General features: G+C 42.9%; 1 protein-coding gene across 1 annotated transcript; it reads left to right on the top strand.

The window, feature by feature from the left end:
• The first annotated feature begins 25,965 nt into the window (after positions 1 to 25,965).
• On the top strand, positions 25,966 to 113,079 carry LOC124789424 (acyl-CoA-binding protein-like). Its single transcript, XM_047256769.1, has 4 exons — positions 25,966 to 26,095; positions 80,573 to 80,638; positions 95,107 to 95,221; positions 112,753 to 113,079. Exons 2-4 carry the CDS (start codon positions 80,624 to 80,626, stop codon positions 112,890 to 112,892), a joined length of 270 nt encoding a protein of 89 aa, XP_047112725.1. The 5' UTR covers positions 25,966 to 26,095; positions 80,573 to 80,623; the 3' UTR covers positions 112,893 to 113,079.
• Positions 113,080 to 137,168: the final 24,089 nt, after the last annotated feature.

The following is a 137,168-nucleotide window of genomic DNA, read 5'->3' as shown; positions in this document are numbered from 1 at the left end:
TATTTATCGTCCACGTTTCACTTCCATACATGGGTGGCTACACTCCATACAAATAGTTTCAGAAAAGATTTCCTGACACTTAAATCTATACTCGATGTTAACAAATTTCTCTTTTTCAGAAACGCTTTCCTTGCCATTGCCAGTCTACATTTTATATTCTCTGTACTTAGACCATCATCAGTTATTTTGCTCCCCAAATAGCAAAACACATTTACTACTTTAAGTGTCTCATTCCCTAATCTAATTCCATCAGCATCATTCGACTTAAATCGACTACATTCCATTATCCTCGTTTTGCTTTTATTGATGTTCATCTTATATCCTCCTTTCAAGACACTATCCATTCCGTTCAACTGCTCTTCCAAGTCCTTTGCTGTCTCTGACAGAATTACAATGCCATCGGCGAACCTCAAAGTTTTTATTTCTTCTCCGTGGATTTTAATACCTACTCCGAATTTTTCTTTTGTTTCCTTTACTGCTTGCTCAATATACAGATTGAATAACATTGGAGAGAGGCTACAACCCTGTCACACTCCCTTCCCAACCACTGCTTCCCTTTCATGCGCCTCGACTCTTATAACTGCCATCTGGTTTCTGTACAAATTGTAAATAGCCTTTCGCTCCCTGTATTTTACCCCCGCCACCTTCAGAATTTGAAAGAGAGAATTCCAGTCAACATTATCAAAAGCTTTCTCTAAGTCTAAAAATGCTAGAAACGTAGGTTTGCCTTTCCTTAATCTAGCTTCTAAGATAAGTCGTAGGGTCAGTGTTGCCTCACGTGTTCCAACATTTCTACGGAATCCAAGCCGATCTTCCCCAAGGTCGGCTTATTCTGTGGATATGTTTGATGAAAGACATTTTTGGAAACACTCTTTGCAGCTGTACAGACTTTATTAAAATGCGCTGCTAGTTACAGGTATGCAGAGCATCTGTGATAACACATTCTAGGGGTGGGAAACTATTCGGAGCTTAAATTAATTCTCGCTGTTGACGAAGAGTGTGCAGCAGTTGTACAAGTGCAGCCACACGACGCCTGTTTAACAGTAGAAACATAAGGCTTTTCAGATTTTTGTGTGACTTTCAAGTGGACCGAAAAGAACACAACTAAGTAGTGCCTTCAATATTTCCGGTTGTGCACTTACAATGTAGCATTTGCAGGAAGTGTTTTTGCGGGAAGTGTTATTCTTTTGCTTTTATCCCAAGAAATCTGCTGCGGAAAATCATCGTTAGCTAGTGGATGCGGATGGAGAACATGCTCTGTCTGAAACAACGAGCACAGATTGGTTTCGACAGTTCAAAGACAACAGTTTTGAGGTGAGTGACAAAACGGTTGCTGGTCGGTGTGGTGTAGCACCAGCTGCTGTACCTGGGTCAAGCGGTGGATGCTGAACGCTACACAGCATTATTGGTACTCAGTTTGAATGGCGCACTTAAAGACAAACGCACACAGTATGCTCAGAGACATGACAAAGTCACTCTGCTTCACGTCAGTGCCAAACCACATGTTGCAAACCAAGTGAAGGAAACCTTGAAGAGACATATTCACCACAAACTGCCCCTCCCGTGGTCCCTGCAGCATGGCATTTGTGAACAACACCTCACATTTTTAAAACTTCCAAAACTGTTTCCATGAGAGGCTCACCTCAAATGAACCTGTTTTTTTATCGTGGTATCTATTTGCTACGCGAAAAATGGGAAAAGGTTGCAGCTGCTGAAGGACACTGCTTTCAGTAAATTATCTTACATAATTCTATTACAATACACTTGTTTTTTCTGTCCAGCAAACAGTGAGAATTAATTCAAGTTCCCAATACTATCGCTACATACTAACAACCTTTTGAAACTCACGAATATATTCCTTTACGAAGTAATTCTGAATAAAATTTGATCGTGATTTCGTGTGTTTTGCGTGACGGATGAGAGATAAGAAATAAGCCCTAAATATGTCCCGGTGAATAGGTATTGTCCACAATTTTTGCCGGTTATCATTGTAATTATCATTCAACAGTTGGCAGCATTGGTATGCGGCAGGTACTGGCTTCTTCCGTAGCCTTTTCTGTTGTTACAGTGTAAAATATGAAACCCTGCGCAGACCGTGCAGTCATTGAATTCTTGATAGCAGAAGATGTCACCCCAAACGAGATTCATCAGAGAATTAAAGCAGTTTATGGTGATTGTGTTGATGTGAATACTGTGCGTCGTTAGGCGAGTAAGTTTAAAGATTTTGAGGCGGGAACATCTGACCTGCGTGACAGACAAAGAGTTGGACGTCCTGTGACAGCAACCACCGAGTTTCACAAGCAAAATGTTGACAGATTGATTCAGGACGATCTTCGTATCACTCAGAGAGAAATTGCAAGCACAATCGGCATTTCGCAAGAACGAGTGGATCACATTACTGCTTTGCTTGGCTATCGGAAGATCTGTGCACGATGGGTATCCCGGATGCTGACTCCTGAAATGAAAGTGCACAGACTTGAAATTTGAAGATGACGCATTTCTCCATCCAATTGGGTACACCATTAGGACCCGTAGACGAAACGTCGGTCTATGGAATATCAACACAAAGACTCGCCCCAGAAAAAGAAATTCAAGACGCAGCCCTCAGCTGGAAGAATCATGGCCACAGTTTTCTGGGACGCAGTTGGTGTTATCCATGTTCATTTCCATGATCGTGGAACAACAATAAATTCAGAGCGTCACATCACAACGCTGCGAACTCTGAAACGACGGCTAACAAGGGTCTGAAAGAAAAAGGCAAATGTTTTCCTGCAGGATGACAATGCCAAACCACACTCTTCACGTGCCACCACAGCAGAGCTTCAGAGACTGGATATCAACAAAGTACGGCATTCCCCATACAGTCCAGATTTAGCACCGTCTGACTTCCATCTGTTCCCGATAATGAAAAACGATCTGCAGGGACATCATTAAGCTTCTGATGAAGACGTTGAGAGAACGGTGAGACTGTGGTTGCGTAAACAGAGTGTCGACTTTTTCCGTGACGGCTTCAGAAAACTTGTTCATCTTTGGCAGAAATGTATCCAATTGGTATTGGTAATTAAAGATCACATTCTAAGGATTATTTCTGTGTTTGATTTATTAAAATATCTCCATCCAAACCCAGTTAATGAAGGTGGAGGTATTACTTTTCATTCAACCCTCGTATATATGAGTACATATATTTATGTAATAGTTAAGACTTCTTTGTTTTCATCAGGCTTTTGGTACATCAGAATAACTTACACCGTTATTTGTTTTATTTGTTTCTGCTTAAAAGGTTCAGACGAACAAAATACATCGAAAAATTTAAAACTTTGCGGCTTCTTACAATAATCGAAACACAATACTCTAGACAGTGCAACCTGGGGTTACCTCTTAAGGTAGTCTTGTGTGTATTGAAACGTGCCTGCGTGCTAATACACTGAAGAGCCAAAGAAACTGGCATACCTGCCTAATATCGTGAAGGGACCCCGCGAGCACGCAGAAGTGCCGTAACACGACATGGCATGGACTCGACTAATGTCTGAAATAGTGCTGGAGGGAATTGACACAATGAATTCTGCACGGCTGTCCATAAATCCGTAAGAGTACGACGGGGTGGAGATCTCTTGTGCACAGTACGTTGTAAGGCATCCCATATATGCTCAATAATGTTCATGTCTGTAGAGTTTGGTGGACAGCGGAAGTGTTTAAACTCAGATGAGTGTTCCTAGAGCCACCCTGCAGCAATTCTGGGTCGGTGAGGTGTCGCATTGTCCTGCTGGAACTGCCGAAGTTCGTCGGAATGCACAATGGACATGATTGGATGCATGTGATCAGACAGGATGCTTACGTACGCGTCACCTGTCAGTGTCGTATCTAGACCAATCAGGGGTCCCATATCACTCCAACTGCACACGCCCCACATCATTACAGAGCCTCCACCAGCTTGAACAAACCCCTGCTGACATGCATGGTCCATGGATTCATCAGGTTATCTCCATACCAGTACACGTCCATCCGCTCGATACAATTTGAAACGAGACTCGTCCGACCAGGCAACATCTTTCCAGTTATCAACAGTCCAATGTCGGTGTTGACGGACCCAAGCGAGGCGTGAAGCTTTGTATCGTGCACTGATCAAGGGAACATGATGGGCCTTTGACTCCGAAAGCCCATATCGATGATGTTTCGTTGAATGGTTCGCAGCTGACACTTGTTGGTGCCCCAGAATTGAAATCTGCAGCAATTTGCTGAAGGGTTGCACTTCTGTCACGCTGAACGATTCTCTTCAGTCGTTGGTGGTCCCGTTCTTGCAGGATCTTTTTCCGACCGCAGCGATGTCGGAGATTTGAAGCTCTACCGGATTCCTGATATTCACGGTACACTCGTGAACTGATCATACGCGAAAATCTCCACTTCATCGCTGCCTCGGAGATGCTGTGCACATCGTTCGTGGGTTGACTTTAACACCACGTTCAAACTCACTTATATCTTTAAAACCTGCCATTATGGAAGCAGTAACCGATCAAACAATTGCGCCAGACACTTGTTGTCTTACGTAGGCGTTGTCGATCGCAGCACCGTATTCTCCCTTTTTACATATCTCTGTATTTGAATACGCATGCCTATGCCAGTTTCTTTGGCGCCTCAGTGTATGTAGATATCTGTTTCGCGGTGAAAGCGTTTGCGTATCGTGTAAATGAGGCTAAAATGTTTAAACAGATAAGCATTGGAATCGAGAAAAACGTAGAAATAGCGTAACAAATCACACCTGGGCTGGCAAAAGAGATTCGAAGGACGAGGAATCAAACCGAGACGGCCCATGCCTTCCCAAGTCTGTCACACGGCGAGCAGACATTTTTTAAAGAAATGCCTTATAACTGCTCAGTTGAATTACATTATTACTTATTGCACCCATGGTGAAATGAGCTGTGAGCGTACTGGCTCGATGTTACTATGAGCTCAAATATCTTTCAGTTAATTAGCTCAGGAGAAAGTTAAAATTTTGCTGCATTGAGTTTCCCCGGATTGGTCCCCTAGTATTTGAGGGTGTTAAGAGGCGTACTGGAGGGATTTTTATACAGCTGTGTCTGGGGGAATTCGATCGCTTGGAAATAAAGAGATTGTAATAAACCTTAATTAAAGTTCTTTAAATGAGGACCCGCGCTTAGGTAGTTTCTCTGTTTTAGTCTAATAAAAACCCAGAGGCAAGCACGTTTAGATGCTGTCCTATACACGTACAGGATGTTCCAAGACTATCTTTACAACTATGAACGGGTATATTTCAGAAAAGGTAACTGAATGGTGGAGTTTGCAGCATAATGTTCACGCGCACACATGTAAAGTTTTTTTTTTCTTCTTATTTTCCGATGTTATTGAAAGGTCCCCCCCCCCTCCCCTTTCCAGCTGTTGGCACAGAATGTGGAATGACAGAGCAGATCTGACTATCAGGTCCTGCGTACTTTTCTTCAATCTTTGGAATGGACCTGCAGGGACAGTGAGCTCGCAAGACCCAACCGTCCGCGGGAAAACTGCTGCTTACGTGTTTCTGGGACGCACAAGGTCCAGTACTGGAACATTATGAGGAAAGGGGCACAACAATAAACAGTGTACGTTATAGTGAGATGCTTACTGCCAGGCTAAAGCCTGCAAATCGAAGCAAACGCCGAGGATTGCTGGCAAAAGGTGTTGTGTTGTTACACGACAACGCCCGTCCGCACACTGCAGCCCACACTGCTGAAACGCTCCAGAAACTCAAATTTGAAGTACTAGATCATCCTCCATACAGTCCCGATCTCGCCCCTTCTATCACTTGTTTGGTCCATTCAAACTTAGTTCAAATGGTTCAAATGGCTCCGAGCACTATGGCACTTAAATAATGAGGTCATCATTCCCCTAGAACTTAGAACTACTTAAACCTAACTAACCTAAGAACATCACACACATCCATGCCCGAGGCTGGATTCGAACCTGCGACAGTAGCGGTCGCGCGGTTCCAGACTGTAGTGCCTAGAACCGCTCGGCCACTTCGGCCGGCACTCAAACTAGCATTAAGGGGCTGTCGATTTGCCTCGGAGAAGCAGTGAAAGAAGTGGTGCATTCCTTGCTCGCGGCTCAACCGAGAGCCTTCTTTTATGAGGACATCAGGAAGTTTGTACAACGATGGACCAAATGGTTCAAATGGCTCTGAGCACTATGGGACTTAACGTCTGAGATCATCCATCCCCTAGAACTTAGAACTACTTAAACCTAACTAACCTAAGGACACCACACACATCCATGCCAGAGGCAGGATTCGAACCTGCGACCGTAGCAGCAGCATGTTTCCGGCCTGAAGCGCCTAGAACCGCTCGGTCACAGCGGCCGGTTTTGACCAAGATTTCTGGGGTTTCGAAGTTTTTGTCTGGGGTCAGCAAAGTGATGGCAGGCTTACCGCAGCAGTAGGGCAGATTAATTAGTTACTCGTTAATGGCACTTGGAACAACTTAATCCACAATATATGAATCAGTTTTAAATGACGAAAAGAAAAAATACTCCATTCAGTACATAATTAAGTGAACATGCATAATGCTTTTTTAACTTACTTGTGTTAGTATAACTAATGGAAGTATTGCAGGCTGGCTGCATTCAGAAGAATTAATCGAAACAAAATAAAACAAAAAATAAATAAAAATATATTCGATGGTTTCGTCTTGTGCTCGAATTAACACATTTATTACATTGAGCTACTATACTGTTTTCTGAATGCCAAACTCTTCATAAACATTCCCAATAAAATGTTGTACATATCAGTATAACACGTCACTTTTCATGTAATTTTCATAAACCTTGTTGTCTCATTCTAAAAATTTTTGCTGCTTTATCTTACTCATTGTCTTCAGGATTTATGTTATGAAAATGTTTCGATTTTAGCTTGTGATACAGTTACATGAGCTGTTTGCTGCTGCTATAGACCGCAGTATCAGCGCCATCTAGGCGCAGTTTTCTCAGTTTCTGTGCACTCATGAATGTTTTCCGTCAGTTGCATGTTTATCCGTTATTGGCCACACGCGCCACATCTGAAATGTGTATTATCCTATGTAGGACGAAGCCAGACGGCTGTTTTTACGAAAAGCAATTTTAATTATGACTAAACCTATTGGCGCCACATTATGATCGGCATGTACAACGGAAGCTTTGGCTTATTTTAATAATTACCTGCTTTTGGCCATTTTGCAATGTATCAGTGCCCATGTTAGGCACCCATCCTGTCGCCCACACTGCTGAGTTTTGCACGTGGCCATGCAGTTTGCATTTATGATAACAAGTGGACGTATTTTTATTGCTTGTGGTAATAACCTCCACTGCATGTATATTGTGTTTTTATAAATTCCTACCTTTTTTAACTTTGCGTTTATCTGTATGTACTGATTTCTAGGTAGTAAGACTTCTAAAGGAGGCCTATTTATATGGCTTGAAATCTAGGTCAAGTGCTCTTGACTACCACCTTCTGCAACTGGTGGCTGTTTTTGTTCCGTATATTAAGAAGTCCACTGACATAACTGACTTTGATAGACGATAAATTAAATACGGTACTGCACCGGGAACGGGCATTTCGGGTAAGAGAATCCGACTGGCATTTACGTGCTACAGTTGTCAGCATCTACGAAAAGTGGTTGAAGGACGGTGAAACTACGAATAGGCTACAAACCGGATATCCACGACTCCTCTCACAACTTGGAGGTCGGAGACTTACTTGCCCGCTCTTAAAGCAGGATAGCGGATATCTGTGTCAGATATGGGACAGGATACATTGCTGGCGCAGGCACAAATGTATGGAGCACACCGTTCACAACACATTGTTGAACATGGGAGTCTGCAGCATCTACAACTAAATCTACATTTACATCTACATGGTTACTCTGCAATTCACACTTGAGTGCCTGGCAGAGGGATCATCGAACCATTTTCATACTTCTTCTCAACCATGTCACCTTCGAATCGCGCGTGGGAAAAAGGAACACCTAATCTTTCCGTTAGAGTTCTGATTTCTCTTATTTTATTATCATGATCATTTCTCCCTACGTAGGTGGGTGTCAACAAAATATTTTCGCATTCGGATGAGGAAGTTGGTGACTGAAATTTCGTAAATAGATCTCGCCGCAAAGAAAACCGCCTTTGTTTCAGTGACTGCCACCCCAACTCGCGTATCAAAACAGTGACACCCTCACCCCTATTGCGCGATAACACGAAACGAGTTGCCCTTTTTTGCACTTTTTCGATGTCTTCCGTCAATCCTACCTGGTAACGATCCCATACCGCGCAGCAATATTCCAGCAGAGGACGGACAAGTGTAATGTAGGCTGTCTCTTTAGTGGGTCTGTCGCGTCTTCTATTTGTTCCGACAACAAAACGCAGTCTTTGTTCCGCGTTTCCCACAATATTATCTACTGGTCTTTCCAGTTTAAGTTGCTCGTAACTGTAATTCCTACGTATTTAGTCGAATTGACAGCCCTTAGATTTGTGCGATTTATCGTATCTCCAAAATTTATCGGATTTCCTTTAGTACCTATGTGGATGACCTCACACTTTTCTTTGTTTAGTGCCAGTTGCCACTTCTCTCACCATACAGCAATTCTCTATAGATCATTCTGTAATTGGAATTGATCGTCTGATCATTTTACTAGACGGTAAATTACAGCGTCATCTGCAAACAATTTAAGGGGGCTAGATCTTTTATGTAAATCAGGAACAGCAGAGGGCCTATGACACTACCTTGCGCAACACCAGATATCACTTCCGTTCTACGCTACGATTTTCCGCCTATCAGTACGGACTGTGACCTCTCTGCCGGCCTGGGTGACCGAGCAGCTCTAGGCGCTACAGCCTGGAACCGCGCGACCGCTGCGGTCGCAGGTTCGAATCCTGCCTCGGGCATGGATGTGTGTGATGTCCTTACGTTACTTTGGTTTAAGTAGTTCTAAGTTCTAGGGGACTGATGACCTCAGAGGTTAAGTCCCATAGCGCTCAGAGCCATTTGAACCGTTTTGTGACCTCTCTGAGAGGAAATCACGAATCCAGTCACACAGCTGAGACGATACTCCATATGCACATAATTTGATTAATGGTCTCTTGTGAGGAACGGTATCAAAAACCTTCTGGAAATGTAGGAATATAGAGTCGATCTGAGATCCCTTGTTGACATCACTCATTACTTAATGGGAATAAGGGGCTAGCTGCGTTGCACAAGAACAATGTTTTCTGAATCCGTATCGGTTATGTACCAATAAGTCATTTTCTTCAAGGTGATTCATAATGTTCGAGTACAGTATATGCTCGAAAATCCTACTGCAAATTGAGGTCAGTGATACGGGTCTGTAATTCAACGGGTTACTCCTATTTCCTTTCTTGAATATTGGTGTGACCTGTGCTACTTTCCAGTCTTTATGAACAGACCTTTCTTCAAGTGAGCAGACGATATCCAATGTTGACCCAACTAAATCATCATTTACGACTGCAACGGACACGCGATGATCGAGATTGGACAGTGCGTTAAAAGGCAACGTGTCGACTGCTCGGATGAGTCACGTTTCTCGATTCATCAGATCGACTGTCGTATCTGAACACGCCGTCATCTAGGTGAATGTCTCCTCGAAATAGGCACCACCTCACCTACTCAGGACTGTGGGGACAGTATTATGATACGGGCATATTCACCTGCTGTTTCTTGAGATGTGTGGGAGTAATCGAAGGCACCGCAATACCGGTTGGCTACGGGAACATTATTGTAGACCCCCTGAATTCCATGTCGCAGACGGTATCTTCGAACAGGATAACTATGCGTGCGAAAAGACTTTAATCGTGCCGGGATAATTTAGGAGCATGATAGTAAACTCATATTGACCTCTTGGTCACCAAGTCGTCCGACCTGAACACAATGGAACACATCTGGGGCGCTAGAGAGTGCCAGCTCGTGGCCACAAACAACCGGCCCGTAATTAACGATAATTGTATGACCTGTGCGTAGGTATCTGGTTGGTTGTTTAGTTACACGTTCCGTAGATCATTTGAACGATTTTTTTGTCGAAATGATGTGGAACGAGTCAGTTTACAGAACACATATACATGTTTAGTATCAACATTAATAACACACGAACTCAGTATAATTTTTAGTCCTACTCATGCAAATGCATTTTTTTTTTTTTTACTGGCTACCAGTTTTTAATCAGAAATTCGTCAATGAAATAGAAGGAGCTGTCCAAGAAAAATGATTTTAAATTAGATGTAAAACTTGCTTCGCTATCTGTCAGACATTTTATGTTAGTGAGAAAATCATCAAAAAATTATATTGCTGCTTATTGAACTCTTTTCGGAGCCACCGATAGCTTTAACAATGGATACTGAATGTCATTTTTCCCCCTAGTGTTGTAGCGTTGACATCTCTTTCCTTCTCAAATTGTGATAAATTATTTATGACGAATTCCATTAGCGAATATATGTGTGTGTGTTACGGCGCAGTTAAAATGCTTAGCTCCATGAAGAGGTGCCTGCATGACGTCCGTGGGTGAACACCATGTATTATTCATACTATTCGTTTTTGAGCAATCAGTACTTTCTTTCTAAGTTATCACAGAAAATCATTATGTAAGACATTATTGAGTGGAAATATGCAAAATATACCAGGAGGCTGATACGCTTGTTTAAAAGATTAGTAATTATATAAAGAGAAAAAGTAACCGAATTAAATTGTTTGAGAAACTTAAAAATATTCCTCTATCTGTTCAAGCTTTCATGAATACGCACACCTAAAAATTTGAAGCGTTCTAGCCTACTGTATTTACCAGAACTGAATATAATGTGTGTTTCAAAATTTATGGTGACTACTATCAGAGAATCTAATTAATAATTCTTTGGAAAAAATCAATTACTAAATCTTTTGTTGCTTTCTCTTTGATGATGATGAGGTCCCATACTTAGAGGAGCCTGGGGGACGATGCGGGAGACCCGCATCGATGTACTAGGCAAGGTCCTAGTGGAGGTGGTTTGCCATTGTCTTCCTCCGACCGAAATGGGGATGAATGATGATGATGAAGACGACACAGCAACAACCAGTCATCACGAGGCATGAAGAATCCTTGACGCCACCGGGTTTGCCATTGTCTTCCTCCGACCGAAATGGGGATGAATGATGATGATGAAGACGACACAGCAACAACCAGTCATCACGAGGCATGAAGAATCCTTGACGCCACCGGGAATCGAACCCGGGACCCCGTGCGCAGGAAGCGGGAACGCTACGGCAAGACCACGAGCCGCGGACGCTTCCTCTCTACAGGATTTAGTATAACACTAGTATCGTCTGCACAAAGTGCCCATTTTGCTTGTTGAATGTTAAGTTGAAAGTCATTCATATACACTCACGGGAAAAGAATCGCAACACCAAAAATAATTAACATAGAGTAATGAAATTACCACAATACAGTTGTCTAGGTAACATATTTAAGTGACTAACATTGCAAGTTAATAGGTAAATGCGAGATAAGCCATTTGAAACGTGAAATGCTACTACATTAATAAACGGTGTAGCCGCCAGAATGTTGAATGTAACCATGCAAACGTGCAAGCATTGTGTTTTACATGTGCCGGATGTCAGTTTATGGGATGGAGTTCCACGCCTGTTGCATTTGGTCTGTCAATACAAGCACGTTTTATGCTGTTTGTCGAACATGCTGGAGTTTTCGCCCGATGATGTCCCACATATGCTCGATTGGAGACCGACCTGACGATCAAGTAGGTCGACGAAATATGTCGACACTCTGTAGAGGATGTTGGGCTACAACAGCGGTCTCTGGGTGAGCGTTATTCTGTTGGAAAACATCCCCTAGTACGCTGTTTATGAGTGACAGAACAACAGGTCAAATCACCAGACTAACGAACAGTTTTGCAGTCGGGGTTCGTGGGATAATCACATCAGTGCTACTGTTGTCATACGAAATCGTACCCCAGGCCATAACTCCAGTTGTTAGTTCAGTGTGTGAAGCACACAAGCAGGTTGGTTGCAGGACCTCAACTAGCATTCTTGTAACCAACACACGATCATCACTGGCACTGAGGCAGACCTCCAGCGTGCACTCAACTTAGCTTTTGCTTGGCACCGCTGACGTCGCAAATGGGGGTGGTTGGTGTCAGTGGAACGCACGCTACAGGACGTCGTTGAAGAAACCGATTTGTAACACTTCGTTGGGTCACTGCTGCAACTACTGCTTGGATTGTTGCTGCAGATGCAGTGCGATGCGCCACAGCCATACACCGAACTCCATGGTCTTCCCTCTCGGTAGTGCCACTTGACCATTTGGAAACCGCTTTTCTTGCGACCATACATTCTCGTGACCACCGTTGCCAGCAATTATGTGCAGTGGCTACATTCTTGTCATGTGGTAACCTCCCCATCATATTTGTCTTTGTACGAACTTTAGCCCAACTTCACCTCCCACTCTATAAAAGCCTACTTATTACCAAAGTACCCATAAACTGTTATCCAACTTAAACTCATATGTTAACCTTTGGCCGGCCGCTGTGACCGAGAGGCTCTAGGCGCTTCAGTCCGGAACCGCGCTGCTGCTACGGTCGCAGGTTCGAATCCTGACTGGGACATGGATGTGTGTGACGTCCTTAGGTTAGTTAGGTTTAAGTAGTTCTAAGTCTAGGGGACTGATGACCTCAGATGATAGGTCCCATAGTGCTTTGAGCCATTTGAACCGTTTGAGCTAACCTTTGACTAAACAGAACGTAATTTGAATTGAACTGTAACTGGCCTGAATATACTTTGTATTTATATTAAATGCGCGACTGAAGTAAAACAATTATCTGGCCCTAATCAAAATTTCCACTTGAATCGCGTCTTGACAAAATTGTTGCAGATTTCTCAAAAGGACAACAGCAAACAGCAAGCAGGCAGCGGCTAAGGTAGATTTCGATTTTTAAATGAAATTTCCAAACATATTCAAACTATTGCAAAATCACATGGTGAAATGTGTAATGCGGAATGATAAACAGTGAGAGGAACTATTCCTATGAAATGATATTCCAAGACAACGATTTTAGGGTAAAGTATGTACTGAAAAAGACAGAGTAAAACTTCGTGTGACCTTCACACATAACAATGGTCTGAACAAAACTATGCTTAACAAATTGAACCCTGTTTTAAAAAGGCAGAATGTTAACAGAGAATTTCTGTAAAAACCAAACTGCTTAATCAGTTATTATGTTAGTACATGACGCAAGGAAATGGGGCAATCTTTCTCTCAGCTCTTAGCAAATGAACAAAGTTAAGTATCTGCCAATAATAATTTCTACAAACTAGGTGCGCAGTGCTGCAGTCTTACCTGAAAACCCCTCTTTTTTTAAAAAAAAAATCCTTGCTGTCCTTTACAATAAATCTTTCTTCATCTAACAGATACCATCGCAAGTCAACATAGCACTACTGAATTTGTCCATCACCTACCACACATCAATTAAGGATGTATCAGACTGCGCAGAGGCAAAGACTGTGCCACGACAAGACCAAAGATTCTTTAACAGAAGCGTAAGTTACTGTCTTTCTGACGTGCACATAGATAACATATAAAAATCAAAACGGCATTACTATCTTACAAAGTCTTTCCGCAGTACTGCAGAAGGATCACCCAGTTTCTCATAGCCCCACTACACGACCTGGCTCAAATTCAGTGAGGTGTTGACTGGCGTGTTTGTTTCCTTAAAGGCATTCTTGGGTATCATCAACTCACCATGTCCAGTCTTAAAGGTAACTAATGCTCACGACCGTTAGAGCATATGTTTAAAGCAAACCTGATTTGTATCATTATAGTGGCGTTAACAGCGCCATCCTTAAGCGACTGTCGAGAAATGTGAATAGACATCATCTTTCAGATGCAGAAACATGCCTGCCAACTTTCCTTTATCTCGCGCAACTCCTCCTTGGTGTTGCGACATTTTTCCATCAGTGTACATAAGGAGTGGACCCAAAACTGTACCCTGTGGCAATCCCTTTGTAATTTTACGCCCCCCCCCCCCCCGTCCCTCCCCCATTCAATAAAGATTTCTACCTTTCCGACATTGTCTGAATTATTCAGCACTACTTTGTGAATTCTGTCTGGTGATTATGATTCAGACGAGCTATGGGGTAAACCATCAATTCCCAACTTGGGTCTTTCTAAGAGGGAACCATGATCTACACAGTCAAATGCAGTGGAAAGGTCACAAAAAATACTAATTGGAGATATATTATTTCTTCAAGCTTGTACTGTTTGATGCTTGGATGAATATGTACCATTCTCAGTCGTGCAAGGCTTCTGGAAACCAAACTGTGATGCAATAAGTAGAGTACTTTCACTTAAGTGCACAACTACTCTTGAGTACATCACTTTTTCGAATATTTTGGAAAAATGTTTCAGTAAGGAAACTGGACGACAACTGCCTGGTGCCACATCCCACCGGAAACCTGACAAGGACTTGACGATGCCAAGCCACGCAGTGCTGCTGCTGCTGCAATCCTTTTCAAAGCTGGACCAACACTCTATTAAGGCGGTCGTCATAATGTTTTCAGTCATCGGTATATAGTTTAATATCATCCACTAACTATTATTTTTATTGCCGTTAGTTAGCATTCATCTCAAAAAACTGATATTTCATTTGCCACAGTGTTCTTCTAAGACAGTAAACACTGGACTCATTTTCGGAAAAGTCGCGATTCAGACCCCCTTCCAACCACACAGATTTAGGTTTTTCGTCGTTGCCATAAGCCATTTAAGGCGGATACTGGGCGGTTCCTTGGAAAACGACATTGGCGATTTACTTCTTCGTCCTCCCCCATCTGAGCTTGTGCTCCATCTGTAACGACGACGTCGTCGACGAGACAGTAAAAATTTGTCTTCCTTCCTTTCTTTTTATTTGTACACAGAACATTCTGAAAGTAATTATTCTTCACTGACTGTGGCCAAAACATTAAACCATACAATCACTGGCATAAAAGATACTGATAACGGCAGCAGGATGCAGTCGAAACGCACCGAACCGAACTGAAGAATCTTGACTGAAGAACAAAAGCTGACTGTTTATACGAGTGCTAGAATAAGATTGTTGTCTTCTATGATCCGTTGTTTGCTTTATCCCCCGTAGTCAACACGTATAGAAACATAGCTCTGAACCATATTTGCATTCCGCAAATAGGTCGATCACATTCGCCTACTGTCGGTCAGTGCCAATTTCAGCAAAACACATATGCGCGAAACATGTGCTTTCCTTGCGCTGTTGAAAGGCGTCAGGCACAAGCGCTAAGTTCAGTAGAGAAAGCCATCATGAGGGCCACCCTTGACGATTTGAATGGGGTGGGGGGAAGAGTGTGGTGTCACCGCCAGACACCACACTTGCTAGGTGGTAGCCTTTAAATCGGCCGCGGTCCGTTAGTATACGTCGGACCCGCGTGTCGCCACTATCAGTGATTGCAGACCGAGCGCCGCCACACGGCAGGTCTAGAGAGACTTCCTAGCACTCGCCCCAGTGGTACAACCGACTTTGCTAGCGATGGTTCACTGACAAAAAAATACGCTCTCATTTGCCGAGACGATAGTTAGCATAGCCTTCAGCTACGTCATTTGCTACGACCTAGCAAGGCGCCATTACCAGCTACTATTGATACTGTAAAACATGTACCGTCTAGAGCGATGTTCACCATTTATGGATTAAAGTTAAGTATTCCAGCAGCTACGTACGTTTTTTGCTAAAGTCTAATTTTCTTGTCCTGTTCCAGACCTCACGCCAGCCTGCGTGAGCTGAAACGCGTGCCTTTCGGCTTCCTCTCATACCGGCGTTGGCTCTCCTGCCAACCCACAACAGAGAGTAACTGCTACTCACGTGTGATAACGTCCACTAGAGGCGAACATAATCAACCCCATCCACCGCTCTTTAAGTATCGGCCCCAACCTAAAAAGTCGCCCACGTATCTTGCGCTGCTGCACTTGTAATATGCTCAGGAGTGTAAGCCGTCCCTCTCGTGAAACAGCTTCTGCTCGGAATATTAATGTGTTGTTCATGACGCATTTATTCCTGGAAGGCAAGAAGGCTGATACCATGAGTCATTCAGACATTTACTGTCAATCTTCGTAGAAATGATTTGAAGCGTACATCGGTCGAACCAAAATTCCGTGCCCAATAGTTGGAGGAAAATACAGGTCACACTCATCTACAAGAAGGGTAGGAGAAGTGATCCGCAAAACTTCCATCCATCCGTTGTAGAATCATCTAACACATTCTGAGCTCAAACTTAATGAGGTTTCTCGAACAGAATAACCTACTCTAAGTCAACCAAAATGGATTTCGGAAATGTCGATCGTGTGAAACCCAACTCGCGCTTTTATCGCATAACATTCTGAAAGCCATGGACAAGGCAGCAGTATTTCATGACTTCCGGAAAGCATTTGACTCAGTAACACAGCTATCGGAAGTACGATCGTATGAGGGTATCAGGCCAAATTTGCGATTCAGCTGAGCATTTCTTAGTAAAGAGGACGCAGCACGTTATATTAGGGAGAGAGTCATCGGCAGATGTAGAAGTAACTCTAGATGTGCCTCAGCAAAATGGGTGAAACAATTCGTTGGGATACGAAATGCAACTATCGCATAGGCTCAGTCATAGGTAAAGTGGGTGGCAGACTTCGGTTCATTGGTAGAATACTGCGGAAATGCAATCAGTCTACAGACGAGGTGGCTTACGAAACATTTGGGCGACCCATCCTAGAATATTGCTCAAGTTTGTGGGACCAGCACCACCCAGATTTAATAGGCGATTCTGAATGTATACATGTAAGGGGAGCAGGAATGATGACAGGTTTGTTTGGCCAATGGGGGAGAGTCGCGGAGGTGCTGACGAGATTAAATTGGCTGTCACTTGAGGACAGACGCAAAATGTTTCGAAAAAGTAATGGAAATAGAACATCACAGCCGTATTTTCAACTCGTTTTTACTATTCAGGCGACCAGTTTCAATGCTAAATCTGTGCCATCTTCGGGTCCTACTGTTAAATAAATACTTCCAGTCATTGGCTCATGAATTGTAGGACCTATACAATTACTATGTCCCGTGGACCACTGTTCGTCAGGAGTTTTTATTCCGAACGTCGTCGCTACGGTGACTACACGTTTGGAAAGTAAAATCTTGACGAATAGCTGCACACGGCACCTATCTATTGTATCGTTCCTATGGTATATGAGCAAATGAGTGGAAGTACTTATTTGGTTAATAGTAGGACCTGAAGATGACACAGATGTAGCATTGAAACTGGTCGCCTGAATAATAAATACACTCCTGGAAATTGAAATAAGAACACCGTGAATTCATTGTCCCAGGAAAGGGAAACTTTATTGACACATTCCTGGGGTCAGATACATCACCTGATCACACTGACAGAACCACAGGCACATAGACACAGGCAACAGAGCATGCACAATGTCGGCACTAGTACAGTGTATATCCACCTTTCGCAGCAATGCAGGCTGCTATTCTCCCATGGAGACGATCGTAGAGATGCTGGATGTAGTCCTGTGGAACGGCTTGCCATGTCATTTCCACCTGGCGCCTCAGCTGGACCAGCGTTCGTGCTGGACGTGCAGACCGCGTGAGACGACGCTTCATCCAGTCCCAAACATGCTCAATGGGGGACAGATCCGGAGATCTTGCTGGCCAGGGTAGTTGACTTACACCTTCTAGAGCACGTTGGGTGGCACGGGATACATGCGGACGTGCATTGTCCTGTTGGAACAGCAAGTTCCCTTGCCGGTCTAGGAATGGTAGAACGATGGCTTCGATGACGGTTTGGATGTACCGTGCACTATTCAGTGTCCCCTCGACGATCACCAGTGGTGTACGGCCAGTGTAGGAGATCGCTCCCCACACCATGATGCCGGGTGTTGGCCCTGTGTGCCTCGGTCGTATGCAGTCCTGATTGTGGCGCTCACCTGCACGGTGCCAAACACGCATACGACCATCATTGGCACCAAGGCAGAAGCGACTCTCATCGCTGAAGACGACACGTCTCCATTCGTCCCTCCATTCACGCCTGTCGCGACACCACTGGAGGCGGGCTGCACGATGTTGGGGAGTGAGCGGAAGACGGCCTAACGGTGTGCGGGACCGTAGCCCAGCTTCATGGAGACGGTTGCGAATGGTCCTCGCCGATACCCCAGGAGCAACAGTGTCCCTAATTTGCTGGGAAGTGGCGGTGCGGTCCCCTACGTCACTGCGTAGGATCCTACGGTCTTGGCGTGCATCCGTGCGTCGCTGCGGTCCGGTCCCAGGTCGACGGGCACGTGCACCTTCCGCCGACCACTGGCGACAACATCGATGTACTGTGGAGACCTCACGCCCCACGTGTTGAGCAATTCGGCGGTGCGTCCACCCGGCCTCCCGCATGCCCACTATACGCCCTCGCTCAAAGTCCGTCAACTGCACATACGGTTCACTTCCACGCTGTCGCGGCATGCTACCAGTGTTAAAGACTGCGATGGAGCTCCGTATGCCACGGCAAACTGGCTGACACTGACGGCGGCGGTGCACAAATGCTGCGCAGCTAGCGCCATTCGACGGCCAACACCGCGGTTCCTGGTGTGTCCGCTGTGCCGTGCGTGTGATCATTGCTTGTACAGCCCTCTCGCAGTGTCCGGAGCAAGTATGGTGGGTCTGACACACCGGTGTCAATGTGTTCTTTTTTCCATTTCCAGGAGTGTACTTTGAAAATACGGCTGTAGTTTTCTATTTTCGTTAATTATATTGTCAGTCGCTCTCCCTCATCCTCAAGAAGGATGGACTTCCACAAGTACCGAGAGAAAGGCTACTCAAAAAGTTTCAAGAACCAGCTGTAAGAGGTGAATCTAAAAATATATTACAAAAACCGTACACATCCATCTCGTAGGGATCGGAGGAACAAGATTAGAATAATTGTAGCTCACACAGAGACGTTTCGACAATCTTTCCTGCCGTTCTCCCCCATACGGGAATGGAACGGAAAGAAACCCTAACAACTGCTACAGTGGAACGTACTCTCTGCAATGCACAACACAGAGGTTTGCAGAGTATGAATGTAGATGCAGACACCGAAAATTTTGAAACTGACTAGGATGTGACTCATCGTATAATATCACCCATTTTAACACTTAGACGTTTCATCGCTGTAGAACCTCGGTGGCCTACAAGACATTAAGACGTATGGACCAACCGAGAGGAAACCAGAAGGTTTCCACGCTTTGAACGATTTCTCACTACGAGTCGACACACAACATACGCACATCAAAAAAAGTTTTACATCAGCTCGGTTCCGAGAGTTCCGGAACCTGTACAGAAAATTGGAATAGAGATCAAGATAAACATTATTTCCGCCCCTTTTTATTGCTCATGGAAACCACACATTGCATGTTGTACCACCATACAGCGAGACCATCAGAGGTGCTGGTCCAGGTTGCTGGACACACCGGTACACCGGTACCTCTAATACCCAGTACCGCGTCTTCTTGCATTGATGGATGCCTATATTCGCCGTGGCATACTATCCACAAGTTCATCAAGGCACTGTTGGTCCAGATTGTCCCACTCCTCAACGTCGATTCGGCGTAGATCCCTCAAAATGGTTGGTGGGTCACGTCGTCCATAAACAGCCCTTTTCAATCTATCCGAGGCATTTTCGATAGGATTCATGTTTGGAGAACATGCTGGCCACTGTAGTCGAGCGACGTCGTTATCCTGTAGGAAGTCATTCACAAGACGTGCACGATGGAGGTGCGAATTGTCCATGAAGACGAATGCCTCGCCAAAATGCTGCCGATATGGTTGCACTATCGGTCGAGCGATGGCATTCACGTATCTACAGCCTTCCATGACCACCAGTGGTGTACGTCGGCCCCACATAATGCCACCCAAAAACAGCAGCGAACCTCCACCTTGCTGTACCCGTTGGACAGTGTGTCTAAGGCGTTCGGCCTGACCGGGTTGCCTCCAGGAACGTCTACGACGATTGTCTGGTTGAAGGCATATGCGACATCGGTGAACAGATCGTGATGCCAATCCTGAGCAGTCCATTCGGCATGTTCGGCCCATCTGTACCGCGCTGCCGGCCAGGTTGGCCGAGCGGTTCTAGGCGCTACAGTCTGGAACCGCGCGACCACTAAGGTCGCAGGTTCGAATCCTGCCTCGGGCATGGATGTGTGTGATGTCCTTAGGTTAGTTAGGTTTAAGTAGTTCTAAGTTCTAGGGGACTGATAACCTTAGAAGTTAAGTCCCATAGTGCTCAGAGCCATTTGTACCGCGCTGCATGGTGTTGTGGTTGCAAAGATGGACCCCGCCATGGACGTCGGGAGTGAAGTTTCGCATCATACAGCCTATTGCGCACAGTTTGAGTCGTAACACGACGTCCTGTGGCTGACCGAAAAGCATTATTCAATCCGGTGGCGTTGCTGTCAGGGTTCCTCCGAGCCATTATCTGTAGGTAGCGGTCATACACTGCACTAGTAGCCGTTGGGCAGCCTGAGTGAGGCATGTCACCGACAGTTCCTGTCTCTCTGTATCTCCTCCATATCCGAACAACATCGCTTTGGTTCACTCCGAGACGCCTGGACACTTCCCTTGTTGAGAGCCCTTGCTCGCACGAAGTAACACTGGTGACGCGATCGAAACACGGTATCGATCTTCTAGGCATGGCTGAACTACAGACAACATGAGCCGTGTACCTCCTTCCTGGTGGAATGACTGGAAATGATCGGTTGTCGGACCCCCTCTGTCTAATAGGCGCTGCTCATGCATGGTTGTTCACATCTTTGGGTGGGTTTAGTGACGTCTCTGAACATTCAAAGGGATTGTGCCTGTGATATAATATCCAAAGTCAACGTCTATCTTCGTGAGTTCTGGAAACCAGGGTGACGCAAAAGTTTTTTGATGTGTGTACCCAGAAATCGCCAGTACCAATGAATGTGTGATCAGCTTTGTGACTTGATTCAAGACTTCCTAGAACAAAGAGATCAGAACGTCGTCCGTAGTGACGAGTAATTGTCAAATGTAAAAGTATTTTCTGGAATACCCCAAGGCAGTGTTTCAGCGCGGTTAGTTTAGTAAATCGTCGGAAAATCCTTGTGGCTGCTCACGGATGGTAATGTTGTGCACAGGAAAGTCGCACCGCCAGAAAAGTACAGGGATACCAGTAGCGGATCGACCATAAGTACAGGGACTGGAAATTGAGCCTCAGCATAAATGCACATAACATACTGCGCGTGAATAGGCGAAAAGAACCCATTGTTGTCCGACCGCACGTTTAGCAAGTAATCATTGGAAACTGTAATATTTGTAAAATATCTGGAAGTAACAGTCCGGAAAGAAAAAGTGAAACGATTACATAAAACTAGTTGGACGAAAGCAGATGCCATGCTGCTATTCATTGAAAGAAACCTAAGGAAACCCAGTTCATCAGAGAAAGAGGTAGCTGTCGTCCGACTGAGTCTTGAGTACTGTCGTCAGCCTAGAAGTTGCAAAGAAGAAAGGCGCGTTTGTCGCGGGTTCGGTTAGTAAGAGCAGGACTTTCTCGGAAATGCTTATCAAACTACCGTGACAGACAAGACAGGCGTAGTGCATGAAGGAGAGGTTTACCGTCGATATTCGGAGAACATAGGTTCCAAGAGGTGTTAGGCCACATATTACTTCACCGACGTGCTGTTCGCGTAATGACTGCGACAGAGAAAAGAGAGAAGCCCGGGCTCGTACGTAAGTTTAACGACTGCCGTCCTTCGCCCACAGCATTCTCGATAGCACCAGGGAAGAGAATTCCACCACAGTCAGGAATGTAGGAGTAGAGACGTAAATGTAAAACTCGCTTCGTGTTCGGAGAATGAGTGAAGAATACCAAGACTGACAGTGTAATGTTACTACAGGATCAACCATCATCTACATGACCTTACATGAAAGTCTTTACGACGTAAGTGCAGCAGGCGACGGATAGCAAACCTTCTACGCCAGGAGCAGAAGTCTCGTAGTTGGATTAGTGTCAACAGTGCTACGACATTTTTTTTTTTTTTTTGTCATCAGTCATTTGACTGGACTGAAACGGCCCTCCACAAAATTCCTCTCCTGCGCTGACCTCTTCATCTCAGAGTAACGCTTGCAACAATACCATCTCATTTATGTGGTGGACATATTATAATCAGTATCTTCCCCTGCAGATTGTAGCCACTACAGCGCCCTCAAATGATGATGATGAGGTCCCATACTCCAAGGAGCGTAGTGGACGATGCTGGAGACCCGCACCGCCGTACTAGGCAAGGTCCTGGGGGAGGTGGTTTGCCATTGCCTTCCTCCGACCGTAATGGGGATGAATGATGGTGATGAAGACGATACAACAACACCCGGTCATCTCGAGGCAGGGAAAAATCCCTGACCCCGCCTGCAATCGAACCAGGGACCCCGTGCGCGGGAAGCGAGGACGCTACCGCACGACCACGAGCTCACGTACATGGAAGTTATTCCTTGATGTCTTATCACATATCCTGTCATCCTGACCTTTCTTGTCAATGTTTGCTATGTGTTACCAGCAATTCTGCAGAGAAACTCCTTATTTCTTATCAATTCATGCAATTTTTAGCATCCCTCATAGTACACGTCTTAAACGCTTCGGTTCAGTTCTTTAACGATCTTTCATAGTCCGTGATTCACCTCCAGAAAATGCTGAGCTCCATAAGTACATTCTCACTCATTTCTTACTGAAATTAAGACCGATGTTTGATACTTGTAAATATTTTTTGACAAAGAATGCCTTCTTCACCTGTGCTGTTCTGATCTTTGCGGCTTCTTTGCTTCATCCGTGGAGTGTTATTTTACTCACAAGGTAGCAGAATTTCTTCACTTCGTCTACTTCATGATACCCAATTTTAATGTTAAGGCTACCGGTAATCTCACTTCTGCAACTCCTCACTACTTTTCTCTCTGTCCGTTTCACACTCAGTCCGTATTGTGAGCTCATTACACTCTTCATTCCTTTCAACAGGTCCTACAATTCTTCCTCACCTTCGCTGTATCAGCAATGTCAACAGTATCGATATGGTTGGTGACGTGCTTGATACACACTGCGCTCTCTTACAACACATTTATTCACTACCGGTTTCGATAATGAACCATCTTCACAGTACAAAAAATATCTATTGTGACAACTTCACACGGCATACATGCTATTTAAACAGGAAAGTATACGCCATTGCTGACCTGGAAACATGTTGATACTTAACGCTGTAATATAGGCTTTATCAAGCAGAAAACGACGTTGAAAACATGTAAGAGCACATAGTGCACAGCACCATTGCTCGGGCGCAACAGTGTTGTCACGATAGTGAATAAATGGCCGGCCGTTGTAGCCGAGCGGTTCTAGGCGCTGCTATGGTCGCAGGTTCGAATCCTGCCTCTGGCATAGGTGTCTGTGATGTCCTTAGGTTAGTTAGGTTTAAGTAGTTCTAAGTCTAGGGAACTGATGACCTCAGATGTTAAGTCCCATAGTGCTTAGAGCCATTTGAATCATTTGAAGTGAATAAATGTATTGTAAGACTGCACAGTGTGTATCATGCAGTTCTACAACTTGGGAGTGTCATCAGCTAATCTTATCAATGATACCCTTTCATTCTGAATTTTAATCTCACTCCTTACCTTTCTTTTATTTCCGTCACTGCTTCTTCGATGTATAGATTCAACAGTAAGAGCGAAAGACTGTCTTATACCCTTTCTAAGCCGAGCACTTCATTCTTCGTCTCCCATTCTTATTTCTCCCTGTTGGTTCTTACAGTTATTGTATATTACCCGTCTTTCCGTAAAAGTTACGCTTACTTTTCCGAGATTTCGAACATCTTGTACTATTTTACATTGTCGACCAATTTCTCTAGATCGACAAATGCTATGAATATGCTTGTGTGATCAAGTACAACGTCAGAAGTGTCTCGCTGAACCCTTTACTTTTTCAAAAGCTAAACTGATAGTCTAATACATCTTCAATTTTATTTTCCTTTCTTCTATATAATATTCTTGTCAGTAACTTAGATACATGAGCTGTTAAGCTGATGTGCGACTAATCTCGCACTGCTGCCTTTGTTACCTTCGGGAAAGTGTGAATTATATTTTTCCAAAAGTCTGATAGTATTGTTCAGACTTCGATACTTTTGTAAAAATACCATATCAAGCGTGGAAAATAGTGACAAGAGGTGGATGTGATAGGCAGCTGTCATGGCCTACTAAAATGAGAAAGGGGAGAAAGCAGAGAATGTAATGACGTGAACTTTTTTTCATTTCTGTAGGATTATTCGCCACATTCACATTCGAATGAGATATGACTGTAACCACAGGTGTCATGGAGCATGCCTTACTGAGTCATCCAAATGAGTTCAGAAGTGGCAAATGGCGATGTGTTCGGTCCCATTCTACCATTCTTCTAAGACTACTGCAAAAGGCAACCTTTTCTTTACAAGTCTTTAATCCAGTCTCCCACATCCAAATTCCATGCTAGATCTAACGGTGTGAAATTTCCGTCCTCTCTCCCCAAAAGAACATCGAGCGAGTTGAAGCATTTGCAAGACACTGGATTCGCAGTTACGGAGGTTCAAAACCCCTCAGGTCACCCAGACTGAGGTTTTCCTTGGTTTCCCTAAATCACTTAAGGCGAATGCCGGGATCGTTCCTTAAAAGGGCACGGCCATTTTGTCTCCCCAGTCCGAGCTTATATTCTGTCGCTAATGATATCATCATCGCTGGGACGTTAAAGTACTGTCTTCCACCCCTCTAAGAGAGTAAGAAACCATTTGTGACAATTTGGAGTTATGTTTATAAGACTCACACAAATGTGAATTCGGATGACCGTAAGAGATGGAGACGATCGAAAGAAGAGCTGCACCACTCTTCTCCGGATTCTGCATTCAGCAAGCGAGGGCTACAACGCTCAGAAAACTACAACGGGAGGACCGGGTATTAGTCGACCACAATATTCTTGCACCTGGGAGAAAGGGCGCTTCGGTCGGCTTATCTTGAGTGAGAGTGTGGTCATGGTTGATAGTATATGCACAGCAGACTTGAAAGCATTGACACTACAATGCATTTCCCTCAGTCGCCACTGTTCTTGTTTACTGTAGCACTACCACTCGTTTCCGTTAAGTTCAATAAATTCAATAACATCGAGGTTGAGTAGTACAAGGCAGACACAATGCGTCATGTATCTATGTCTCTCTGCCCCCCCCCCCTCCCCCAAACACACACACACACACACACCGTCCTACTTCTTGCGGAACAATCACAACAATAAAATTAAAGAACAGTTAGTGAGAGAAAGGGAAAGAGGTAGTAGTGGTAGTAGTAGTAGTAGTAGTTTTGACTACTGAGTCCCCGGAAATGCTTTTATTGAACTGTTGTGTGTCGCTGAATAAGAAGCATAACGCGGAGCATTCGGTAAGTGACTTGTAGGGTTACAAGAGTGAACAAAATTTAAAGGAGAGTGCTTTGAGAAAAACTGTGATGACTAGTTTTCGTAATTTGTATTACCCTTCCAAAAACTTTTGTGGTAGCATATCTGTTAATTAGGTACAATGTATGTACGGCATTCCATTTATTGAATAACGTCGTGACAACCAAAATCTCAGGATCAAAACTAATAACCAGCAATGTACCAAACTTAAATCTGTGTAGACATGGTTGACGTGATGACGCACAATCTTTGTTTTCATACCGTGCTTTTATACCACAAATCCGTGCACAGCGGCTGAACACCAGTACTGTCTACCGCCTGAGTCACGGAAAAGTTCCGGCCATGCCAGCTGTGCTATTGTGCGGCACCTGTGGCCTGCGTATTAATTATGCACAGGATCTCATCCACCCTATCATTACGGGCTGTTGGAATCTCGCGCCTAGAACCGCCCACTGTCGGCGCTCGCTTGTTCTAGTGGTTCTCGCCGCTGCCGCTCGTAGCGCTGATGTTCGCGTGCACATGAGGCGTCGATCTGTTCGTTAGCACTTAACCCGAGCGTGAGCATCAACCCGCACAGAACCGGCGCCGGAAAAGCAGCACCGACCTACAGCTGTAAGTACCCACAAATTGTGAAGTGTTTTTGTGTAATGACGCGACAAGAGGTACCCAAAATAATGGGGGCATTTAGCTGTGTACGTAGAGCAGACTATATTAGTGTTTTATACCAAGAATTTGGAACAAGTGCAATTTTGTAGCGATTTGTTTTTCGAAAACTGGGCGTTTCCTAGGGCGAATAAGTCGACCCAAAACGCTGAAACTGACTAAACTTTGCAAAATAGTTGATTTTCAGTGTGTATTCATGTAAGATTTTGTTTACACACACACACACTTTTTTCCCCATCATTTATGTGAACTCCGTAAGTACAGGTTTATAGGTTTTCTACTACGTGCCACAGCAGTTACTATACACTTTCTGTAGCTGAGATTTCTTCAAATTTCGTCCTGTCAGTTATAGTGAAATGACCGTGAAATAAAGAAAACTTAAAGAAATAAAAGATGCCTAATTCATAATATGAGTAGTGAGGTCATATTATCCTAGAAATAGGAGTGTGTGTGTTCTTTCGAGACAGCTTAGACAACTACTGAAAGTGTCAACGAATCTTTGAAAGTTTTCCTGCAGTGTTATTGCAGTACTAACGTGCACTTAACCAACTCTCGGTTGTACATATGGCACGAAGCCTAGATAGTAACTACAGTTATGCAATGAGATGCCTCATGTTACGTGTGCTGGTGGACATCGGACGGACACGTGGCCCTGAACAGTCGGGAGATGAGTCAAAGATCAATTAACTGCAAAGTGCCGACCAGTGCGTCGCATGTGACATTCGCGAGAAGTATTGATCCCTTCTCTGCTCGCATGTGACTGAATCTGGGTGACAGGCGACCTTGGATAAGCATCTGTGCCCTACTAGTTCATAAATCGTATGAGTGTCATTAGTCACTATGTAACGTGACAGTGGCGTGTTCGATCGAAGTCTGACGAAAAGCACGCCGGCGAAGATACTTTGTCAACTATGCTTTAGAAATAATTCGGCCAGTATTTAACATGATGCCAATTTTTGTATATAGTTGTGGACGCGTTTTTGCTGATCTGCTGACGGTAAAGTTGTTCACGCGACGTGGGTTCCTAATGTCGGGAAACTTTTTCGTTAATAGCATGTGACCAGTGTTAGATTACGTTAGACTTAATACCAAGATATAGCTGGAAAGCCACAGGAATTCAATAAAAGAATTTAGAAATCCGTTGTCCTACTCTAACCAAAGCGTGTATAATAAGGAAATTGAAAGAGTTTAGCTCTTAATGCTATTCTGTGGGAGGTATTGTCGTGTAACTAAAGTTAAACGCTCTGTCGTTAACGGGGCGCCAGTCAATTGCGTTCTACGACCACCAGCGAATGATATTGCACCTAAGTTTGACGTTACATTCATACGTTAGCCAGAAAGCTGAATTAACTCTGCCGTTTCTGAATCTTAGAGCTCATAATTATTGTGCTAAATAAATACCAAGACCCAAACGTACTGAATCTCAGTACTAGTATCATTGCTTGTTCTATAATAAGTACAGAACAATAGACAAACTCACTTGAATAGTTCTGGTCTATCAGTGAATTCTGAGTGGATGTAGAATACCGTTGAAGTAGGCAGTGAGATCGGGTGGTCTGGACGCAGTGAATCAATGTTAAATGGGCATTGGAAATTTTTTTATAGCTGTTCTTAACATACTCTAAATGAAACCTCTACACACGCGCCCTAATGGAGCTATGGTGGATTGTACATAGCCGCTCAAAAGTCAACGCTACACACACAAATATTTGCATTTGGATAACATTTCACCAACCATCGTACTAGAACATAGATTCTAGAACAATATTTCTCATAACTGTCAACGTTACCAGTGAAGAGCTAACTTGCAGCTAGTAGATGCTGCAGTAGCGACGTGCAGTGTCCGCTTCAGTTAATTCATGTATAAATTGACTTTCCAAATTCCTGAAGTTTCTTGACCATTATCGGGTTTATGAAAAACGTGCGAGTGAATGAATCGATGATAAATCTTTCTCTTAAAGATTAGAAAGTACGTTTAAATAGGAATTTCTTTCTCTTGGATACCAGTTGACATCGTCTTGCGGTAGGGTTTAGAAACGTGATGTTCCAACATTGTGAAATCCTCCCAGAAAACTTGCTAGACATCCAGCATAAATTCATAAAATTGGCTGTCTAGCGGCCAGTAATGCCACAGACGATTTCAGCAGAGAAAATGAGCAGCCCTCTTAGATGATTTGCAGAAGATGTTTCTCTAGTAATCACAATGCTTTGCAAAGGAATTTATAAAAGATATCTACATCGCGCCAAAAGTGACAGTGAATCCTAAACATTAAAGTGAGGTGTTCCACAGAGTACTAATATTCCATTAAATTTCGGTTATACGATAAATGACATAAATTTAAAGGTTGTGACTTCAAATAAATAGCTACGTATAGAAATTAGAAACAGCTCAAATTCAAACCATCACATAGGAAATACTGTGGAGAAGACAAACCAAAACCTGTTTTCTGTTTGGAACGCTCAGATGAGGCAAATCTGTTGTACGTGCTCTTCTGGAATACTGCTGTTCGCTATGGAATCATTACCAGCCAGGATTAACGAACTATATCAAAGAAGTTAAAGCGTCACCTCGAATCGTTTTATCGTGTAGTAGTGGAACATGTCACGGGAATAAGCGAAATGGGAGTGGCAACCATTAAAACGTATTATTCGTAGTAGCGACATCTTTCATGAAATGTCAACCACCAACTTTCTCCTCCGAATGCTAAAATATTGGCTCCGACACAATAGGGAGAAAATACCATCATAATGAGAAATCGGACCTCGCACGGAAAAATTTACGTGTTCGTTTACTCATTTGCTAGGAGTATGTGGAACGTTACAGAAATGGGCTGAAAATCATTCTCCGAATTCTATCACCTTGGTGTTAGTTGCAGATATAAATGATTGTCCACGTTTAGGTTGTAACGACTATCATCAGACCATAGTTTAACCGACCCACATGAGAATCTGGTGCTTGAAGTCGTTGTGAAGTAATCTATGCGGTACACTGCGTTGTGGAAATGATTATAATCGAAACCTGTAACGACCAATAGGAAGAAAATAACTGCCATTTATGCTAGCATCTAATTGTCATGTTTAAAACAATCGCTTATCTTCCAAATGTTGTCAAAATGTTAATTTTTGTAGTGTAAGTGGAGAGACTAGTTTTTGTAATGTAGGTGGAAAGACTTTCTCGAGCCAAAAGAACTGCTCCTTACCGGAATAGTGCAGAGCCGTGTGTATTAATTCGATTTACTACCGCTGATGTCGATTTTCTAATCGATATATAACTTTGGATATTGTTCCGGCTTCCCCGGCGGAATAGCTTTGACATAGTTACACGGAAGCTCTGACAAGAAAATTTTCACTTAATGCCTTTGGAGTGCTGTCCACTGTTAAAATACCTTAAAAGCGGCTTCTTATATTTAGGTAGTGGTTAGTTCCCCCACTAAAAATCTTTAATTTCTGTAGTATAAGTATAAAGTATTGAAATGGATCAGTGATTTGTAAAGAACTGAATAATTCAGCTAAAGGATAAGAAAAGCAAGACACGAAGGGCATACAGTGTAGCCACGCTCCTCATTTAGGGGTAATCTGTCTCGAGGTGTAGGTGATGGGCATAGAAGCAAGTTTGTGCATTGACGCTTGACGCGTTAACACAGATGATTTAGAAGGAAACATGTGGACTTCGGCTCACATGAACGCATATTGTAGAGAACTTCTCTCCTCCCCCCCCCCCCCCCCCCCCCCCACACACACACACACACACACACACACACACACACACACACACACACACACAGGATCTATATTTTTGTGTGTAGATTTCAAATTTCACAACTTCCGGTCCGGATAATAAAGTGGCTTGACACCTGTGTCTCGGAAGTGGCAGAGAATTCTCTATAAATGCAAGCTAAGTTTTGGCACAGGGTACTTTCATCTGAGGACCTGGCCTCGTGGATTGGCTTAAGACCTAACTGGTAACACTCCAGCCAGGTGAACGCGGACATTCCCAGGCTTGAACATCCCTGCTATCACTGACAAATCAGATATGGTTCGTATAAGTCCACAGGTAGAACCAAAAAATCGCAGGAATAATGGAAGACAAAGGAAAAGACGTCTCCACCAAGCAAAAATTAAGGCAGACTTCCCGAAGATCGGTGTAAACTACTGAAACATTTGCATTTACAAGCTCACAGAGCCAGTCTTCAGGCGTGTGTTCAGTCGAAATACTACATGAAATACTGATATTGCTGACTGCACTCTTCAATCTAATTTTACGTAAATTGTCAAAGATATAGGTTTGTTGATATTACAGTTCTTAAATTAACTGCTTGGTGCATGTTCACAAGTTTTCGGACGAATACTTTTCGAATTGTCTGATTTGTATTTCGAGGTTCTGATATATCGATGCACGAAGTACTGATGTAAACAAATTATTGTATTGAAACATTTTAGTGAACTGTGGCAAGTTAAATGTGCATGAGTAAGTAATATTTGCAGTGAGTGGGTTTGATAGAAGGTAACACATTCCCCCGCCCCCGAACTTAACCCTGGGACCGCTCTTTTACCGCTCGCGACGTTGGATTCTGAATTTCTATGATTTCCGGTGGAACTTAATGTGTTAAAAAGCAGCCATAATATTTTGATAGAAATAAAGTTAATGGGTCAGATCGACCGTATTTGTTGCGGAGTTAACGAGAAATGACAAATGTACACCAGCTAATAAGCAACTACGTACGCGGAACCCGGGTTACACAGGGTTACATGCGTGTTACGTGTAAAACTGTCTGCTATAAATTCTTGGGCACTTCAGATCTACTCCTGATCTGTGTGCAGGAAATGATGCATGCAGCCACCTTGATGCTGACACTTTATCGCCGAGGCAGAATCCTTTTCCAAAATATATTTATCATCAAACTTGTTACGGCGCTACGTGGCCCTCGTTTTTTATTTTACTTCGTTATTCCTTACACGATACTACTACGATATAGCGTTTTCTCATAAAGCACGTTATGTGTCTGCCTCTATTTGCTATGTGGCTGCTTCGGGAACTTTGTGCATAAAAGCGCAGTTGTAGGTCCTGTGTGCTAGTAGACACGTGGTAGTAAATATCACTGACAGTCTGCTTCACGGATAACAGCACAGGACATACTGTTTGTCTAAACAAAATAGCTAACCAAAATATTGACGTGTAATAGAAGTAAGATTAAGACTCTTCTGGGGAGGGGATAAATTGAAACTAGTTTTTTAGAAAATAACCGTTGTTGGAGGCCGTGTTATTAGGAAGTATCCTGTGTGTGTGTGTGTGTGTGTGTGTGTGTGTGTGTGTGTGTGTGTCACACCTGCGATGCGCGGGGTGCTGTGTTGCTAGCGTGTCCCTCGTGGACGGAAAGGAAATTGTAATAGCGTGTGTTTGGTGCGCATCCTGCTGTGGCAGAAATTTCAAGGCCAGGACTTCACTGCCAGCGGTTGCGTCCACAACCCGTGCGAAGTTTGAACGTCGCTGTACACAGGCGCTTTAGCAGTAGCACAGGCAGGTTCTTCACTATTTGAAACTTGAGGGCACAGGATTGGAACTGATTTTTGAATCGCTGCGAAGTTGTCCAACTGCAGTGCAGCAGTCCAGTTACTTTTGGCAGTGTTGCTTTCGAGCAATCCGCATTTCCAGTAGTCACTCAACTAGCACTAAGAGCTCCAATGCATTATAACTGGCAATGTTTCCCTGTAATTCATTGGCTACGTATAGTTCTTTGTAAATTGGGCTAAACGCCTTCAGTTGATTGTACAGTTAACTATCAGTTGGTATCTGTACCGTGATTGTAAGTTAATGTTCGCTACATACAGTTTTGTGTAGTGTTCGTGACGAAGTGGCCGTGGTGATAGAAAAAGCAGCAGTTCGTCGAATGTTTAACTTGGGCTATCGAAAGGCACGCTCTTTCTTCACGGATGAGGCAAGGCTGACACGTTTATGAAGCAAAGCGCGTCGTTGACGATAAATAACATTGTGATATATTATTGAAATTCACTCTAAACTGATCAATAATATTATAGTTCGAAATGTTGCATGATGTTGCTGTGATAACTGTTGTACTCTGTTGCAACCAGAAAAAAGGATGAATGGAAAACTGGTTAAAGGAGAGTATCAAGGTTGAACGACATAAGGAACTAGAACTTCGTGCGTGGATCAAAGGTTTGATACATTAGTAGAAATGATTGTCCCCGTAGTGTCTCCATGTATTAGCCCTTTGAGACGTTCAATTCCCCTTCCAGGTATCTAGTGTACACCCGACGTTCTTATCCAATACAAAATTCTCACGTGCGCTCTGGAAGTGACATCGCGCGATGCAACTAAACTTCTCGTTTAGCCAAATCCAGCACTACGTGGCTGATTGCAGTTAAACAATATTCTATAGCAATTCCTGTGTAATTGTTTGCTTTTGAGTATCAAAATAATCCACTTGTAACTAATACTGAGAGGATAACCATCAATTCTGTGGAACATAAGTGCCACCTATAAAATTTCTTGTGGCGTGACATTTCGAAACATCAACTCGGACATCTTAACTTTGAGTCTTGCACTCCCGCTCAGTGTTGTCAGTCGAAACATTCACGATCTGAAGGACGCGTATTGACTTAGTGACGAGCTGTATTCACGGACCCAAAATATTCTCAGTATTGTTAATAAGTACTTAGAATGCGAGATAGTGTATTGACAGTTTAACAATATTAGTCATTCGGATGGACTGTTTCTTGATTCACGCACACGGTGATAAAAAATAGTTTTGAGGTAGTCTTTGCACAGGTTGTACCTCAATTTCTCAAGCGCTCTTCTAACAAGTTTTTGTATGTATATGTAGGATTAGTCTTTGTAACACTTCAGGATGATCGATGGAGAATTCACTAAGGCATTGTTTTGTCTATTAACCTGAAAATATATCATTAACTTCACGAATTGCACAGCAGCGTCGAATGGTTGTACTAAGTCATATACCGTAGATGTACGCAGTGACTAGTGAGATATATGCGAAATTCATGTCAGTCTCACCAAATAAAACGTATACACTGTTTTACGGTAAGTACATGAACATATCCTCGCACTGTAGATAAAGTTGCTTCAAAGCCTTCTATAACAATTTTGTTAATGTTGTTTGCCGATATTACAGCACTAAATTTCACGCATTTGAGTGCTCTGCCTGTCGCCAGAAACTTAAAGGTTACTCTTAATGTCTCGTTGACTGCGATTGCCTATCAATATATTTTTGCTTCACGTCCTCAACATTAATTTATCGTACGGTGCACGACTCGTCTTAGCTTATGAAAGCTTTCGGGTCCGTGATCCATATATTACTTAATGAATTGAGACAAATCACTCCGTATTTATTCATTCTCCGGCCCGTCGTATTTCTCTTGTTTCTTGCTGTCTATAGCTAACACAATTGCCGAAACGTTTTCTTCTGGGCGGTCGACAACTTCATCTTGAAAAATCGCCTTGTCAGCTGACGATATTGAGTCGCTTCAATTTATTAGACTTGACAAACTGGTAGTCCCAATAAATACTGAACGCGGAAAGCCTCTTAGAATTAACCCGCCGCTACCTTGAAAACGACAGAGCTGACAATATTTTTACTGTCTCAAACAAGTTAAAAAGCAATCGGCGGACTCTTTTGGTGCGGCGAGGACTGGATATATGAATTCTTTCCCGAGCGAATTTAGTGTCGTAGTAGCCTAGCAGCTGCTAGCCCTGGTGCATTCCGCGTCTCTTCTTCGCTTCCCCCTCCCCTCCCTTCCTCTCATACCCAGTGGGGACCTTTCGCTTGAGGTGTCATGTGTAGCGTGCGGCCGCATTCCCTAGGGAACTCGTTACTTGGCTACGCAGCTAGTCGGGTCAAGTTGCCTGTGAGATGCGAGAGCGCATGCGCTTCTCTCTCTCTCTCTCTCTCTCTCTCTCTCTCTCTCTCTCTCTCTCTCTTCCGTGTGTCAATACAAGGTTCCTGAGGTTCCTAATAAAACTGTAATCTGTGCTAGACATAGACATAGCGAGAGCTACATGGCTTAATTTACGTATGTCGTCAGTCGCGGTTCGCGGTTTCCATACTGGGGAAGGCTGCGAATGTGTGGTCAAATTCTCGACTGCCGGAGAGTCATAGCTATTGTGCCGTTCAGTAGTCTCAAAATACGGTTTCTGCAGTTGTCTCACGCACACGTTGCGAAAAGCGTTGTCCTCAAGAAAGAAAAACTTGCAAATAACGCACTTCAGCAAGTAAGTTCGGTAGCAACCGAAAGCAAAGACACGTGTTTAGTGCCTTTATTTTATCTAATGGTTCGTGAAACCACAATTCTAGTGCACTTTCAAAGGATAGAATTGCCAATGCCAGAAACAATTATCGTTTAACGCAATCAAAATATTAATATTGAAAGTTGGTTACTGAAAAATCTAAGCAGAAGATTCATATAGGGGTTTTAAGTTCAGCCGCTATCAAGATTCTCCTTCGTTGTAAGCAGCGGACGGCGAAAATCACTTAGATATTGATACGACTCCCTTAGGCTCAGCTTTGACGCTCATAGCTGTAGTTTGTATAAACAGGCCTCCCAACCTCTTAAACAAGGTTACTGGCATTTCAACATGGAGCATTGTGTCGGCTACCTGACTGGAAAACTTGACTGGATGTCAACAGTTCCAAAAATGTTGACTTGAGAATACCTCATGAATAATTATATAAATCATGGAAAACTGTCTTTGGGGCGGCTCGAACTAGTTTTCAGCCAAGAGCTCGACTTGGTCATGTATGTATCTAACACAACAGTTTAGAGTATATACGAATGGAGATAGTACTGCGTGGTAGTTTTCTTACATATCTCGCAATATACACGAGTAGGTCCATTTGTTTCCCAATACAGTCTGAAAACCGCTATAACATCTGTGTATTCACGGTGGAGGAAAACAATCTGCCAAGTGTTAGTGCAGACTGAGACTTCGGGTAGAACAAAATTATTCACATTAACATAAGAAATGCGCCGATGTGGAGTAACAGCATAACAGCCAACCAGAAACGGGCTTGAAGTTTTTCCCGTCATATGTTGAAAAAACCATAAAGGGAAAATGTTTAAAATTGGTTTTTCACCATTGCCTTAGTTCGCACTTACTGATCTACTGTACTTGTTACAACAAAAGTTCATTAATTTTCACTGAGCATAGCAAAATGTAAATTTTACGCCCTTCAGACCTTTTAACGTAGTTAATTTCTCGAATCTTATCCTGTAAACGTCATAAAGTCGCGTCCAATGTAAACAGCCATGGGTAGGAATTTTTAGTGTTCGTGGCGTTGAATATCAGCTGAAACCGGTATCTTCAGCTAATTTAATTGGTAACTGCGCTCTTGTCGCCGACTGGCTGCCGTTTTATGGCTATAGCTATAAAATGGTTTGATTTCCATCCTATGGTTATTGGGGAAAGTTTTCTCTATTTGACTTCTTGTTTTTCTGTAACGTGTATAAAGCGTTCCACACCCGATCGACCGATTCGGCTATCCGGTCGCAACCGTTGTCACTGCAATAGTTAGCTTGCGTGTACCCTGCCACACATGACCGGTTACACCAATCAGTTTCAACTATGTAACAGGGGTCGCCAAGTTACGGCTCGTGGGCCGCATCCGGCCCGCTGGCGGTTCTTACATGTGCTCGATAAAACGTATGGGAAATGAGACGTTGTGACACAATTTAAAATTAAATATTCTTAGAACGAAAGGCGACCTTAAGTATTTTCAGAATAGGCCTCCTGGCTGCTCTGTGCCTTAATTTTCCCAGAGTAAATTTTAAATCGATTTTAAATTGATGGTGCGGTCCGCGCTCGTCAGTTTGTTAGTTATCCGGCTTGTTGCGAAAAAAATTCGGTGACTTCTGCTATATAGTATTACGAACGCCACTATGTCGAAGAGGTGTTACGAAAAAACGAACTGTGTGTTTAGCGGCTGTGGCAGTTGGTCTCCGTATCTCCTCAAATACTTTAAAAAATAATTTAAAAAATAATTGTAATAAAATTGTTTTGAAACACTTTCTTCGTAACTGTATTTTACCTTGCGGAATTCATTAAATATTTCACTGACGCCAAGCGGGTTGTGTAAGTCTTTCCAGTGTACTAATATAATTCTTTAATTTATTAGTCCTCAACTCCTTTTTCATACCTTAGTTTTATACTTTAACTGCAAGAACTAACAGATTTTTACTTTATAGATGTTTGTTTGGAAATGTAAACAGTACTGCTGATTCTTGATATAAATTATCTGAGGGAGATTCAGATTATATGGAATGACAAGGGCCTCGAATGTAGTTGTACCAAAGTTTTGCTCTAAATATTTAAACTAAGACGTCTACTTAATATTACGGTGCATCATTCGCTTTAGAAGTTGAAAAACTTACTAATTCGTCAGATGCAGCCCAGTGTATCGTGAATATTTCTATGAACTTCCCATCAGTTCTACTTCTACAGCCCAAGTTTCAAAACGCTAATCAACGCTGTAATAGTAAATGCTTTTCAATAGGTGAATATGTATGGAATCGCATATATATCCTAAACTGCTGACCCTGTCCCCCACCACCATCAACTCCTGCACCCTCTGTGCTCCTGACATCGTACCCCACGTTTGACCTTGTGATTCGTTTATTATTGAAAACTAAACCTTAATTAGGAATAAATTGCTTAAAACGAATGGGTAAATCAATCGGTGTCATTTCTATACTGAGCATGATACCGACATCTCCAAATGCTGGATCTTCGAGAATAGTAGCTTCAATGACAGTATTTCACATAGCTTTAAACTGTAATTGGGTGAGATTACAAATTTCACAACCAGTCTCATTCAGTCAGCTTATTTTAATCATAAGCCGATAAGCCATAAATACGATTTTCCAGTTTCCTATATAACCGTCGGAGACGAAGAAAACACCATCTTGTGTGTAGAAGTTGTTTGACCTTTGTGTGTTTATAGGGAGAAAGAACACACGAGGCGTGTTCCCTCATAGAAATCTGCCGCCTGATTACACAATCATTGAATAAAGCACACTTCTTGACACTTGAGGGAACCCATCATAAATAAGGTTCTTTCCACTTTTCATCAACTTTCTGCCACAAATCGTCAGTAATGAATGAAGGTTGCACACTTAGTCTGTCATACACATTCATACGGCCACCTTGAAAAGCTCTTGCTCATTTCAGTGCCATCCCATGACTCGTGTTTTCGCCATACATTTCACTGACGTGACGAATTTGACGCTTTCACGCTTTCAGCGCTAAGAAAACGAACACAGTGCTTATTTCAGTCGTCGGGATTCTCAAGTGGAGGAGGCATTTCAAGTACAAACGTAAACACGGCGAATGGCTATCAAAGCTTGCTAAATTCCAGCCGCGGAAGTACAATACGGTACTTCAAAAACACGCCTTGTATGTGGGACACACACTAATAGTTTGCATGCCCTGCTATTGCAGTTCAAAATGACTACGAGAAAGGAAACAAAATCACACTTTTTCACAACACTGCATTTTATGTCTCGCAGTCGGATTTTATAGAAAAACTGTACATTATCTTTGAAAAAGTATCGACATCCGGTTCCCCTAACCATCCTAGAGGAATCAGATTCAGACCATGGCTAACGTTAGGTCCGGCACGCCCACCACGGACGCATCGCTTGGCGGGACTAGTAAGAGTGCGATGGGTAGATCACATAACTAATGAGCACCGCTTAACAGCGTTGGTGTCTTCGTAGCTATTACCCCAGGTTAGCTGGGAAGCTTTTGGCGTGTGTAGTCCCCTCGTGCCGGGCCCCTGGCCATGCCAGGCAGACCCGTGACCACTATGGAGAAGCTCGCGGAGCAGCCTTCGCGACCCTCCGACTCTTGCACTGCCGCCCTTCGGGGAGAACCGCGTCGGAAACGCCGCTCGTCCCGGCCCCCTGTCGCGCACAATGCTCCGCCCACCTCGCAACGGGCGAAGGATCGCTTGAATCGCGCCAACCGCCACAAATCGCCGGTGGACACCACCGGCACTGAAATCGATCATGAAGACTGTCCACCGACGATTCACCTGACCGCCTAGTAATTGATCTTTCTCGTAGTGAGGCGGCGAACACATCGGCTCTGTCTGACCACCACCCGGCTGTACCTGCACCTCTTTCTACGCCGTCCCGCCACCGTGGCTAGTCTTCTGGACACCCTGACCCAGTCGGAAAGTCTTCTGGCCGTCGCTCCAGACGCCCCTCCGCCCACGTGGGCTGTGGTGGCAGCGGATCGTGTTCCGATACCCCCCTGAAGGGGACGCCGCACCGGATGGTCCTGTAGATGAGGAAATGGCTCATGCTCCCGACCCCCCCCCCCTTCTCGAAAGATCCCGTCAAGCCCTCTGAAGAAAGAGAAGATACCCCCCCCCCCCCCCCATTGTGGTATATAATGTCACTAATTATACGAAACTGAACACCGAGCTCCAGCGGCTCATCGTCGGCCAATTGAGAGCTGTTTACGAAAAAGATCATGTGAAATACCTGCTGGACAGTAGGGACGACTATCTTACCATTCTCGATTTCGTAAAATCAAAGGCGATGCCTTACTTTACCCACCAGACTTCGGATAATCGCCGCACCAAACTCGTCATCAAGGACTTGCCACCAGAGGTTACGGCAGAGGTGGTCAAGGAGGAACTGCTTCGACTCTATTTCGAAGATCCTTTGGTCCACCAGTATAGCAAGAGGAATCCTGAGACCAGGGCACTGATCCCCTGCCCTACCCACGTCATCTCCCTTTCCTGGAGGAAGGACATAGAGCGGATTTACCAAATGCGGTATCTTCTGTACATGAAAGTCCAGATTGAATTGTACGAGGGCTGCAACGGGCCAGCCATCTGTCGCAAATGCCAACGTTTTCGACATGCTGGGAATTACTGCTCCCTGCTGTTGCGGTGTGTTAAGTGTGCTGGCCCACATTTAGTGGAGAACTGCACACTCCCTGCTTTGGAGAAACCTACCTATGCCAGATGTTTGGGAATGACGCATGATCCCCACCACATGGCATCCTGGGGGGGGGTGCCCTGTTTACCAGAAGGCACTGAAGTCTTCTCGTCCACCCAAAAAGAAACAAAGAACAAATTGACCTCCCCCACCACTACGGGACATGACCAACTATCCTGTTTTGCGGGGTCAGCCTGGTGCACTGTCCTCAGCAGCCACTCTGGTACCAGCCGGCTCGGTGGTTCCTGTGCCCCTTCCTGCCCAGACTCCTCCTCATTGTCTATCTTCCGTGACAGCTCCCACTGCTCACCAACTACAGGAGCCAGCTGCAGCTCACTCCAGTCCATTTGTGGCTCTATCTCAGCCCTCTGCCCCTATCTCCACTCTGCCTGCTACTACACCTGCACCTGCGCGCCATAGGTGCAAGCAGACCACCTGGTACCCTCCCCGAGTGGTGGAGACTGATGCGTCCTTTCGGGCGGACATGCGCGAAATCCTCCAGGTCATCCCCTTTCTCACGAAACCCCACGCCTGGACCGTTATTTGTGACACTGCACAAAAAAATCCGTAAGTCGGAGGACGGTCTCTCCAAGGTCATCGCCCTAGTGGAAGAGCTTAGTCAAATATTGTTGTAATGGCGAATGGACCTCCACACCACCACCAGCCCCCCCGGGATCTTGTCACTTGCATTTTTAATGCCAATGGCGTGTAATGTATGAAGACGGAATTGAACACCTTCCTCCATGACTATCGTGTGGATGTTTTACTGATCACAGAAACACACCTCAAACCGGCAGACGATTTCCGCCTTCGCAACATGGTGTGTTACCGCTCTGACTGCCTCGACCGCCGTGGTGGAGGCACAGCTGTATTCCTCAACAAAGCTCTTGTTCATACCCAAGAGACACTCCAGCCAATGGAACACATAGAGGCCACAGTGGTTACCATCTCCACACCGTATTTGAGCCCAAACAAGCCACTGCTGGAAGCAGACCTCCGCACATTGTCATCCTTCGACAGGCCCATCATTGGGGCAGATCTCAATGCCAAGCACCCAGCGTGGCATTCTCGCGTGTCTAACCCCAATGGCTGGCTCCTCCTTGACCTGGCGGATACTTTAGCACTATCAGTCTATGGCCCCCACGAACCTACCCATATCACAGTCTGTACTAACTGCCAGTCAGACGTTCTGGATGTGGCCATCTTCAAAAACATCACCGCTCAGTTTTCACTGGAAGTTCTCCACGAACTGGCCTCTGACCATGAGCCAGTACTCTTGCACCTCACCAATGCTGCCCTTTCATTTGATGCTCGTTCCACTGCGACCCTCACCAATTTGGACAAGTTTGCCAGGGTACTTAACACCACTTGACACGACCTCGATTTGACAACACCGGCCAATATAGCCCATGCTGTGGATTACCTTACCGCCAAAATACAGAAAGCAGTGAAACTCTCCACCTCCACTGCACCTCGAAATTTAACACCCCTGGACGACTTGCCCCTTCTGTTAAGAGAGCTGAAGGTGCAAAAGAACCGCTACCGCCAGAGGTGGAAGCAGTTCTGTGACCCTCAGGACAAACGCCAAATGAGACGCTTCCAACGCGAATTCAGCCACCGGGTAGCCGAATGGAGGTCTGAACAGTGGGAGGACAGGATGTCCACTTTCCTACTCCACCAAAAATCTGACTGGGCTGTCATTCGCACCCTGCGGCGTTCTAAGCCAGCGACTGCCCATCCTATTCGCACAGCAGCGGGCTTGTCTTATGATACCCTGCAAATCGTGGAAACGCTGGCAGATGCGTTCGAGGCCCAAAACCACCCTCTGGTCCAGGACCTTTCTCCGAACGAACTACAGGAAGAACATGAAGTCCTGACAGCTGTTGCTGCTTTCCGCAACTGCCCACCCCAGTCTGCTCCCCTTCTTACGTCCATGGCGGAAATTCAGCGCATCCTTCGACAGAAACATGGCCGGTTGGCCCCTGGATTGGACGGAATTTTAAATGAACATCTTTGCCACCTTCCCCGCGAACCACTCATCTTGTTCACCAAGATTTTAAACTGTTGTCTCACATCTGGCCTTTTCCCCTCAGTTGAAACAAGCCAAGCTGATTGCGATCCCCAAGAGGTTCAAGGACCCTACAGTCCCCACCAACAACAGGCCCATCAGCCTCCTAAACGCTGTGGCGTAGGTCCTTGAATCTGTGATCCTTCACAGACTTTCCCAACCTCTTGCAGCAGCTGGGACGATCCGTCCTGGATTCACTTTGCACCTCTCTGCTGAACTTCAGATCCTACGGATCACTGAACACATCAGCAAAGGCTTCAACACTGCCAAGTCGACAGCTGCCGTTTTTCTGGACTTGCAAAACGCCTACGACAAGATCTGGCAAGACAACCTCGTATACAAGATGCTGATGCAGACCTCTATACTGGATATTTATGTCAAGATCGTGGATGACTTCCTCCGTGGTAGGACTTCCCTAGTGGCTTAATGGGAATGCGTTCTGGCATTCGCAAATTGTCGGCAGGCACTCCGCAAGGATCGGTGCTCTCCCCCATCCTTTTTAATATCTATGTCAATGATATGCCGGTCATCCCCAAGTGCCACCTTGCACAATACGCTGACGACGCAGCACTATACACCACTGGCCGCATTACTGACGCCATCGTCGCCCGCCTCCAGCGACAGGTGAACGCCACTGTGCCGGACAAACAAAATGGCTCTCAATGCCGCCAAAACTACGTCAGTTTTCTTCACGAAACGGCGCCCAGTCCTCCGCCGCAACATCTCGATTGCAGGTGTACAGGTGCCCTGGTCCCTGACAACCACCTATCTCGGGGTCCAAATGGACCACAAGTTGCTCTTCCACTGTCATGCGGAGTATGTCACCAACAAGGGGCAAAAGCTAACCGGGGCTTTGTACCCGCTCTTCTGCAATAGGGAACTTAACCTGCATACCAGGCTCCGCATTTACGTAACAGTTATCCTGCCTGCCCTCTCGTATGGATCTGCTGCATGGGCCACAATTAGTGTCACCAGAATGCGGACATTGCAGCGCCTGCAGAACAAGGTGCTCAGGTGGAGCCTGCACGCCCCGCCACTCACGAGAATTGTCACTCTCCACGAGGAAGCGGATATCGTCCCCCTCAAGACGACCATACGCAACAACGCGCGGTGGCTCTGAGAAAGTGGATGCCTTGCGGGACACTGTCCATGGGCTACGCCACGTTGGGACCACACTTCCACGCCGCTGGCATCGACATCTGGTTCCCCTAACCATCCTAGAGGAATCGGATTCCGACCATGGCTAACGATAGGTCTGGCACGCCCACCACGGACGCATCCTTTGGCGGGACTAGCCCCCATTCTACGTCCAATACTTTCCAATCATACATGCCCATGTTAGGCTAAATTTTTCTGTCTGACTCATGTAGTACTGTCACCGTCAGAGGCTGTTACAGGACTAAAAGTCCCACCGCCACACCTCCAAAGTGAATTGCGGTGATGCTTTATTGTAACATACCACAAAAGAAGGTAGCATATGTTCATCTGAGCAGTGATTATCTGATTGTAAGATAAAACCGTGGTTGGTGGGTATTTTACGGGTAGTTTGATAATGTTGGCCCCAAAAATTTTGTTCAAACCATTCTTTAACCGTTTAACATGTGAGTACAGATGCGGTAAGAGAATTTCAGGATTGTGATGCGTTACATTGTGCAATGTGTCCGGGAATAGCCGGCCGAAGTGGCCGTGCGGTTAAAGGCGCTGCAGTTTGGAACCGCAAGACTTCTACGGTCGCAGGTTCGAATCCTGCCTCGGGCATGGATGTTTATGTCCTTAGGTTAGTTACGTTTAACTAGTTCTAAGTTCTAGGGGACTAATGACCTCAGCAGTTGAGTCCCATAGTGCTCAGAACCATTTGAACCATTTTGTCCGGGAATTCCCCGATTTCTCTGCTCTTGCTTCCGCTGTTGTTTGAACTGGTATGTCACAACTCTTAAGTATACCGGTACTAGTCATTTGTTTTTCTTGTGATGGTATTCACAGTTTTACCACACTGCTAGATTGTTCTGATAGTTATTAAACTATAGTGCATTTATTACACTAAAATGGATAAGTGGTTGCATAAAGCAAGTGTCGGTGTGAAATCTGTAGACAATCTGCATGCTCCTCCTAAATCTGCTGTCTAATTTTCTTGAAACTAATAATTTATAAATTGATCTTATTGAAAAGTACCATAGTGCCCAAACATCGCATTCGAATAAGAAGTCAAAGAAATTCAAAACAATTTGATTCGGTGATTCCTGTTTAGCTCTTCTGAGTGAATGTGTTCGTAACGGATGAGCAACAAACGCAGGGATGGACTCCACTTAGTGTATGTGATAGTATTTTATCACCTAAATCTGAAATTTTGAGGCGCACAGTCTTCTTAACATATTAGTAAACCAAATCGGTTGCATCTACTTATAATATACGGTATCTCCAATGCTAGGTAGTAATGCCGACAACATGAAAGGAGCAGAAATAAAATTAACGCTTTGTGCTGCAAATAATTTACCATTCAATACCTTGGACACATTGATTCCTCTCTGTAAGAATGTCTTTCCTGATTAAACAGTTACTCAGAAGATTGCTTTAAAGTGCACGAAATTGTAAAGTGTTACGAAGACTGTTAGGTAAGTCAAATTCAGAGTCCTTGTATGATGAACGCACCCAGGTGCGTCTTTTTCACTGATTATGGATGAAACTACTGATCTGGTACTAAACAGTGTGCATTATACAGTCTTGTATTTTAATATGGATTCAGGCCAGATCAGAACGAGTTTCCTTGATATGTTCGAAGTTTTGTCGTATACTGCTGACGTCTTATACAAGGCAATGATAAATTCTTTGAATCAGAGGTTATGGTTGGAGAGCACTATTCGGTATTTTCGAGCGTAGAGACTTCCTACATGTAGCTTATATTAAATACTCGTGTCATGATTCATCTTCGCGCTTCAAAAACGTTTGACCTCAGAGGCGTCGGAAATTTGCTGACAAACTTGGGTTCTCATTTCAGTAGATGTTCTGGTAAGAGGGACACAGTTAAAAAATGTAGTGTTTTTCGTATAATGTTGTCCTTCTGCAACTAGACATGTCTGTCAAATCGTAAGTAGATAGTGAACTGGAACAATATAACGCACTTATTGCCTACCTTCGGAATGTTATGGAAGAGCCATCTTCATCTATAGAACATGTAAACTACCAACAGCGCATTTACATTGACAAATTTTTAATTCATGTCGTCTTCTGTTATCCCTTCTCTGTCTCGGTTGAACGAGTGTTTAGCACCCTTAAGGGGAGCCGGAGGTGCCTATGCTGCCCATGTTAAAATCACTAAGTTTGAGGAACATTTATGAATAAACTACCAAATAGAAAAATTTGAATTTTTTTACATATAGTGGTTTAGTATTGCAGTTATGACAGAGGGATTTTGGAGTATCTTTTCTAGTTTCCTTTCAATTTTTTTATTAATGACCCAAATTTTTTTGCAAATAATTGATTTATAATTAAACTGAAATGAAACTACTGAACATATTGCCAAATGGCTGTGTTACAATGTAAGTTTGACCACTAGGAGTGCTGTATAAAAATTTCATCTCTCTAGCTTGAATGAATTTTGAGAAGTTCCTTATATTCGAAAAATTCTAATTTACGGGAAATGGCTATCAAAGTTTCTCAATACATTCCTGCACTATAGGATGGATTATCAGGGTGGTCTTCATCCTCCAAAAGCTTCCTCTTCTGTCTTTTCCGGCCTGTTGTTTCATCATACTTCATATGCCTTTCTCTCCTTTCTGCTCCTCTTATCCTTTCTGTCAATATTTCTTACTGCTCGTACAGTGTTCACCTCAGCTGTAAATCCTAATGCCTTCAGAACTTCACACTTCACACTGTTCCCTTGGTGGTAGGTTGCTATTGCATCATAAATGCCAAAGTGCAGTGTTTTTATGCTTACAAACACCCTTTTAGGAATCACTTTCCAAATAAAATTGTTTACGCTCTCATTAGGATTCTGTGTCTTTCCGTGTAGACATTTAACAATTCTGGCTGTGCTAAGTCATGAAAAATAGGTTTTATTGCATTTATCACAGCTGCTGGCAAACAATGTTTGTGATCATAGTCCTTTTCTGCATTATAGGCCTATTTGCACCAGGAATCTTTTGGGCACAGGTTGTGTTGAGGGTATTCATTGGAAGAGGCAGTATGAAGGAACAATGCCCACACTGCTTTTCGCATGTCACTAACATTACTACTATTTTGCCTTATAACATACCGATAGTATCTCTGTAGACGTTCAATCACCTAATCAGTAAGCCTGCCTCTCCCTCCTATTGTCTTTCCATCACTGAACTTACTTGAACCCAAAGTTTGTTTGAGCCTTTGAAGCCGTGCACCCATACGCTGTTGCACATGCCCAATGCATTCCAACTTTTCAGCTACAAATTCATTTCCATATGGTTTCAGTTCCTCTATAGTCTTGAAACCTTTGGAGTCACCATCCCCAAGGTAGTATTTGTACCTAACGTTGTATCTGGGAACTGAACATTCAAAAATTTGTTTCACTCCATCCACTTCCATTGCTCCACTTCATCCACTAAAATTTGCCTCACGGGTTCCGCTGTGCTCTCCTTTGATTTTATTTTTGCACCTACAATGTATTGATAATATTGCAACATCTATCACTTTTGCACTATCACTACAAGTAGCAGTTACAACCCCATTCAGGGATTTATGACCCCTCTTTTGCCAGGAACCATCTAATGCCACTACCAAATCCCTAGAACCACCGTTCATTTCTACAGATTCCTCCACGGCTTCCTTCATGGTTTTCAAAGCCACATCAACAGAGGATCCTACCAGTTCACAGTAGTACTCAAATTTGCTTGGAGGCGATGGAAAGTTCATAATACCACAAAACAGTTTACCAGCAGCAGACCCTTTTCCAGTGGATCGAAGACCATACACAAGTCGAACATTCACATCACACTCTAGATCGTCCATTTTCACCAAAGAGACTTGCATGTGAACTGTAGAAAGTCACTTGATACTTGCAACATGCACAGATTATCTTCATCTCACAAGCTAAACCAAAGTACTTTATTTCTAGTCCCACTCCTACACTTGAACACATTTTGCACAGAACACTTTCTTTCAGCACAGAAGATAATAATCCAATATTCAGTACTTCGTTAATATCAGTCACCAACATATTCATGAAATTTGTCACGTCCACCAGTCAGCTTCTTGCTAGAAGATGTCACAGGGCTATGGCCGGCCACGTGTTGCTTAGCAGAAGAACGCACTGTTTCAGTGATTGTAGTATCGCAACTTGGTATTAGTGTTAATTTTCTTTTCCCTACGTTCTTCCTCTTATATACACGGTTACTAAAACGTGGCATCGTAACCAGAACAACGCTTTACACAAGAAGTAAAATACTACCAACAGCCCGCATCTCGTGGTCGTGCGGTAGCGTTCTCGCTTCCCACGCCCGGGTTCCCGGGTTCGATTCCCGGCGGGGTCAGGGATTTTCTCTGCCTCGTGATGGCTGGGTGTTGTGTGCTGTCCTTAGGTTAGTTAGGTTTAAGTAGTTCTAAGTTCTAGGGGACTGATGACCATAGATGTTAAGTCCCATAGTGCTCAGAGCCATTTGAACCATTGAGCCATACTACCAACAACAGGCGCAATACTGAACTAATTCGAAACGGTAAACAGCAAAGACGATGTTCCGCGCTCTTAGCGCTTCATTTGTCACAGAAAACAATGTAGCCAACCCTTGCACACTCGCTGTATACGTAACATAAGGCGCTGTATGCGTAACAGGCCGAGAAAATCCCAAGCAGTTCGCCGGGAAGTCAAGAGAGGGTGTTAAATGCGTTCAGCGGCCGCCCATTTCCTCTGCAGGCGTGGGGAAAATGGTAATAACTCCACTTCTAGGGCGAGTAGAACAATAATTCAAAGTTTACATTAAAGAGGAATGTTCCAATTGATTTTCGGTAGCAAAAAATCGTATTTTTTTTATTTGACCACCTCCGGCTCCCCTTTAAAACTTGGAAATGGCTCGTATGAACAGACTGAAAACTGAACAATAGTAGCACTGATCTCTACAAAAGAAGGGACAGAAGGCGAAGGATATTTCGTTTCAGCCGACAAGATAAATAAGCAGTCCATACCATAGCTCTGCGCCATGGAACATTTCTGTAACTATTATTGAAACGAAGGGCATATGGAGATAAAATCGGGTAATTTGACGATCCTGACGATTGATAAGCATTGGCATCACTGCATCAGAGTATTGAGAGAAAATTTGAAATAAATCTATCAAAGATTCTGCGAGATTGTTGGTAAGAATGTTAAACTATGACTTGTCTATACAGTAAGACGATTAGTTCTTAAACATCAATGGTAACTCCAATCCGTTTCTTGTAAGAGTGTGCTTTGCGATCCCTGGACAGCTATAAATTCTAACACACAGTTCTTAGTCACAACGAAATAACACTACACAATCACGCTTTTGACGAAAAAGTCGCAACCGGGATAGCCACATTGCCACGTCACATGCGATTCATCACATTGCATTGACATTCCCAGCGCTTTGTGACTTGCTCAACACGTGCTCTCTTAAAAACTGAATTCCAGCATAGCTTTGAACGCACAGACATTTCAGCCAGATTTGGTACACGTGGCTTCGTATTTGGAAAAATACTGTATGGGCCAGGTACGCCAAACACCGCTACGGGGGAAAAAGAGAAATTGGTGACTTTTAAAAATATCTGAAAACGACCGATATTAGTGTCGAATAGACTAGTTTTCGATGAACTAGGTTGATTGCCCCCCTCCGAGCAATGGACCTTGCAGTTGGTGGGAGGCTTGCGTGCATCAGCGATACAGGTAACCAACCGTACCGTAGGTGCAACCACAACGTAGGGCTATCTGTTGCGGCCAGACAAACGCGTGGTTCCTGAAGAGGGGCTGCAGCCTTTTCAGTAGTTGAAGGGACAACAGTCTGGGTGATTGACTGTTATGACCTTAACACTTACCATAACGGCCTTGCTGTGCCGGTACTGCGAACGGCAGAAAGCAAGGGAAACTGCAGCCCTAATTTTTCCCGAGGACTTGCAGCTTTACCGTATTGGTAAATGATGTCCTCTTAGGTAAAATATTCCGGACGTAATAGTCCCCCATTCGGACCTCTGGGCGGGGACTACTCAGTAGGATATCAGGAGAAACAAAACTGGTATTCTACGGATCGGAGTGTGGAATGTCGGATCCCTTAATCGGGCAGGTAAATTAGAAAATTTGAAGAGACATGGATAGGTTAAAATTACAGTGGGAATTATTGAAGTTCGGTGGCAGGAGGAACAAGTCTTCTGGTCAGGTGAATACAGGGAAATAAATACAAAGTCAAATAGGGGTAATGCAGAAGCACGTTTAATGTTGAATAAAATGATGGCGCGGATAAGCTTCTACGACCAGCATAGTGAAGCATTATTGTAGCAAAGATAGGCGTGAAGTCAACGCCTACCTAGTAGGTGAATATGGACTGGGAGGAGGGGAGGGGTAAGGAATGAGAGGAAGCCGCCTGGTAGAATTTTGCGGAGAGCATAACTTAATCATAGCTAACACTTGGTTCAAGAATCTTGAAAAGAGGTTATATATGTGGAAGAGGCCTGGAGACACTGGAGGATTTCAGATTATGTAATGGTAAGACGGATTTAGGAATGAGGTTTTAAATTGTAACACATTTCCGGGGGCAGATGTGAACTCTGGCCACAATTTATTGGTTATGAACTGTAGATTAAAACTGAAGAAACTGCAAAAAGGTGGGATTTAAGGAGGTGAAACCTGAATAAACTGAAAGAACGAGGTGGCAGTGTTTGAGAGAGCATTTGTAAGAGACTGACAAATACAGGGGAAAGAAATACAGCAGAAGAATGGGTAGCTTCGAGATGTAGTGAAGGCCACAGGGATCAAGAAGGTAACAATAAGAGGGCAATTACAAAGCCATGGATAACAGAAGAGATATTGAATTTAATTGATGAAAGGAGAAAATTTAAAAATGCAGTAAATGCAGGCAAAAAGGAATACAAACGACTCAAAAATGAGATTGACAGGAAGTGCAAAATGGCTTAGCAGGGCTGGCTATTTGACAACTGTAAGGATGTAGAGGCATATATCACTAAGGGTAAGATATACTGCCTACAGGAAAATTAGACCTTTAGAGAAAAGGGAACACTTGTATGAATATAAAGAGCTCAGATGGAAACACAGTTCTAAGCAAAGCAGGGAAAGCAGAAAAGTGGAAGGAGTATATAGAGGGTCTATACAAAGGCGATGTACTTCAGGTCAATATTATGTAAATGGAAGAAGACGTAGATGAAGATGAAATGGGAAATATAATACTGCGTGAAGAGTTAGAGCACTGAAAGACCTAAGTCGAAACAAGGCCCCAGGAGCAGACATCATTCCGTCGGAACAACTGATGGCCTTGGGAGAGCCAGCCCTGACAAAACTCTACCATCTGGTGAGCAAGCTGTATGAGACAGGCAAAATACCCTCAGACTTCAAGAATATAATAATTCCAATCCCAAAGAAAGCAGGTGTTGACAGGTCTGAAAATTACCGAACTATCAGTTTAATAAGTCGCGGCTGCAAAATACTAACATGAATGGAAAAACTGGTAGAAGCAGACTGGGGGAAGATCAGTTTGGATTCCGTAGAAATGTTTGAACACGTGAGGCAATACTGACGCTACGACTTATCTTAGAAGAAAGATTAAGGAAAGGCAAACCTACGTTTCTGGCATTTGTAGACATAGAGAATGCTTTTGACAGTGTTGACTGGAATACTCTTTCAAATTCTGAAGGTGGCATGGGAAAAATACAGGGAGCGAAAGGCTATTTACAACTTGTACAGAAACCAGATGGCAGTTATACGAATAGAGGGACATAAAAGGGAAGCAGTGGTTGAGGAAGGAGTGAGACAGGGTTGTAGCCTATCTCGGATGTTGTTCAGTGTGTATACTGAGCAAGCAGTAAAGGAAACAAAAGAAAAAATTGGAGTAGGAATTAAAATCCATGGAGAACTAAAAAGTTGAGGTTTGTCGAGGACATTGTAATTGTCAGATGGCAAAGAACTTGGAAGAGCAGTTGAATGGAATTGACAGTTTCTTGAAAGGAGGTTAAAAGATGAATATCAATAAAAGCAAAACGAAGTCAGGTGGTGCTGAAGGAATTAGGTTAGGAATCGAGACAAAGTAGATGAGTTTTGCTGTTTGCGGATCAAAATAACTGATGGTCGAAGCAGAGGACATAAAATGTAGACTGGCGATGGCAAGGAAGGCGTTTCTGAAGAAGGGAAATTTAACATAGAGTATAGATATGTCAGAACATCTTTCCTGAAAGTATTTGTGTGGAGTGTAGCCATGTGTGGAAGTGAAACATGGACGATAAATAGGTTTAGAGAAGAAAAAAATAGTTTTCGAAATGTGGTGCTACAGATGAATGCTGACGATTAGATGGGTATATCACGTAACTAATGAGGTACTGAATAGAATTGGAAGAGTAGTAGTTTGTGGCAAACTTGACAAGAAGGGACCGGTTGATAGGACACGTTCTGAGGCATCAAGGATCACCAATTTAGTATTGGAGGGAATCGTGGAGGGTAAAAATTGTAGAGGTAGACAGATGAATACATTAAGCAGATTCAAAAGGTTGTAGGTTGCAGTAGTTACTCGGAGATGTAGCTTGCGCAGGATAGAGTAGCATGGAGAGCTGCATCAAACCAGTCTGGACTGAAGGAGAAGGAAGAAGACAGAAACAGTAGGTTGATTGGTGACTGTCTCGATGACATTTCACGCCCTGGAAATGAGTATGGGTGGAAAGGGAATGACACCAAAAAACAATAGAAAAGATCTGACGTTAGTTTAAATGTCAGATCTGTAGGCTGAGTGCTAGGAGTTGCAATATTTTTTGTGTGGGAGGGGGAGGGAAGAGAAGGTTGGTGTTTTCGACGATATCCTTGTGGAATATGAGTAGTAAATTGATTCTAACTTGGTACATTTTTCATTCTATATCTAAAACAAAGCTAGAAGACATTCCAGCACCTCTGGCAATTACTCCATGTGATAAAGTATTGTGCTAAACTAATATTGCAGAGATGTTGTGAAAGGTTTTTGCGTGGAATACGTATAGTATATTTGTACTTTTATAAACGTGTACATGTTTTTTGCACTGTATTTAGTTTTCACGTATGGTTTGAGCAAACGAGTACGCGTGGTTGTCAGTTACTGTAAACATAAGACTGTCCACATTAAGCTATCAGCTGTGGGAACTTTACTGCCTTGATGTAATTGACGGAAAGTCATCGAATAAAACAGAAGTGATTTCTGGCGTTCCTCGGGGTAGTGTTATAAGCCCTTTGCTGTTCCTTATCTATATAAACTATTTGGGAGACAATCTGAGCAGCAGTCTTAGTTTGTTTGCAGATGACGCTGTCATTTATCGACAAAGTCATCAGAAGACAAAAAAATTGCAAAACGATTTAGGAAAGGTGTACGGTGCGAAACTTGGCAATTGACCCTAAATAACGAAAAGTGAGATCATCCATATAAGTGCTGAAAGGAGTCCGTTAAACTTCGGTTACACGATAAATCAGTCTAATGTAAAAGCTGTAAATTTAACTATATACCTAGGTATTACAATGACGAACAATTTAAATTGGAAGGAACACAACAGAAAATGTTGTGGGGAAGGCTAACCAAAGACGGCGTTTTATTGGCAGGACACTTAGAAAATGTAACAGACCTACTTGCCTACACTACGCTTGTCCGTCCACTTTTAGAATACTGTTGCGCGGTGTGGGATTCTTACCAGATAGGACTGACTGAGAAAAGAAAGGCATTTTTCGTTGCGACGGAATCTTCCCACGAAATTCCAGTCACCAACTTTCTCCTGAATGCGAAAATATTTTGTTGACACCGACTTACATAGGAACGATAACCAAGATAAAAAAAGAGAAATCAAAGCTCGTACGGAAAGATACAGGTGTTCATTCTTCCCGCGCGCTGTAAGAGATTGGAATAATAGAGAATTGTGGAAGTTTCAATGAACCCTGTGCCAGGCGCTTAAATGTGATTTGCAGAGTATCCGTGTAGATCCCTTCCTTGTTTGTGATTCAGGCTGTCTTGGTCATTCACTAGCGTCTAGCCTCGCGGTCTGCGCGCGTACTTCGGGCTTTGTCCTCAACGCCCCCGTGGCAATAGCAGCGCTGCTTGCGTGACGGGGTGTTATTACCTCGGCCAACGCAAGAGCAATATATCTTCAACAGAAATAAATCCATAAGCCCTGGGTCAAGTCGAAGCTCTTGCACGGCGCATTTAACGATTATTTTTCAACTCGCGTTAGGAAGTAATTATTGCAAAAAACACTAGCACTAGTTTCGAAGTATTAAATTGCGGACTGGAATCGTTTGAAACTCCATTGTTTGCAATTTGCATTGCACAGAGCAGTAATAGAACAGCAGTACTTTATTGAACAGGGAACTATAACAAATTCTGAAATGGTGACTTCTAATCTGTTCATAAAATGTATTATTGAATATCTGAGCATCACGTAGTTATTCCTAACGTGGAGAAAATGAGGGTCCCCGTATCTTTCTGTTCACTCTTTCGACAGACTATTGCACCAGCTATCGCTTTGCGGAATACAGGCATCTTTCAAAACGTCGTCCAATACTCCTTTGTAATATTTTTGGTCGCCAGAAAATTACAAACAAATGAGTATTAGTCGACATGGAAGTGAAACATGGACGACAAATAGCTTAGTCAAGAAGAGAATAGAAGCTATAGTGTTACAGAAGAATGCTGAAGCTCAGATGGGTAGACCCTGTAACTAATAAGGTACTGAACAGAACTGGGGAGAAGTTGTGGCAGAAACTAGTAGGGATCGGTTGGTAGGACGCGTTGTGAGGCATCGAGGGGTCACCAGTTTAGCTTGCACAGGATAGAGTATCAAGGAGAGCAGCATCAAACCAGTATCTGGAATGAAAACATACTAAACTACGTAGGCGCCTAGTCGGTAACTGCATATATTTTTTGTGCTGGCGGAGTTGGAAATATTTTGTTTTAATCGAGCTTTGTAGCTAATTCCTGGAGTTAATCACTTTCATGAACTGCGAAACTCGGAAATTTCACGCGTAATTATTGTTACTTTATAACCACAAGAAGTGTACAACCAAATAAAGGTAGCGGCGAAACTCTTTCTCCCACTATTATCATTGCTGCTGTATGAGAGTACCCACATCCGCAAATGTCACAACTACTAGACAGTTATATATGAACTCAAGTGCCACATATTTCGGTAGTAGTCTTGGCAGGCTTTCGGAAAATTACTAGGTAGTTAACTTCAGCAAATGTCGTGCTAAAAAAAAGTCAGATAGCGCCCAAAACCGCTAATTTCGTGGCAACAGTCGAGCTTCGGAGATTCTTCCACAATATCTAAGCTCGTATCGCTGCACATAACGAAACGAGCTGCGTGCTTTTGGCACTGCGCATGTATTGCTTAATCTTGTTTCTCAGTGTTCTATATTCTTCATAACTTTCAGGCTTCGGATTTCGTTTGAAAGGACTGAACAGAAACTTTATTAATCATTTAACGCAAATCACTTTGTTAGCCATTAAATGAGATTTTACTATTCGGATTGTCGTGCAGGGCCATGGTTGTAGCGAGCCGTTGGATTTTCAGTAAATTCATGAATTTTGTTATCTACTGTGGCCTCTGATTACCCGGTGGTATTGGGTTTGAGCAGTCCGCTGTCAGAACGCTAGTCTGGTCTACTATTCCTAAAAGTTGCATGACGCGATTTGAGCTTCGGCACTTCTAAAGACAAAAATATACCATGTGCTGAGAGTCCGAGTCGAAGTCTGGCCGAATCTTAGTCGTTTCCATTTCAATGTCTGAGTGTGAATGAGCCATGTGGTATATTGTTTACAGTGGAAGACTGCTCATGTTACAACTAAAAGTAAGTTTGTATTGGGAAGTGTTTCTCAACAGACATGTTTACATGTCTCCCGTAACTGTAACGTGCTTGTGCTGGCACTGTAGTGAATGTAATTCAGTGTAACTGCTGATTTGTGGCGGCTTAGAGACGACGCAAATTAAGCATATATAAAACTATGCACCCACTATCTACGATCACTTAATGCTTCGTTTTATAGAGGATGTGGCGTTTCAAAGTCAAAAGCTTTAGCTAAGAAAACGATATTCGCAACGAACATTATTTCTGGTATGATTCTAAAACATCTGTTCCATTCAGTAGTGAGACGATAATTTAATGTACCAGTATCACACTCCCCTCCCACCATCCCAATCTATCCGCGAATGATTGTTAGTACCTATTTTCACGTTTGCAAGCAGTACTGTTTCGGGCAGTGGTTTAGCTCCAGGGCACACACTGTAACAAGCATCTATGGCTGGTGCCAGCCTACAATAAAACGCTCCTGACCTAAAAGTGTATATGAACACGTGAGGCAGCTCCTGTTAAGTCCCGGAAGTGCTCGATGTGTGCTGGTCGGTGCATCTTGGCAAGATAGTGTGTGGCTGAAATAGTGTCCTCAACATTGCTGCAATGTGACTGTGATAAGCAGTAATAGTGCGGTATGGCCAGGCAGTACTGCTGATTTGCCCATCCTGTTGCCGACCAATGTTGACATTATGGTCAGTATAATCTCTTCCCCCCCTTCCTTCCTGTTTCTGACACCGACAGTGCTGCTGTGCCAACTAACGAAATAAGAGTAGAGAAACAATGTCTTTGTTTTCGGCCTCTTTTCTGCAGTTGCAGATATACAATTGTACAGATTAGTCTTTTGCAATTGGAATGAGTCTTGAGATAAAACGCGTTTCGCTTTATTATAAAGCATCTTCAGTGCTGACTGTAACAATGTTTGTATGTTAAAATTTTGTTTTCTAGCATCATGAACAGTTAGCATGCTTTGCTCACTACTATAAACGCTGTTAATTCTCATCGTTACTCTCGGTTACCTGTTGAATCAAGTAAGCAATTATTAACTATTTATATTAGTAACGCGCGCGAACTGTTCATGGTCCCAGCAAACGAAATTGTAAGATGGAAGAAACTAAATTGTTATGGCGAACACTGGAGATGATTTAGAATAAAGCGAAACGCGTTTGCTCTTACTACAGTTGCAAAAGACGTAATTAACCTATCAAAGTTCAAACATTTGTCTTCATTTTGAAAGATGGCACGCAGGAGTACAAGCACCAGGTTTCTTGGTTACAAGAATGTAAAAGTGGGCAAACATGACAGATTACGAAGTATGTGAATCTGATACGTATATCTTCGTCAAAGCTATGGGAGACACACAGTATTATACAGGGAGTAAAAGTACCACGAATGTAATATTTGCGTGCTTAGAGGAGATAAAAAGAAACGTGTGACAAATGTCGTAGGTGCACCGTTAACTGCTAAGAGTCCGCAAAGTTTTGGCGGTAATTATCATGATCAGGGACCGTGTTCAAACTGCCGTCTGATGAATGTTATTTTAGAGGTGTCTCTGAAATCGTTCGTTAACATTAATGCATAGAAGGCATCTGCCCTGTCGACTAACTCTGAGCCAGGTGTTTTATGAATAATGGCTGCAGTGTCAACCAAATGGGCAATCAGTTCTCTTGTAGTCTCTACCGGTGTCTCGTACACCAAACTCTTGATATTCGACCGATTAAAACAACATACATACAAACTGAGTAGTCCATGAGCAACATAGGCAACATCAAAGATCGTTTGAGCTAAGGAGCGCCGTGGTCCCGTGGTTAGAGTGAGCAGCTGCGGAACGAGAGGTCCTTGGTTAAAGTCTTCCCTCGAGTGAAAAGTTCACTTTCTTTTATTTTCGCAAAGTTATGATCTGTCCGTTCATTGACGTCTCTGTTCACTGTAATAAGTTTAGTGTCTGTTTTGCGACCGCACCGCACAACCGTGCGATTGTTATTGAAGTCGCGAGTTATATTTGCTGGATTCATATTGCCCACGGAATACATCTCACTTATTTAATGCACTCTCGTCCAAAGAAGCGAACAGTCAACTGCCAGCCAGGGAGCCTCGTTAGCATGAATACTCTCTTCCGTGCGCTGTAGTCGACTGACGTCGCGTGTTTCGATGTTTGTTTAGGTGTAGCGTCCTCATACTACGGCGCAGTTACCTCGGATCGGACGGACCGACAGATAACTGAAAATAAAAAATTAAACTTTTCACTGCAGGGAAGACTTGAACCAAGGACATATCGTTTCGCAGCTGCTCACGCTAACCATGAGATCACGGCACTCCATGGCTCAGGCTATCCGTGATGATGCATATGTTGCGTGTGGACAACTCAGTTTGTATATTTAGCTTATTTATTTCATAGTTCCACAGAACTTCTGTTTTCTCGATTGATCTGTGTTCAGTTTTTCAAGGCCTATCCACTGTGCCTACTTATAAATAAATCTTAGGGGGGGGTGCGATGGGGAGGTTCCCTTGTGAGCCATAAAATTTTTCTCCGTATGTCCTTACGAATTGTAAATTGTTTGAAGATTCATTACTTGTTTCCCTGTTCGTGGGCAGCAACTTAGCAACTGGTTAACTACAATAAAATATTAAAATAAACATTTCGTTCTCATTTCAAATTGCCTTAATGAATTCCTTGAGTCCTTCAATCACCTGGTACCACGAAACATATCGATGAGAATTACCCTTCAAAGATGTACATCAGACTTCTGCATGACACACCAGTAGCCAAAACCTGGTGAGAAAAAATGGGGATTTCCAGTCTGGTTGTAACTGTTAAACAGACTTTAATATTGGTATTGGTGTTAGTAATTTTTCGGACAAATTGCTTTTCAATGATGTATCCAAAAACGTGTTTTGGCGTGCTGTATAAGTTATATAGCCAGAATCAGTTCATAAGCTAGTTTCGGAAGCAGTTAGCTTGCTTAAAAAGGAATGTACACACGCAGCCCAGTTTTTTCTTGGTAACTTTTTCCTCCTGGAATCCAAATGCAGGAGAGTTGCACTAACTCCCATTAGTTCATCTATTTCTCCGCCGTTTTGTTCAGAAACTGCCTCGGCTACGCTTGGAGTGCGCCCCCACCTGTTACACGTCGCTGGTAAGTTTGCTCGCAGCATCGACCCCCTCACTGTGCTCGTTTAATAATTTACAACTGTTTCTGTAGGGGGCGGGACTTGGTTGCGCTGGAACTTGGGTGACTGACGGGGCATCACTTCATTCATATGCAGTTACCAGACACCCGGGAATTACCCGACGTGACCGTTTTAACTTTGTCTAGTCTCCTACATTCTAAGGGAAACCTTAGAGCAGTGGCTGCCAACCTTTTCTGGTTCCCATCACCAACAAAATATTGGAAATATTCTGCTGCGCCCTAAGTCAAAATATGGCTTATCTAACGTAGTCTAGTGCGCTCTTGATGAGATTAGGTTAGTTTACAAATACAATAATGAGACTGACTTGAAATTTCCACAGTGTCACCTTTATCAATAATACGATTAATGGTGTAGCGGAGCTTATCCACAGCACCTTCTCAAAGCTCGGAGTCAAACTAGATACAGCTACCCTCATTTTTTGATCTAATGTTCCTTTCCAGGTGGTATTTACTCTTTATTACAGGGACCACCGAAGATCCGCATACACTCGTATAGGATGTTAGAAAAGGTAATTCATGTTCCTTCAACTTCGTCACGGAGCGTTAGAAAAATCTCTTGCCGATATTCAGAAGTCATGAAATCCCATGTTTCGAAATTTTCTCTTCTGTATGTTGTCGCAAGATAAGGTTTCCTTTTAAAGTAGTAAAATCGTTTGTAAATATTGGCTTTAAATGGGTCTTGAATCCATGTTAATTTAATACTATCTGCATGGACGTACTTTTTTGAACTACTTGCCAAGCTGTGATACGTGAGCTGAAAAATTATTTTAGATTGTAAGACAATTCAACGTCATTAGATGATATCGCTGGAAGATAACAGTTCTTTCCAAATTAACATTTAGGGAAAGGAAATGCTCATTGTCTTGTAGTAGATATATTCATCGCTTCCAACTTTTCAGCTGTGTCATATAATTCCGCTGTTATAAGAAAAATAGTTTCCGTGAGAAAATACCTTGCCGTAATTGAAACAAGAAAATAGTTTGCTAATGAGTCATCGTGATTGGTAATTCTGCAACAAAAATGTGTATCCTGTTCCCATCCCCATGCGTCTCTTAGAAACTTCGTTTCACTGGCTCAGTTTCCATAAAGTTGATGTACCAGGAAACCCAAATAGTGTCACGCGATTGCTTTCCTGTCCGTGATGCAATGGATCCACACTAAATATGGACCATGATTTCCAATTGAGGCCCGAGTTCTTCTGTTGTGTCCCGGGAGGAATGGTTAATATTCAGGCATGACACGATCATTTGAAGCAAAGTCTAGTAAACAAGGGCTCTAAAGTGGATACCTGAAGGGCTATGAGCATTTCAGTAGATGTTTCACAGTAGCGAAAAGTAGTACTTACGCATTTTAGAACCAACGTTTTCGCTTCGAATGATCATTTGTCGTATTCCTGAATACCTACCAGTCCTTGTGGGACATCCCATATAATCGACGGGCATCGAACGACTAACATCAATAAAATTCTCGAACGTGTGTTTAGTATCTTGAACATAATTAACCTTCGTGCTTGCATGGCACGCGTGGATTGCGAGCAAACGTCAGATTTTTATTCGCCCTTTCTGTATCTGTTACTGGTGCAGAAGTTGTTTAACATAGCAAATATTTTCTGTAGCATAGCCATGGGAAACGTTGCAGTGGACACGGACGATTCATCCACGCGTACTTAAACAGAAATCTTAACCGGAATTGTTTTCCTCAGATTTTAAGTGTCCTTCACACCGAGGATCGATCTGCACCTCGACAATTTGTCGGTTGATTTATAGCTGTTACCCTTGTCTATTAGCAGAGGCCTTTCCGGGATTCGGATATCGGCAGTAATAACTGATCTAAATAGAAAAGTTTGCGCAGATCCTGATATGCTGCAATATCTACGGAAATACTTCGTGGTTAAAAATTGAAAGATTCAGTATTGAAATCTTCACCATTTTACGTTACATGCCATCGAAAAGTTTTATCCCTATTCTAGAGTATTCGAAACAGGGTGCCAACTGTATTGCCGTGTTTAGTGTCTTTGGGAGGAATGTTCCACAGGCTAAAGATACTGACATAAGCTTGTTCCTTGATTTCCTTGTAAATTACATAGGCGTCTGTTTCCGTCGTACCAGCTTTGTGTCCATCTTTTTTCTTCGAGCAAGAGAGGTTACGTGAAAAAATTACCAAAGGCGACGTGTTTCTCTAGGATAGTCCATCCACTGTGTCATTTCATGGTCTGACTCCTGTTTGTGGACCAAAATTTGGAAGATAAATTGCAATGATAAATGTTACGTATTTGACAGCTGAATGTACATCTACTCGTATAATCCGCGCACTACCTTCCGATATGTGGGGGAGGGTCGTTTATACAATATGCCACCCTCCTCCGTCCCCCCCCCCCCCCACCCCTTGCCTGCTCCAGCCATTAAGAGGTGCGCGGGAAGGACCATTGTAGATAGGCCTCAGTTTGAGTTCGAATCTTCCTAATTGTGTTCATTGCCTTTTCGCGACATATGTCTCGCATGACGCCATATACTGGTTGGCAGTTCTACGAACGTATGCTTCCTGAATTTTGACAGTAAAACACACGGTGTCGCAAATGCCTCCCTTGTAGCATCTGCCATTGGAGTTCACACTTTCGTCCTTACTAATCGAACCTGTGAGGAAAAACTCTACTCTTCCTTGGATCTTCTACGTTTTGTCTCGCGACTGACAAGACTGACGCGGAAGTAAAGGGCTTTGTAGGCTACCAGACGTGGCATGTACCTTTCCAGGCCTCTCGAAAAGATGCCATTGTGTTGAGCCGACTGGGCATCGGCCACATCATTCACCCACGAGTTCCTTCTGCCTTGGGACAGTTCTCCTCACTGCAGCTGCGGTAGTCTACTGACGATAGCGTGTGTTCTTTGTTGAGTGCGCCCTGCTGGCCGATCTGTGGCATGCTGTCAGTTTTGTCTACCTCACAACCTCAGATGCTTGCGGATGGTGAGTCAGCCACTACCAAAGTGTTGCTTCTCCTGAAGTATGTGAAGGTGTTCGTGAGGGGAAGAGCCTCTCCATGCGGCGGGTACACGCCAACCCCCCTCTCCCCCCCCCCCCCAAAAAAAATCTCCATGCAACCGCCGGTTACTTTCCTGCCTCACCTTGATGTTCCTCTTGTGCAAGATGGTGTCTTGGGTCTCTAGTTTCTTACTTATCGTGTTAGTTACTGTCACGGCCTTTTTAAACTCTGACTTGCTTAAATGGTTGGAGCAGCCAAGTCCCCACTTTTCACTTTTAACATTTTGTTTCTCTCATTAAATGGAGGGGCTGACGACCCTTTAAACATATCATGTAAGCTACCATCTTCAGGGGTGGACTAAGCTTCCTGATTAATCTGAGTGATCTTGCATGTTACTTTCCTAAGACTAGTTTTATACCGTTTAACTCTAAATCACTTCATACCCATTCTCAAGTGAATGTTTCCAGTGAAGTTGCGGCAGTGCTGTATTCAGACAATGGGGCTGTGGTGGGATGAGGGTAGAGGTAGGGATGTGGTTCCGATAGGTACAGGGTGTAATCTTCTTGCAGAGATGGAGTTGTCGGAGATAAATCCGCTTGAAGAGGTGATCCAAACCAGTCTTCGGATTGAAAACCATTACTGCTGCCTGGGATGAAGCGATTCTTGTCTAGCAGGAAGATGAAGTCCTCCTCCTCTTGACATAGATTGCCACTTGGGTGAAGTATTAGTTCAGTTTTACTCAATTGTCCTGTATGGTGTGTGACTCAGTGAATGGGTCTGTTACCCCTTTGCCAAAAATAACTTCTGTTTTAGCAGTTGCAATTGCTCAAAGCGAATACCCATGATCATCAGGCCATTCGTTGCGGTACTACATTTCTTAAATCGTGCTGCGTGGTAAGACATCGTTAATAATTGTAACAGGAAGTTTAGTCACATGGAAAACTGATCACTGCGTTGTGCCTAGGTGGACAAGTGACTCTGACACGCATACATGTAATCTAAAGTGCACCCACAGCCAAAAAGATGACGCGTCGTTAATGCCACCATCGGCGATCGGTTGTAACACGACGAAACTTCCCAACCGCCACGTGAGGCGACGGGAGTGTGGGCAGTCACTCAAGGCTGCAGACAGTGGGGCAGAAACGGATGAGCAGATGAGATCCAGGTCGCTTCAGTAATTAATAAACTAACGATGTATCAATTTATCCCTCCATTTTATTTAGACTTCCTTGAAAATTCAGTCGCGATTTATAGCGTTGACGAAATTTGAGAGAAGGAAGTTCATGAAAATGATTCCTAAGCTACCAAGGAACCGAAACCTGGAAATATTTTGCCGGCCATCATTTAGAGAGGAGTTGATAAATTACTAAGTTACTGCAGCTAGTGATACATTTAATAATTTGAACGACTTTCATTGAAATTATGTGGAACTAGTGTACAGGTATATATAGTACATTAGTATTAACTGTTTTCTAATCCTACTCATCTCTCCACACCTAAACTAGTAAAACTGTCTTTTTCACTGGCTACCAATTGTTAAACAGGAATTCGTTCATGGGAATAGTTGTCCAGGAGAAATGATTTTATATTAAATTTAAAACATGCTTCGCTGTCACGCATTTTATGGCATTGGCAAATTATGAAACATTTGTTGCTGCATACTGAACTCCTTGGAGCCACCAATAGCTTTAATAATGGGTAGCAGGTCATTTTTCCTCTAGTGTTGTTGTCAGGCAGCAGCAGCAGCAGCTGGCCGACACACATGCAGGTACCAGGAAGTAACAGATTGTGACTTTCACGATTTCCTAACCAGGAGCAAATTTTGTGTGTTCTTTACGTTTAGTTGCTTCAGTTTCTGCAAGTTAATTTAATATCTAATAGCCTCAGTTCTCGGGTTTTTGTATGTGTCTGAAAGTGAACTGATTGTGTGGCTTATTACAAGTTCCTAATCAGGGCAAATTATAGTTTCACGTGAGTTCTTCAGTAGTTGGGTTTTTGAATCTCTGCATATTAATCTATTACACAGTTCCTACATTTTCGCCAGTGTGTAGAGTTCCACAGCATGTGCCGATAGTCCATTTATCTGGATAGTTAAGTTTCGCACAGTCTTCAGTCTTGCTTGCGAAATGAAAGCAGAGCTGGCTGGCTATTTGCAGCATAGTCGACAGGACCGATTGTGGACCTCTGGTAGCTGAGTGGAGGGTCAGAGGGTTCTGCGACCGTGGAGGCTACAAATTCCTCAACTTGGGCCAAAGGGTGGTTGGGTTTCGTGTTCTGCTGAATAGATCAGGTGTATCAGGTGTCCACTATACGAAGGAGGCGGCTATACGGGTAGCAGGGGCTATGTGGCGTGGACTAGGCGTTTTTTAGGTTAGAGGCTCTCTGGAAAACACAAGAAGGGCTTCAGTCACAGTGTGCAGTCCGAACACAGGAAGAACATAGATACAGGCAACATCGGTATAAACAGTTGTAAATTGTCGTAGCTGTGTTGGGAAAGTACTACCAAAGCTCCAAGCGCTCATAGAAAGCACTGATGCTCAAATTGTTACAGGCATTGAAAGCTGGCTAAAGCCGGAGATTAGCTCAGCCGAAATTTTTGCGAAGAAGCTAACGGTGTTCCGAAAGGATAGGCTAAACACGATTGGCGGTGGCGTGTTTGTTGCTGTTAGTAGATTGTCTTGTCGCGAAATTGAAGTAGATAGTTCCTGTGAATTAGTATGGGCAGACATTGTTGGCAACCGGAATAAAATAATACGAGTAATTGGATGCTTTTACCGACCTAATTCAGATGATAAAATTGCTGAAAGGTTCAAAGAAAACTAGTTTGACTCCAACGATTATAATTGGTGACTTCAATTTACCCTCGATATATTGTCGAAAATACATGTTTAATTCCGGAGGTACGTATCAACCGTCATCAGAAATAGTGCTAAACGCAGTCTCTGAAAATTATTTCGAGCAGATAGAGCCGACGAGAATAGTAAACGGTTCTGAAAACACAGTTGACCTCTTAGCAACAAATAACCGTGAGTTAACGAGCATCAAAACGGGTACAGGGATTAGTGAACGCAGAGTTGTCGTAGCGAGACTGAATACTGTAACTCCCAAATCCTCCAAAAATAAACGAAAAATATACCTATTCAAAAAAGCAGATAAAAATTCACCTGAGGTCTTCCTGAGACAATATCTACTCCTTCCAAATTATCATAAGTGTAGACAAGATGTGGTTTGAATTCGAAGAAATAGTATCGGCAGAAATTGAAATATTTATACCAAATAAACAAACGACGGAGCTGATACTCCTTGGTACCCAGAACGGGCCAGAACATCGTTGTAGAAATAGCAAAACACACATGCCAATTTTAAACAGATGTAAAATCCCCAAGATTGGCGATTTTTTTACAGAAGCTCGAAATTTAGCGCGAACTACAATGCGAGATGCTTACAAAAGTTTCCACAACGAAACTTCTCGAAACTCGGCAGAAAATCCAAAGTGATCCTACATCTACATCCATACTGTACTTCACTGTAACCTGCTTCGTTTTCGCATTTCCTTAGGATTCTTCCAATGAGTCTGTCGGGCATCTGTTTTACCGACGATTAATTTTATATAGTCATTCCATTATAAATTACTCCTAATGCCTACTCCCAAATAATTTATGGAATTAACTGCTTCCAGTTGCTGACCTGCTATATTGTAGGTAAATGATAAAGGATCTTTCTATGTATTCGCAGCACATTACACTTGTCTACATTGAGATTCAATTGCCATTCCCTGCACCATGCGTCAATTCGTTGCAGATCCTCCTGCATTTCAGTACAATTTTCCATGGTTGCAAGCTCTCGATATACTACAGCATCATCCGCAAAAAGTATCGGTGAGCTTCCGATGTTATCCACAAGGTCATGTATATACGTATATTGTGAATAGCAACGGTCCTACGACACTCCCTGCGGTACACCTGAAATAACTCTTTCTTCGGAAGACTTCTCTCGATTGAGAATGACATGCTGCGTTCTGTTATCTAGGAACTCTTCAATCCAATCACACAATTGGTCTGATAGTCCATATGCTCTTACTTTGTTCATTAAACGACTGTGGGGAACTGTATCGAACGCATTGCGGAAGTCAAGAAACACGGCATCTATCGGAGAACCCGTGTCTATGGCCCTCTAAATCTCGTGGACGAATAGCGCGAGCTGGGTTTCACACGATCGTCTTTTTCGAAACCCGTGCTGATTCCTACAGAGTATATTCCTAGTCTCCAGAAAAGTCATTATACTCGAACATAATACGTGTTCCAAAATTCTAAAACTGATCGACGTTAGAGATATAGGTTTATAGTTCTACACATGTGTTCGACGTCCTTTCTTGAAAACGGGGGACCTGCGCCATTTTCAAATCTTTTGGAACTCTACGCTGTTCTAGTGACCTACGGTACACCGCTGCAAGAAGGGGGCAAGTTTCTTCGCCAACTCTATGTAAAATCTATCTGGTATCCCATCAGGTCCAGCGGCCTTTCCCCTTTCGAGCGATTTTAATTGTTTTTCTATCACCCTGTCATCTATTTCGATATCTACCATTTTGTCATCTGTGCAACAATCTAGAGAAGGAACTACAGTGTAGTCTTCCGCTGTGAAACAACTTTGGAAAAACTCATTTAGTATTTCGGCCTTTAGTCTGTCATCCTCTGTTTCAGTATTATTTTGGTCAGTGTGTCTGGACATTTTGTTTTGATCCACCTGCCGCTTTGGCCGTATGTGCAGTATGATAGCGGCGAGACACAATCAGTGCCTTCTCTGCGCGATAGCAATGGAGATACTACCGAAGACAGTGCTGCCAAAGCAGAGTTACTAAACACAGCCTTCCGAAATGCCTTCACAGAAGACGATGAAGTAAATATTCTAGAATTCGAATGAAGAGCAGCTGCCAACCTGAGTAACGTAGAAGTACCCTCGTAATAATGAAGCAACTTAAATCACTTAATAAAAGCTAGTCTTCTGGTCCAGACACAATACCAATTAGCTTCCTTTGAGTATGCCGTTGCAATAAATCCATACTTACCATATACAACCGTTCGCTCGACGAAAGATCTGTCCCCAAAGATTGGAAAGTTATACAGGTCACACCAGTATTCAAGAAAGGTAGTAGCAGTAATTCTCTAAATTAGTCCCATATCATTAACGTAGAAATGCAGCAGGATTTTGGAACATGTGTGTTCGAACATTATGAATTACCTCGAAGAAAACTGTCATACATTCAACATGGATTTAGAAAACATTGTTCTTGTGGAACACTACTAGCTCTTTATTCGTATGAAGTGTGTGCTTTTTGTCTAGGGATTTGATTGATTCTGTATTTCTGGATTTCCGGAAGGCTTTTGACACTTTACCACACAAGCAGCTTGTAGTGAAATTGCGTGCTTATTGAATATCGTCTGTTATGTGACTGGATTAATGGTTTCCTGCAGAGGTCACACTTTGTAGTAATTGACGGAAAGTCATAGAGTAAAACAAACGTGATTTCTGGCGAACCCCAAGGTAGTGTTATAAGCCCTTTGCTGTTCATTATGTAAATAAACGATTTGGGAGACAGTCTAAAGTCTCAGGTTGTTTGCAGATGACACTGTCGTTCGACTAGTAAGTCATTGCAAAACGATTTAGAAAAGATATGTTTGGTGCGAAAATTGACAGTTGACCCTAAATAACACAATGTGGGGTCATCTACATGAGTGCTAAAAGGAATCCGTTAAACTTCGGTTTCACGATAATCAAATCTGAAGGCCGTAAATTCTACTAAATACCCAGGAATTACAATTACGAACGACTTAAATTGGAAGGAACACAGAAAATGTTGTGCGGAAGGCGAACCAGAGACTGCGCTTTATTAGCAGGACACTTAGAAAATGTAAGAATCTACTAAGGAGACTTCTTACGGTACGCTTGTCCGTCCTCTTTTAGAATACTCCTGCGCGGCGTGGGATCCTTACCAGATGGGATTGACAGTGTACATCGAAAAAGTTCAAAGAAGGGCAGCACGTTTTGTATTATCGCGAAATAGGGGAGATAGTGCCACAGACATGATACGTGAATTAGTGGCAATCATTAACTTAGGTGCTCTTCTTTGCGACGGAATCTTCTCACGAAATTCCTAACTTTCTCCTCTGAATGAGAAAATATTTTGATACCGACCTACGTAGGAGGGAACGATCACCATGATAAAATAAGGGAAACCAGAGCTCATACGGAAAGATGTGTGTTCGTTGTTTCCGCGCGGTATACGAGATTGGAATAATAGAGAATTGTGAAGATTATTCGATGAACCCTCTGTCAGTCTCTTAAATGTGATTTGCAGAGAATCCATGTAGATGTGTAGATATCAATATTATTAAATTGTGATGAATTATTTGACTAATTTCATTAGGGAATACATGTGTTCTGATTGTGCAATTAAAATGCCAAGCTTCTTGATGGGATACATCTATATGACGACCACGGGTAAACAGCTCATTATTATGCTTACTGCTCGCTTTACTGCGGTCAAGACTTCCTTGGAATTACCACAGAAAATTATTCGATAAGACACTGAGCGAAAATTGCGAAGTATGTCAGGAGATTAGTTTCAAAGAACAGCAGTTACACGGAGAGCAAAAGTAGGTGATCTTAAACAATCTTCTTCCTTGTGAGGGTGTAGGGATTCAGTGAGGACAGCCTTTCGTCGGTTGGAACTGAGCTGGAATAAGAAACCTCTAGCTGCAAAAGACGCGGTCAGCGCATATATGTCTGAAGAATGGCTTTGGCCTCTGCCCTCTCACATAGTTCACAACGGCTCTATTTTTCGGTCGGAAGCGTACAGGAATGTGGCGCGTACGTCTCGCTACGTTCATTAGTTTGGAGTCGGGCCAGCAGCTACCGCCTCTCGTTAGACATTTACCGCCTTCCCTTGGTAGCAGTGGAGCTATTTATCACCAACAGAACTCAGTAAACTCGCTCGCCGTTGCAAGAAGATCGTGCATTGACCGCAAACCAACGCCGCCACTCACGTGATAGAGAGTTCTGTAATCTCCCTCTTCGTAACCTTGCTCAGCTATCTACGGCCAGTACTCTCCCCGGCTTGAGCGTAGTGTACCTAGCTTTGCGTTAAATACATGTACGCTGTGTTTTAACATTGCATAATGTCAGTGAAGGCTGCCTTCAGCCAAATTTTGTATTTTGCTTAATGTTATTTCAGAATATAAAGATTTTTATTCCTTCTTATTTATTTCTTTCTTACTGGTGTAGACATCTTTCCACCTTTTCCCTGTAACCAACCAAATCGGCAACTCTGCAAATAGAAACGTTGGTGGTGCGTTACACGATCGAATACTGAGTAGCAAATCAATTTAAAATCATGTCAGCCTGTTAACATTTACCGTGCCTGCCAACTGGGCCTGAGATTGCAAGAGTCGTGGAAGACACGTGGGGCAGCCACACAATTACTGAAATCATCATGATGTATGAGTTGTTGTCTGGAGTGATCTAAAGTTTAGCAGCCACATAAATCTGTGGGGAGGGCAGATGCTATACCGATTTATCGGCAAAACTTTTTCATAGTCGTCTGTCTTCTGACTGGTTTGATGCGGCGCGCCACGAATTATTCTGCGCCAGCCTCTTCATCTTAGGTAGCACTTTCAACATAGGTAAATTATTTGGTCGAAGTATTCCAGTCCGTCTTCGTCTACAGTTTCTGCCCTCTACAGCTCCCTCTAGTACTATGGAAGGTATTCCGCGATGGCTTAACAAACGTCCTACCATCTTGTTCCTCTTCAATGTTCTCCACATGTTCCTTTCCTCGCCGATCCTGCGGAGAACCTCATTCTTTACCTTCAGTCCATATAATTTTCAACATTAGTCTGTAGCACCAGATCTCCAATGCTTTCTCTTCGGTTTGTTTTCCCACAGTCCGTTTTACTACCATACACTGCAGTGTTCCAGACGTACATTCTCAGAAGTTTCTTCCTCAAATTAAGGCCTATGTTTGGTAGCAGTAGACTTCTCGTGACGTGCAATAACCTGTTTGTCAGTGCTAGTCTACGTATGCCGTCCTTGCTCCGTGCGTCATGGGTTGTTTTGCTGCCTAGGTATCAGAATTCCTTAACTTCATGTACTTCGTGATAAACAACCACAAGTTTCTCGCTGTTCTCATTTCTGCTACTTCTCATTACTTTTATTTCTTGGATTTACTGTCAGAACTCGAAAGCGTAATTCGTACATAGCACACTCCGGAAAAACGCTCGTTCGACCAATTTATCAGTGAAGCTTTTAGATATGGGATCCTTAAACTGGATAAACGAAAGAGGTAGAAGAGATTGAAATAAGGACTTCACGATTCTTCACTGGTTTGATTGGTCACTGTAAGTTACAGAAATGTTCGATCTCCAATGGGAAACGTTCCAAGGAAGTCTTAGAACACATCAGATAGGCATACTCACAAAATGCTGAGGGCCCAAGTACACATGCGAATAAAGATACGCACTATTACTTACAACAAGGCACGTAATGTTAAAGACGCTAAAATTAGAGCAATTCAGGCTCATGTAGAAGGGTACGACATTCCTCCAGCGTGCAATCACCAACAAAAACGGAGTGTAAATGGGACTGGTACACAGGGTAACAAGTGCGTTCTAACCACGCGCTCACAAGAAAGAATCGGTTGGGAAAAGTTTTTAACTTATAGTATAAATAAGCCCAAGGTCGCGCACTTGCATTTGGCATCCGAAAGGTTTTGTAAGCCATGCTCATTTGCTGCGTACTTTCATATAAAGCGCTATTTTCCCAGCTTTATTTAATTACTGATAATGGACAATAATAAAGTTTCCTATAATTTCCTGAATCACTGTAGAAATATAAAAATGTGAAAAAGTTTGAAGTAGGAACTAAACAGTAAAATATGTGCAGTTATCAAAATAAACATTTGTCTACATGCGCTATACCTTCATGGTGATTCAGTCTGAGACACTTTTTAATGACTGAATTTTCTTTATGCAATATTTAATTCTTGTACTGCCGTTATTTGTATGCACTGCGTCGTGACTCATTCAATGATCAAACATATTGGGACCAGTTGGAAAATGTAATGTAATGTAATGTGTGTGTGTGTGTGTGTGTGTGTGTGTGTGTGTGTGTGTGTGTGTGTGTGTGTGTGTGTTCCAGCGATGCGTTTTACTGTACATAACTGCTAGGATTGAGGCACTGCTCGTAGATGCAAGCGTGTGTGGTTGTGCGCCTGAGTTCCTAATGGTAGGTGTTAATAAGTGTTACTTCCCAGAAGATCAGATGAGGCAAGGAGTCGGTCATTACTCTTAACGGCGGCAAGATAACTGAGTGCTAAGTGATAAGCCACCTGTTACGGGCGATTTAGTCGTCTCATAGAATAGTGTAATCTTAGCTTGAAACATTTCCGCTGCTTTTTCCTGATTTCGACGGTTTCATTTAAAAACCGTGGAACAATCAACAGAAGTTAATATGTTAGGACATAAGTCATGCTTGCAATTTAAAATCGTGATAACTGAAGTACAGTGAAGAAAACCGGTATTCACCTAAGGCCTGTGAGACTTGGACCGTCCCAGCTAGTGACAAGAGCCGAACAGGCGTCTTAGAGATGTGCTGAAGGAAGATGTCTCGAGTACCATGGACAAGAGAAGTGCCGGAAAGAAAAATCAATGTTTCCAGTATAGAACTTATCAAAAGCAGTTTACCTCCCAATGCCACTCAGATCTACCAGCAGTTCCTTTTCCACATTTTGAGAAGAGTAATTTAAAAAAGACGATCTTTCAAGGCAATATCAAATGCAGAAGACTTCGAAGAAGATTAAAGGCTTACCTCTTCACATTATGCAGGGTGTCCATAAAGTCCGGGAACACTGTAAATTATTTATTGCGCAAGAACCAAACATTGTACAGATTTCATACACATGTCATTTTGAAGAGGAAACCTTGAAACTTTTTCGTGTATACCGCCCCATCGTAGTTTGGCAATGTTCCGATAGTCAGCGCCAGTCGCAGAAATGGCCAGTTCTGGTGCAGAGCTTACTTTCTGCGTATTGGAGTTGACAGTGTGCTTAAACTGTTCAACGGATGTTTAGAACAAAGTACGTTAAGAAGCCACCGACAAGGAAGGCCATTTACCACTGGCCCAACAAATTCGTTTTGACGGGTTGCCTGGGCCCAGCAAAGAGAAGCGGACGTCCCAGTGAGAGTGAAGTGAATGTGGAGCGCGTACGAGATACATTCATAAGGAGTCCAAAGAAATTGCTGCGTCGTGCATCCCGTCAACTCTAAATGGCTCCAATGACAGTGTGGAAAGTCCGGCGACAGAAGCTGCCTATGAAACCATTCAAATTGGAGCTCAATGACGACAAAGACAAGCGTTTTGAGTTCTATTCGCAGTTGCAATAGTTGGATGGGGATGGCATTGTTGATCGCTTAATTTTTAGTGACGAAGCCACTTTTCACACTAATGGGAAAGTGAACAGGCATAATTATCGAATCTGGGGTACAAAGCATCAACACGAATGCATTGAATTTGAGCGTGATTCCCCAAAGGTAAATGTTTTTTGTGCCTTGTCACGTCGAAAACTGTGTAGGCCATTCTTCTTCGCCGAGAGCACTCACTGGATATTCCTACTTGTACATGCTGCAGCAATGGCTGATGCCTCAAATGCAATCGGACTCTCCGTTCATTTTTCACCTAATTTTCATCGTGAAGTTCGTGGGTACCTGAACACGGAGCTGCCGCATCAATGCTACAGAAGGGTACAGCTGTTTCATTTCATGAAATGAAATGGCCTCCTGGATCACCAGATCTCACTCCGTGTGACTTCTGTGGGGACACTTTAAAGATCTGGTGTATGTACCGCCTGTACCACGTGATGTAGCAGAGCTCCGGGAGAGAATACGGGAAGCGACTGCCACAGTCGACGATGCCATGCTGGGACGGGTATGCCAAGAATTAGATTACCGTATTGACGTCTGCCAGGTCATTCATGGTTCGTATATCGAATGTTCACAAAAATAGTTTCTATTCAAAATAAAATATGTATGACATCTGTACGACGTTTAGTTCATAGATTTAATGTACACCCTGTATTAAGAAGAGGTGAAGATTGTCGTTGGATACGTCTAGTCGAAGACTGAGTTAATTAAAAAAATGAAAAGTCATTATATTCAGTGATGAGTAAACCGATTATCGATTACTTCAGATAATAGACTGTAACAATACGAGGCAGCGTTTGAAGCACAACACTAATTATAATGCAAGATTTTGAAGATAAAACAGCTGAACATATGTTAAGTTCCATGGTTCAATGATTGAATGTCGAGAAAGAAATCCAGCACTGATTTAGATGGCATGTTGGTTAAGACACTGTACTCGCATTCGCGAAGAGCTGCGTTCAGTTGCCCATCCGGACTCTTAGATTTGGTGTCTTCGTGGTTTACCTAAATCGCTTAAGGCAAATTACAGGAAAATACGTATGAAAAGTACGCGGTTGGTTTCGTTTTTCGCTCACACGGTCTGCGGTAGGTTTTGTGTGGTGGTTGGAGAGAGGGGTGGGGGGGTGGTGGTGGTGGTGGTGGTGGTGGTGGTGGTGGTTAACGAAATAATTTAGAAGTTCCCGACAGCTAGCTCTGTCTATACTTGCAACATGTACTGGTTTTGTTCAAACTGACACGTCTGTCGAAGCGGAGCAGTATGAGAGATCAGTTCACGAGGAGATAAGTTTTGTCGAGAAACAAGGCTAGATTTTATGGTAAGACGCCATTGTTATCTTAGTGGTGGTACTCTTTGCTGAACCTGCCTTCCAGCTTAACTGCCAGGTTTTCATGAAACTCCTAGTTAAAAAATAACTTTTCCGCTAAAAATAGGTCTCCGGTACAGGCGCCCGTAAGGGAGGGCAAGTAAAGGTACTTTCCTGAAATATTAAGCATCGTAAGATTCTCAGCCTTTTTCTAGAATTGTCTGTGATGCGACTAAGCCCCAAATTCAGCACTGCCCGATTACGACTGGAAAAGCTGCACCTTTAGCAAGCACTACAAAAGATCAGTTTGATTATCAGGATGTTCATGGTAATTCGTAGCGTTTCCTTAGCGCCGCGGCGGTTTCAGCGTTACTTCTGGCTTGGCTGATACGGACCTCAGAAGAACATTGCCAAAACAGTCACCAATCCTTTAGACATAGCGCGACGTACGGCCATTGCGTTACCAGGTGTGTTGTTCATTCGATATGAATGCACAAGGACGTATCAAACGGAAGAGACGAGTGCGGTATTGGCTCCGTCGTTAGTTTTTAATTTTCGTTCTACCGGTCAATTCGAGGATTGTTTCGTAAGATTTGACGCATTTGTCTCGTCGAATACTGGCCCAAGGTTACATATTACCCAAATACAGCTTTCAAAACGTTGTTGAGCTTTTATTATGGCAGTGTTGAAATGGTCATGAAAATAACGAAAGAAATCCATTAGCATAATTAGACGTGGAGTTTTATGAGCGAAATATAGTACGAAAGCCGAGTAAGCCTCTTTCGTTAATTTTTAGTTTCTCAACTAAAAGGAGTATGAAACAGGGGCATTTTTGCTGGTTATTTTTGCTCATATCCAGTAAGAGTTTCAAATTTATTTTTATCAACAACCTAATATTGAGGTATGAACAAAAATAGATTTTGCAAATGATTTCTAGCTTTATTTCGTATCTCGATGGATTTAATATTGTTAAAAAAAGTGAACTTTGCAGATGATATATGGTTGCCTGTTATGTATGAAAGTAATCTTGAAAAACATATTGCGTGGATCGCTATCAAAAGTTAAAGATACCTTTAGTTCGTGAAATTAGTATCTTAGGGCCCAACGAATTACGTTTACTTTCTGTCCAAATAAAGTTCTTAGAGCCCAACAAGTTCTAAAATTCGTCGAAATTTACATATAAACGTCGATTTTAGAATCTTACCCACCCTTGGATAAATTTAGAGGGACGCCAGTGGACCTCAGTAGAGTTCTGAAAGTGAATTGTGGATTGCGAGGTTCTTCATAGCTTTCTAGGTAAATTCTTAACATAATTCGTGCGCAGTGAAGAATGCCAATATCAGATAATATTTTTAGTATTTATTACCACCCTGTGAAGAACACTCACTTGTAATGAACACTGTATAATAAGAGGTGAATATTGCTTTTGAAAATACATTTGATTTTTGAGGAAATAGATATTTTCTTGTTTAGATTTTACGTAACTTTCCCCGAATGTAGAGATCCTAGAGAAACTTACGTTCTTTTGCTTCGAGAACAAGCTCGCTCAGCCAGTTAGATGGTGTGAAATGACCTACGCTTCAACGTCGAACCAAAAACACAGTGCAGTTTGAAGTTTCTTCCACTATTAAATCTCTTCCCGAGAGCAAGTGATTTCAGTTGGCGAAAAAATTCTAGTGCCGTCCACCATCAATTAAAATAGCACGTAAAGTATCTCAATCAGCAGAGGTAAAATATCACATACGGAAGAGCTCTGAACTTCGAAAAGTACCGTAGCGCTCTCATTTAAGCTTCAGTGTGTAATCAGGTCAGATTTAACTAAAAGCATGTTGTATTTACAACTATGTGCCTAAACCGGCTGTGAAAGCCATATTATATCCATTTCTGTTAATACGTTGTCGAATGATTGACATAGAAAATGAGTCACAACTTACTATACGACCAGACTAAAATTTTGAAGAATCTGCTTTGCATATGAGTACGGCGATAAGCTCAAATGTTTGAATCTCATTTGTTTTGACCTGCCATAACACTTGGATACCTCTTAAACTACATCGGAATGAACGTGTTGTGAGGTTAAGGCAATTTATTTCAGTGCATGTAAAGAATTGAAAATCATAAGATAAATGGAACACTTCTTATAGTTCGATTCTTCCAAGAATGTATCAAACCTGCAATGCTGCCGGAAGCTGAGACCTGGAGCAAATCCTGTGCTTACTACAGATGTAACAGGAAAAGACAGAACGCCGTTTTTTTTTTACATTTAGTATTTGATTTGTAGGCACGGAAAACGCATTGTAAACGAGCAGTAAATGTCACAGTACGCTTCATACCGAATTCCACGTTGATGTGGTTGGACGTAGTCTCACTTCGTCTCAACTTCTTATGGAGCCGCGTCTTGTTCGCAATCTGTGAACGAATTCTGTAATATCCGCACTTTGTTTGCGAGCTTGAGCTGTGTACGTATTGTGTAGATCAGGCGGAAATGGGTGGGCGAGGAGAAACGCCTGGCATTTCCAAAACAGGTCGTAACGAAAAGACCAGAAACGATCGGCCAGTGTGTCGGACCAATGTCGGTGAATCCAATCCTCGGATCAGCTCCAGATCCCACACACTACTGTACCTCTTAAGCCATAGCCCAAAGAGCTACGCTAAGCAAGTGGTACTCGCTTCCACTGAGGTGAAAAAGTGTATTTGCGCTCTCATTCTGGAGACATACATCATGTAGGAGGTCGAAGCCCTCGCTTTCTGAAAAGGTCAGAACATTTTATATTACCCCCTTGAAGGAAAACTTCAACCATTGCTGTTTACTTCTTTCACACCTCGTGGTAGATGTTTCTTCAGCCAACATATTTTCTGCTGAGTGCCCACAGGAGCAGATGGCCCATTTTTGTGGAACTCTGCGATCTGTTGTCCGTTTATCGTCTATTTGAAGCCAACAGGCTCATTGTGTGACGTCTAAAGAACCATATTGTAGAACCGACTTTCAAAGAGCAGACAAGGAATATTCTACACATCTAAGAGATATAAAATAGTGCAACCAATCAGCCTTCAAGCAGTTATTCGTCACTCACTCCATGCGTGAATGGCACAGCAAGAAAACACATAATATGGTACAATAAAAGGTACCCTCTTCCATGTACTTCAGCGAATTATGAGAATAGCTGAAGTAGTGTTAAAATATTAGTCTTTGGTTGACATCTTCATGCCACTGGAGCGTTTCCTTCTGGAGTGTAGGCCTATACAGTGTGGGCAAGGACTGACTGACTGGTTGATATACAAGACGTTCTAAAATTCGTTTAACACTTCAGTCAGATGTCGAGACGATTGTTCCGTACCGTTCAGCATTCTTTGGTATTTAGTTTCTTTAGACTCTCACTTTCTATTTCTTATTACACATACATACTACTCAAGCTATCATCTGGTGCTAGGCGGAGGGTACCTTTTGCCACTGCTATTCATTTTTCCCTGTTCCACCCACGAATGGAGCCAGGGAAAGACGGCCTACATACTTCCGTATGAGAAGATTTTTTATCTTCATGGTCCTCAAAAGATGCCTGTCAGTGAGTGGAATCTTAACGTTTGTCCAAAGTGCCGGTTCTCTATGCTTTCTGTATAGTTTCTCGCGATAAGTATGTCTTCGGTAACATCCAGCAGCACGCATCTCAACTGATTCGTTGTCTTCCTTCTAGCAGTACTCAAGGATGGGTCGCAGTAGTGTTCTGTACGCCGTTTCCGTTGCACATGAGCCACACTGTCTTAGAACTAGTTAACTGAAGTCGATCATTCGCCTTCCCTCCAACTGCTCTTTCGTGCTCGTTCCATTTCATGTCGCTTTCCAGCGTTTCGTCGAAACATTTAATAGTCGTGATTTTCAAGCAGCGCGCTGCTAACAGTATCCGAATGTTTCGAGATTGTTTTCGTACTCATCTGCAGTAACTTTAAATTTTCTCACATTTAGAGCAAGCTGCCATTCATCACACGAAATAGAAATTCTAACAGAGCACCAGCATAGAAATATCGTAATATGCTCAGATACGTTCTGTGGCATACGTGTGGTGCAAGAAAAATATACAGCAGGAAGCTTTTACGGGAAGGTGGTTCCATCCGTAAACGTACGGGGCATTAATTCAGCAGGGGCAGCTAGAGGCGGCAGTCTGCTGTCAGCGCCAACTCGCAGCACGCTATCGTCTCGTCGTAGTGGAAAGGATGACGTCAGCGAGAAAAGGAGCAGCCGGAAGTAGCGAACAAGAAGCTGCGACCGGACTTGGTAGCGGCACGTCCCTTTCAGTCCTGTTATCCACGACTATGGCTGAGAATAGGGCAGAGGTCATTGCCACTAGGTTTCCTAATAAAGTGAGTGAAGATTTTGGAATACCGCTTCCAATTAAAGATGTTTCCACCAGTCCCATTCGTCACCCCTTAAGACACTGGCCCATTTGGAGTTTTGTGAATGGTGTAGAACTGGTACTCGGCAGTCAACGGATCTCATCGCTGATTTAAACCAAATAAAAATGAGACAAAACTGACCCACCATGATAAAACGAATCAGTACACTATTGTGGAAGCAACGACAAAAAGCATGCCGAATTTAAAGGAAATGCCTAAGATGGGAGAAATTTCACCCAAGTTTGAAATTTAGGGTTAACTTCTGTGCGAGGTGCTTGTAATGTACTACACAACGAAACTGTCTCGAAATCTGCCAGAAAATCCAAAAACAGTCTGGTCGTATCTAAAGCCATAGGAATGGTAATGTTTTTGATAAAATTACTGGAGATATCAGCGATCAGGATACATTTTTTTAAATAATTATAAGTCTAGACCGCAAGGCACGTTTATCAAGATGACCGGTTTTGATCTTCACATCTTCAGACCTTCAGCCAAATTTATCAATTACTGCGAATGGAGCAGGAACAGCTATTGTCATTCAGCGGGTCCTGCTCCACGCACAGCCATTGACAACCAGTATGGATGTAGGTCTGAAGATAATTTGATAGAAACCGGTCATCTTTTAATAAGCGTGCCTTGCGGTCTGTACCGTTCTTACTTTCATGGTAATGTGTTGTGTTGTAAGGAATTGGGGACTTAAAAACGATGGAGAGGCTTCGTCCCACACCGAACCCGGAGTTGTTAGGGACCCCTCCCCCTCCCCCACCGACACCAGACAAGTGTTACCCCAATGTTTGCGTGGTAGAGTAATTATGGTGTACGCGTACGTGGATGGAGTGTTTGCGCAGCAGTCGCCGACATAGTGTAACCGGGGCGGACTAACGGGAACCAGCCCGTATTTGCCGACGCCGATGGAAAACCGCTTAAAAACCATCCATAGACAGCACGGCACACTGGACCTGGACACCAATCTGCCGGGCGGATTCGTGCTGAGGACCGGCACGCCTAACCAGGCACACACATGGTAATGTTAGTGATGAGTATCAATGAAGCGGAGTTTCTTAATACGTTCCCCGAAATTCCTTCACCAAAGAAGGCGAAGTTAAAATTCCAGATTTCGAATCAAGAACTGCTGCCAATACGAGTAACTTTGAAGTAGATGTCCTCGCTGTAGCAAAATGTCTTAAATTACTTAGTGAAGAAAGTTCTCTGTACCAGATTGAATACCAAATTCCTTTCAGAGTATGCCTATATAAATTTCCATATGTAAGTCACATACAACTGCTCGCTACACCAAAGATCCATACCTAAAGACCAATAATAAAGAAAGGAAGTGATAGTAATCAGATGAATTACAGACTGGTATCCATGTCGTCGATTTGCAGTGGGACTTCGGAACATGCACTGTGTTCCAACATTATAAATTACCTCTTGGACAACTCTATTGGTTGCACAGTTTCAAAAAATATCGGCCTTGAGAAACATAACTAGCTCTTTGTCATGAAGTAATTAGTGATATCGAAGGGGACCTCAAATATTTCTAGATTTCCAAAAGGATATGGACATCGTTCCTTAAAAGGGACTTCAGATTGCGTGCATACGGAGTATCGTCTGTTGTGCGGCTGGATTCGTGATTGCTTGTCAGCAAGGCGACAGTGTGTAGCCATTGATGGAAAGTCATGCACTAAAACAAAAGTAATATTTGGCATTCCCCAAGGAAGTGTTACACACCCTCTGCTGGTGCTGATCTGTATAATCGATTTAGAACCCTCTGCCAGTCACTTGAGGATGATCTGGAGTACTTACGTAGATGTCGACAGAGGGATTTGCCAGTTGGTTGCATCAGCGCTGTAAGATGGATCGACACGAAGTCGTAACAGCACGGCAGAAAGAAGCCTGTGAATGAAGTTGCCCGATTTGTTGGTGTGTCAACGCCAAGTGTCCAAATTGTGCACAGGGAATCGTGAACTACATTCTGCCATGTAATACTACGCAAGAATGTAATTTCAGAATGATCCCAGCTGACAGGGACCGAAGCTTTTCGCGCCATGTCGATGGCAGCCGATTTCAAAAAAGAAAATGCTGTTATGTGGATGAAAGTCCATTTCAGTCAGCTGAGCTACATGCATTGGACATGGCGAGTTTTGTACCTCGCCAAAGGTCATTCCTAATACCGCCAGATAGCTGCAATTCTCCAAGGGCCAAGGAAAACAAACTGGGCAGTAGCTGAGTGGAAGTGCACAGTGTGATCTGAGGAATCCATATGTGACATCTCTTCAAATTCTGTATGGCGTCGGGTGTACGAATGGCCCAATGAGGCCCCCCTTTAAACCGCATTGTCTTAGTGGTGTAATTCAGCCCAGAGATGGTTCCAAGATGTTTTGGTGTTTTTTCGTACCATAAGTTAACCCCACTCATTCAGATTACCGTGAACGTGAACACGAACACATTGTTGCTCTTTCTGGTACGTCTTCATGATAAATACGCTGTGGACATTCCCGTCTTCCAAGATAACAAGGCAGCACTCACACTTTCCTGGCTTGAAGATTTATGCGTTGGATCTCACCTTGACTATTCCAAAATCACCCAATCTTAATTCTAAAGAAAATCTTCGGGACTATTTGTAACAGCTGGTGAACCGTACTATCAATGTCTACGGAATCCAATAACGAATGAGCACTTTCGGTCGAATATGACCAGACTGTGACAAATGGTATTAGCGTGAGCAAAGGTGGAATGTTTCACAGCTTTCTGAAGTCTCAAGCTGCTTCTCCAAGAGAGGTGTCGAGAGGAGGCTTTAAGCTGTTCAGAGTGGCTAGCTGTACTGCCAATATACAGCCACACAATACCATGTGACGTTTCCTTAGCTTTTTGTATATTTAGAAATTTGAAATGGTTTCGCCAGTTAGAGATTTTTGAAACCAAAGATAGTCCTCGCGAGTCGCAGTCAGCTTTAACATTTTTATTGGCACAGATATATTTTTTAATAAACGGGCTTCCTATATTTAATGAAGTGTTAATACAAAATTTGTCATAAATGTAGGCTGTTCTAATAGATTAAGTTCTTAGTTTCTTAAAACATTAATGCCCTATATAATTCTTTTTCGTTTTCACTTTGTTGTGGCCTATACGAAGTGTTAAAAAGCTGAGCAGACAAAATTTTTTCAAGTCTTCCCTCTCGTTTGAGGCGACTCGTCACAAATTCCTTTTGTCAACCTCTTCATTCCTACCTATCTTCCCTTACACTTTTTACACGCTACATCTCCCGGTAGTGCCATGGAAGTTACTCCTTCACCCCTCAACGCAAATCCTGTTGTCCAGTCCCTCCTCATCAGTTTTTTCCCACATGTTCCTTTCTTCGGCTGCGGAGTACCGCATTCCTTATTCTAGTTTTTAACATCCGCCTATAGCACCATACATCAAACTTTCCGATTTTCTTCTTTTCATCACACATTGCAGTGCCCCGAACTTACATTCTCAAATTCCTTTCTCAAATTCGATATTTAATTGTAATAATTAGTCAGGAATGCAGAGTGTATAGAAGAGCTAAAAAGCATTTTTATATCAAACAAGTGTCACAGGTGCACCGTTTTTCTGCTAGGGATCCATGAAGGTTTTGATGCTAGTGATGCTCAGAGACGGTGTTCGAACTGCCGTGTGATGAATATTATAAGAGATATTGCTGAAAACGTCGTCCACTTATATTAATTCACAACTGCGATCTGAGTGCTTACGACTAACACACTCGAAACAATGGCTGGAGCGTCCAACTGCCTTTCGTTGGCACACAAATAGTTGTGCATTAACGTAAACTGTCGACGTTTTCAGCAATATCTGTTAAATAGTATACCTCGGATGGCAGTTTGAATAGTCTCTGGACATCCCTTGCGTCCAAATCTTCATGCGTGGAAACGGTGCTCCTGTGACATTGTCACTTAAGAATGTGTTCCTTTTCATGTTCTCTAAATTTTGAGTGCTAGGCGTAATTTTTTACACCCGGTATAAGCTCTTGAAATTAATCAGCGACAATCTTATTTTTATTTCTTTCAGGACTACAGCGGAAGACTGAGCTGAGAGGAAGGCAGACGACACTGAGCAATCATGTCCCTTGACGAGGTGAGTAGGCGCGGCTGCAGCGCAGTTAAATTAGCAGCTATTAGAGTTGTCACATAAAACCTATTTGACTATAGACTCGATCAAACGAAGTTTTAGTTTCAGCCTATACGGTGAAGAAATAAAACTCGTGTTTGGAGGAGTGGGTACACATTCTAGTCCAGCTATTGTGCTTCAGGCTAATAGTTTAGATGACTGACACACTCAGCTCGAACGTTCCATCACCCAAGCTAATCGTTTCTGAAGTCACTGGAGCTTCGGCATCAACAGCAATGCGACCTAAGAGTTGGTGTACCCCTTTCAGCTACTATTAGGAAATTAAGGTTTTCAACCAGGAAAATTGCGGAGAAATGTCACCTCGTCTTTACGTCGAGGTATCTAGCTTGTTTATGAATGACACTTGCTGACCGCATCGTCTTATACGTGGATTTTGTTTTTAATGTTCTGTTGAATTCCGAGTCCTGGACAAATTTGCTAGGTTAGTAAAAAGACTTTCGTTGTCTCATCTCACAGAAAAGTAAAGCTGACACATTGCCTTTGCATTGTGATTTTTTTTATAAACGTTGACAGCATACTTGTTCCATTCCGGATTGGGAAATATATTCAAGCAGTATTGTTCAGGGTACGCTGCCCTTAGTTACTTCAGGTTGAATTTTCGACGTATACAGAAAATCAAACGACGTACACATAATGGCGAAAGAAACTGAAAATCCATGTACTATTTCTCACTACCCAATATTTATAGACGTATTGCTACATTTTTGTAGTGCAGACCCAAGTCTGAAGAACTACAAAGTATTGGTTTGGTGCGTAAGTTCGTATCGTTTTTCCTTAAGTTTACGACATATACACGTGAGACTTCAGTCAATAATATTCTCCTTGACTATTTAAAACAGTCTACTGCCCACGCTGGACTGAACTTTCAGACTCCGCGACTGTACGATACACATGGTTTTGAGGCGAAGAACTCGTGGAGCCATGTTCGGAGCGCTATTTCATCCGGAAAGGGAGCTCCTTGAAAGTTATTATATATCACCCAGAAAAGGTGAAAATCTGAGGGCGCAAGATAAGGCGAATAAGGTGGGTGTTGAGTGACAGGAGAGAGACCGCCAGGGAGACCTAAGGAGCGTTGGAGGGATGGACTCCATGAAGATTTAAACCAAGTGTCAATAGATGTGAACGGACGGCGGATAGCAGCAATGGACAGAATACAGTGGAGGAGGAAACTTGTAGATGCGTGCGGTCCACTGGGCCTGATCACGTAGTAGTAGTAGTAGTAGTAGTAGTAGTAGTAGACTTCCCAATCCATCGCCTGTATAGTGTTTTTTAGCACAATGCGGGCTGGCGTTATCGTGGATTAGCATCACATTATGCAGTCTTCCAGGTAATCGTGCTTGAACTGCGTGTAGCAAGAGGTCTCAGCTGTTGACAAATGGCAGAAGTGATGGTTAAACCTCAGGGAAGCAATTCATAGTACATCACAGCTTCGTTATTCCACCAGATGCATGACTCCTTTGTGCGCATAAGATCTTTGTGCTGGGAGTTGGAGCTGTTTCGGCCCAACCATTCTCCTCCTCATGTCAGCATTAAGCCAACATTTCCCGTCGCTAGTAAAAAACAAGATAGGAATGGTCGGTGTTGTTCACGAGCCAAGTGATGACGAGCAAACAGATGCGCGTATGCCCACCCACTTATTCCTCAGGATTTCGGCTTAGAGCATACCCGCGATTTTTGAACGTTCTCCATGGCGTGCAAATGTCGCTCGATGGTAGGATTATCAGTAAGTCACATTTCTCAGTTATCGAGTACACTGATGTGTCATTGTCGACTAATGCGTTTAAACGCTCATCAAACTCCGAAGGTCTTCATGGACGTGGAGTCACTGTCAAAACGTTCCTCCTCGAAATGAGAGAACTATTTCTTGTCGTGCTCTGCCCAGCGGCATTATCCCCATACACGGTGCACATATTTCTAGCTGCCTCCGCTGCAGTCAACCATCTATGGATATCAAACAGAAGAATATGCCTGAACTGTTCAGATTTCTCCACTGGACACTCAATTTTCTAGCGTCCATAACTCCACACAGTATCTCCAAATGACAATATGTAAACTCAAGTGGGAACAGTGAACTACAAATAAACACCAATGAATAAACGAATAGCAAACCGGAATAAGCTGGAAAACAAACTCCACGAACATATGCACTAACCTAGTAGTTCACACGTGAATGATAGGGTAGCATTTGAAATTCGCGGAGCTGCCTAAACGGAACACATTGATAAACACAAATGTTCCAGTAGTGAACCAAGCGATAAAATCGTAACTCTGGAAACACCGTACTTGTTTGGCATCACTACTTGCCAAAAATTATCGAGCGCGAGTCTCACACTTTCTTGCCTCCCTATTGTCAACACAACCATGAAGTATCCCGCACGGCTGCTATATTTTCATCGACGCGAGACATCCCCTTCCGGCCAAGTGACTATGCCGTTGGTCATAATACATTTCACTTCGTCGGTGATCACCAACTTTGATTTCGAACCTTAATTTTATATTTCGCAATAGTCATATTGTAAACCTAATATTTTGGTAGTCCCGCCGCTAGTAAATAAACGGAATGAATTTGTGACTATTTTCCGTATGACTTATGTGCGTTGATATCACGTCATAGTGACTACGCTGAATGTCACAGACACCGAAGCGTCGACGCCGAACGTCGTAGTCAGTCCCACTGCCGTAAAGACGCCACCGATTAGGCACGAAAATTCCTTGTTACGGTTCGCCAGTCTAGTCATTTTGTTGTGGTCGTAACATCGCTGACAATACAAAATAAACGTATTTGGTTGCCAGGCACAGACAGGTACTGCACAATAAAGCACACCCATACCCAGTATCTTGAGACGCAACACTTACATGGAACCCCTTGAGTGCTAGGTCGCAAAAGCCCAATGTTGTTTACGGCATTTGATGTCTACCATGCAGCCGCAATATTGACTGATAATGGCAACAGGAGGTGGGACTGGAGGTATCCAGCGATGAGCACTGAATGAGGCTACATAGCGTAGTTGAACTGCTTAGTCTGAGAGTAACTCACAAAAGTGCTACAGTGGTGGTAGTGGTGGTATTACGAAGCATAGCAGTGTCAAGGTTAACACAGAGGTTGCGGCCCCGCAATCCCACTCCACAGGGGAAAAGAGCCGCGCCACGAAGTCGTCGGCGAGGCTGGCTGGAGTCCCGCCCAGCGCCGCCACCGACGACGCAGTGGCTGCTCTCAAAGCCGCAATGGAGGCAGAGGGCAGCCATGCAGAAGCAGCTCGTCGCCGTTCATCGGGAGCTTCAACAGCTGCGAGAAGAATTGAGGATGGTGCTGAAGAAGACACACCCCCCCCCCCCCCCCCCCCCCCCGACGCCACCTCTACGGCGGTCGACAAGCAGGGGTGGCTGTGGCGACGCTGACGGACGTTCCGCCGCAAACGGACGTGCCCACTCAAACGGACGTCGCCCCGGAACCTGTAGAAATACAGGAAACCGGGGAAACGCCCATGGACGTGGCACCGTCCTCCTTCCCCATCTCCCGACGGGGAGATAAAGCAGCAGGGGAAACAAGAGGAAGAGGCTGGGAAGCTTCACACCGACGTTATTTCACATAATTGTGGTATAAAGCGTATTTATGTAGAAAGCTATGGGATAAAAAATTTCGTATCCGATTTTTAATATTTCACCCACGAGCCTCTTAATTCGGTGAAAAACATACTGTCATAATTTTACTGAAGCAGATTTTGTGAATTTTTCTGTGCGTCATTTCCGCTGCCGTGGTATGTCAAATGGAGTCATGGCAAAAGTGGTTACATGTTGCATACTGTGAAATGTTACGTTAAACAGTTGGTTTATCGTGCGTACATCAATTACCACAATGCTAAATTACGTCAACGTGTTACTAGTGTCATTGTAATAAGCATTGCGTCGTGTACTTCTAAAGATGCTTAACACAAACGTTGACAGTTTTACCAATTGTATCTTAAACATTATGTACGGCGTATGTGATTAACAAAAATCAGTGATGTTATGATATGCAAAGTCCAAAGAATAGGTTGTCCTAGAAGATCCTAATTATCACGTTGGTTGTTTCAAAATTGTTTAACTAGCTCTGTTACTGCAAAAGAAACAGGAATTAGATGTAAGGCAGATCCGTGTATGACGGAAATAATACACATTTAAAAGTTTGCAGATATTAACGCATATATTTCTCTAAAAAACTGCAGTCGAACCTATATAGTGGTATTCCAGCCACTGAAATAAAAACTTAAGTTCAATGAAATGTCTTAACAGCAATTCATATTCCATTAGAAACAGACGTCTGGCGGTCGCTGACATCGACAGATACGCCGCGGAGCATTGTTGATTGCCTGAAGAGTCAAATGTGTCGGCCCAAAGGAGCTTTGTGATCCGCTGGGCGCGCCGTACTTAAATGATGGTGGACTTCTCGAAAGAGACACCTTACGAACTTCCCCTTCACAGATTTGATTCGTATTGATAGTGTGTGTAGACTGCCAGGCTTTTACCCTTCCCAGCACCCTACTACGGTATTGGGTGACAATGCCTCAACAGCAGATTTTAAGTTTTGTGAGGGGGTTTATCATACCATCTGAGGGTGGGCACCTGGCCGCCTTTGAGGCCTCCACCCTCCCTCCATTTTAACTGTCACCCTTCCTTTGCATTTATCTGAGTTCGTCTTTCCCCTATATTTTCATATCGCCTTGTCTTTTTGGACTGGACATTTTAGTGTGTTGCAGTGACTGGCTCATCCACTTTTATTCTAGTCTATCAGACAGCCCAGACAATGTGCTCCCTGGTTTTAATTTCTTCTTCTGCTTCTCCTTGTGGTGTGAGTTTTCCCCATTTCTTGTTAGTTTCGTTTTCTCTTTGTGGTTCCCCATTCTTTTAATCCTTCCCACTTTCCCAAACTAAATTTGGGTGTTACCTTGTGCCTTATTTGTGTCAGGAAAAAGGGACTGATGACCCTGTAGTTTGGTCCCTTCATACCACTAACCAACAAACCCTCCAATGGAATGTTCACGATCTTTGGTCCCACAAAGGATTTACGGCTGCTTTTAGCAATGCAGCGTTCCCTAGTACTCAGTGTTCAGGAAACAATATTGTGTTATCACGACCACTTTGAGCTTCACATTTCTTCACATTTCTTCCTGTTTCGTTTTGTCCTTCCCCTGAGGTCGGCATTCCATCTTGTGGGGGCATTATACTGCTAATGGGGATATTGTTGATAGTCAACCCATCTCACTGACCACCCATCTTCAAGCTGTTGCAGTTCTCCGTTTTGTTCCTCACCTGACATTTTCCCTTTGTGCCATTTATATCCCTCAATCATTCAATGTCCCCAAGGCGGACTTCCTTCGGCTTATTACACAGCTACCTCAGTCATTTCTGCTACTCAATGACTGTAATGCACATCATTCCCTTTGGGGTTCTCCCAGAACCTGTCGGAGGTGCCCTCTTGGCTGATCTTCTTAAAACACTGGAGCACCCACATTCCTTTAGACTCCTCACACACCTACTCCCATTTGGACCAATGCTTCTGCACTGCCCAGCTTTCCCAGCACCTTGAGTGGTCTGTTCTGACACCTACTCAAACGACCATTTCCCATGTGATATCCATATGCTCACTCGTACCCCACCTGTGTGCAAACGCAAATGGCAGCTTACAAAGGCTGACTGGTGGCTTTACTCCTCCCTGGCGACCTTTGAAGGCAAAGATTTCCCCAGTTGCGATGACCAGGTGGATCTCACAAACGTTACCCTTACTGCTGCAGAATGTTCCATTCGTCGCACTTTCTCTTTGCCTCACCGTGTCCCAGTCCCTTGGTGGAATGAGGCATGTTGTGATGGAATTTGCGCATGGAGGCATGCTCTCCGCTTTTTTAACAATCGTGCTATGATGCCAAACTGCAATCATTATAAATATATGCATGCAAAGTGTAGTTGTGTTCTTCGAGATAGCAAACGAGCTACCTGGATTTCTCCAACACTGTGGTCCGCCATTTTGCGGAAATTTCGGTCTCTTCCCGCTATCACCCTGCCTTTCTCCATAAAAAAAATGTGGAAGCGGCTCGGGAAATACCCTTCCCTTCTCAGAATCATTAGTGCTACAATGCTGCCTTCAGTATGAGGAGGCTAGATCATGCTCTCAGTTCACCCCGATCCTCTGCCTCAGGGCCACACTGTCAACATTCAGATGTTGCAGCACCTTCCTCTTGTGGGCAAGCACTTTCTGCTTAATACGTTCAACCGCATCTGTTCAGAGGGCACATTTCCTGAACATCATAATCATACCTAAGCCCAGTAAGGATAAACCTTCAAGCTACCATCTCATATCTCACCAGCTGTGTTTGCAAGGTTATGGAGAGTGATTCATGTCCGGCTGGTATGGTGGCTCGAGTTTCGAAATTTACTAATGACTGCACAGTGTGGATTTTGAGCACGGCGTTCTGCACTTCATCCTCTTGTCACTTTGTCTGCTGATGTCATGAATGGTTTTCTGTGGAAATCCCAGACTCTAAGTTTTTCCATTTGGAGAAGGCCTATGACACCTGCTGGAGAACTGGTATCCTCCATACTCTTTACACATGGGGTGTCTATGGCCACCTGCCCTGTGTCCTTCAGGAATTTTAAGTTTTAAAGTTGCATGTGGTTTCTGCCTTGTCACACCTTTATCCAGGAAACCGGTGTGCCTCAGGGTTCTGTCCTGCGCATCATCCTCTTTGCTATCACCATTAATGCTATCATGGCTTGTCTCTTACCTGGCATCTCTGGCTCCCTTTTTGGTGGTGATTTTGCCATCTACTACAGTTCTCCACAGACCTTCCCCAATGGGCAGCATCTTCAGTGCTGTCTTGATCATCTGTACTCCATGAGCATCGACAATGGCTTTAGTTCTTCCACTGAAGAAACTGTCTGTATGAATCTCTGGTGGTGCAATTGGTTTCTCCCACTATCTTTATATCTTAGGTCTGTTGCTCTTCGATTAGTTGAAATTACAAAATTCCTGGACCTCATGCTTGATAGAAAACTCTCTTGGTCCTCCCATGGGTCTTAAGTGGCAGCACACTGTACGCAGTCCCTCAATGTCCTGTGGGTCCTCAATGGTACTTCCTGGGATCCAGATCAAACTACTCTCCTGTTCGTACCAGTCCCTGCTCCATTCGAAACTTTACTATGGTTGCTTTAAGCATCTGCATGTCGGTCCCTTTTATGCCATCTCAACACTATCCACGATTGTGGCATCCATTTGGCCACTGGTGCCTTTTACACTATTCCAGTTGAGTCTGTATGCTGAAGCTGCTGAACTACCACTGTCCTATCACCGTAACTTTCTCCCCAGCATACCATTTCTGTGCCATGTGTGGCCACCCTTCATATGCTGCCTCCTTTGATCGCCAGTATGGGGTGCGTCCCTTTTCTGTTATCTCGTGGCGTAAGCTTCTGCCACATGCTCCACTGGCTTAACTTCACACTACCTGCAACTTTCCCAGTGGGTGTGAACCCTTTACTAACTTGGCTTAGTGAAGTGTCCCATGTTCACCTTCATTCGCTTCCTAAGGAGACCACTCCAGCCTTGCACGGTCATCTTCAGTTTCACGACCTTCGCATGAACCTTCATATGAAACTTCGCGATAGTGCCCTAAGCTACGTTGAGCAAGACGCGACAGTTGGCTGCGACTGCGACGCTGCCCCCTCCTCTTTTCCCACCCTGGCAGACGGCGACAAGGCCGCAACAAGACAGGAGTCGTCGCTGTTTCCCAAGCTCTGGTCGGCGGCGGCGGATTCAAATACATAAGAAAAATAAGAATTCCGATTTTCTTCCTGTAAAAGATACTGTATGTTAATGGAACAAAGTTACATCGGCTCCCAGTCTGTTTTTCGATACAGATTCTCCTTTTACTTTAAAAAAACTGAAACGTATCTCTCCCGGTTATGCGTGTTTTTTTCGCTGTATATTACTTCTCTATCGATTGTGAGGAAAGTAAAAGGCACAAAAAATTGATATTTTCGTATCTTACAGTTTCACATAACAGCTTGATAATGAGGTGTCTATTTTTCCGATATTCATCATTTATTCCGATACTTAATTTACAAGTAACCTACTACATAAAATTTGAATTCTGTACAGTGAAAAATGTGGTCGCTGGCTACTTTGCGTATGGTTCACGTTAGGTCATACATCGTTGCCGATGAAACGAAGCTAACATATCGAAATTATTTTTAAAGTTGAGATCAGAATGATATCGATCTCCGTTTCCGAGATTTGGACTCGTATATCTCCGGGCCCCCCCCATGAACCATGGACCTTGCCGATGGTGGGGAGGCTTGCGTGCCTCAGCGATACAGATAGCCGTACCGTAGGTGCAACCACAACGGAGGGGTATCTGTTGAGAGGCCAGACAAACATGTGGTTCCTGAAGAGGGGCAGCAGCCTTTTCAGTAGTTGCAAGGGCAACAGTCTGGATGATTGACTGATCTGGCCTTGTAACAATAACCAAAACGGCCTTGCTGTGCTGGTACTGCGAACGGCTGAAAGCAAGGGGAAACTACAGCCGTAATTTTTCCCGAGGGCATGCAGCTTTACTGTATGATTACATGATGATGGCGTCCTCTTGGGTAAAATATTCCGGAGGTAAAATAGTCCCCCATTCGGATCTCCGGGCGGGGACTACTCAAGAGGATGTCGTTATCAGGAGAAAGAAAACTGGCGTTCTACGGATCGGAGCGTGGAATGTCAGATCCCTTAATCGGGCAGGTAGGTTAGAAAATTTAAAAAGGGAAATGGATAGGTTGAAGTTAGATATAGTGGGAATTAGTGAAGTTCGGTGGCAGGAGGAACAAGACTTCTGGTCAGGTGACTACAGGGTTATAAACACAAAATCAAATAGGGGTAATGCAGGAGTAGGTTTAATAATGAATAGGAAAATAGGAATGCGGGTAAGCTACTACAAACAGCATACTGAACGCATTATTGTGGCCAAGATAGATACGAAGCCCACACCTACTACAGTAGTACAAGTTTATATGCCAACTAGCTCTGCAGATGACGAAGAAATTGAAGAAATGTATGATGAAATAAAAGAAATTATTCAGATTGTGAAGGGAGACGAAAATTTAATAGTCATGGGTGACTGGAATTCGAGTGTAGGAAAAGGGAGAGAAGGAAACATAGTAGGTGAATATGGATTGGAGGACAGAAATGAAAGAGGAAGCCGCCTGGTAGAATTTTGCACAGAGCACAACATAATCATAACTAACACTTGGTTTAAGAATCATGAAAGAAGGTTGTATACATGGAAGAACCCTGGAGATACTAAAAGGTATCAGATAGATTATATAATAGTAAGACAGAGATTTAGGAACCAGGTTTTAAATTGTAAGACATTTCCAGGGGCAGATGTGGACTCTGACCACAATCTATTGGTTATGACCTGTAGATTAAAACTGAAGAAACTGCAAAAAGGTGGGAATTTAAGGAGATGGGACCTGGATAAACTGAAAGAACCAGAGGTTGTACAGAGATTCAGGGAGAGCATAAGGGAGCAATTGACAGAAATAGGGGAAATAAATACAGTAGAAGAAGAATGGGTAGCTTTGAGGGATGAAGTAGTGAAGGCAGCAGAGGATCAAGTAGGTAAAAAGACGAGGGCTAGTAGAAATCCTTGGGTAACAGAAGAAATATTAAATTTAATTGATGAAAGGAGAAAATATAAAAATGCGGTAAGTGAAACAGGCAAAAAGGAATACAAACGTCTCAAAAACGAGATCGACAGGAAGTGCAAAATGGCTAAACAGGGATGGCTAGAGGACAAATGTAAGGATGTAGCGGCCTATCTCACTAGGGGTAAGATAGATACCGCCTACAGGAAAATTAAAGAGACCTTTGGAGATAAGAGAACCACTTGTATGAATATCAAGAGCTCAGATGGAAACCCAGTTCTAAGCAAAGAAGGGAAAGCAGAAAGGTGGAAGGAGTATATAGAGGGTCTATACAAGGGCAATGTACCTGAGGACAATATTATGGAAATGGAAGAGGATGTAGATGAAGATGAAATGGGAGATACGATACTGCGTGAAGAGTTTGACAGAGCACTGAAAGACCTGAGTCGAAACAAGGCCCCCCCGGAGTACACAACATTCCACTGGAACTACTGACGGCCTTGGAAGAGCCAGTCCCGACTAAACTCTACCATCTGGTGAGCAAGATGTATGAAACAGGCGAAATACCCTCAGACTTCAAGAAGAATATAATAATTCCAATCCCAAAGAAAGCAGGTGTTGACAGATGTGAAAATTACCGAACAATCAGTTTAATAAGCCACAGCTGCAAAATACTAACACGAATTCTTTACAGACGAATGGAAAAACTAGTAGAAGCCAACCTCGGGGAAGATCAGTTTGGATTCCGTAGAAACACTGGAACACGTGAGGCAATACTGACCTTACGACTTATCTTAGAAGAAAGATTAAGGAAAGGCAAACCTACGTTTCTAGCATTTGTAGACTTAGAGAAAGCTTTTGACAATGTTGACTGGAATACTCTCTTTCAAATTCTGAAGGTGGCAGGGGTAAAATACAGGGAGCGAAAGGCTATTTACAATTTGTACAGAAACCAGATGGCAGTTATAACAGTCGACGGACATGAAAGGGAAGCAGTGGTTGGGAAGGGAGTGAGACAGGGTTGTAGCCTCTCCCCGATGTTATTCAATCTGTATATTGAGCAAGCAGTAAGGGAAACAAAAGAAAAATTCGGGGTAGGTATTAAAATTCATGGAGAAGAAATAAAAACTTTGAGGTTCGCCGATGACATTGTAATTCTGTCAGAGACAGCAAAGGACTTGGAAGAGCAGTTGAATGGAATGGACAGTGTCTTGAAAGGAGGGTATAAGATGAACATCAACAAAAGCAAAACAAGGATAATGGAATGTAGTCTAATTAAGTCGGGTGATGCTGAGGGAATTAGATTAGGAAATGAGGCACTTAAAGTAGTAAAGGAGTTTTGCTATTTGGGGAGCAAAATAACTGATGATGGTCGAAGTAGAGAGGATATAAAATGTAGGCTGGCAATGGCAAGGAAAGCGTTTCTGAAGAAGAGAAATTTGTTAACATCCAGTATTGATTTAAGTGTCAGGAAGTCATTTCTGAAAGTATTTGTATGGAGTGTAGCCATGTATGGAAGTGAAACATGGACGATAAATAGTTTGGACAAGAAGAGAATAGAAGCTTTCGAAATGTGGTGCTACAGAAGAATGCTGAAGATTAGATGGGTAGATCACATAACTAATGAGGAAGTATTGAATAGGATTGGGGAGAAGAGAAGTTTGTGGCACAACTTGACCAGAAGAAGGGATCGGTTGGTAGGACATGTTCTGAGGCATCAAGGGATCACAAATTTAGTATTGGAGGGCAGCGTGGAGGGTAAAAATCGTAGAGGGAGACCAAGAGATGAATACACTAAGCAGATTCAGAAGGATGTAGGTTGCTATAGGTACTGGGAGATGAAAATGCTTGCACAGGATAGAGTAGCATGGAGAGCTGCATCAAACCAGTCTCAGGACTGAAGACCACAACAACAACAACAACATATCTCCGGGAGGGTCGCGACTAGCCGCCAGTTCTGTCGATGCGCAACGTGAGTCATGTGGTCATCACACGATAGAGAATGCATTTGTTTTGTTTCGCTGACACATTTGGACCTAATGAAACCATTTTATGTCGTATATTTCTCCGGTATGAGTTACTAATATTTCTCCATATGCTCTTGACAATTTCATTTAAAATGCCACGATATGTAGGTTTCTTAAAAGTAAAGACATGCTACCTTCAATATATTTTCTTCCCATTCTTGGGAAGATGATAAATTACTCACCTCTAGTATTTCCTTCTGAACCTGGACGAGGATACCCAAGTAGAAGTAGACGTCCTAACAAAACCAACAAATGTCAAAAATTTACGTTTTTCAACAGAGCGAAATTGATTACAGAAAGCTGTACAACAATCTGTTGGTGGTTTTTCACAACTGGAAGTTATCATCAAGACACCAATCTACCGTTTACTCTGAGTGAAGGTATTGTAGAATGTAACTTTCTCGTTGTACTTTAGATTGTTCATTTTATAATGTACTTGCCGTTTTCAGTTTTTATCGTCACAAAAAAGAGTAATGCGAAAATTGACCTGCAAGTTCATTTTCATCATTCTAATTCTACATCTGCATGGATTATACTGATTTTCATAACAGGACTGAAAAATTTGCGTCAATGGGAAAATATATATTTCACTCACTTGCCAGTTTCAACTGTGCACCAATTTCTTCCCAAATTGTCTCTGAACTAAGTGTCCCTATATTTAGGGTTCTTCAAATCGTAAAGGCAAGGATGTTGCGAGACCAGCTCACAGATCATCACATCCTGTGAGCGGCTCATTTCAGTTTTCCTTGACTGAATCGACCTCTTTCTGGCAGCCGTACGTCTTTGTGTCGTCGCAACACTGCTCACTGGTGCAGTGCTGCGGATGCCGGCCGAAGTGGCCGTGCGGTTAAAGGCGCTGCAGTCTGGAACCGCAAGACCGCTACGGTCGCAGGTTCGAATCCTGCCTCGGGCCTGGATGTTTGTGATATCCTTAGGTTAGTTAGGTTTCACTAGTTCTAAGTTCTAGGGGACTAATGACCTCAGCAGTTGAGTCCCATAGTGCTCAGAGCCATTTGCACCCCAGCAGTGCTGCGGCAGCTGCCGCAACAGTCGCGCGTCGCATCCCAAACTCTAACTGCGCATGCGCCAGCAGGCAACTTCTGACGTCACGTAGCGTCCCGTCGCAGTCGCTAGTGTGCGTCGCGTCTTGGACAACGTACCTTTAGTGTATACCGATGGCTCTCGGACTGTGTGTGGTGTAGTGTGCCTTAATCATTGGTGACCATGTCTTTTGATATCAGCTGCTTGCACACTGCTCAGTATTTACAACTGAGCTCTTCACCCTGTATCAGACCACAGAGTACATCCGGCTACAGAGACTTCCGGCTACAGAGACTTCCCAATTGTCTTCTGCTCACTCGCTCAGTGCCTTTCAAAGTCTGTGCACTTTACACTGCCCATACCTTTGTGCAACTGCTCCAGGGAAACTGTCACTTCCTCACTCTTGGTGGAGCCACTGTGATGTTTACATGGGTTCCTTGTCATGTCAGTCTGCCCGGATCAAGGCTGCTGACGCTACTACCAAGGCTGCTGTCCTCGTACTTCAGCCCACTGGTTCCTATACTCCCTCCAATGACCTGTGTTGCCATTTGTCAGGAGGTGGTGTCCCTTTGGCATCGCTTGGCCCTCCCTACATGGGAATAAGCACCAGCTTATTAAACCTCTCCCAGCGGCTTGGGTGACCTCTCGGTCCTCCCATTGGGAGCAGCTCATTTTAACTAGGTTGCATATTGGGCACTGCATTTTTAGCCATCATTTGCTGACCACTTTGTACATTTTGCACCCAAGTTTTAACTGTCCGCTATTTCCAGACAGAATGCCCATCTTTAACTATTTACGTTCCCACTTGCATTTGCTGTCAGTTATCAGCTGTTCTAGGAAATAATGTGCGGGCTGTTGACTGTTTCACTTTTTATCCATCAAAGCAATATGGCGAAGGCCATTTAATTTTTAGTTTTGGACCTCTGTTTCTGTACGGTGTCTTCTGTAGCCCTTTCTCCATGTCCGTCTTTTTAGCTGTCTTATGTCAGTTGGAACTGACGTATAGTTGTTTAACTCCTGTCGTTGTGTTCTGTAGTTTCACTTGTGTGCATATTACCCCAGTTGTTTTTGCACCCTAAAACAAAACCATATGGTTAAAGAGATTTTATTTGTATGGATGTGAATGAGGATAGATTCTCTGTATAAGTAGCAGGAGCAATTGCCAGTGAGGTTTAAAGTGGAGCTGAAAATACTTGAATGAGCTTGGATGACTTCAATGTCTAAAAGTGCTACTATTGTTGCATGTAATGTAATATATTTGTGGTTTTGTTATATAATTTCTGACATTTATTATTTCTGACTGACAGGAAGTAAGTAGAACTCACTGCATTTGAACACACATCCATTCTTGACCAAAATGGAGTGCATAATCATGGCTACCTCAGTTTCAAAAGAGAACAATCTATACAATAACAAAAGTTAGCAGCAACCTTTGATGTACATAAGGAATGGCAAAAGTCTGATTCAGTACAAAGAGGGGAAATTGTTCTTGCTGCATAATACTGTTCACTTTAATTTTCAGAGTAATTACAGGAAATAATCATATTAAATTAACTTTAGTTAAATATCTTGTCACAAGGCTGACAGTATTACAATACATGTCTGTGTAGATGTATCTGTTCAATAGTTCAGATTTTTTCATTGGAGAAATAAATGAGTTTAAGACAAAATATATAATTATTTCAGAGATTCAACAAAGCGGCTGAAGATGTCAAGAAGTTGAAGTCTACTCCCACAGATGCAGAGCTCCTAGAGATTTATGCACTTTTCAAACAAGGTTCTGTGGGAGATGTTAACACAGGTGAGATCAATTACATGTTACAAAATGCATTTGCCTGAAAAGTAACTCTCCGTATCTTGAGACAATCTGGCAAAAAGTCACTAGAATTGTATGCTTACATCATTGATTTATTCTTGAACTTAAGCTACTGCAGTTACACAGGATAGTAATGATTAAAACCCTCAATCAGTTAACACTCAAACCTGTGCATGATTTTCCAGAACCTTTCTGGTGTTTGATTGTGGCACATGAAAGTATGGTGGTCAATGAAAAGTGGTTACACAATGGCTTCACTGACAAAACTATTGGCATTATTTTTCTTTTATAGCATGTAATATTGACTAAAGGCACCTAATTACTGATTTTGAGTATTAGATTAATGTCTAAATTGGTTTTTCCGACAAAGATACAAACACTGTCTGTATGACACTGTTCAGAAAGTCATGAAACCAAATCTATATAACAGAGTAAGATACTATGTGGGTGGCAGTTTTTTATGCTTCACTGGATGAAAAATGACATACTCTGTATACAGTGTTATCCCTTCCTAAAAACATACCTATGGATGTTAAAACATAATTTTTCTGAAGTTGTTGCTCTTAAATTTGGACTAAAGTGCAAAGGCTTTATCATTTAATAGCAAAGAAATACATGCAAGAGATACATCCTGCTTAAATTTGAGGACTAACCAGTATTGTGTTATCAAATTAACACCAGTCCTCTGCAGTTAAACAGCAAAACATATTTTTTACAATTTCTACAGCATGATGCACAACAGGAATGTTGCATTGGCTGAATGTACCTGGAGTGCTCAAAGCAGCTTTGTAGAATATAGCTTTTGTTGCTTGATGTACCACTTTCAGACTTAAACTATGTGATCAAAAGTATCTGGACATATGGCTGAAAAAACCTTCAAAGTTTGTGGCACCCTCCATCGATAATTCCAGAATTCAATATGGTGGTGTCCTACCCTTACCCTTAGCCTTGATAACAGCTTCCACTCTCACGGCACGGCACAGTCCGGCTGTACATTCTGAACCTGAAGTGCCGCTACCAGTGTTGTTTCAACCACACTAGAACTTCTTGTTGACACCCAGCCAAATATGTAACCTGTAGTATGGTGCACACAAGGGCAATTGTCTGCCTCCTTTACCCCACTGTATCAACTGCAGTGGCGGCCATGCCGCCACCTCTAGAGATTGTCCCATATATCTTGATGAGTGGGCTGTCAGAGATTGGGGTAAAGGAAAAAGTGCTTTACCCAGTAGCTTGCAAGTAACTGGCTAGTCACAAACCCGTGTTCTCCCGTTTGGCACCTATAGTTCTGTTTTTGTTACCCTTTCCTCTATGCAGACATGAGACCTACATTTCAGCTCTGCAGTCATGAAATCGCCCAGTGTCAAGATAGAATCACCATCCCCCATCCCATTGTGTGACAAACTCACTCTTGTCTGAAGTGGCAAAGCCACCAGCTACACAACCAGTTGGCAGGAAGTAACAGGAGTAGAAGACCCGTGAAGACCTGCTATATACCTCTTGCCAGTGGACACCAGTCTGCCTCTGGTGGACTTCTTCCAGCCTTTCCACTTAAAGAAAAACGGTGTTCACCTTCACCAACTCTAAGATCCTCTTAGACGGTGTCGCCACGTGGTACCTTAGCCCGGCCAGTATGTCATGCCAGTGCACACCGCCAACCGTTTTTCAGCATTGGACTTCATGGACTGAACACACAAGCAAGCTGATGCTTATCTTGACCCCATGGAGCAGCACACTTCTGCTTCTGTGCCCTGTAGTAGCAACTCGACACCAGCTGTCATTCAGCTATTGTTGAGTTGACACCCCTACATCTCTTCCTCCTTATGATTGCCCTCCAATGGAACGTTTGTGTCCTTCGCTCCCACAAAGAGGATTCACGGCTGCTTTTAGCATAGCAGTGTCCCCTTGTACTGTGCCTTCAGGAAACAAAATCAGGCCCTCATGACCATTTCGAGCTTTCACATTACTTACAGATTTGTTTTGACACTCCCCCTGAGGTCTGCATTACCTCTCATGGAGGGTCATGCTGCTCATACAGGATGACATTCAGTCAACCCATCTCCCTGACTACCTGTCTTCAAGCTGTTGCACTTGGCATTTTCTTCCCCACCTGACTCTTTTCCTTAGTACGATTTATGCCTCTGTCTTTGTCACCAGGGCAGACTTCCTTCAGCTTATTGGGCAACTACCTCCCCCATTTTTGCTACTCTGTTCTCCCAGGATCTGTCAGAGGTGCTCTCTTGGCTGACCCTCTTAACCAACTTAACCTCTTCTGCCTTAACACTGGAGCACCCAGTTTCATTTCAGACTCGTGGCACACCTATTCCCATTTGGACCTATCCTTCTGCACTGCCCAGCTTGCCCACCATCTTGAGTGATCCATTCATTCTGACACCTACTCAGGCAACCATTTCCCCTGTGCTATCTGCTTGCTGACTCCTACCCCACCCCCACCCACATGCACACCCAAAAAGCAGCTTACTACGTCTGACTGGCAGCTTTACTCCTACCTGGCAACCTTTGAAGAAAAATATTTCCCCAGTTGTGATGACCAGGTGGACTATCTCCCTAATGTTATATTAACTGCTGCAGATTGTTCCATTCCTTGCACTTCATCTTTACCACATCTTGTCTCAATCCCTTGGTGGACTGGGGCATGCCGTGATGCAATTCGCACATGGAGACATGCTCCCTGTGTTTTTAACAGCCATCCTACGATGGCAACCTGCATGCATTATAAACAGATGCATGCAAAGTGTCATCATGCTCTGTGGGACAGCAAACGAGCTAGATCGATTTCATTCACTAGTTCTTTTAACAGATTCACCCCTTCTGTTCTACGGGTCAACCTCCAAAATCTCTCTGGGACCAAGATCTGTTCCCGTCCCCCCCTACCCCCCCCCCCCCCCCATTTCTGGCCTCACAGGAGCAGACGATGTTATTGTAGACCCTATTGCTATTTCCAACACCTTGGTGGGTCATCATTTTGCAGAAGTTTTGAGCTCTTCCCACTATCACTCTGCCTTCCTCCATCGGACACAATTGGAGGCAGCTCAGGCGATACCTTTCTCTCTGAATAGTGAGTGCTACAATGCTGCCTTTACTATGAGGAGCTAGATCATGCTGTCAGTTCATTCTGATCCTTCCCCCAGGGCCGGACGCCTTCAACATTCAGATGTTGCAGCACCTTCCTCTTGCAGGCAAGCACTTTCTGCTTAACATGTACAACCGCATCTGGGCAGAGGGCACATTTCCTGGATGCTGGCGTGAAGCCACTGTCACGCCCATACCTAAGCCTGGTAAGGACAAAAACCTACCTGCTAGCTACTGCCCCATCTCTTACCAGCTGTGTTTGCAAGGTGATGGAACATAAGATTCATGCCCGGCTGGTATGGTGGCTCAAATCTCACAATTGAATGACGAATGCACAGTGTGGATTTCAAGCACGGCGTTCAGCAGTTGACTCTCCTGTTACTTTGTCCACCCATGTCATAATTGGTTTTCTGTGGAAATCCCAGTCTGGCCGTGATTTTTGATTTGGAGAAGGCCTAAGAGACCTACTGGAGAACTGGTGTCCTCTGTACTCTTTACACGTGGGGCTTCTGTGGCTGCTTGCCCTGTTTCCTCCTTGTATTTTTACAAGATCTAGTTTTCAAGGTGTGTGTGGGTTCTGCCCTGTTGGACACCTTTATCAAGGAAACCGTTGTGGCTCAGGGTTTCATCTGGAGCGTCATCCTGTTTATCACTATTAACCTTATCATGGCCTGCCTCCCACCGGGCATCTCTGGCTCCCTTTTTGTTGAAGATTTTGCCATCTATTGCAGTTCTCCATGGACACTGTCCCACTGAGCAGTGTCTTCAGCAGTGTTTTGATCGCCTTTACTCCTGGAGCATCAACAATGGCTCTTGCTGTTCCATTCACAGAAGTCTCTACGAATTTCTAGCGACGCAAGTGGTTTCTCCTACCATCTTTACATCTTGGGCCTGTTGCCCTTCCGTTCATTGAAACTACAAAATTCGTGGGCTTGTGCTAAATGCGAAACAACCTTGGTTCTCCCATGTATCTTGCCTGGCAGCCCGCTGTATCTGGTTCCTCAGTGTCCTAAGTGTCGTCAATGGTACTTTCTGGGGTGCTGATCAAACCACCTTCCTCTGTTTGTACTGGTCCCTTGTCCGTTCAAGACTCGATGATGTGCTTTGTTTGTGTGTCTGCATGCCCATCCCTCTTACACCATCTCAACACTATTCATGATCATGACATGTTTGCCCACGGGTGCCTTTTACACCACCCCAGTTGCGTCTGTATGCTGAAGTTGCTGTACTACCGCTGCCTTACCACTGTGCACTGTGACTTTCTCCTCAGAAGGTATGCATACCATTTGTCTGCCATGTGTGGCCACCCATCCTATGTTGCCTCCTTCGATGATTCCTCTGATTGCCAGTATGGGGTGTATCCCTTCTGTTACTTCCTGGCATCAGCTTTCGGCACATGATACAGCGGCATAACTTCACGCTAGCTGCAACTTTCCCAATGGGTGTTAACCCTTCACCACCTTGGCTTTGTGAAGTGGCCCATGTTAACCTTGGCCTTCATTCACTTCCTACAGTTCGTATGGTTAAGGGCTGTCTCCAGGTCAGTGATTGTAAATGGAGAATTCCAGGCTATGTTGCAGAGGTTTCTTGACTTCCGTAAGCTCTCTTTCTATTTGTCAAAGATTAGCTTTATGGTTGGGACCTTGGAAACTCTCACTAAGTGACTGGCGATTGAGTTGCATGAGACCGTTGAGTTTTCTTTGTAGTGGGAAGGGTCTCCTCCAAGTTTGTGAATCAGCGTCTTTGCTTTTCCTGTGTGATGGTCTGGATAGGTGTCTGCCTATTACACATTATGGCTCTCTTCAACTGTCAGCAGTCTGTCAACAGATGATGTTGGCCTGTATGCTTTTGTGCTGTACATGTCCCTTGACATTTCCACTCCACTATCACATTGGAAACAGTGGACCAAGGGAAATTTGCGAGTGTGGAAATCTCACATACAGGTATGGGACATAAGTGACCCAATCACCTGACCATGTTTGAAGTCCATGAGTCCCACTGAGTGCCCTATTCTGTTCTCACAATGTCTAATGACTACTGAGGTTGCTGGTATGGAGTACCTGGCAGCAGATGGCAGCACAATGCACCTAATATGAAAAACACATGTTTTTGTGGGTGTCTGGATACTTTTCATCACATAGTGTATATTGAAGGCTATACTAGGCAGATGTGCAGTCCCCCTGAAGACCCCCCTGTGGGTCCGGGGTAATAATAGGCCCGAGGTATTCCTGCCTGTCGTAAGAGGCGACTAAAAGGAGTTTCAACCGTTTCGGCCTTCCACGTGATGGTCCCCCTTGGGGTTTGACCTCCATTTTTCAAAATTCTACAGAAGTAAGAGCCTTTTGGGGAAGGACACTTTACGTGGTGTACCACTGGTCCTAAGTGCACTAAGGCCTTGGCACTCAGCATTGTACCGGTGTTGTAACCATACCCACTATTCCCCAAATTGGGCCTAAACACCTGATGGGTTGTACAAGTTACACCCATAGTGCGTCCCCATCTGCACCAGCGATCATGATGGACTTTCCATGGCACCAGAAATCCAGCACGGTAGCCAGCCCGTTGTGGTGGGGTCGTCATGTACCCTCTAGGTTGTAGTTGTAGCCCCCTGACAACACAGGGATCATACTGCCGATACCTGAGCTGCACCCTCCCCACGTCGGCCAAGGAGTAGATGCCTGTCTCCTTGGGGCATCAGGACTCCCGGCAACGGTCATCCTGCCAGGTGGCCCTTGCTGAGGCTGGGTGGCGCCCGTGGGGAGAGCCCCTGGTCAGAGTGGGTGGTATCGGGCCGGACGTTTCGTAGATGAAACGTAAACACGTATCAGGTCGTTCTGCGGCCGAGTCTTTCAAAAGAAAAGGTACCGTTTCTAGTTCTGGTTCTCCTGCCCTTTCCCCCTTGGCCACTCCCTGGGAGGAGGGACAGGCCCGCCGGCTTGGGGCGAAGTACTTCCCCCGCTATTTGGTCTGTTCTCGAACTGACGGGGGGATATTCGCCACCTCCATGCCCATGTTCTTTGTTCAGCACATTGAGGACATCTTCGGGGAAATCGAGGCTCTCAGCAAGATGCGTTCAGGGTCCGTTCTTATCAAGACCACCTCCGCCACACAGTCGGCGGCGCTCCAGCCGTGCGACCGCCTAGGGGACATCCCAGTGTCCATTGTCCCGCATCTGGCACTAAATAGGACGCAGGGGGTTATTTTTCATCATGACCTCCTGCTACAATCTGATGAGGAGCTCAGGGCCAACCTGGAGCACCAAGGTGTGCATTTCGTCCGGCGAGTCCAGCGCGGCCCCAAAGACCGTCGCATCGACACCGGGGCCTTTATCCTCTCCTTCGAGGGGGACGTTCTCCCGGAGAAGGTAAAGGTGATGTGCTACCGGTGTGACGTGCGACCTTACGTCCCGCCTCCTATGCGCTGTTTTCAGTGTTTGCGCTTTGGGCACATGTCGTCACGGTGTGAGGCTGAGCCCCTTTGTGGCGATTGTGGACGTCCTCTTCGTGAGGAACATACATGCTCCCCACCACCTCGGTGCATTAATTGTCCTGGCATCCACTCGCCTAGATCCTCAGACTGCCCCGCCTATCAAAAGGAGAAGAAGATACAAGAACTCAAAACTTTGGATCGGCTCTTATTCTGAGGCCAGGAAGAAGTATGACTGCCTCCATCCCGTGCCATTGACCACTTCGTTTACCTCAGTTGTGTCCACTCCTTCCGCGGTATCCTCACCCCTATCCTGTCCCCCCTCCACTGCCTCCGCCCATCAGGGGGCTCTGCCTCCGCCTCCCAAATCCCTCCCTTCCAAATCATTCTCCCCAGTGGCCCCCGCCCCCTCCGCCCCAGGGGCCACCCTTCCTCCTCCTCCTCCTCCTCCTCCTCCTCCTCCTCCTCCTCCTCTTCCCCCCCACCACCTGAGAAGCGTTCCTCTTCTCAAGCGTCCATTGGGGAAACGTTCCGGACCCCAGCTTCCGAGGTCCAGCGTTCCAAAATGGACCCCGTGCGTGAGGACCTTCTTCGGGTCCAGCCCACCATCCCTGTGCCTCCTCGGCCTTCCAAGAAGGCCTCCAAGAAGAAGTCTCTCTCCCCCTCTCCACCCCGGTGCGTTTCGTCTGACGCTCCATCTGTGAGTCGCTGCTCCCAGCTGTACTCAGTTTCACCGGGATGCTCTGCTGCCAGGCGCTCAGCTGGCCTCTCGTCGGCAAATGAGGATGCCCCTCCTACAAAACCAGGGACAGCGGCCGCTGCTGGCGACAACTCGATGGAACTGGATCCGCCTCCCGCCGGTTGTAGTGTTGTTCCCTCGAAACCTGGCCCTCCGCGGCCGTTGAGGTGACCAGCTCTTCCCCCGTCTCGTTCCCCCAACTTTTTGACTAGCGATGGCCTTGTTACATTGGAACATTAGAGGTATTCGATCTAATCGGGAGGAATTACAACTGCTCCTCCGCCTGCACTGTCCGCTCGTCCTTGGTCTCCAGGAAACCAAGTTGCGCCCGACTGACCGTATTGTCTTTACCCACTATACCTCGGAGCGGTATGACCTCACCCCTGTGGACGGTATCCCAGCTCATGGTGGGGTCATGTTGCTCGTTCGGGACGATGTCTATTACTGTTCCATCCCATTGACCACCCCACTCCAAGCAATAGCTATCCGTATTACTCTTTCTGCTTTTACTTTTTCATTTTGTACCATCTACACTCCACCGTCATCTGCTGTTAGTCGGGCTGACATGAGGCATCTGATCGTTCAGCTTCCCCCGCCGTTTTTATTGTTTGGTGACTTCAATGCCCATCATCCCCTTTGGGGCTCTCCTGCATCCTGTCAGAGGCTCACTCTTGTCGGATGTCTTCAACCATCTCAATCCTGTCTGCCTCAATACTGGCGCCCCGACTTTCCTCTCGGACTCTACTCATACCTACTCCCACTTGGACCTCTCGATCTGTTCTACCACTCTTGCCCATCGGTTCGAGTGGTATGTCCTTTCTGACACCTATTAGAGCGACCACTTCCCCTGTGTCGTTCATCTCCTGCACCACACCCCATCCCCACGTCCTTAGAGCTGGAACATACTGAAAGCTGACTGGGGCCTTTACTCCTCCCTGGCGACCTTTTCGGACCACGATTTTCTCAGTTGTGACAGTCAGGTCGAATACCTCACGGCTGTTATCAATGCTGCCGAACATTCCATTCCTCGTACTACCTCTTCTTCACGTCGCGTTGCAGGCCCCTGGTGGAATGCGGCTTGTAGAGAGGCTATCCGTGCTCGACGACGTGCTTTACACACCTTTCGCTGCCATCCTACGTTGGTGAATTGTATTGGATACAAATGACTCCAAGCGCAATGCCGTAGAGTCATCAAAGACAGCAAAAAAGCTTGTTGGGCCTCTTTCACCAGCTCCTTTAACAGTTTTACTCCCTCTTCTGTCGTCTGGGGTGGCCTGCGCCGGCTGTCGGACATTAAGGCCCACTCCTCGGTACCTGGCCTGACTTCAGGTAATGAGGTCCTTGTTGATCCTGTGGCTGTCTCCAATGCCTTCGGCCGCTTTTTTGCGGAGGTTTCAAGCTCCGCCCATTACCACCCTGCCTTCCTTCCCAGGAAAAAGGCAGAAGAGGCTCGGTGACTTTCCTTCCACTCGCTGAATCTGGAAAATTATAATGCCCCCTTTACTATGCGGGAACTCGAACGTGCACTTGCACTGTCCCGGTCCTCTGCTCCGGGGCCAGATGCCATTCACGTTTAGATGCTGCCCACCTTTCTCCGGCAGGCAAAAACTTCCTTCTCCGTACCTACAATCTCATCTGGACTGAAGGTAAAGTCCCCATGCTTTGGCGTGACGCCGTCGTTGTTCCTATACCCAAACCCGGGAAGGATAGACACCTTCCTTCTAGTTACCACCCCATTTCTCTTACAAGCTGTGTCTGTAAGGTGATGGAGCGCATGGTTAATGCTCGGTTAGTTTGGATTCTTGAATCTCGACGGCTACTTACCAATGTTCAATGCGGCTTTAGTCAATGCCGCTCCGCTGTTGACCACCTTGTGACCTTGTCGACATTCATCATGAACAACTTTTTGTGAAAGCGCCAAACAGTAGCCGTGTTCTTCGATTTGGAGAAGGCTTATGATACCTGTTGGAGAGGTGGTATCCTCCACACTATGCACAGGTGGGGTCTATGCGGTCGCCTGCCCCTTTTTATTGATTCCTTTTTAACAGATCAAAAGTTTAGGGTACATGTGGTTTCCGTATTGTCCGACGTCTTCCTCCAGGAGAACGGAGTGCCTCAGGGCTCCATCTTGAGCGTAGCCCTTTTTGTCATAGCGATCAATCCAATTATGGATTGCATTCCACCTAATGTCTCCGGCTCTCTTTTTGTCGATGACTTCGCGATCTACTGCAGTGCCCAGAGAACATGCCTCCTGGAGCGCTGCCTTCAGCATTGTCTAGACAGCCTATACTCATGGAGTGTGGCAAAGGGCTTCTGGTTCTCTGAAGAGAAGACGGTTTGCATCAACTTTAGGCGATATAAAGCGTTCCTTCCGCCATCCTTACATCTCGGTCCCATTGTTCTCCCATTCGCAGAAACAACTGAGTTTCTAGGGCTCACGCTGGACAGGAAACTTTGTTGGTCTCCGCACGTCTCTTATTTGGCTGCCCGTTGTACACATTCCCTTAATGTCCTCAGAGTTCTTAGTGGTTCATCTTGGGGAACAGATCGCACTATCCTGCTTCGTTTGTATCGGTCCACAGTCCGATCAAAGCTGGATTATGGGAGCCTCGTCTACTCGTCTGCTCGGCCATCCCTCTTACGCCGTCTCAACTCCATCCACCATTGGGGGTTACCTCTTGGGACCAGAGCATTCTACACGAGTCCCGTCGAGTCTTTATGCTGAAGCTGCCGAATTACCATTGACCTACCAGCGCGACGTACTGCTTCGTCGGTATGCCTGCCGGCTGTTGTCAATGCCCGACCACCCCTCTTACCAGTCCTTCTTCGCCGATTCTCTCGACCGTCAGTATGGGTTGCATGTGTCTGCCCTGCTGCCCCCTGGAGTCAGCTTTCGTCGCCTGCTTCGACAATTGGATTTTGCACTCCCTACCACCTTCAGAGAGGGTGAGAGCCCGACACCACCTTGGCTCCAGGCTCCGGTTCCTATTTATCTCGACCTCAGCTCACTCCCGAAGGAGGGTACTCCGGCTGCAGTGTATTGCTCACGGTTTGTCGAACTTCGTGCGCAACTTGCCAGTCACACCTTTATTTACACTGATGGCTCCAAAACTGACGATGGTGTCGGCTGTGCCTTTGTCGTCGGGGCCGCCACCTTTAAATACCGGCTCCTCGACCAGTGTTCCAGCTTTACGGCCGAGCTTTTTGCTCTCCACCAGGCCGTTCAGTATGCCCGCTGCCACTGTCATTCATCGTATGTACTCTGCTCTGATTCACTCAGTGCTCTTCAGAGCCTTGGAGCTCCATATCTGGTCCATCCCTTGGTGCAACGGATCCAGCAGTCCCTCCATTCTTCTGCTGCTGATGGCTCTCCTGTCAGCTTTCTGTGGGTTCCCGGCCATGTAGGAGTGTCTGGGAATGAGGCTGCTGATGCTGCAGCCAAGGCTGCAGTCCTCCTGCCGCGGCCAGCCTCCCATTGTCCCATCATCTGACATTAGTGAGGTTGTTTGTAAGAGGCTTGTGTCTTTGTGGTGGGATACTTGGTCATCACTTTAAGGAAACAAGCTCCGGGCAGTAAAACCGTTCCCAACTGCTTGGACAACCTCCTCCCGACCATCTCGGCGAGAAGAGGTCCTTCTGACCAGGTTGCAGATTGGGCATTGCCGGTTTAGCCACCGCTACCTGCTCTCCGTTGACCCAGCCCCACAGTGCCCTTGTGGTCACGCATTAACAGTGCGCCATGTTTTATTGTCGTGTCCCCGTTTTAGTCAATCTCGTGTTGTCCTGTCTCTGCCATCTACTTTACAGGATATTTTAGCTGATGACGCTCAAGCAGCTGCTCGTGTTCTTCGTTTAATTACTTTGACTGGCTTGTCCAAAGACATCTAACTCCTTCACTTATTTTATCTGCATCTTTGTAAGAACTTTCTGGGTTCCCCTCCCCCTCCCCGCCCCCTGAGTTTTACTAGATTCTATGTGCTCTAACAATTGTGACTGGGTGCTAATGACCTCAGTAGTTGAGCGCCCTTAAATCCCAACCAAAAAAAAAATCCCCCTTAAGTGTTGCCTGGGCCAAGTAGATCTTCAATCAGTTGCAGTGTTTGGAAGATTGGCACCTTGTTTCTTCAAAATCCTTGAAATCTAGGCTGCTGGTGGTCCCATGTATGGCAAAAATGTTAGTTGTTCCCCCTGTGTTGTTTGAACATTGGGCATTATTTATATTGCTTTGATTTGCATATCACTGTAACCATTCCCCCAGAAAACATTAATAAAGCATTGCATCTCAATAGGTGGGGACCTCTTAGTCACTGTTAACAGTTCTCAAAAACATTGCTGTGTTGGGTTGGGTGGTGGCAGCTCAACATACATAAATGGTGCTCTGTCTGCATAAGTTTTCTATGTACAAAGTGAGCTGCTTGTCATCTTGCTTATTCTGTACTCAGGTGTTAAGGATTGGATGGCAACCCTTTTTCCTACTTCCATGGTGGAGTTATTCTCATGGATGGTGTAGCCAAATTCATCCAGGGCCTCCCTGCCATGTGGCCTCAGTTATCAATGTGTTTGTTGAAATACATAGGTTTGAATTATGTGGCCTCAACAGTAGTCTCCTCAAAACATGTTGAGTATATTGCTTTTTCTGGGGTAGCACACTTCACATCTTTATAATGCCTCCAAAAACTGGGTGGGTGGGTGTTCGGCTAGTCCATGCACTGCCCCCTTCCCCTGCCCCTCACAACTCTTACTGTGAGTACATTTGTGGCAATCATGGTGCCCCAAGCCATTGCTGTAGTTACTTTCCTCTGCTGCAATTTTACTCCTAAACTGTATCTTACATGCTCATAGGATGTTAATCATGGCTGCTTCTGCTTCATTCCCCAATTTAAATCATAATTTTGTTTAATTTACATTCTTCATATTATTCAGGAGTGTCAAGGTGCTACCATCTTTCACACAGATGGCCCTAAAACCATGGATAGGATGGAATATGTTTTTAAAGCTACTACTGATCATGAACATCATTTGTTACTGGGAACATTCAGTATTTTTATGACGGAGGTGATAGCCATTAACAGTGCCTTCCACTTAAATGGGGCCCCCCTTGACCACATTCTAACATGTAGTGACTCAATGAGCAGTCTCTAGGCCACTGCCTGATGTTATTTTCATCACCCTGTGATACCTGCTAGTCATGTCTTCCTCTGAATTTAATCATGTTGCGTGACTGGTTGTCTTCCTCTAATTCCCAAGTCATGTGGGTATCCCAGGGAATGACACTGTTTGATGAGAGAAGCAATTATTCACTCTATATTTGCTTTGATGATACCAGCTCTAGGTTTGAGTGCAAATAATGCCTCTGGAACATGTGATGAACTACTACTCCTGTAATAACTTCATACTATCAACGAGACTATTGCTGCATAGCTTGCCTCCTACCATTTCCCCCTACAGAATCCACTGTTGTTGCCTCTGTGTCAATCATACCAGACTAACCCATAGTTTCATTTTATGAAACTAGTGACCCCCACACTGGGGTTGTGAAGCCTACCCTGATGGAATTCTTTCCTGCTCACAGCTATCCATACCAAGTCTGATACTTTGATATTCTCTCACATATTGGTAAATGACTTGGGGGAGGGTTGGACTGGTTCTCTTTTTCATTGTGAAAGTGTTTTCATTAACAGTTGTGAAAGTGTTTTTTATTTGCAGACATAATAGTTAGTTTAAACTATCTTCTGAGGGAGTGCGGATATGGTTGGGGCTGGGGCAACTCTTGCTACGTGCTGGACTTTAGATCCTTTGATACAGTCTCCTTTTTCAGCCAACTGCCTCTGTCATTCCTCTTTTCCTCTGTTTCAATTGTGTTTAGATGCAGTTTGCCACTTTTATGCCTCACTGTTTTCTCTCTTAGGAGCAGCACCCTAGTGAATAGTGGGTGCTCTTCTTCAGCACCACCGATGTATTGGGTGGGGTAGCTGAGGGTTGGCCTTTTCCCTATGCATGCAGAGCACTGGGTGATACCCAGCTGTTCCTTTGTTTCTATTGTATTTTTTCACTGTTAATGGTCCAGCAGATCCATAACATTTTCAAACTTTTTCATCCTTACTGCTCTGAATTTCTTGACTACAAGAGTCTTTGCTCTGTTACTGTCTTCCTTAATATGGTTGGTAGGGGGTCAGATGCAGGTGAGGTTTCTGTCACACCAGAGCTGAGAGACCATGTGCCCTGTGTAGTGGCCCAAAACATATACTTCCATTTCTCTTTAAATCATTTCTCAGCTATGACATCAGTATTGCCTTCAGTGCCTTTATTTTACCTCTCCTACATACTTTACTCATCTGATAACTTCCCTAGTGGATATACCAAATTTTGGATGGATGAATGAATATTTGCCCGAGGGACTGATGTTGCTGTTTAGTCCCTTAACTCTCAACCATCCGCACCACAGAGCTGATAGTGTTTAATATTGGATGTAGGGCATTCCTCCCTTGAATACTTTTGGCAGCTTAAACAATGGATCAGGTTCTAACAGATTAGGTTACATATGCATTTCTCTCCTGTAGAAAGTTCAAATGAGCTGTGACATTCACTACCTCTAATCTCATATCCTTCTAAAGTCCTTTCACATTAGGTCTTGCAGCAGCTTGCAGCTGATGACAATTGGCTGCATTCATGGGCAGATTGTGACTTGCCTGTTCTGTGTCCTTGATCTGACATTGGTATGGTTTTCAGCATAATCTTCAAAAAGCACTTGGACTGTTGCTGAAGGTGCCACTACAAGACTCTTAAATGAAATTTATGGTTCAGCCATTCTGTAATAGAATGGGACGGTTGCATAACATTTCACTATGTTTCACATTCCAGAAATAAATTTCTGTTGAAACAGGAACTCTATTGGCCATAAAATGTTACACACTTAAAAATACCTTTAGTGAAATTTCATAGTGTGTAAATAAATAAAGGCAGACATATGACAGAATGGATATCAAGCAGGGTATAAAATCCACCTGTGGTAACATAGTAGAAGAATTCCTTGAAATTATAAACTAGATTATAAATTTTTGTGCTTAAGTCAACAACCAAACATTGTTTTGAAAATACAAAAGATGTAAAAATTTTATATTTTAACAAAAAATACATCATCCTATGAAATATCATTGATGTCCAAGCAAAGGGAGAAAAACCTCTGTTGATAGTAAATATCAGATATATCAAGAATTTGGAAAATATCAGAATTTGGTACCCAATCAATCTTATTAGCTTTAAATGTAAATTTGCTCGCACTGTCCTTCTCCTAAAAGGTTACTTCTTGTTCATCTGTTAGAACTTTTCCTATTAATTGCTTAACTGACCTTGTGGCTGTGAATTCAATAACAAAGAAACCCACATGAGTATCTTTTATTTTTTTCTCCCATTTGATTACTGACTCCATTATTTCATTTGTCCGTGAGAATCATTCCCTGAAACAGTTAAGTTCAAAAACTTATATGTAAGCATGGGGTCTGCACTTTTGAACATGTCCAAAAGAACATGACACAACACACATAGGAATCTAAAATTGGTGAGCATGGAGGACATGGACAGGAACTGTGGATAGATGGTGCTAGTTGGGAAGGGGGGTTGGCCAGGGAGTTTGCCAAGATAATCCATGCATTTGCGATAGTGTGTCTGAATGGTGCAGTCCTGGTCTGGCACACATTTTCATTCATTCATTACTGCTGATTATGCATAAAGTTGTGATGCAGCTGATATCAAAAATTGCTTCCTTTCCTCCTCCTCCTCCTCCTCCTCCTCCTCCTCCTCCTCCTCCTCCTCTCCTCCCCCCCCCCCCCCCCCCATTACATAAGTTGAAGCTTCCTGACGGTGTACATGGTCAGGATGCATGGATATCATGAATAGCTACATCAAATGAAGACTAAAAGCTGTTAACCTCCATCCTTTGGACAACATACCATCACAATCTGTTTGCCAATCTGGTAAAAGGACACATCATCTTTAATCTGATATTTCCCATCCAGTACTGTGTGTGTGTTCTACTTGTCTGATTTCTCTATCAATGTCATAAGCATTCTTTCCTATGTGAGAACTTCCAGATGTATTAGGCTGATATGATACAAAATGTCATCACTTCAGCCACAGTATAGGCCCAGTCCTGACTGATGAAATATTAAGAAAAACACCCAACCTAATATATATTAAATGTTCTGTGTCTATATTTACAAACCACTGTTAGGTGCATGGCAGAGGGTACATCCCATTGTACAAGTTATTGCAGTTTATTCCTGTTCTTCACATATGGTGTGTGGGAAGAATGACTGACTGAATGCCTCTGTGCATGCAGTACTTGCTGTAATCTTATCCTCATGATCCTTGTTTGAGCAATATGAAGGGAGTTCTAATAACTCTCTAGAGTAATCATTGAAACTGTAATAGACTTTCTTCAAATAGTTTGTCTTCAAGAGTCTGCCATTTCAGTTCCTTCAGTATCTCTGTGATACTCCCATAGATTAAACAAACCTGTTGCCATTTGTGCTGCTGTCCTCTGTATATGTTCAAAATCCCCTCTTAATCCTATCTGATATGGGTCCCATACGTTTGAGCAATATTTTAGGATGGGTCACAAGAGTGATTTGTAAGCACTTCCCCTACAGCCTACCAATAAACTGAAGTCTACCACCTGCTTTACCCACAACTGAAACTATGGGATTATTCAATGTCATATCCCTAAAATGTGTTTCACTCAGGTATTTGTATGAGTTAGCAGATTCCAAACATGACTCACTGATATTGTAGTCATAGGATATGACACTTTTTCATTTTGTGAAGTGCACAATTTTACATTTCTGAACAAGTTGCTAATCTCTGCACCACTTCGAAATCTTATCAAGATCTGACTGAATATTTATGCAGCTTCTCTCATCTATTAATTCATTATAGATAACTGCATCATCTCAGTCTGATTTTACTATTATTGTCTGCAAGATCATTAATATAAAACATGAACAACCAGGGTCCCAACACACTTCCCTGGGGCACACCTGAAGTTATTTGTATATCTGACTACTCCCCATCCAAAGGAACAGGCTGTGTTCTCTCCAACAAAAAGTCCTCAATCCAATCACAGATTTCCCTTGATATCCCACATGATTTTACTTTTGGCAATAAGCATAGGTGCGCATCTGAGAAAAGTGGTTTTTGGGAAATTGAGAAATCTCGCATTTACCTGGTTACCTTAGCCAAAGCTTTCAATAGGTCATGTGAGAAAAGTGAGAGTTGGGTTTCACGTGATTGATGTTTTCGGAAACCATGCTTGTTGGTGTTGAGGAGGTCATTCTGTTCAAAGGTACCTCGTCATGATTGAGCTCAGAATATGTTGAACTATCCCACAGCAAATAGATTTCAAGGCTATTGGATGGTTGTTTCATGGACCACTTCTGCTACCTTCTTGTAGATGGGTGTGACCTGTGCCTTTTTCCAAGAACAGGGCACTGTTTTTTGCTAGAGGGATCTTAGATTATACTGAAAGAGGAGCTAATTTAGCTGCAAATTCAGTATAGAATCTGACAGGGATTCCATTGGCACCTGGAGCTTGGTTTAATGTAACAATTTCAGCTGTTTTACTTAAAACACAAACAATTTGAATCTATTATTAAAACATGAACGTGAAGTTACAGAGCACCTACAAACCAGTTGTTTGAGCTGTGGCAGAAGGGGACAAATTATAAAAAATAATTTGAAGGTTACAATTATAAGTTCTTGATTATTTGCGTATTATGTTTTTCAGTAATATTTATTGCATACAGAACATATCTGCATTGAAAATATAATACTTGTTTTACTGTGATGGTATGTGACAAAATATAGATTTTTAGTGATAGCATGAAAAGTTGTTTACATTACAGCTAAACTGCTAAATTTTACATAGTAGTAATGGAAATACTAAAAAATTTATAAAAACTCATTCAGAAAATTGATGAAAAACCGTTAGGAAACTGCTGCCAGGCTTGGATTTTGTAAGCAGATACCAAAGTTTTGCAGTAATTACAGCATTACAGTGTTTTTCATGTATTTTACACATCTTAGAACTCAATTCCCACCACAACCTGCAATAATCAGTTTTATTGGTGGAATGGTCTGGCTAACAAACATTTTAGATGATATATAAGCAAGCATAACATAAGAAATAAAAATGTTAGAGCTTTTCTTCCTTGCCTCTAGCAAAGAGCATGTATAACAGTCTGTAATTTTTATTTTTTCACAGATCGTCCAGGAATGTTGGATTTTAAAGGCAAAGCCAAGTGGGATGCATGGAATGGAAAGAAGGGAATGTCACAAGAGGAAGCAAAGGAAGCTTACATAAAGAAAGTGGAAGAGCTTGTGGCAAAATATGGAATGAATTGAAGGCTTCCACCAAAGTTTTATTCTTCAAATACTGTATATTACATTAAACATGTTGCCTGTTGCTCAGTGGGTGCAGTGCCTTCATCAGTTTAAGTGAATTCATTTTATACTATACTTTACACATGTTCTGAGTCTTGCAAGAGCAGTTTTGTAAATGAATAAATGGTCTAATAAATGTTTGTATGAATATTATGTTGTTATTTATAATAGGTGAGGTGCTGTTGCATCCTGTGATTCCTGGGCTTTTTCCAGTGATGTTCATTGAACATGAACTAAAGTCACAACTCGGCAGTGTTCACAATCACCATAGGTCACATAATTGAAGGATCAATATTTCCAAGCAGTTTCTTGGCTCTCAATATTTGCTATTCACTCAGTAAAATTTATTAGTGAAAGTACTCAAATCCAGAAGCTGGGAGTATGGTTGTTCATTTTCGTTTGTTGAGACAACAGTATTAAGGGTGGTGCACCTAGAAGGGAAGTACGGCCTGTCTTAGTCCCTGAAATTATAACAATTTGTGTAATGTGTATTTGTACACTGTGTAGCAACAAAGTTCCATCACATTATATTTTATGTAGTAATGTATTCAGACAGAGATAACACTGCTTTCTGAAGTAAAGTTGACTGTGTATGTAATGGACTTTATCTTTTTGATACTGACAAATGTAATGACATTAAATAATTCCTCTTGTGCCAGTAATTTTTCTTTTCTTGTATATCAATACATAGCGGTGCACGAATTTTTTGTATTTGCACAATAAAAATTAACAAATATATCTGGATATAAACCTCAAAAAATACAGAATGGTATAAAAACATGGAAAGGCTAAATTGTTACCACAAAGAAGGCATTGAGCCACAGTCTGGCATAATGTAAAAGATTGTTGGATTTGCTCAAATTAGGTGAATATTGTTTTGGGCATCTGCCACATACTGTTGAGCAGTAACCATGGACTGGGTGTGTTATCAAAGTATAGCTTTCTTTCATAAATAAAGTACACAACTCATTACATCCTTGATAATTTACATAACAAGAACTCAAATGTCTGACAGGTGTCAAAAACAAAGTGGAAACATTCATTCTATCACGTTGGATACTTTTTGTTGGTCTTAAACAGCTCCAGTAATGTGTATGTCCCCTGTGAGTGTTTATCACTGCCTGACAGCTATGTGGCATCCTCTGTGTAAGTCTATGAATGTCACCCTGTGGTATTCATTCCCATTCTTCAGTGAGAGCCCTTGAGTTTGCAGTCACCCTGTTCCACAACATGCTTTCAAACATGTCTGTCAAGTGTGTCCCATACATGCTTGCTGGGGTGTAACTCAGGACTCACTGCTGGCCATTCTATTACTTCAATGTCCAGGCTTCGTAAGACATCTCTGGTGATGCCCACCCATGGGCACTCACATTATCATTCACAAGATGGAATTCAGTCCTTGTACCATATGCAACAGCCACCACACAGTCCAACAAGATATGTCTGATGTCCTGCCTGGTGGTAAGATGACGAAGGGTAATAAGATCTATATGGCTGTCAATACTGATGCCTCCCCACATCACCACAAAACCTTGGCTGAATTTGTCAATTTCCTGGACAGCATTTGGCAGCTACATCTCAACAGTCTCCACTCATGAACATAGCTGTCACCATGTCACACTGGCTATCTGGACTTATCTCTGAATAACACATCATGCCAGTGACAAAATTGCCAGTTGACATGGGAACTGTAGAACTACAGGTGAGCTGAGAGATATAATGTCAAGCAGTGGGGTCTTAAGCAGGATGTTTGGGTCATAAGATCCTTCCTCGTACTCTATTCCATACAGTCTGATTGGACATGGCACCTCCTGTGCCACTTCTGAGATTGTCCTGCAGTGCTCTGGCAGTAGCTGTATGATGCTGTAATACAAAGGTGGCCAGTCATCAGGCTTCAGATGGGGCTCTAAGGTGGTGTTGACCTTATCAAACTTGCCTTGAGAACCAATCTGTCTCCCTGTAGCACGTCCACAACCTATAGATGACAGGAGGAGTGTAATTAGCATCTACGGCACCAAGACGGAGAGTCCATCCTTCTTGGATCAAACTGCCCTTGTAACTTGCACTGAATTTTTAAGACATCACATTGCATGTGCTTGGTTGAATACAACACTCACAAATGACAACTACCCTCTGTGTGCCTCAATAGAGAACACTGTTACACTGGTAATGCATAACACAGCTGATAGATGGCAAATGACTTTAGTTGTTGGATATGTTGAAAGCAAAAATCACAGGCTATGCAGTAAGACCACAAGTACCACTTGTGTCAAACTGGATTTAACATACCTGATGCTGATACACATAATCCTGTAACTTTTAAGCAGTGTATATTCAGCTATTGGACCAAGTTTATCAAAGAAAACTTGTGTACAATCAAAACAAGCTCACAGGGCTACTGTCATGTCTTGGTGCTAAGGCCCAACTGACTGCATCTGAGGTAAGCAGGAATCTCTGCTGGGTTTGGTAGTGGTGTACAGTAGAGGACTAGGAGGGTAGGGGTTGGAAAAAATGCTACTGCTGCCTGTGGAAGCATGCAGGGACATTGTGAAGACAGGATAAGAGTACTTGGTGCAGCTTCTGGTGGGTGTGAGAGGTGGGTGGGGCAAGGTGGAGAAGGAAAGAATGGAGGAGAGAGGGGAAAGCAATATGTAGGTTCATTGTAGGGATAGAAAGTGTGTGTAGTGCTGGGAAAGGAGCAGGGAAGGTGACAGGCAGGTGCTTGAGGCCAGAAGGATTACAGCAACAAAGGATTATGTTGCAGGGGAGCTCCCACCTGCATGATTCAGAAATGTGTGTTAATGGGGAGAATCCAGGTAGCACAGGCTGTGATGCAGTCACTAGTGTGGAACTCCTTGTGTTGGATGGCATGTTCATCAAATGGGTAGTCCAGGTGTTGGATGGCCAGTTTGGAAGTGGCCATTTGTGTGGACAGACAGTTCTACAGCAGCCATTTCCATGTAAAGTGCCACAGTGGTTGCTGCTAAGTTAGCACATTTTATTTATTTATTTATTTATTGTTCCGTGGGACCAAATTAAGGAGAAGTCTCCATGGTCATGGAACAAGTCAATACATGAAATTATAACACGATATAAAAACAGATAAAATGAAATATAAAAAAAACATATTCAGGTGACAAGTCATAAGTTTAAATGAAGAAAATCAACAATGTAACACTGGAATTTGCTTAATTTTTTTAGCTCTTCCAGGAGCTTCTCGACAGAATAGGAGTAGTGAGCCATGAGGAAACTGTTCAGTTTAGACTTAAGAGTTTGGGCTACTGCTAAGATTGAGTTCTTGTGGTAGCTTATTGAAAATGGATGCAGCAGAATACTGCACTCCTTTCTGCACAAGAGTCAAGGAAGTGCATTCTACATGCAGATTTGATTTTTGCCTAGTATTAACTGAGTGAAAGCTGCTAACTCTTGGGAATAGGCTAATGTTGCTAACAACAAATGACATTAAAGAAAATATATACTGTGAGGGCAATGTCAGAATTCCCAGATTTTTGAATAGGGGTCGACAAGACGTTCTCAAACTTACACCACGTATAGCTCGAACAGCCCGTTTTTGAGCCAAAAATACCCTTTTTGAATCAGACTAATTACCCCAGAAAATAATACCATAAGACATAAGTGTATGAAAATATGCGAAGTAGACTACTTTTCGTGTTGAAGTGTCACTTATTTCAGATACTGTTCTAATGGTAAATAAAGCAGCATTTAGCATCTGAACAAGATCCTGGACATGGGCTTTCCACAACAGCTTACTATCTATCCGATTGCCTAGGAACTTGAACTGTTCCGTCTCACTTATAATATGCCTATTCTGTCTGATCAAAATATCAGTTCTTGTTGAACTGTGAGTTAGAAACTGTAAAAACTGTGTATTACTGTGATTTAGCATCAAATTATTTTCCAGAAGCCACGAACTTATATCTTGAACTACATTATTTGATACTGTTTCAATATTACACTCAAGATCCTTCACTATCAAGCTGGTGTCATCAGCAAACAGAAATATTTTTGAATCACCTGTAATACTAGAAGGTATATCAAGAAACAGCAGTGGCCCCAGCATCGACCCTTGGGGAACGCCCCACTTAACAGTGCCCCATTGGGACTGAACACCACTATCACTCTCAATATTGCAGAGAATTACCCTCTGCTTTCTGTTCTTAAAGTAAGAGGCTAACCAATTGTCAGCTACTCCCCTTACTCCATAATGGTCCAACTTCTGCAGTAATATTTTGTGGTCAACAGTCAAAAGCCTTTGTTAAATCAAAGAAAACACCTAGCATTCGCAACCTTTTATTTAATCCATCCAAAACCTCACAGAGAAAAGAGAATATAGCATTTTCAGTTGTTAAGCCATTTCTAAAACCAAACTGAACATTTGACAGCAAATTATGTGAATTTAAATGCTCCAGTTACCTTGTATATACAACCTTCTCGATAACTTTAGCAAACATAGATGGCATAGAAATAGGTCTAAAATTGTCAACATTATCAATGTCTCCCTTTTTATAAAGTGGCTTCACTACCGAGTACTTTAATCTGTCAGGAAACCGACCACTCCTAAAGGAAAAGTTACAGATATGGCTGAGAACTGGGCTAACATACATAGAACAATACTTCAGTATTCTGCTAGATACCCTGTCATATCCATGAGTTCTTGGTCTTTAGTGATTTAATTATTAACTCAATCTCCCTCTTGTCAGTATCATGGAGGAGCATTCCAGGTAAGTCTCGGAACACACTTTTCTAAGAGCACTATATGATTCCCTTTTGGGACTAGGTTTCTATTTAGTTCACCTGCTATATTCAGAAAGTGATTATTAAATACTGTACATATATGCGACTTATCAGTAACACGGACATTCCCACTACTCACTGATTCTATATCCTCGACCTCTCTCTGCAGACCAGCAACTTCCTTTACGACTGACCATATGGTTTTAATTTTATCCTGAGACTTAGCTATTCTATCTGCATACCACATACTTTTTGCCTTCCTAGTAACATTTTTAAGCACCTTACAAAACTGTTTGTAATGGGCTGCTGCATTTAGATTTTGACTGTTTCTAACGTTTTGATATAATTGCCACTTTGTTCTACAAGTCAGCCACCCAGGCTGCCTGTTTGTGCTAGTACCCTGTTTTAAACATTCTAACGGAAAGCAACTTTCAAAGAGCATGAGAAAAGTCTTGAGAAAAGCATTATATTTATCGTCTACTGTATCAGCGCTGTAAACATCTTGCCACTTTTGTTCCTTTATAAGGTTTACAAAGGTCTCTACAGCAACTGGGTCAGCTTTCCTGAACAGCTGATGACTATATTTAAGACGTGTTGCAGCACAAAAATCTTTTAAAGTTAAAATTTGTTCATCATGATCCGAAAGGCCATTCACCTTTTTGCTAACAGAATGCCCTTCTAGTAATGAGGAATGAACAAAAATGTTGTCTATGGTTGTTCTACTGTTCCCTTGCACTCTTGTTGGAAAGAATACGGTTTGCATAAGATTAAATGAATTAAAGAGGTCTACCAGCATCCTCTTCCTTGCACAATCACTTATACAATTAATATTGAAGTCACCACGTATAACTAACTTTTTGTATTTCCTATAAAGTGAACCAAGAACCTCCTCTAACTTTAACAAAAATGTTGTGAAATTGGAGTCTGGGGATCTATAAATAACAAGTTAGAAGTTTAGCTCCGTTAAATTTAACCACACCTGCACAACATTCAAACACCTTTTCAGTGCAGTACTTTGAAACATCAATTGACTCAAATGGGATGCCGTTTTTCACATAGATGGCTACTCCCCCACACCGCAAAGAGCTCTTCAAAAAGCTGCCAGCCAACCTGTATCCTGGTAAAGGAAGCCTCTGAATTATCTCCTTATTTAAGAAGTGTTCAGATATACCAATAATTTCAGAGTCAACATCTATAAGCAGTTCACTAACTTTATCTCTAATACCTTGTATATTTTGATGAAATATACTAATACCCTCATTACTCGGATACCTAAGCTTTGTCAAAAGTGATTCCCTTGTTAGAGAGACTTCCCTTAAGCAGGGATACCTATCAGCTGACTTCAATCTAAAAAAGGTGCAGCTCTAACACCCACTACTGCAGGAATTTTCCCATGAGTGATCCCACCAACCTCACCTGTGCTGTCACCTACAAGCTTTGCCAACCTCCCCTTCCCATACCTGTTGAGGTGCAGGCAATGTCTAGTGAAACCTGTCCTGCTGATGGACTCCACCGACACCACTGAAATGTGACCCATGCTTTCTGTCATCAGTGCACCCGCAAGTCTCATGTTATTATGCCTGACGGCTGTATTAAGATGAGGCAGATCGTGAGGCTGAAACAGTTCCACGAAATGCACATTCGTGTTGCCAGTCTGAGTGGCTATCTTTTCCAGGTCACCGTCTATGTTATACTCCCCATCCCTACCAATACTATTACCAGCCACACCCACAATCACTACCTGATCCTCTTTAGTAAAATCCCTACATAACACCCCTATGTTAACAGTCACCTGAGCCAACCTTGCATTAGGCTTCACAATGCTGGTGACCTGGTACTCACTTCCCAGCACATCCTGCAACTGCTGGCCTACACCTCTGCCATGAGAACTACCTAACAGCAGAACCTTCTTCTTCCTCATCGACTTTGCAACTGTTCTAGGCACAGTAACTACTGAAGTCTGCTGCATACTTCCTACATCTACAGCTACTAGAGATTCCTCTCCACTAGACTCTGACAGTTGGTCATATCTATTGTAAACACCAATAGTAAAACTATCTGAAAATCATCTTCTCCTAGAAGATCTCTTGCCAACAGCCGCCGGCCGAAGTGGCCGTGCGGTTAAAGGCGCTGCAGTCTGGAACCGCAGGACCGCTACGGTCGCAGGTTCGAATCCTGCCTCGGGCATGGATGTTTGTGATGTCCTTAGGTTAGTTAGGTTTAAGTAGTTCTAAGTTCTAGGGGACTAATGACCTCAGCAGTTGAGTCCCATAGTGCTCAGAGCCAACAGCCAGCTCCCATTCCCCAACCCCCTTCTCCCTCCTCATCCTATCTAGCTGCTCCTGTGCATTTTTCAACTGCACCTGAAGGGCACAGATCTTATGCTCCTGCTCCTCTATCTACTTACTCTTGCTACATAACCTGCAGTTCCAGGAGAGGATCTCGCCAGAATGTCCACTGGCTTCCCCACTGCATTCCCCCCAGTGAAAATACTTCGAACAAGTCTCACACCGCAATCCACTACTCACGAACCTACGGCAAAGCCCACACTTCTCACTCGTGGTAAAATTTTACTTTTTCTAAGTTCCGCTACTACAATAAGATGATGTTAAAAACCTGACTACAATAATCACAAACTTACTCTACAAGGGAAGTAACGACTTTTATTAACAGTATTAATAAACAACAAATGTGAATATAACAAAAGACTAATACAGAAAGAGAATCAAACGTCTAATGACACAGTAACGAAGCTGAAAACAGTTCCCAAAAGGCTCTTCTGAAATTATTTCACCAGAAAACACCAAGAACACTGGTTGAAGACTACTAAAGTTCCTAAATAAACCACTATACACAAACAATTAATTAGTACTTAGCTTTCGATGCGCCGCTACAGCTGCAACTGGTCAGCGCGGAATGTAAACACAGGCAAGAGGTTAAGTTGCTCGATACGAAACACTCACAAATATCAGGTCACAACACAAGAAAGGCAGAGGAGAATGAAGAAACCACTAATACGTCACTTATATAGTAAATGTTATCACAAAAACCGTTAAAATATGTATCTGAAACCTAAAAATATATGAAAACTGAGAGAGCGATCTCACACGCAGTCACTCGCTTATGTCACACCAAAGATATTGAGACATGGGTGCTTTAACAGGTGGCCTTGCATTTGATGGGGTACGAGATGCCTGGGCCAGGATTGGAGTAGGTGGTAGGGGATGATGTATAGAACAGCTCTTACGTCTAGGTATATTGCAGGGATATGAGGCATTGAGTTAGGGATCAGGGACTGAGTGGGGTTGGACAAGGTAGGGTAGTTGTCAGAATTCTGCAGTGAGAGGAATGATAAGTAGTTGAAATACTGTCAGAAATGGGATTCAATTGTTCCAGTCCCAGGTGGTACTTCGACAACAGTTGTTCCAGCTAAGCACAAGCAAATAAGAAATATTTCAGAAACAATTTTGTGGCACAGTCTATGTATACTGTATCTGAATACTGCACTTCAGTGGATCGACAAATGCACTTTCATTTTATGTAGAAGAGTGGAACTTCATTGATCTGGACTAGGTAGGACTATAAGTCATAAGGATTATAAAAATCCAGGTAATTGAAAATTCAGGGAAAATTTCAGATGAGACAAGTTAAAGACCATAAATACAAACACATTTTATTTTCCCCTTTATCAGAAGTAAGGTTTATTTCCCATATGTTACTGCAAGGCATTCTTGCAATTCTGCTAAAGTGTGTGGAATCTGTATCAAACAATTAAAGATGATTCTGAACAAGCTGTTGTACAAAGGAAGATGGCACAAACCACAGGTTCCTTTCTCTCATGGACATGTTGAAAAATCTGAACCAGCAGATTCTTTTAAATACGAAATTATCCTATACAAGCCTACTTAGGAATCTTCAGGAACCATATTAAGTGAATAACCTACAGATGTCCTCCATTGCCCTACGTATTGCTCCCATTGGGATCATGAAGACAAAAGTAGACTAATTATAGCATATACACAGGCATTTAATCTCTCTCTCTCTCTCTCTCTCTCTCTCTCTCTCTCTCTCTCTCTCTCGCGGCTGAGGGTCGAATCCTGCCTTGGGTATGGCTGTGTGTGATGTCCTTAGGTTTAGTAGGAAGTACCAGAAATTAGTTACGTGTGGTGACTTCAATATTAATTTTGTATATGATGGTGCAAGAAAAAGGATGTTAGTAGATCTCCTAAATTCATATGATCTGAGGCAGACTTTGGTTTTTCCAACTAGGGTGCAGGGGAACAGTAGCATAGCCATAGACAATATTTTTATTCATTCTTCATTACTAGATGGGCATTCCGTTAGTAAAAGTGTGAATGGCCTTTCAGACCACAATGCAGAAATTTTAACACTAAAAGGCTTTTGTACTCAAACCAATGTCATATTTAATAACAAACTATGTAGGAAAGTTAATCCAAGAGCAATAGTTTTTAAACCTTGTCAAGGAACAAGTGGCAGGATGTTTATAGTGCCGATAACATAGATGATAAATATAATGCTTTCCTTAATTTCTCATGGTCTTTGAGACTTACTTTCCATTAGAACATTCTAAATGGGGTACTAGCAGTAATAGGCAGCCCGAGTGCCTGACTAGTGGGACAAGGATATCTTATAGAACAAAGCAGGAATTATACCAAAATGTTAGTCACAATCAAGCTACAGTAGCTCATTACAAACAGTATTGTAAGGTGCTTAAAAATGTTATTAGGAAGTCAGAGTATGTGGTATGCAAATTGAATAGCTAATTCACAGGATAAAATTAGTCACATGGTAAGTTATGAAGTCAGGTCAGCAGCACAAGGTCGACGATAGAAAGTCAATTCACAGTAAAAATATTTTTGTTAATGATAAATCAGATATATGTTCAGTATTTAGCAATCATTTTCTGAGCATTGCTGGTGGATTAAATAAAATTTTAGTTTCTACTGGAAATCATAACTTCCTTAGCAAATGCCTTTCTGAGATTGATGTCTGAAATACTCCTCTGTGATACAGACCAGAGGGTGATTGACTCAATAATTAAATCACTGAAGACTAAGGACTCTCATGGTTATGGAGTGTCTATCAGAATATTAAAGTACTGTGCCGCACATGTTAGCCCTGTATTTGGCCATATTTATAATTTTTCCTTTAGGAATGGTTAGTTTCCTGAGCTATTAAAGTACTCAGTAGTAAAGCCGCGTTATAAAAACGGAGAAAGGGATAATGTAGATAATTTTAGACCTATTTCTATGCCATCAGTGTTTACAAAAGTTATTGAAAAGGCTGTGTATGTAAGAATAATTGATAATTTTTTATCACACCCGATTTGCTAAGAAATGTACAGTTTGGCTTTAGAAGCCGTTTAACAACTGAAAATGCTATATTCTCTTTCCTCTGTGAGGTACTGGATGGGCTAAACAAAAGGTTGAATGCTTGACATATTTTTTGATTTAACTGAAGCATTTAATTGTGTTGATCACAAAATATTGCTGCAGAAGTTGGACCATTACAGAATATGGGGAGTAGCTCACAATTGGTTCACCTCTTACTTTAGCAACAGGCTGCAAAAGTTCATTATTCACAATGTTGATAATGGCTGTGGTGTAGTCTGAATGGGGTACTGTCAAGTGGGGGTGCCCCAGGGATCAGTGTTGGGGCCACTCCTGTTACTTATTTATACAACTGATATTCCCTCTAGTACTGCAGGTAACTCTAAAATATTTCTGTTTGCTGATGATACTAGCTTGGTAGTAAAGGATGTCGTGTGCAACATTGGCTCGGTTTCAAATAGTGCAGTACATGACCTAAGTTCATGGCTTGTAGAACATAAACTAATGTTAAATCACAGTAAGACTCAGTTTTTACAGTTTCTAACACACAATTCAACAAAACTTGAAGTTTTAATTTCACAGAATGGGCATACCTGTACAATTAGTGAAACTGAAGTTCAGATTTCTGGATGTTCAGATAGATAGTAAGCTGCCATGGAAAGCCCACATTAAGGATCTTGTTCAAAGAATTAATACTGCCCTTTTTACTATTCGCACGGTATCAGAAGTGAGTGATCGTTCAACTTGAAAATTAGTCTACTTTGCTTATTTTCATTCGCTTATGTTGTATGGTATTATATTTTGGGGTAACTCTTCCCATTCTAAAAGGATAATTTTGGCTCAGAAATGGGTGGCTCGGGCAATAAGTGAAAAATTACTGTCATTTCTTGTAAACAGTATTAGCTTATTCCCATGGGTCACTCCTTCTTTTCTGTCGAGCAGTTCCTTGAAAATTAAGCCGATTCTTGTCATATCGCTGAGTGTGTTTACTTAAACTTATGTAGTGACTTTTTTCAGATTAATAAACATTTATTTTTATCTGTCATTACTTTTATGTTGTAATTTCATGTACTGACACGTTCCATGACCTTGGTGATTTGCTCCTGAATTTGGTTCTGCTGAACTTGACGTATAAATAAATAAAAAATTCAAATAAAATGTTCTACAGAATTCTCTAACTTTGAAGCAAATGTCTAGCTGGATAGCATCTGATTTTTAGACCAGAATCTTCAATGTTGTGAACTGATCTGGAGTCATCTTGTCAAAGAAAATCAAATTTTATAATTCTTTTGCAAAATTTTCATCAGCTAGTGTGCCTCTGGAAGGCTTTCATATTTCACATTTATTTTTCCACTTTGTAACCCATTCCAGCTGGCTGTGACATTAGGCTTACCATTAGAATAATTCTTCAATATAGAAACAGTCAAAGTTGCAAGATTCACTTCTAACTTAATTTGACTAGTTCTGGGCTACCTGAACCCATTTTCAAACAACTGAGATGGACAAAACAGTGTTTACAAAATTAAGGCTTTCGTGGCCACTTGTTGACAAACTACCTATTGGCTTCTGTCTCAGGTTCTTCGGCCGATGTTCATCTAATGATTTTACTAACGTTTCGCTAGCAGGAGTGGCTGGCATTCTCAAAGCTTCACCCTCCATTGCCGGTGGTGAAATGGAGTCAAGCTCGTGGCCGCAGACTATATGTACCTAGTGCACCAACATGAGAAGGCTTCTCCGCGGTCATTTCCGGTGCGGTTCTCATCTTGCTACCTGCAGCGGTCGTTCGCTGCAGTACGGGAAGCCAGGATCCATTTACCTGAAGGCTTTCCTCTTTCTTGTTGTAACTGTTCGTGTGTTTTTGTATTTCTACAGCTTCTCTGAACAAGTGCATGTGATAGTGCTTCTCTACAGCCAGAATTTCCGTGTCGGCGAATTTTATTACTTGGTCAGTCTCACTCAGTGCATGCTCTACCATGGCCGATTTCTCCACTTGCCCCAACCTGCAATGTTGCTTATGTTCTTTGATCCTGGTGTTGATCGATTGTCCAGTCATTCTGACATAAACTTTTCTGCATGTGCATGGTATACAATATATTCCCGACATTGCAAGTGGGTCCCTTTTCTCCTTTGCCGATCTAAGACACTCTTTGATCTTCCTTGTCGGTTTGAAAATCATCTTGCCACCATGTTTGCGCAATATACGGCCAATTCTGTCCGTCACTCTGGGCATGTATGGCAGAAAGGCGGTATCCTACATTTCTTTTTCTGATTCCTTACTTCACCAAGCGTTTGGCTCTCTTACATTTCTAATATAATTTGTAGAGTACCCATTGCTCCTCAGAACACTTCCAGGTGTTGCATTTTGCGTCTGAGGTGCTGCAGCTCACGTATTCGTCCTGCTCGCATTACGAGTGTATTGATCATGCCTCTTTTCTGGCTCTGGGTGGTGGTTTGATAGTTTGTGCAGGTATCAGTCCGTGTGTGTCTGTTTTCGATAGATGCTGTGTCACATGTTTTCGCCATCCCTTGTGACCAGCACATCTACAAATGGCAGCTTTTTGTCCTTTTCTACTTCCATGGTAAATTTTATGTTGGCATGGAGGCTGTTCGAGCGTCTTAGGAAGTCACCGAGCTGTTCTTCACCATGGCTCCACACAACAAAAGTATCGTCGGTGTATCTGTACCACACCTTAGGTTTGCTAGTTGCCAAGTCCAGTGTCCGTGGTTCGAATTGTTCCATGAAGAAGTTGGCTACCACTGGACTAAGAGGACTACCCATGGCGACGTCTTCCAGCTGTTAGTAGAAATCGCCATTCCACGTGAAATAGCTCTTGGTGAGACATGCATGGAAGAGCTTTGTGATGTCTTGCGGGAAAATGGAGCTGATGTGCTCCAGAGTGACACTAAGTGGCACTTTCGTAAACAAAAAAACATCATCAAAGCTGACCAAGATGTTGTTTGGTGCAAGTTTCAGTTTCTTCAGTTTCTCAGTGAAATGTCCTGAGTCCTTTATGTATGTTTTGGTTTTCCCCATATGTGCCTGGAGCAGAGGGACCAAGTGTTTTGCCAGTTTAAATATAGGTGAGCCAGGAGTGCTAACAATCAGTCTTAGCGGAGCATTGTTCTTATGGATCTTGGGTAATCCATACAGCTGAGGTGGTAGGGCTTCTGTGTTGCACAGGTTTCTCTGTATGTCCACCGGCAGAGATGATGCCTTGATTAATCAATTCATATTCCATGTGATATGCTGCATTGGATCTGTGCTTAGTTTTCGGTACGTCGTTGGATCTAATAGGCAGTTTGTCAAAACAGTGTTTCCTTAAAAACCATGTCGAGATTATACATATACGAGGGCCGTTCAGAAAGTAACCTCCGGTTGATTTTAAAAAATACACCAGGTTAAATAAAAATATTTTAATATATACATCTTACAACTACATCTTTGCACTATTTTTCTACATAGTCTCCATAGCGATTGAGGCACTTATCGTATCTCTTCACAAGCTTTGAAATTCCTTCTGCATAAAAATCACCCGCCTGTGCCTGGAGCCAGCCTGTGACCGCATCTTTGAGCTCTTCGTCGTCATCAAACCGCTGTGACCCGAGCCATTTCTTCAAATGCATGAAGAGGTGATAATCACTTGGCGCCAGGTCTGGGCTGTAAGGTGGATGGTTGATAACGTCCCACTTGAAGGACTTGTTCTGCGAGCAGAGTGAGGACGGGCGTTATCGTGCAAAAAAACGATACCAGAAGTCAGCATACCACGGTGTTTGTTCTGTATAGCCCGTCGTAACTTTTTTATTGTTTCACAGTACACGTCTTGATTAATGGTCGTACCACGTTCCATGAATTCAACCAACAACACCCCTTTGGCATCCCAAAACACCGTTGCCATCAGTTTTCTGGCAGAAAAATCTTGCGAGGCTTTTCTTGGTTTGGTAGGCGAATTTGAATGTGCCCACATCTTTGATTGTTCTTTTGTCTCAGGGTTCACGTACTTAATCCAGGTTTCGTCACCGGTCACGATTCTGTTTAACAATGGTTCTCCTTCGTCCTCATAACGTGACAGAAAGTCTAATGCAGAGGCCATTCTTTGAGTTTTGTGGTGGTCGGTAAGAATTTTGGGCACCCATCGTGCACAGAACTTACGGTAACCCAATCTTGCTGTCACTATCTCGTACAAGAGAGTCTTAGAAATCTGTGGAAAACCAGTAGACAACTCCGACATTGAGAAACGTCGATTTTCACGAACTTTTGCATCAACTGTCTGAACGAGTTCGTCAGTCACCAATGATGGTCTACCACTCCTCTCTTCATCATGAACATTTTCTCATCCACTTTTAAATAAACGTACCTATTCACGGACAACTCCTTCACTCATAACTCTTGGTCCGTACATGGCACAAAGCTCACGATGAATAGCTGCTGCAGAATATCCTTTGGCTGTAAAAAACCTTATGACAGCACGCACTTCACATTTGGCGGGGTTTTCTATTGCAGCACACATTTCAAACTGCCACAAAAACTAAACTAGCCCAGGTACGATGTTCACTCGACCACGGCTTGATGCCGACTGACCTGTTGAGTGCGTGAACGCACAGATGGCGTCGCTACTCCCCCCACAAGCCGCACTGTGACCAATCGGAGGTTACTTTCTGAACCGCCCTCGTACATTATATTGTTGTCGTGTTTCATGGTGGTTTGTTGGAATATTATATGGACAACATTTTGATTTATACTGTTGAGTTTAAAGTGTACTGTTAACTAAATTAGTCACTTGCATAACATGCTAAGTGACGATATCTTGGTAAAGCGTTGTTAACGCTATATGATAATGAGTTCTTGAGTCTGTAAAGAATCATTCAGTCTCTCTCCAAATGTATGTCAAAGTAGATTCTGGAGCACTCTAGATAATAATTGTAGAAGCATAATATTAGTCTCACCTATTAATCAGTTGAGATGAGCTCTTTTATTTCTTCTGATACAATATATCTATAGAGCTGTGGTAGCTTCAAGATCATCTTAATGAGAACAATAGTCAGAGTAATAAACATTCCAGATAACAATAGAAATTTTATATAAATCAGAGATTTATTGTTCATCTCTCTCTGCTAGTTTATAGTGTCTTTGATTCCTACATACAGTGTACAGTGTCAGTCAGTAGATTCACTAATAAAAATGTTCGTATTAAATTGTGTGACATTACAACATGCAACAATGTCAAGTTTAACCATGAACAGTGAAATGACATAACAGACTTTACTTTTTTTCTGTCCCTGTTTATGGTTAAACTTGACATCATCCTATCTTGACATCATTTATATACTGTTTTGTCTGTCTGGATGATGTGAAAATGGGTTCAGGTAATTCAAAACTAATCTTCAACTAAATAAAAAATGAACCTTGTAACTTTGGCTGTTTCTATACTGAAATGATGAACAGAAGTTGCTATACTGCAATTAATGCACAATGCTAGAAATCCATAGATTGCACCTTGTTTGAACTCATTACATTTTCTTGAAATATTGGGTCTGACATTGGAACACCACTCTAGATCTTCGCTGTAAATCACATGAAAAGTGTTACATCCAGCAATTCATCCTCTGCTTTTTGGTTGTCTAGTGATTACTGTCCTGCCATTTTTAAGAAAATCAATTTCTTTCCAATTCTTCTATCCTGACACCACTGAGGTTCCAAAACCAGGCTAATTAGTAATATGTTTGACAATTCTTCTTCATACATCTATGTAGTGCATATAATTATGTCTTTCTCTGATGTCTCTTCACACTCCTAACAAACTGGATTAATACAGTACTGTACACTCTGTTAATGCTGTGGCAGTCGGTGTATAGTACTTGTTTGATTTTAAATTTGATGATAACCACCAAAGTATCATTTACAGAACAGACATTGTACTGTAAAAGAAAAACAGAATGGTTCAGAAATAACTGTGTGTTCCAACTCTCATCAGTTATAATAACCATCCTCTTGTATCATCGATCAGAAGGTAACTGATGGAAATCCGTGGCTGTGAATTCTTGATGAAGACACTGTTTTGTACATAAAATCATAAACAAGGTAACTCTGAATTTGATAAGTAAATTACTGAATTTATGATATATTTTTTACTTCAGACCTAAAAGCTGTGATTTGTTAAGCTATTACCCAAAAAGGATGTCGCCACAGCATGCTCTTGTGACCATCTTGTTTTCATAATATAAGGTCCATGAACAGCCAACCAACTACATTACAATGTACTAAAAGAATACCAGTCAGGTTTCTGCAAACATTGCAGCACATTATCTGCTTTAATGAAAGTAAAAGATTACCAGAAGATTGCCACATATACCCAAGAGATGACTAACATATGCTTGACAAAGTGTCTGTTGGCCTCTGTCTGGGGTTCTTTGGCCCCCAACATTAGTTTGATGATTTTTCTCATGTTTCACTAGACAAGTGGCTGGTATTTTCAAAGCTTCACCCTCCATTGATGGTGGTGGATGGGAGATGAGCTTGTGACCACAGATTATATGTACCTAGTGTGCCAACATCCAAGGGCTTTTCTGTGATCATTTCTGGTGTGGTTCTCCTCTTGCTACCTGCAATGGTCATTCACTGCAGCATTGGAATCCAGGATCCATTCACCTTTAGGATTTCTGTTCATATTGAAGCTATTCTCATGTTGTGTATTTCTCTGAACAAGAGGGTGTGATAGCTCTTCTCTACAGCCAGGACTTCCATGTCAGCAAATTTTGCTATGTGGTGAGTATCACACAGAGCATGCTCTGCCAAGACCAATTTCTCCACCTGCCCCAACCTGCAATGCCACATACGTCCTGTGTTACTGGTGTTGGTTGATTGTCCAGTCATTCCAACATAAACTTTTCCGGACATGCATGGTATGTAGTGTTTTCGTGACATTGCAAGTGTCCCTTTTCTTTGCAGATATGAGACACTCCTTGATCATCTTTGTTGGTTTATAAATAGTCTTTACAATGTTCGCACTTATGCTTCTGTAACTTGAGCAAAGCCCTTGATACTGTTGATGTAGATATTTTACTTGCTAAATCTAGCAGTCTAAATTCCTCTAAAACTTTAGGATAATGGTTTTGCTCCTGTCTGACATCTTGTCTACAATGTGCTTTGACCAGCACCTTAATCGTATTGGGGCATTCCTCAGGGTTCAGTATTATGTTCTATATTCTCTTCATTGTATGTCAGTGAGGTCTTCAGTTCTATTCTACTGTAAATACCACATATTTGGCGGTGATCTAGTTTATAGCTAAATCCACAGCCAATAAACATGAAGATAATTATTGAGAATTTCAATGCTGGCCTGTATGTACTATCAGAATGGGCTAGGAATGAAGGATTATAGCTCAATCTGTCCAAAACATAAATGATTCTGGTTGGTCATTCCAGGCTCATTAGCCCAAAATACTGGGAACTGCTACTATCATTAATCCCAAATGGAACAAATATCAACTTCTCTATCTCGGCACAGAGTTGATGAGTAATAGTAGATGAAAAGCTAAATTGGGCTGAGCATGTAACTGCAGTTTGCAAGAAGGCCTCAGAATCTCTCCGTACTCTACAACAATATATAAAGCTCTTCCCTCATGACTTGAAAAAGAAAGTTGTTCAAATACTTAAAATAATTGATAATAGATAATAGTGATGCTACTCTGCAAGGTCTTTCTCAAGAAAGCTCACAGCATCTGGAACTTGTGGTGAATGCCTGTTTTTATACATCTCTGATGTTAAACTCTTTGATCATACTTCACCATCTTAAGAATAGCTATCCTGGCTATGTGCAGACAAGTGCAGCGATCTGCATACTTTGTTTTCCCTACCAACTTACTGATTGATATTTCTCCTTGACCTTAAGTCTTTTTCTGAACAACATGGGAGAAACACTCAATGCCATCAGAGCAAATTCCTTTCCCGCATGTCATCACTTGGCCACTTCTTCCAACTCCAGTTCAGTAGCAGAAACATGACTCTGGAATAAACTTCATTACAGCAGAGAATTGAATAACAGCTCCAGCTTAAAAAGACAGTTAATGGCATATCCACTGAAGCAATGATAATGTCTAACTTTGTTCCTGTATGCATTTGTTACTAATGAGGAGAACACAGTCAGTGCCATAACCTGATTTTCCATAAACTTTGCTTAGTTGAAGAGGTGTTAAAATAAGCAAACATGTCTCAGCTTATTCATAGACACTCGACAGTTTCTGAAAAAACAATGAGAAAAGTTTTTGAGATATTTTATGCACCTTTTACTGTGCAGTATCCTCAGATGAAATGGTGGCATAATGGTTAGTGCTGCAGCTTTATAATTTTGTGCCCTGCATTCAAAATGCGATTATTAATTTTATTTTTGTTTTTCATTTATAGATCAATGTCTGCAGAGGACTAAAACATTAATGTTGTCCTTAATTTGTCTATTAGTTGTATGTCAGATGAATGAATTTATAAAGGGGAAGGGGTGGAGTTTGAAATTGTTTTCAGTGAAATTCCTGTAGTATACATTGGTTGCAAGTGCCAGTTTCCAGAAAAGTGATCTGTTGTGCATGGTTTGCTGAAAAATTGTCAAGGTGTGACTCATATGAAGGAAGTCACTGTTGCAAACCTGCCTTCGTGCAATGCTTGTAGTGTTCACAATGACTTTGTTCCAAATGTTTCTATGATTGGTATCACCAAGTGAATGCACCAGATAGAATTGATATAGACAGAAATATTGGAATAAGTGAATTTAAAAAGATTGCAATTCCCTTAATATATCACATACTCATATATAAGTGTGTGACATTTATTGTGAAATCTATTTTTAATTTTGCAATTAATATAATGCCCTTGTATCCCCTAATTTAATAAACAATCCTGTAGGTACATTCTACAGACATCAACAGATAAATGAAAACAATAAAAATAAAATAAATTTAACACTGCACATGGGTGCAGAATTAAAAAACTGCAATGCTAACCACCATGCCACCATTTCTTCCAAGGATATGGCAATGTAAAAGGCACATTGAAAACTTTGACTTGTTTTTTGAGAAAGAATAGAGTATCTATGAATAAGCCAAGACATGTGTTCACTCATTTTGACTCCTTTTCCACTCAGTAAAGTTTCTGGGGAATCGGGTGATGACAAATGGCATGTTCTCATCATAATTTTCCTTCCTTTCAACCAGATCTTAATTTTCATGGGCTCCACTTATGAATACAACTATTAGCATTGAAATTTGTTACATGCAGTAAGCACTTGCTTCTGTTTCAGCTCAGGTGAAAGGGTTGTACCTTGGGAGGAGTTTTACATTTTTATTTCTTATATACTATATTTTCTATAAAAGAACTGAAAATGTAGCAATTGTAAAAATGTTGAATGAACAGCAGTTTAGGCTAGCTCCAATAATTACATCACTACTCACCAATAAAGACTTCTGTGAGACTTGTCCCAAGGTACAACCTATGCTTTCACCTTGGGACAATGGTGGTTCTACCTTGGGACACAATAATATTTTTAAATTTCTCAGTTAGGAATGGAAAAATCATACTGAAATTAGGTAGTGCATGTTTCTTTATTAGGTCCAATACAAAAGTTATTTTTATTCACAAATGCACATCATGTTGTATTAATTCCACCAAGATGGAAAAATAGCTGACGCAGTTAGAATACTTCTTGTCGGCTACATACAGGACAGCCTATATGACAATTATATTTCATATCATCCCCACATATGATCTGACCAATTCCAGTTGTAATTTCTGTACAGTATACTAACAACCAATTATGACTAGTGCTAATCTACTCATACTGATAATTAAGGGAATAACTTTGTGTGTTTGTGTGTTGCTAGAAAACAGCTATCAGCAGCCTGTTATGGATTTTTGCATCAGAATATAAAACTCCCTTTTGAATCCTAGATAGGTCAGTCTTTACGGAAATCTTTACTTCTAATATTGTGGCTGCAAATAGCACAGCTCAGCTCATCCTTATTAACCAAAAATACCTTTGAGTAAATATACATGGCATGTATGTGTAAGAATCACTAGGTCCCTGAGGCACCTTCTGCAAGAAGATTGGTTATCAATTTTACATACTGTCCTTTCTGCATGTTTATGTAGAATAAATGCTTTTTTGACCCTAGCTGGATTGACTAAAAATATTATAGCACAATATAGTGCTTAGTTTATGTATGCAAAGTTAGTTAGCAATCCTGTGCTGCAGGGCAGCGCAGCAAGTGAGATTTCTAAGTGCAAAGTAGGCAGAAAGATGCTTTTTAAGTAATTCATTCTCATGCTCATATCATCTCAGTTCATTATGTATTCAGATGCTCAGGGACTTAAGACATGGAGCCTCATTCTGTGTATGTCCAATTATCTCTACTTCTAGTACCTGTGAAATCAAATAATGGAAAATCCATTGGGAGGAGTTATGGGAAAGTATGATACATGTGACCAATATTGTGGTGAGTGATGATAGTAAATCAAGTGTAAAGGCCAAAAAAGCAGTTTAAAGCATGGGAATAGTTGTATGGATTTTGCTGTAGTAAACTGTTCCATAGTGATTGTGCAGGCCTAAGTAACAGTGAAGCTCATGCTGTGACATGTTAAAAAAAAACAAAGTTTCATCGTGAAGCCTGCCAAAAGAGTTTAGGCACTGAACTTTTCAGGCAACATAAGCATTCGTACAAAGGTGCAATACAGAGTGCCAACCAGAATGCACACTCATCACCATCACTCAACCAATAGTCAGTACAAGAGAACAAGAAGGAAAAAAGGGTTTGGTTTCATCTGAGCAGAGTCAGGAGTGGAGTGATGCCAGAAGATACCATTAGTTCCCTGCAAAAGATATTTCCTCAATATAACAGCTTTACAGCTGAGAAGTTTGAAACTAAGGGTCTTAATAACAGTTACAAATGTAGTGTTGACTTTGAGCTAAGATATGAAGTAATGGAAAGCACTAAATAGCCCAAAAATATGTTAGTGTTTTTTGTTCCAAAGAATGACCAATATCCCTGTTAAATAGGCTCCCCTTTGACAAAGAGGTATCAAGAGCAACTAAGTGAAAACGGATCACACATTACCCACACTCCTATAGTTACGAGCAGTGGCAATGTACGAAGTCTTGCGACTAGACTCAATATGTTGTCATTCTTTACAGAAGACACTGTGTCTATGTGAACATTGGTTATCATCACAAGAAGCTGAGTACTGCAACTCTATTGAATACCTAAACTTGTTAAGTCCATGGTATAGAGAAACTGCTTCCTTTTGTGGTGTATCTATATATGCCAACAGAAAATTCAGTATTAAAGAAATAGATTCAAAAAGCTACTCCGAGAAACAAGATTTGGAGTTAGCTGCTTAAGAGTTATTAGATCCCAATGTAATTGTTGTCGCAGTATATTGTTCTCCAAATGGCAATCTTGAACATTTTCTCAACTAAATGGAATCTTGACTGTGCGACTTATGCATTAGTAATGGAACTATATACAAAGAGAGATAAAAGTCAATTAACTATTATGTGGCATTCTAAATATTCATTCACAAAAAGTGTTATAAATAAATAAGGAAACATTAAATGCTTTTCAGACAGCAGTATTTGCAGTAAAGTGGCAGCCTGGATGGCAGGGAATGGCCATAACTGGTGCATTTAAAGAGTTTTTCCAGATCATCAAAGGAAATTTTGACTACACCTATCCACAGAAGACCAAAATATGATATATGAGCACGACACAACAGTCACAGTGTGAAAGAAAGAACGTGGAACACTGATGAAATGAAAAAATTAAAATGCATAGTACTGCTACTACATGATCACTACAAAACAGCAACAGATCAAAGTGCAAAGGAAGTCTTTGAAAGCAGGCAGTTACAAGAAAAAAGACATAACAGGAAGGATGTAGAAGAAGCCAAAAAGAAAAGTAATGATCAGTTCATCAAATGAGCTCACAACCCTTGCAAGGCAGCCTTTGACCCGATCAATGAACACAGAAGAAAACCATCTCTCCCTCAAGCAAGTGTAGTCCAGATGGCTTTAATGTTATTTCATTGACGTTGTGGAAAACATTAAAAGTACAATCCCAGACATCAGTATAGACCCTGCAGCTGCTGTAATAAATAACGAAAGATGCACAATGATGAACTGGATGAAATTGCAAACAAATGGGCATAATATTGTAAAATATTTTAAACCTTCTGATAGTCAAAATATATATGGGATGGCTACCAGTGTTCTCAGGAAAATTATCTATGAAGCTGCTGAACTATTAACTATGGTAATTAATAAGTGTTTCACTGCTGGGGTTTTTCAGACTTTCTGAAATCTGGATGGACAGCGTCAGTTTATAAAAACAGTGACACAGTCACAGTAGCAAACTTCAGGCCTATCTCAATGTTCACTAAAGTCACTGAGACTGCAGTGAAGGACCAAATGTCACACTACTTTGAAATTAATGAACTCTTGGCAGATGCACAACGCGATTTCTGGAAAAAAAAAAAAGGTCAAATGTCTTTGAGCACTATGGGACTTAACTTCTGAGGTCATCAGTCCCCTAGAACTTAGAACTACTTAAACCTAACTAACCTAAGGACATCACACACATCCATGCCCGAGGCAGGATTCGAACCTGCGACCGTAGCGGTCGCGCGGTTCCAGACTAGCGCCTAGAACCGCTCGGCCACTCTGGCCAGCTAAAACAACACCAACACCAGCAGCAGCACTATATCTGGTTACTAGGATAAAGCAGAGTTTTGAGAAAAAAGAAGAATCGGTAGCACTGACTTTTGCATCCTTAGTCAGTTACTTGATTGCATTCCTCACAAAGTACTCATAAATAATCTCAGTAACTATGGATTTGGAATCATTGTTCTGGCAACCCAACAAATCTTATTTGGAAAACAGAAGGAAGATTTATCAGTCCAAGGAGCACTATCATGAGAATGGAAGTTGGAGTAGGGTATGCCACAGGGATCAGTAGTGGGCTCCCTCCTGCTCCTAGTATTTGTAATTGACTCTCATGGACAGTACATGCAATTAGCAGATGACATAATTCTGTACTGGAAAAGTATTTATGCCAGCAAGGCTCAATAAGTAGTATATTCTTTGTATGCTACTATAAAGGAATGGTTTTTATAAACAAAATGAAAATAAATGAAGAAAAAATGCAAATATTGATATGTGAACTCGGTGACTCTGAAGCTTCTGGGCATTATGGTGGATAGTAAACAACTTGGCAAGAATACACTGCATATGTGTGTGACAAACAGTCAGGAGTCATACAGCTTTTGAGGAAACTGAAGCATGTGAACTGAACAGTCTCTCCTAATGGTACCGTATTTACTCGAATCTAAGCCGCACTCGAATCTAAGCCGCACTTGAATCTAAGCCGCACCTAAAAAATGAGACTCGAAATAAAGGAAAAAAATTTCCCGAATCTAAGCCGCACGTGAAATTTGAGACTTGAAATTCAAGGGGGAGAAAAGTTTTAGGCCGCACCTCCAAATCGAAACAAAGTTGGTCCACTGTAATATGAGACACAATTTAGGTCGATTGAATGACGATGCAGCTACAGTAGTTTGGTTCGAGTCGTAAGCTTAGCAGTTAAGCTTTACCAGGTAGCCATTGCTATGCGTCAGGCGCTCCGCCCGTATTTATACGGGTACCCTTCCTTTCTCACGTGCTTCGTCTGGTTTGAATCAATTGCTTATTTTGCTTTGATCTGATAAGTGCCGTTTTCTTTGTCATAGGTGTTTACGTCACTCTAAGCTGAAAATGCATTACCGTACTGTGTCATGCATTGTTTGTCGCATTCTGATAGTGCATGTTTACGGCCTGTCGCCGCTCGCGGCATGGCTTGCTTTTGTGCGCGCTACCTCCGCTTACAATTAAAAAAAAGAGAGAGGAATCATCTCATTAGTGAAACAATGGCAAGAGACTGCTATTTGTTGTTACTTACACTGCTGCTTTCTTTGATAATGATTAACAAGAACCAAATAATAGACTGCGTATGTTCTGAACGAGAGTTGTTCTCCGTTTGAAAATCTTTGCGGCCTCGTCTTTAGTACATCAAATTCTGCACAGAAATTAGAGTCATCTTAGATTTAAAAATCTAGTCA

Source organism: Schistocerca piceifrons, chromosome 3, assembly GCF_021461385.2.
Source record: "Schistocerca piceifrons isolate TAMUIC-IGC-003096 chromosome 3, iqSchPice1.1, whole genome shotgun sequence".
Lineage (NCBI taxonomy): Eukaryota > Metazoa > Arthropoda > Insecta > Orthoptera > Acrididae > Schistocerca > Schistocerca piceifrons.
The sequence above is the reverse complement of the archived record's forward strand: the minus strand, read 5'-3'. Positions and strand labels throughout refer to the sequence as shown.

Excerpts from the sequence above, each read along its gene's own strand:
- LOC124789424 (XM_047256769.1), top strand. Across the intron at positions 95,222-112,752 it reads TGTGGGAGATGTTAACACAG|ATCGTCCAGGAATGTTGGAT; the intron begins GTGAGATCAATT and ends ATTTTTTCACAG.